Consider the following 121,896-nt stretch of genomic DNA (forward strand, 5'->3'; position numbering starts at 1 on the left):
CTTACTTTACATTTTGGGGATTGTTTAATTACCCAGAGTTCTGCAGTTAAAAACCTTGGCATTACTTTCGACTCAGCTCTCTCATTCAATGCTCACATTAAGGATATCACTAAGATAGCATTTTTCCACCTTCACAACATCTCGAAAATTAATTCCCTGCTAAATATGGCGGATGCCGAAACCTTAATACACGCTTTTGTTTCATCAAGACTCGATTATTGTAATGTCTTATTCTCTGGCCTACCTAACTGCAGTATAAAAAATCTACAACTCGTGCAAAATGCTGCCACCACAATACTAACCAGAACTAGAAAATTTGACCACATTACTCCAATCCTGACCTCCCTTCACTGGCTCCCAATTCAAGCCAGATCTGACTTTAAGGTGCTTCTGTTAGCATATAAATCGTTACATGGGCTTGCACCATCATATTTATCTGACCTCATCATCCCTTATATTCCCCCTCATGCCCTCTGATCGCAGGACGCTGGTTAGCTTACTGTCCCTAGAATCAGAATAGAAGCTAATTCTTTCGAAATCTTCAAATCTAGACTCAAAACCTTCTTATTCTCGCAATCATACGACCTACCATAGCACCGTTGGCTTGGGATCGACACAGTCTATTCTTCTACCTTAGATTGGACAGTATTTATATAGGAATTTGCCGTTGGGAACATAGCTTAGGGCTGCCTCCTGGTTACACTGTGTCTAATCACTGTCTGTACGAGTGTGTCTGTGGCCAAATATGTCTGGGTTTATGTGCTGCATTTGCACGGCTGTGTGTGTGTGTTTGCGGCTGGTTTTCTCCCACCTTTTCTCAGATTCCGGTGCTGTCTTCCAGCTGTCAGCGGACGGGTACTGCCCTGGCTCTGATGGTTGTCGGTGCCGGCCTTAGTCCCATCCCTGATGCTGTTCCCACCTGGATGTGTTTCTCACTCCGTGTGTTTGTTGTCTTTGTGCGCAGCTGTTTCTCTCCCCTTTCTCAGACTCCAGTGCAGTGCAGTGGTCGCCAGTGCAGGCCTTAGTGCCATCCCTGCTGCTGCTCCCACCCAACGTGCTCTGACTCTGTGTGTTCTGTGTGCAGCTGTCTTCTCTCCCCTTCCCAGACTCCGGTGCAGTGTTTCTACCTGCCAGTGGAAAAGGTGCTGCCCTGGCTCCTCCGTCGTCAGTGCTGGCCTTCCTCTTCCCTGCTGCTGTTCCCACGCTGAATTACGACTGTTGCCCTCGTTTCTGTGAATTTTTTAGCCCCTTCTCATCGCCGCATGCTGCCTCTCTTTCTTTTTTCTCTCTCTGTTTTCTCCTGTCATTGTTGTTGCCCATGATTCTATCATTGTTTTGCCCGGCACCTATTGCACGCTGAGGCGTCCCGGGGGGGGATCCCTCTTTGCCTCAGCCCACCCAAGGTCTCTTCCAAATTTTGCTACTAAGGTTTTTCTTGGGAGTTCTTCATGCAGTGCTACATGCAATAGGTAGATTGTTTGTCTTGCTAAAATCTGCTCTTGTCTGTCTTGTGCTTTTTGCTATACTTGTCCTATATCATTTTGTTCACCACTGATTTTTGTTTAGTTAGATCTAGTTAGGTTAATTCTCTGTAAAGTCCTCTGAGACATGCTTGTGATAAAGGCTATATAAATAAACAAACTTGAACTTGAAAATTGTTCTTGCTGGTCTTGATGTTTTAGTATTGGTGTCCTTAGCCTATTAAGCCTCTTCTGAAAAAGAATAATCTTGATGCCTCAATAATTAGTAATTACAGGCCCATATCGTAAAGTAAAATAATTGAAAAGGTTGTCTTCCTACAACTTAACAGTTTCCTAAGCTCCAACAATACTCTTGATATCTTCCAATCAGGATTTCGGTCCCACCACAGCACTGAGACCGCTCTAGTAAAGGTTTTAAATGACATTTGTTTTAATACGGACTGCGGAAAAATCTCAGTTCTAGTTTTATTGGACCTTAGTGCTGCGTTTGATACAGTAGACCGTGACATACTGGTAGGCAGACTGGAAAAAACCAAAGTCAGAAATCTTGGTGTAGTTATGGACTCTGACCTAAACTTCAATAGCCACATCAAGACAATTACAAAATCTGCCTACTATCACCTTAAAAATATCACAAGAATTCATGTCCAAGCAGGACCTTGAAAAACTTGTTCATGCATTTATTTTTAGTAGGCTTGACTACTGTAACAGTGTCTTTACAGGTCTCTCTAAAAAAAGCTATTAGACAACTGCAGCTCATCCAGAATGCTGCTGCCAGGGTTCGAACCAGGACTAAGAAAATGGACCACATCACTCCAGTGCTGAGATCACTGCATTGGCTTCCTGTGTGCCAAAGAATTGAGTTTAAAATTCTGTTGCATGTTTATAAAGCACTAAATGGTTTAGGACCAAAATACATTTCTGATCTCCTTCAATGTTATGAACCTGCCAGACCCCTCAGGTCTTCGGGTGCTGGTCTGCTTACTGTTCCCAGGGTTAGAACAAAGCATGGAGAAGCAGCTTTTAGTTTTTATGCTCCTCATGCCTGGAACAAACTTGGAGGTCTGCCTCCACTTTAGAATCTTTTAAATCAGGGCTTAAAACTTTTCTGTTCGCCAGGGCTTTTTAAGAAATTTAGGGCAACACTCGTCTGCACTGGAATATTTATTTATTTTTATCCTTTACATTTTTTTTAAATGTGATTTTAATGCACTTTTCACTTTTCTAATCTTCTTGCACTGTCTTTTTATCTGTGTCTTTATTTTTATTTTATTTATGTAAAGCACTTTGAATTGCCGTTGTGTATGAAATGTGCTATATAAATAAACTTGCCTTGCCTTGCCTAGCCTTGGCGTCTAGCTGTGGCATGGAGCTCTTGCTTTCCTAAGTCTCGGCTTGTTGCTAGTCTTGATGTCTTAGTATTGGCGTCCTTAGCCTTGGCGTTTAGCTGAGTGATGGAGCTCGGGGTTTAACAAAAGACAAAGAATTTTATACTGTTCAGAATTTCAAGGCGGGGTTTTGTGGCGCAAAAAGATACTTTGCACGGTTTTGAGGTTACACCTTAATTTCTTTGTTCTGGGACGGGATCCTCTCAAGATAAGAGAGAGACACATGGAGGAAATGGTATCTCTCCATTTTACTTTGGTTACTATGTAATGATAAAGATTTAGAGATGCATCTGCATTTCACATACTCAACCAATCACTGTTTCAATAGGCGAAACTGCTAAACAACACTTATGGATTGGATAAAACATTAATTACATGAATATAAAATAAAACTTTTATTGTTCAATCGTTGGCTATGACCTACATTCTTTTAGCAGAATAGCCTAGATGCATAACTTTATACTCTTACTATTTGAATCACAAATACATTGTAACTTTGTATAGGGAAAACAATGAAATAAAACATGACTATTGAGAAAATGAAGAAAAATCCCAACAAAAACATTATTAGTATTAATAATAATAACATTATTGTTGTTGCCACCATGTCATTATTATTGTTGTTCAACCATTCTTGTTTTGTTCCACTTTGTAACTTTGTTTAGAAATATTTTTTTATTATTACATCATCTGGTGGTGTTAATTCAGTCCATGGAGAGAAGCGGAGCTCTGTGCTCCATCAAAGCAGCTCAGGGACCAAAACCCTCAACAGTCATTCACACCTTTAATGGGGAGCTGTCGAGTTGCATCACGTAATTTTTACATCAGACAGTAAACAAACTATGAAGGCTCAAGTCAACAGAAGTTAAGATAGTTTGATTGAATCACCAAATATTTATTTTCAGTGATTTAATTGCTCAATCAGTACATTACACATGAAAGAAGAAACCCTGAAAAGACCTCAAGAAACTATTCATGAATCCCACTCATCATGCGGTCACTAACACCTGTTACACATAAAGACTTTTCCATAACTGTTATAAACCAAAAGGAATTCCACAGTTTAATGTGTGAATGAAAGCCAGAGTGAAATTTTTAGGAAATCAACTCAAAATTTGCCATATCAAATGATAATTCTGGCCACCAGAACAGACCACTGAGCGTTGCACCACAATACAAGCTAAGGTTTTAAGCTGGTGCTGAGTATGTTTGGTGGGACAGTTTCACTTGGTCTCAAGTGGACTCAGTCCAATGCCTCAGCAATGTTTTGTGCATATGTGAACATGCAAAATGAACTGTTGGCTGAGAGTGAGTGGAAATAATATTGTACCTTTTAAATAATGTCTGATATATTATTTGAAATGTCATTCTGTCATCCGGACAGGACTGATGACGCCTCCGTCTCCATCAGATTTCCATCCGTTTTGACGGACAGAAAGTGCAACCCAGTTGAACTTTTTCTGGATGGACAGACTCGTCACTGTCCATTCAGCCAATCAGAGTCATTCCTACGTTTGTTTTGGAAAAAATAGCAGCGATCACAGAAACAACGTTACGACCAAAACAAAGATTTTTTCTGTGTCTGTGAAGCACTTTGTAACTGTGTGTTTAAAAAAGTGCTATATAAATAAAGTTTTATTTACTTATAAAACGGAAAAAGCCTGGTATAACTTTGGGATGACTGTAGGTCAATATCTTATTTAATTTATACTGTATGGTCTATTTCTTCTTTTTTCTTGTAATACTGTTATGAGTAAAGCTGTTTGTTCCATATAAACAAGGTGACCAGAACAGCATTCTTTCATCTTAGAAATATTGCCAAGGTGTGGCCCTTCCTAACCCAGAAAGATGCTGAAAAGCTAACTCGCACGTTTTTTATAAGTAGACTGGACCACTGCAATGCCCTTTTTACCGGCCTCCCTAAAAAGTCTATTGAGAGGCTTCAGCTTATCCAAAACTCTGCAGCTAGACTTTTAACAAAAACAAGGAAGCGAGAGCATATCACTCCGGTTTTAGTCACATTGCACTGGCTCCCAGTGTCCTTTAGAATTGATTTTAAAGTTTTACTTGTATACAAAGCTCTTAATGGCTTAGGACCGGCCTACATTACAGAATCCCTGCTCTTCTACATTCCATCATGAGCCCTCAGGTCTTCTACTGCTGGTTTGTTAAAGTGCACTCACACCAGAAGCGTCATGAGCTACAAAAGCGGCCGGCAGCCATTATTTTCAACGCCGTGGCAGCAGCGAGCGGCGCGATGCCAGCGACCAGAGCGACGAGTTGAAGTTGAGCTGAGCTGAACTTTATGCAAATTAGCAGCGACGCGCTGAAGCAGCAACCAATTGCAGATCGGGATTTGATTTTCTTCCCGCTGTAAACGTCTCCCTATGTACTGAAGTTCCTAGCAAATATTTGTTCCATACTGACAGTGGAGAAACTGATTGTTGCAGTCTCCGGTTTCCCGGAGCTGTATGACCCATCCTTGTTCGTTTATAGAGGCATAAACAAAAAAAATTATGCATGGAAGGTGTCAGAGATAGTAGGGATTTCTGGTAAGCGTGATTAGGCCTACTGTACAGTGTAGAAGTAGTAAAATTAAATTTACTTGAATACAAATGCCAGAAGCATTATTTTATGGAATACAGACTAGTTATATTTTGCAGGAAAACGTGGAAGTTTGTTTATTTGATCATGCTTGTCATAGTTCACGGCAGGCCTGCCGAATAGCTCTACTACAAACTTGATATATTGGCCACAACCGAACGTGATGTCTACAGCGCTGCTTGAACGCCCCGCCCCCTAGCGACGACTGCCGAGGGCTGGCAGCGAGCGACCAGCGACCAGAGCGCCCAGCAGCGCTCATGACGCTTCTGGTGTGAGCGCACAGTTAGAAGTACACAACCCCACTCAAAAGAAGATAGGGGATGCAGCCTTTTTATATGCTCCTAAACTGTGGAACACCCTGCCAAAGAATATTAGAGAGGACTGTAAGCATTTTCAAACGACTGCTAAAAATATATCTTTTCAGCTTAGCTTTTAAATAACCTTCATTTTAACTGTTTCTGTTCAGGATCCCAACAAAGCTGACACAGGCAGGTACGAATTTTCATTCGTCTTGTCCGGGTAATGCTTGACGGGATCCAAAAGAACTTGCACATGAGTGAACACTATATGCGGGGGAGGGCCAACCCGTTCTCATTCCCAACTCGTCCTATGTTGACTCTTTGTCAAATCCCTTGGCGTCGCTATAACGACGCTAAAGGTACCCTTTCGCGTCTGTATTCACCTTATGCTGCTCCGCCCACTTTGCTATTTCCGGTTCGAACGCAATTGTAATCAGCCTTCCGGTTAAACTCGCTTTACAATATGGAAACAATGAATGAAATATGGGAGCATACATCATCATTTAAACTGATTAACATCATTTAAACTGCGCCGATCAGATGGTGTAACTGTACCGCATCCATCTACTATTACTGACTGGGTGGATGATGGTGGCCCGAAATAACATACATGGACATTTTCAATTACATTGTACTGTCCCTTGGAGTGGATGGAGCTGCTGTGAGGAACTACTAGCGAATTGATTTGATCCAATTAATTCTAGCAAATGAACAAGTACATGAACACTCCATACACAAACACACAGCCATAAGCTGGAGAGGCCTGAGGGCACAATGGCAGGAGCTTGCATCTGATCTTGACTCTGACAACCCTCCGGTTGCCAGCTGTCATTTTGCCAGATTTTTGTGCCATCTGGCCAGGGATTTGAACCGGCAACCTTCGGACTACTAGTCTGCTTCTCTAACCTCTGGGCTACCTACCGCCCAAGTTGCCCACCTATTATTTCTACCAGCCCACTGTCATGGTCTGCCCCTGTCTGCCATGATCTGCCCCTTTCAGCTCTAGTGTCTGCCCTCTTGGCCCTAGCCCTTGTGTCTGCCCTTGGTCTTTCCTCCCTTCCCTGTTCTCCTGGCTCCCAGCTCAGCTGCCTGCAATCAGCTCATCACCGGTCTGCTCGTCTGCTCACCTGCTTCCTATCATCACCACCAGTATATCTACCCCGGCTTGCCTTCCATTCATCGCCAGATTGTTCCACCAACTCCGTGGTAGACACACTCTCGGTCGTGCTGCATTTTCATGTCTGGACAAATCTTGTGTACCTAGTTCTGTACGTTTGATCGTATCTCTCCTGTGTCCAGGATTTCCCTGTGAGTCTCTCCGCCTGCCCACGCCACACCTGCCAGTCTCTCAGCTTTCCTGCCTGTCCGCTTGCCCGCCACACATCTACCCGAGCTCCAGCCAGCCTGTTCGCTCGCCTGCTAACCCGCCAGCTCATCTGCTTGTCAGCCAGCCCAGTCCGGATCATCTCCTCTACTCCGACCTGCTGCCTTCATCCCACTACACCCAATTCCAACCTCCAATAAACCTTTTTCCTTTCTCTCCTACCTTTTGTCCGTGTCTGCATTTGGGTCCACGAAAACAACCCCCTAACACCCACCCTAATATAGCAGGCTAAAACCAGCCCTGGTCTCCAGTGTCAATTATTGTCAACCTCCTGAACGACATCTAGTATCTTCTGATCCTGGTTCACTAACTACTAACTTCTATCTAATATTCTTACTACTTGATCAGATAGTAACAGTAGTGCTACAAGAGCCTACAGGTGGATTCTGGGTTGGAGGTGAGGATGACGAAACATTTGTATGGTGAGCAGAGGCAATAACTGAGCAGCAGCATGACAATGTCAGGGAGTGAGCTAGTGCATTTGGAGCTTAAATAGATTGGTAAGAGGGGCGGGGGAGTTGCGGGACGCTGGAATACACACCTTGAGGTGCCGTGGCCTAATAGAACAAAACATCCGTGAAGGAACGTGCCCACTTGATAACCGCAACGACTTGCCTACTCACTTTGTAAGCTAGAGTAAAGTGAATGTGACGTGAACGTTGCTGTCTGCATATGGTCCTGTAGATTTATGATGGGATAGCCTCATGTTTTCTATGGTACTCATATGCATAGTAATATATCATTCTGTTAATAGGGCCTCTATATGAATTCTCGCCTTGGATTATGACACAAGGAATATTGACATATCCTCTGTATTAATATTTTTGTATTTAAAAAAAAGGGTGACAGAAACTGCAACAAATTTGTAAATAAACTCACAGCAAAGCCACTGCACTACGGAGGCCAACCAAGGACAAACATTGCAAAGCACCGTGCATAAGCTAAACGTACCTATGGAAAAGTCTCTCCGGTTACCATCAATGACAAGTGAAGAGGGAGGTAGCAACTTTATTAGTTTACTAACTTTACTCTGTCCGAGGGAGGTGTTAAGCTAATTTAAAAATTGGAAAGCTTTTCACCCCATATGTGAAAATAAAAGGATTCATTTAGGATCTGAAAGTCCCAAAATGACAACAACACTTTCCTGGTCTATACATAGTTGCCCACATCTGATTGGCCAGCAGAAGACTGTATTAATTAAGGTAACAGGCTAGGGATTAATAAATATGAGACTCAAGTACAGAGGTACTGTATACAGTAGTGTGACAGAGATCAAGGATTCACATCATCATGGATGCATGAACCATCTGCAGGGTTAACAGGTATTGTATAAAACCTTATGGAATTTTTTTTTTTTTTTTTTTTTCAGAAATCATTGGGATTGCATATTCTTGCTTTAACAAATATTATTGTAATTGTGTTTTAGATTATCTTTGTATCAGTGATTTTTATTGGAAACTAAAAACACTGTTTGCAGGATTGCTGGAGCCAGGAAACATGGAGCCTGAAATCACCACCAACCAGACTGATAGTGTAAAGGACAAACACCTCTGTTATGAATCAGTAAATGAATCTTGCATAATGGCAATCACACCTTCAACAATACGTGTATTAATATATATTTTCAATGGCTCATTATCTATCCTTACTACATGTGGAAACCTTCTCGTAATAATCTCCATCGTTTACTTCAAACAGCTCCACACTCCAACTAACTACCTCATCCTCTCTCTGGCTATGTCTGACCTCCTTGTAGGGACTTTAGTCTTGCCGTTTAACATAGCACTCACTGTAAGCTCATGTTGGTATCTTGGAGATATACTTTGTAAGTTACAAGGCAGCTTTGATATTCCACTAACTACATTGTCTATTCTGAATTTATGTTTTATTTCTGTTGACAGATATTATGCAGTGTGTCACCCTCTGAGGTATCGAACTAAAATAAATGTTCATGTTGCTGCGATCATGATCCTGGTGAGCTGGGGTGTGTCTGCCCTAGTTGGAATTGGTATCATAATTCTGGGACTTAATGAAGGAAAATGTGAAGGAAGGTGTCTTACATTTAATATTCCAATTTCAAGCATTGCTGGTTGTATTTTCTCATTTTACCTCCCAGCAATCATAATGCTCAGTATCTACCTAAAGATTTTCCTGGTGGCACAGAGACAGGCACTCAGCATCCAGAACACAAACTGTCAGAGCATAAAGTCTGGAGCATCTGTCAGTAAGATGGAGAGAAAGGCCACAAAAACTTTGGCAATCGTTATGGGAGCTTTTCTGATCTGTTGGACTCCTTTCTTTCTTTGTATGACAGTTAACCCTTTAAGTAATTATTCAATTCCAACAGCTGTGATTGAAACATTTATTTTGCTTGGATGCTCAAATTCAATGCTCAATCCTTTTGTTTATGCATTCTTTTACAGCTGGTTCAGGGTGGCTTTCAGAATGGTCATTTCTGGCAAAATTTTTCAAGGTAATTTTGTAAACTCAAAACTGTTTTGATTGATTGACTGGAGTGCAAATATTTATATATCGACAATTATGTTTGCTACAATAGAGAATTTATTTCCACTTCATCTAATGAAAATGTATTTTTTTTATTACTGTACTCTGCCCACAAAGGCTACATTTACATGCATGGAGTAACACAACCATTGGCCATATTGCAGTTCTAATTTTATTCAGATTAAGCTGTTTACATAATCCGTTGATACTCTACAACTGAGTATCCCTGTTGCTAAACCAGTTAACAGAATATTCCCGACCACAGATGATCTGCCAGAAAAACAACATGAAACATTTTGAAACATTAATCTCTATGCAAGTAAGTGTAGCCATAGATATATCTCTTAAGGTCTTTGTCCATAAACAATAGTCTTCATAGTTAAGCTAAGAAATTTACATACATGAATAAAAAAAACTACAAAATGAGTCCTGCAATTTAAGCAAAAATTTAAATTAACTAGAAAAGGCTAAATTTTCTGAGTAAAATGTAAGTGTGCTTGCTGTCCTTGCAACAGTCACTTTGACTTGGTGTTTGCAGTAGCAGTGGTCACAGAGGGCCAAATAGAGAGATAGAGAGCGGTGTGTGTGTTTTACACAGTGAAAATATACTGTAGATGGTGATGTTTTCATTGACTAATGACTGGAACACCTTAGAAAAACTATAGAAAAACTATAGGTGGCAGTGACTATATCAAATGACTGAATACAGGGCTTAAATGTTAAAGGTCCCATATTATGCTCTTTTTAGCAGTTTAAAACAGTTTAAAACATTTCCCAGTGGTTCCCGAATTTCCCCTAGGGGATCAATAAAGTGCATCCTTATCCTTAAAACAAGGTTTTGGATTCTGTTACAAACACACAAATCCAGCCTCTGTGGTGCCTCTCCATCCTCTCAGTTGCTCCCCTCATTAACTATGCGCTGTTCTGAGTGGGCGGGGATGCTATGATAATGAGGCGTTGGTCTGATTGGTTGCCTGAGAGGCTGGGTGAGGGGAGAGGGTGCAGATGCGGAAAAACTCCAAAACCAACATGGCAGCTGCTACAGGACAAAACTCTGTGACAGAACATGTAAGACCGTACAGGTTTGAGCCGGAATCTGACAACCGAACAAGAGGAGGCAGCTGCCGAAGTTTTACAGACACGGTTTTGGCAGGATGTCGCTGACTGGTAGGTTGAAATTTCAGTGTGTTGTTGATACTTTCTCACTGTGTGTGTGTATGTGGTTGTGTCGGCTATGTTGTCTTGATGGCTAGCCATAGCGGACTAATTTGTATCCCATAAAAATGATATCTAACGTTACCTGCCGGAGTGTCTCGCTTTGTGAGTGTGTTATTGTTTTGTCATTATACGGTAACTACTGGCTTAGTACTACTACTACTACTACTACTAACTGACTACTTTGATAGTTGCTGTAATGTTATTCCGTAAAATGTCTTACAATTGCCGTTGTACTGGCTAGCGATAGGAAACAAATCCACACCAGACATTATGTCGTTATTACGTTCAATTGCATCAAGTTGATGTGAAGACGCAAAAGACAAAAATCATCTTTAGGGAATACAAATATTGTCACGACACCGGCAAACCATATGGTTATGTCCCATGCTATCTACCGTCTTGGACATGTGACTGTCGTAATTTATGCCAGTGTTATTCAGCTATAGTTCAACAGTTTGAGATCTAATGTATATGTACAACTATTCAGTCAGGAACACTCTCGTCATAGATTTAACCATTTATTGCAACAAATGGAAATACAGTTATGCTTGGCGCTGATGGCTCCGCTCTTTAGATGCTCCCTGGATTAGCCAAGCAGCATGCTAAGCCAAAACAGGGAGCGCAATGCAGAAAACCCCCAAGGGTATACAAGAGTGGGCCCAAAGCAAGACATTGAATACAATTTTAACCTTTGAGCCATGTTAAGACTCTGAACTAGAAAGGTTGAGGCTGGGGTGGTGGAGCAGCGGTGAGTGAGGCAGCATTGGTGTAGCGAGGATCAGTGTAGAAGGGAGTCATATTTAAATGGACCGCCTTGATGTGATAATGGGCTGTGATTGGTGAATGACTGATTAGAAATGCTGATTCGATCAGCGGGCTGTCAGCTGATTACAACTGGGGCGTATGACTTTCGTGTCCTGCATGAACTAACGCTTCATTAGCTGAAATATTCAAACATGCATCTCATGGAGGCCTGCTGGTCATTCCCCCTGTACATAACACTGCACATCTTACCAGTTTTGGAGTTGACACCTTTATTGTTTATGTCCTAAGTTACATTAATTTGTACAGTACTCACATCTACTCTAAATTGTATGTGCTAAATAATAAACATATAATATAGATAAACGTAATTGTCAGTGTAATGTTCTTATAAGCCGTGCAAAATTCAATAACAGTTACCCTTTCTCATTCCTTAGGTTACCAGAAGAATGAATCAGCTTCAGGATCCACCTACATGCATGGTTCTAGGTATGTGTTCTAGGTACAGAATGCAATGAACATTTATAAAGCAGACTATGGGCCCTTACAGCTTAGAGGTATAGAGCAGTATGTTTCTTTTAAGCATTCTGTGCATGAATTGATTTGCCAAATAATATGGCTAACATGTGACTTTTGATAATACTGTACATGACAATAAATGTGAGTAAAATAACTGTGTTGTTATACTTTAATACACATCCATGTAGAAAAACAACTTTAGCACACCTACAAGTCTTTTAGTGACCTAGGACAAAAAAGTTGCTGAAAAAGTAATATAATCCCACACAGTGTCTACACTTGCATGGTGCTTTATTATATTTCAAAATGTAATAAAGCACCATGCAAGTGTAGACAGTGTGTGGGGTTATATATATAAATGTGAAAGCAATAAGTAACCACAACACTGACTGTTCATACAGAATAAAACAATTTTATTATAGAAAAGGCATAAAAAAGGCACATGTAAAAACATAACATACTGCTTCTGCAGGACCATAATGGGGTGCTATTATGTTACAAAATCTACATCTGTGAGTGTACACAGGGGAGTGTTCCACCGTAGCAGTTATTGCAGTGTAGTAAAGTAATGCAGTATCAATCACAAAAATGATTTATAATTTGATTTTAGTTATCTGTTATGTATTCTTGGAACACATCCAACTACAACCTGACCTCATGCCAGTTAACCAAAACAAAGGAAAAAGAATCTAAGTATTCAAATGAAATGTATTCACAGTATGTGTACTCTCTTCAGTGGTTACAGGTATTTAGCCTAAAGATCCTTTGTCAGCTAGTGCTGGGGCTTTCTAGTTTGCAGGGTAAGAGTGGTGATACCAGTGTGTGTGGTGTTGTGCATACTCTGTGACTTCCCTGATGCTGCCAACTGCATTGGTTTCAGACTCCCTCTTGATTGAACTGAGACACAAAGCCGCAACGACGTCCTCCTTGGCTGGCCTGTCAGACTGGGCGCACAGGTCTTCTGGGATGGGGATCTTCAAAACCTGGCTCACATAGTTGCAGGGTCCTGGAACACGTGATCAAAGTAATACCTATGGGAAATGGATTGGTGAGTGGATGATGGGGAAGAAAGTTTGATAAATAAGATATGAGCTTTTGAAAGATGATATTAAGCAAAATAATGAGGGGAGGGAAATCACTTATAATTCACTAAATAAAAACATGTACTGAACATTACCATCACAACAAAAATGTGTTACAAAGCTGTGGAACCCTTATCATTGGCTTATGCACTAAGCCTAAACCAGTGATCCTCATTACTCATCATGAATTTATCTCATGCAAACAGAATACATGGTTACCCACATCTTATTGGCCAAAAGGGGGTTGCATTAATTATGGAAATAAGTTATGGATTGATAAATACAAGAGTCAAGTCCAGAGTTACTGCTCAGTGGGACAGAGATCAAGGATTCACACCATCATAGATGCATTAACCATGCATCTTCAGGATTAACAGGTATGTTATGAAAAAATTAAACAGAAAAAATCACTTCCTTCCAGAAAACATAATTGTTGCAATTACATAATCTTGCTGAAAGAAATGTTATTGTAAATGTGATTGAGATTATCTCTGTATTGATGATTAATTTAAAATTGAAACCCTTATTTAGCAGGACGGCAGGAGCCAGAAGGCATGGAACCTGAATTCATTTCCAACAAGACTGATGTTGTTAAGGACATACATCTCTGTTATGAATCAGAAAATCTATCTTGCATAATGGTAATCACCCCTTCAACAATACGTGTGTTATTATATCTTTTCCTTGGTTCATTATCTGTTCTCACAATGTGTGGAAACCTTCTCATAATAATCTCCATCATTTACTTCAAACAGCTCCACACTCCAACTAACTACCTCATCCTCTCTCTGGCTGTGGCTGACCTCTTTGTAGGGGCTTTAGTCTTACCTTTCAACATGGCACTCTCTGTAAGCTCATGTTGGCATCTTGCAGATTTAATTTGTAACATAGGACGCAGCCTTGAAGTTTCACTATCTACATCTTCTATTCTGAACTTATGTTTTATTTCTATTGACAGATATTATGCAGTGTGTCAGCCTCTGAGGTATAGAACTAAAATGAATTATCATGCTGTTGTGATCATGATCGTGGTGAGCTGGGGTGTTTCTGGCCTAGTTGGAACTGGAATCATAATTATGGGACTTAATGAAGGAAAATGTAAAGGAAAGTGTTTTTCATTTCACATTCCACTTTCAAGCATTACCGCATGTATTCTCTCATTTTACCTCCCAGCAATCATAATGCTCAGTATCTACCTAAAGATTTTCCTGGTGGCACAGAGACAGGCACTCAGCATCAAGAACACAAACTGTCAGAGCATAAAGTCTGGAGCATCTGTCACTAAGATGGAGAGAAAGGCCACAAAAACTTTGGCGATTGTTATGGGAGCTTTTCTGATCTGTTGGACTCCTTTCTTTACTAGTATGACGTTAAACCCGTTAAGTAATTATTCAATTCCAATACCTGTAATTGAAACATTTGTTTTGCTTGGAAGCTCAAATTCAGTGCTCAATCCATTTGTTTATGCATTCTTTTACAGCTGGTTCCGGGTGGCTTTCAGAATGATCATTTCTGGCAAAATATTTCAAGGTCGTTTTGCAAACTCAAAATTGTTTTGATTGATTGACTGCAGTGCTGAAATACTAACATGTTAATAATTATGTTTGGTACAACAGATAATTTATTTCTACTTCATTAAATGCATTTACTCAATTTATTACTGTAATCTACACACAAAGGCCACATTTGCATACACGGAGTAACCCAGCTATTGGCCATATTCCAGTTCTTATCTTATTCAGGTTAAGCTATCTGTATGAGCCTTTGAGACTCTGTGATTGAGTTGCCATGAATAAACTAGTTAACAGAATATTCCCACCCACAGACACAATGGTCTGCCAGCAAAACAATATGAAACATGTGGCCCTCAGCTACTCACTTTGACTCAGCAGTAAATAATTTCTAACATAGGGGAACAAAATCACAAAATCCCCATAGTAATTAAGTACTGCTCACCATCATGTTTTTTGTTAACATCAAAATGTACCAAAACATTGTGCAAGTCTGAGTTAATGCAGGCTACAAATCATCTGTTGTCTTTGGCTTCGATCTACAATGATTTGGAGATCTGTGAAGTTAAGGTTATTCTACTGTTATATTCATTGTAAGGCCCGCTGTATAAGAGCATCAGCTATATATTTATATATATATAAAATACTTTAGGTTCTCAGGCTGCACTCAGTTTAGGACCTGACTAAATTGTGCCCTGAATGTAATCAGTAAAATCATAAAATTCAATCTAACATTAACAGGCAGCGAACATCTGCACCATGGTTGTTGGCAAAACAGTTTTTTAAAAATAGATTAAGTCGATAAGACATACGTGACCTGCTCTATCATTTTCAGTCACATTGACCCCTCAAAGCATTTTGAGTTTAATACACTGTTGGAAAGAGGAGAAGCTTTCTGGTGATATCCAAATTATCTTTGTACTCCACAGATTGAGTGAGAGGCACCCCTTGATGTCTTGACTGTTTCCAAACGATGTTTTTGTGAAAAAGGGCCTCAAAGTTTGAAGTCAATTCTGAGACATTTATTCAAATAAAGAAATCATTCAAACATAACATAACATACTAACATTACATTTGCAGTCTTGAGATGCCTGACAACTACGTTTTCCCGCGGATGAAACAATAATTTTGATTAGACAAAGTGAACGATGGTTCAACCCAGAGCCATATAGAGAGAGAGTTGCGTCAACGGAAGTCCAAAATGCTTGATCGTCACGTGATTCACGTAGCTTCAGATAGTTCCAGGAAGTACTTGGCGGGCAATTTGAAAACGTAAATACAGAGAGACAGAACTGCGATTTTTGGTAATTAGTAGTCAATAAATGCATTGATTTACAATATTTATATACAATATTTATATAGCACACCGACATGTGTATGTAGTTACATCAATGTTTTTTTAAAAAGTAAAACTTGTATGGTAGTCAAGAGTAATCGCATCCTAATGTTTATTGATATATTTAAAGGGAGGGGAAGGGAAGGAATGTTTCAAAATTCAGATTAGATTAATTTTCTACCATTTCTTTAATTCATGGTGGTTTCAGTAATCCCATGGTAACTGAGGGCCTAAGTAATCTTAATGACTTAAGCAGAAATCTGCTTATTAAAAAGGGTACATTAAAACACATCCCATCCAGACAGGACAGGACACATTAAAACACATATATATTTATACACATATAAATATATATATTTTATGTATCTTTTGTCTTTTTACTATGCATTTATTTACCGCAATGAATTCATTAAATAAATCTCTAATAAACTCAGAAACATGAATAGCATGTCAAGCAGGTTGTCTGTGCCCTTTCCTCCGTGTTGTCCTTGCATATAGTCTCCACCATGGTTTGCTGTGCTGCATGGGGATGCTCCAATCGCTCGGAGAAAGGAGTACAAATGTACGAATGTATTTTCACAAGCTAGTGTGGTTTATGTCAATCCCTACTTCATCAGTGAGTTTTTATCTAGCTGCCCATGTATTAAAAAGACGAAAGGACATTATGAGCGCTGGCATTTCTTTCTATCAAATTGACCTTGAACATAATTCAGTCTGCCAACTCACGTTAACAGATTATTGAGAATGAATGCAAATATACAGAGTTTAGTATGGCGTCTAGGCTCTAATCCTGTCACTCCCTGCAAGCGTGCACCTAGCTAGCCAAAGAGAACAGCCAGGGAGGGACAATCCGGGGGAGACCTAGAATCAGAGCCTACAGGTGGATGCTGGGGTGGAGCTGGGGATGATAAAATGATATATGGTTAGCAGCAGCTAAGATAAGATTGCACTTTATTGATCCCCTAGGGGAAATTCGGGTGTCACAGCAGTGGTGTACAGTACAATGACAGGAAATAAGGTATATAATACAGTAAAATAATAAGGTAAATAAGAATAAAAATGGTGCAGAAAAGATGAAGGCAATATAGATCAATATAACACACTATAAAAACTATGAAGATAAACAATATAAAACTATTAAAAAAGTGTCTCGTGTCCAAGTGGACACAGTTACTGACTGGTTACCATCCTTGATAATAAACACTTATTTCCAAATGTTATGGAAACCACAAATAAGCGTACGGTTTCCCCACTGACACGGAGAGGAGAAAAAAATGGTTGGCTCAAGTCAGCAGGAGCAATCTTACTATCACTAAAGATCACAACAACAAAAAAATATGCGAGGTAATAATATTCAAACACTTCATTTGCACTTTTTCACAAACAAAGACCATACCATTGGGAAGCTTAATGTTTGGTTTATTAAAAATAAGGAACAGGGAAAGGCTTGTAAAACCCAGGGAGTTGAGACTCAGGGTGCAGGGTGAGGGTGCTGTCTCATTGCAGGGAGTCTTCAGGCTCCATTGAATCCCCCTGTGGTTCTTGGGCTGAAAGAGAGAGGGAGAGAGGGAGAAAAAGACAGAGGAGAAAGGGTTAGACACACCTATATAGGCTTGGATGGGAAATTGCCTTGGGAGATGAGGTGTGGTCTTTGTTCCTCAACTTAAGTTATGGAACTTCATTAGTTGTGATCATCAACAGCTTTTGCTGCTGATGTTTAACAAAGTATGACAAGTGGCATCAGTTACTGATGTGATATTAATTTATATAAAGTTGTCTCATGTTCTTGGTTGTCTTTTATATATGTAATGAGTGTATACATGTCCAGTGCTCCTACAGCAGGTTACTAATATACACTAACAAGATAAGATTACTTATATAATACAGTAATAGAATACATGTTTAGTATGATTACTTATATAATACTGTAGTATAATACTTTTAGTATTTAGTATGATTCCCCATTTAGCCTAGTATGATTCATTTTTCAAAATTGCTGGCCTATTTTAAACTTACCTTGTGTTTTCAATCTCACTTAGGTCCTCCAACTTCCCTCTCCCTTTGCCATCAATCCAAAATCAGCTGAGCTGCAACATAATATAGACAGGTAATAGTCAACAGAATCACAAAGCCTAAAAACACTCAACCCATAAGTTACGTTTTTGTTTACTGTTTTGAAGTCTCAAATATGCACTCTAAATCCATATCAATAGCGATGTATCACAAACATAGCTCTCTTCCTTATTATTGTGTAACGTGAACTTTATTATTAGCTCTTACTCCAAAATGGATATCCTCATTTCACCACCTCCACCCACCACTCTACAAACACATGCCCCAATGTTATATTTAACTAATATTTAACTCCCCCCACCCCGCAAAAAATCACGTTTAGAAGTATTTTTCTCTAATTCCACAACGTTGGATGAAATGGCATTAAGAGAACGGAATTTATAATTAATAGGCTGTTCGTGGTTAACGTTATGTGTTGCTAACTTTATTCAGTATCCTAGCCTAATCTGTTATCTGTTAACGTTCCCTAAATCTACTAATTTAGAGGGGGATAATCCACTAACATGCTTTAATGCACATGTTAATTTGATACAGATTTGCCGATAATATACAATCTGATTCTTTAAACATCTTACCCTTTCAAAGTACATCACAAACGGTCCATTCCGCTGCAACTCTACTGCGCTGCTAGTGTTAGCCGCTAACTTCCGGGAACTATTGAGAGGCTCCGCGATCCGCCATTGCTGTAAAAAAAAATGGTCCATTGGAGAGAACGGAGATGACGCAACTCTCTCTCTATATGGCTCTGGTTCAACCTGTTACTATGCAGATGTTCATTCATAATTTTAAGGGACACATAGTAAGGGAGAGAGGGACGGGGAGAAGTGTTGCCAGGTTCGTAGCGACAAAACCCTCCCAGTGCCAATTAAACCCAACCCATAAGCAGCCCAATGATCAACAAAACTAGTACAAAATAACAAACCAATAACAAAACTCCACAATACAACCCTGACAAACTTTATAAACAGTGTTTTAAGTCCTACAGCATTTATAACATTTCCAAGTAACGTTACATTGAAAACTACGAACCTGGCAACATGAGGAATGCGAGCTTTGTTGACAAATTAAGCTAGTAGTTCTGCTTGTCACCCTACCTTTATAAGCTTCAAAACTATATTTAGCGTTTGAATTTCACAATAATCTTTACACAGAATGAAAGCCAAGGCTTTATTTTATTAAAATCGGATGAAACCCCAAAACAGCCAAAAATCGATCTTTTCTCATAAAATCACGTTTATCCACAAATGCGCCATTGCGACTTCCGACTGAAAATGATAGAGCGGGTCACATATAATAACTTTGTCCTGTGTCATTTCTATGGACATCTTTTCACTCGTTTAAAGGATGTAACATTTGGTAAACAGGAACTAAAAGTCCTATTCATTTTCTTCATATGCTAATAGCAATAGGAACAGGTAGTTAATTACTGTCCTATTTCTTAATTATCTTGCCTGTCAAAATTGGTTTTGGCAAATTGTAATCGAACTTGTGAAAAGCCGACAATCTGGAAATAAAACTGGTAAACTATTAACTAACCAACCAAAACAACAAACAGAAAAATCTATTTAACTCAAAACCCCTCCATAATCAATTATTCTTTCAGATCTTTCTATTCAAAGCTTTACACTCCAAATCAGAACACTTCTGACGCAGAAGCATTTCTGAGGAATGTCTCCCTACCAAAACTAACAAAACCCAATCAGAACACTTGGATAAACCTCTCTCCCTGGAAGAAATCACCAAAGTTCACCAGTTCTGGCCCCTTCTCTCACCGCTGTTCGTCAAATATCTGAAATTTATCAATGTGTCACTATGCCCCACCACATATCACACTCATTCCGAAACCACACAAAGACCATACCAGTTAGACTAGAGTCTGTAATCTCATCACTTATACGCATAGATCCAACTGGTTTTATTAAGGGGAGACATTCCTCAGATAATACAAGAAGGTTATTTAACTTAATCAACTACTGTAACAACACCACTTCCCCCAAAGATCCACCTTTCATTATGGCATCTTTTGATGCTGAAAAGGCATTTGACAGGGTAGACAGGTCCTTTCTCTTCACCTCCCTCAACCACTTCGGATTCGGGTCATATTTCTTCAATTGGATAAAAACACTATGCAACTCACCAACTGCATCTGTCATAACCAATAGTCAAATATCAAAACCATTCCAATTACAAAGAGGTACTCGACAAGGACGCCCATTATCCCCACTACTGTTTGCACTTTTCATTGAACCCCTGGTTACCTCCATTAGGCAATGCAGCAACATCACAGGCATCCAATCAAGTCAAGTCAATCAGTCCACACCATAAAATCAGTTTGTACGCAGATAATATCCTATTATACATCACAAATCCCTCATCTGCTCTTCTATCAGTTCATAATCTGATTAGTAACTATAGCGGGGTGTCTGTCAACTGGACAAAATTCGAGACTGATCCGAGGTTGGAGACTCCCCCTTCAAACGTACAGCAAAATCCATTAAATACCTTGGAATCCACATTTCAACAAATTTAAACAAATTATTCAAACTAAAATATCTACTGTCAAAATGAACATCCTCCCGAAAATCAATTAAACTATCCACTCTCCAAAAGCCTAAACAACACTAGCTGCCCCCATTTTTTTCTACTACTTCCTTTCAAATCAGTTAATGTTCATCTGGCACTGGACAAGCAACCCATATCCACCCTGGCTGGACATAGTAAATAATTTGTTTCAAAAGTTGGTCATCACAAATCTTCCATTCATAGACAAATCAATAAAAAACCATAGCTATTACCAGAACAATATTACTATTAATACCACCCTAACTGCTTGGTGTCCATCCTCAATAGATGATTATTTCCACACTCTCTGGCTATACCCGTATGTCCAAAAGTTTTGGTCAGAGGTCATGGGCAAGCTATCTGACATCCTTGGCCTCTGCATCCCCTTATGCACCACCATTGCACCACTGGGTGACATCTCCACATTACAACCTCCCAAACATCTCAAACCCTTCATATTAATGTCATTAACCATTGCCAAGAATACCATAATGCTAAATTGGAAGGACAGGAAAAAACAATGTACAAACCACTGGCTCAACTTACTTACAGACTCAGCATCCTTTAAAAATAACATCAAATCTTTTGAAGATACCTGGTCCCCCTTTCTACAATACCTTCAGTGCTGATTCCTCTTTCCACAACTGGCCCATAATACTAAAAACTAACATACCCCACACAACAATAGTTAAACATGAAGTAACTACACAATGTGCAGCCCATTACCACACCAGCTCTGTATATTTGGTTTTGTTTGTCTTAAGTCCCGTCTGTCCTGTTATATGTGTCCTGTTGTACCTCCTCTATATGTAATTATGCATATACTGTATAAAGAATGATTTTGTGATTGATGTGATGATGATTGATGTACTGATGTTGTTTTGTACATTACTGTACTGTCTTGTTGTATTATTTGCAAAAATAAAATAAAATAAAAATAAAAAAAAAACAATCTTGACATGGCAATCAGGTGCGGCTACAACGGTTGAGTACAACTGCTTTTAAGCGAATAAGTAGGTTTGTGTGTGGGGGGTGAGACAAGATCACAATGGAGAGCGCTTTCTAAGAGTTACTTGCCAAGTTGTTACCTGTGCAGAATACAGGGTGACAGCAGAAATACGTAACCCTACAACATTATTAATTTGCAAAATACGTTTCCAACGCTGTTTTTCGAATAACCTTTTTTGCTATATTTGGGGATTCTTTTTTTTTTATTTGGTGTTTCCATTCGAAACTTCAATTTTGGCTGGCTTGATGGAATGGCCACTACAGTCTTCTTTATGATAAGGTTGGCTGGCCCTCTCTGTCTGTGGTCTGTGAGGCATTGTGACGGTTTGGTTAGATAACTGGGGTGCCAGTCAGGTTTTTCTCCTGACAAAAATGTCTAAGTCACTTGAAGTCAATTGTCAAACCAAGTCAAACCACACAAAGGATACATACACAATAATAATGAATTTTGTCTGATCTATGCATAATGTACCCTACAACAATGCATAAGATTCCACTAAATCCATAGCAATGAACAAAGCGACAGTTGAAAAAAACACACAACACACTCAAATTCAAAGAAAAACTCCAATATATTGAAAAGCATATCAGTATGCATGAAGATGTAAGTGTGTGTGTTCCTGTGTGTGAGTCCAATCAGTTCAATCCAAAAACTCAGTCCAACATCGATAGTTTAAAAAAAAAAAAACCCACAAAGTTCAGTAGCTCACAGTACTGGAGATTTCCTGTTTTTAGTCAGTCATCTGTCAGTCAGTCAGTCAGTCAGAATCCATGTTCCGGGTTTACCAAACTGGCCAACTTCTCCCCAACCACGGTAGAGATCTGTTGTCACAGGATCAATTTCCCCGTGTCTTCGCTCAAGAATGCTGGATATAAGAGGGATTAACTACCTTGATCAGACGTACATTCACAATTACTGCTCTACCGCAACGAGAGCTCGGGACAGCTTCCTCTGACTGATACCGGTTTCCACCATCTTGGATAGGCGTCACATCCACATATACAAACGGGGCCGGGCTAACAAGCCGCAGGAACCAGTAAACGTGAGGAATTAACTGAATGGGTGTGTAGGATGAATGGGGCGTGTATGATGTATGATGAATGGGCGCGTAGGATATGTATGACGCTGGATGTTATACTTGGTGCGACTATGGGGTCGCCACAGCATGACTAACACTAGTACTTCAGCCATCTTTAATAAATTAACATGTTACACATGGTTCCGGCGTTGCCCGTGCCTCACAGGGTACAAAGCCCGGCCATCGGTACATTCCAGCAACTCCGTTGTCCCCATGACAAGTCCAGGCTGGACTCGATGTCGCTTCCGTGAGGACAATGGAGTTGCCCGAACGCACCGATGGCAACACCGGAACCATTCCGCTGCTCCCGGACCTGAAGTTATGTGAAGAAAGAGAGGCAGGCTGCGGCAATGCCCATATCGGGCCCTGCCCACCAGCTCCTATCATACGCCTCCGGCCACCGGTCATCTCACCCAAGCGAAGAGGATGACCAATGTCACCCCTGGAGGATAGCAGGCAGCCACCCGTCTGTCTGTGCCCAGGTGGCAACATGCTCCTAAGTTGTTCTCGCTGAATTCTGTCTTCTCTCTGTGAAACAGAAAATGATAGCAGAAGGCTGCAGCTCGTTTAGAATCACGCAGCTAAGCTTCAATGTATTCTAACAACCGGCCCAGCTGAGAGCGGAGCCTGGCCAGGCTTGTTTCTCAGTCAACCTCCCCAGAGTTGCTGCGCTCAGTCATCTCTGCACAAGAGACAGACATGAGCAGGAGTGATTCTGCAATCATGTATTTTAATAACAACATATTTACTCCTTCACTAAAAAGCAAATTCCTATTTCTCTCAGGGCCCACACTCCACCGGCTAGTTAGGCTGTTAGTGCAGCAAGCTCTCCCATCTCTGCTGTCTGTGTGTCACACCGCTGCCTGCTCCCTGTGTTTACAGGAGCGGCAGGTCAGCCGGTTGTACCGAAGCCCCGTTTCCCATGGCCTCCAGAGCCAGACTGTTGAGACTGTTAGGCTCGTGCTCACGAACCCCGTAGCAGCGGATGAAAGCAAGGTGCCAGCTCATTGAAGGAAACAACTGTCTTCTCAGGCCTTTTCCCTCCTACCCAGTTCAAAAAACACCATTGTTTTATTCCCAGAGTTGAAAGGAACATGCGTTGGCACACCCTGATCCTTTTTCCATCCACAACAAGGTGACAAAAAATGGATGTCAACCTCCTGGAATCATCTGCTCCTGTCCGCAGTCTCTTTACAGTGGTCACTTCCACCAATGATGCCACAAACATTTTTCTCTCTCTCCAGTCCAATTTCCCTCAGAAGTATTTAAAAATGTCCTCCCTGCTCGCTTCCTGTATGTCTCCGCAGTGCCGCTTTGTTGATTTCTGGCAAGCAGCAGACTGGCATGGCATACCCATTTCTTTTGCGTCCTTCATCACTTCCTCCTTTCGCTTTCTCCCAAGATAGGATTGACCCATCATTCTTCTCCTTTTCTGGATATTGGCTTTCCAGGTCTCTGGATTTGCCCGCTTCCTCTGCCTTCCTGTACGAGCCTCACCACTTGAAGAGTCCTCCTCAGCTCCTTTTCCCTCTGTTTAAAAGAAAAAAAAGAAAAAGAAACATTCTGTTAATGGAATTCTTTCACTGCATTTCCAATACTCAACAGTGTGTGTGTGTGTGTGTGTGTGTGTGTGTGTCTGAGAGAGAGAGAGTGTGTCTCTGTCTGTGTGTGTGTGCGTGTGTGCATCTGAGTGAGTGTGTGTCAGACACCTACCCTCATTTCCAGATTCATTGTGGACAGCAGCAGGATGTTCCTGGTCACAGTCTCTAATGAACTTTTTCTACAAACCTTCCTCATAAGAGGTCTGGAGGCTGCCTAACAGCACTTCTTCCTCTCCTATCTCCTCCTCACCCTCATTTTCGTCTTCCTCACTGCTGACTACCCTTGCCTCAAGTGCCCTATCATACGGTACATTCACCAACGCACACAGTTCTTCTAACAAGATTGACATGTCTATCCTGAAAAAGACAAAACAGAATTCACACAGAAGCAGTCAGCATAACTTGAGCTACTCTATTAGAGAAATCAGACGCTGGTGAACATGGCTTAATGACACATCTCAGTAACACAGTTAAACAACAAACTTATCTACTTGGACAGAATGTTGTCATGATGAAAACCTAGTAAATTATTGGTACATAGGGGCATACAGGGCGAACATGGACATCTATGCTTGATGCAAGCACCAATAGCTGCTGTGATAATGCCTGCCACTTTGAAGTCTGTCCTAGTCATCTTCTCGGTTTAGCAGTCTGTACACGAACATGGCAAATAACAGTGTGCCACCAACTAAAAACTAACCTTAGGTAGCTAACGTTAGCTAAAATACTAAGGTAACCTAACGTTACCCTACCCAAGCCAGCTAGCTAGATGTTCAGACGTGCAAGCTCGCTAACGTTACTAGTTCGCCAGCTAACGTTAGTAAACGGCTTAAGAATACCTCAGTGTTACTTGTGAGTATTTTCCCAACTTTCAGTGTCCTCTTTGTGTGCGTCCTCTGGTTACTTAGCTGCGTGTTTCTGACTCATCTGTGCCCTCCTGTAGCGTCTTAGCTTAGCCTCTACCTAGATCTGAGCCTGCTGTTTGCCTAGCATCTTTACTAGCCTAGTTTCTAGCCAAGTTGGCTGTGTTGTTAGTGTCTTAGCCTACTGTTTCCTTGCATTATGAGTGTTATCAATATCTGAGTGTTAACAACTACAAACTGAAATACTGTTCCCAAACAAGAAGCTTAGGTTGAGACTTACCTTGAAGGTGGTAAACCAAGACAGCGACTTTCTGATGCTGAGGTAAATTAAGTTGACGTTCCCCAAACAGAGGGGCGGGAGATACGTGGTTTTGATGGACACTTCTGTCAGCCAATGGAGATACTAGTTAAATAGACGATGTGATTTAACAGGTTTTCATTGGTCATTTAGATGTCAAAGGCTAACAGTAGACAGATGTGAATGGCCACATTCCATATATGGTAAAAAGTAAAAACCGCTAAAAGTGGAGATACGTGGTTTTCATGAGACAGCAACGTATGTACATATATAGGCCTGAAACACATTTTGTTGTTGTTGATATGAGGTCTGGGACTGCTTTAATAGATTTTGCTTAAAGAATAAGGCATTCTAAGTAGAAACCACTTCATGCGTAATGCCCCACGCATGTTTCAAACACATGTAGATTTTGATCGTACCAAAGAACAAATTCAGTTAAAGGGTAACTTAGGTATTTTTCAACCTGGACCCTATTTTCCCATCTTTTTGTGTCTAAGTGACTAAAGGGGACAACAATTTTTGAAATTTGTCCAGTATTGAGCGAGACTGCATCGCCGGCAGCCGCGAAACAGGCTGCAATGTAATCCGGTCTGTGTGTAACTTCCTGCAACAACTCAACTCTCGCGAGACTTGAGTGAGACTTGGTTACACACAGACCGGATCAAGCGAAAGGTAAAGAAAAACGTTTAATTTCTCTGTAGGGTCCTTTCCATAATGTTGTCAGACACTTATAATAACAATCTGAGCCTGTCAGTGGCAAAAACAAGCACTTTTAGTGGACGTACATTGACGGTATGCAAATGAGTAGCTGCCCCACCAAGCCTAATTGTGTTCATTTTTTGCTTTAGTGCTTGTATATTTTTTCAGCACTATATGTAGCAAATAAACTATCTGTTTTTGTGCATTATACAGTTTCCCACCTTTTCTATTTCATGTTTCTCTGACCCATTGGGGACCGATTTTTCCACTGCCTTTTTGTGTGGAGCCTTCTGAAGGTGTCAGGGCCCTAATTCAACGAAACTGTAATAGTAGGTGCCCACTTGATAACCCCAATGACAAATCCACTCTTACCCAACTCTCTTTCCCCTAATATCCAAGGTAGCTTTCTACATAGGTGTTCACCCAAGAGAACAAGAGGAAAATTACATGAGAAGCTGTGCATTGTTCAATGTTAAAATCGCTGTTATCATCAGATTCATATAAAATAGCAAGTGATGAATGATGGGAGATGGATTGATGATGGAGTGGGTGATAAATGATAAATGTGATTTGAGCTTTTGAAAGATGATATTAAGCAAAATAATGAGGGAAGGGAAGTCACTTGTAAATCTTATTGAAGCTTAACATCACATAACAAAAACTTGTTACAAAGCTATGGAACCCTTATCATTGGCTTATGCACTAAGCCTAAACCAATGACAAGTGTTCCTAATTACTCATCATGAATATATCGCATGCAAACAGATTACAGAATACACAGTTACCCACATCTTATTGGCCAAAAGAAGATTGCATTAATTATGGAAATAGGTTAGGGATTGAAAGTCAAGTCCACAGTTACTGTTCAGTGGGACAGATCTGGATTCACACCATCATAGATGCATTAACCATCTTCAGGGTTAACAGGGATGGTATGAAAAAATAAACTGAAAATCACTTCCTTCCAGGAAACAGATATTATTGCAATTGCATAATCTTGCTGAAATAAATATTATTGTAAATGTGATTGACATTATCTGTTTTGATTATTAATTTAAAATTGAAAACCTTATTTAGCAGGACGGCAGAAACCAGAAGGCATGGAACCTGAATTCATTTTCAACAGGACTGATGTTGTTAAGGACATACATCTCTGTTATGAATCAGAAAATGTATCTTGCATAATGGCAATCACCCCTTCAACAATACGTGTGTTATTATATATTTTTCTTGGCTCATTAGCTGTTTTCACAATGTGTGGAAACCTTCTCATAATAATCTCCATCATTTACTTCAAACAGCTCCACACTCCAACTAACTACCTCATCCTCTCTCTGGCTGTGGCTGACCTCCTTGTTGGGGCTTTAGTCATACCATTCAACATAGCACTCTCTGTAAGCTCATGTTGGTATCTTGCAGATTTAATTTGTAATATAGGACGCAGCCTTGATGTTTCATTAACTACATCTTCTATTCTGAACTTATGTTTTATTTCTATTGACAGATATTATGCAGTGTGTCAGCCTCTGAGGTATAGAAGTAAAATGAATTCTCATGCTGCTGTGATCATGATCGTGGTGAGCTGGGGTGTTTCTGCCCTAGTTGGAATTGGAATCATAATTATGGGACTTAATGAAGGAAAATGTGAAGGACGATGTTTTTCATTTCATATTCCACTTTCAAGCATAATCGGCCCTGTTCTCTCATTTTACCTCCCAGCAATCATAATGCTCAGTACCTACCTAAAGATTTTCCTGGTGGCACAGAGACAGGCACTCAGCATCCAGAACACAAACTGTCAGAGCATAAAGTCTGGAGCATCTGTCAGTAAGATGGAGAGAAAGGCCACAAAAACTTTGGCAATCGTTATGGGAGCTTTTCTGATCTGTTGGACTCCTTTCTTTATTGGTATGACTTTAAACCCGTTAATTAATTATTCAATTTCAATACCTGTAATTGAAATATTTATTTTTCTCGGATGGTCAAATTCAATGCTCAATCCATTTGTTTATGCATTCTTTTACAGCTGGTTCCGGGTGGCTTTCAGAATGATCATTTCTGGTAAAATATTTCAAGGTGATTTTGCAAACTCAAAACTGTTTTGATTGAGTCACTGGAGTGCTGAAGTACTAACATGTCAATAAATATGTTTGGTACAATATACAATTTATTTCAACTTTATCTCTTGTATATTTATTCAATTTATTCTAAGTTTTCCTGCATCGACCCAAAACAGGGTTAGTTCAGAACATTAATGCATGTAAGCATAGCCAGAGACAGATTTCTCTAATAGCCTACATAGTTAAGCTAAGCAATGAGTACTGTAGACTGAGTAAAAGTCTACTTAAAAACTTTTTCTTTTTTAGGAAGTAATTTCAAATGAATAAAACTTTGTCCACCGCAGTGGAAATTTCAATCATCAATCATGCAAACAAAAACAATGCTTGGAATGCAGTAACAAGGTTATGTCTTAACATTTTTGTGATTAAACATATTACTGATTTTGCCAGCCTACACTCCTCACACAAGGCATTCCAAAACCTAGGGGCTGAGGAGGTCTGGTCATCTGTTGTCTTTAGTTTAGACTTAGAATAATTTGGACATTTGGGAAGTTAGGCTTATTCTACTTTTATATTCATTGCAAGGCTTGCTGTATGAGAGCATCAGCCTCAGGTTCTCAGGCTGCACTCTGTTTGAAGCCTGGCTAAATTGTACCCTGAAAGTAATCAGTAAAATTAAATAATAATTTACAGGCAGCAAGTGCAGAGATGCTACTCTTTGAGCTTTGTGATGTGCCAATAACGCAACATGTGCACCATGGTTGTTGGCAGTTAGTTGTTGTTTTTGTAAATGGATCAAGTCAATAAATGATGTAATAACTGTGTCCTGTGTCATTTCTATGGACATCATTTCACTCATTTAAAGGATGGAATTTTTGGTAAACTGGAACTAAAAGTCTTATTAATTTTTTTCATAGGCTAATAGTAATAGGAATAGCAATCTCATCATAGTGCCCCCTAATGGACAAATTATGGCATTTTTTTGTGCCAAAATGGACTCTCTGTTGCAGTTGTTATTACAGTTGTTCAATTTTACATTACTGTTAAGCTTGATATAGCTTTAAACAAGACTAGGCTGACCTAGTGCAAGCCGGGCCCTTGATGTCTCGCCTTCTCTTGGCTTTCGCACCCTAGTATAATACGTGTTCTGTACTGCCTTCTGCATTGTAGTGATACTATGTAAGTGGCACTTTGTACAATTTTAGAGGCCCATTCACATCTAGAACGATAGCTATATATAACTATAACTATAACAAGATTTAAATCGTTCTAAGTAAATAGAATGTCTGTGTTCACAGTACAACTATAACTATAAAAACATCCAAAATGACAACTATAACTATATTGCTGGTTCCATCTCAGCGATTTTTTTGGGATGTAGAGACAAATATAAAACATTGTCAACCAATCAAAATAAAGTTCTACAAAGGAACGGGTGGGAGAATTTGGTAGTTCACTGCAGTGATGGCATTGCTTGCTGATGAACTGATTACAGAAGTCCAGAGAAATCCGGTGCTATTTGACAAAGACCTTCGCCTCTAAAAATGTTGAAAAGAAACGTGACATACTGGTCGGGATCGGAGGAGCTCTTGGGATTAGCGGTAAGGCATGTTTACTGACTTGGATATACTCGCCAACTAGAGTATTTGCTAGTTATCTTGCTAACTAACAAAATAGCATCATGTCTTGGCCAACCTGATCTGCTGAGGGCAAAAGCATTATTATCCTATCTTTTTAATGGCTACAAGGAAGGTAACGATTATTGAAAACCCGTTTAGCCACGGTGAAGTTACAGGTGTTTCTCTCAACATGGAGACTAGCTAGCTAGGACGCTTCTGCACATTACATCAATTTCCTTAAAATAATTAGCTGGAGGAGAAATAGGAAACATGGAAAATAAAAAATGTATACGTGGAAGAACATTCATTTTAACCACTGATATTCTGCCATGTAAATATATATGAAGGGGGGACCAAATGGTGAGGTCTTTTTTGATTTTGGCTGCAGCTGCAATGAAATTATCCTTCACAGTTAATTGCAGATTAGGACGGATTTTGATACCCAAATAAGTGAAACCATCTGGTTGCAGTTCTATAGGAACTGAAGGTGGGAGTAAACATTGTTTGGCTGTGTGGTTTAGTGGCATGAGGATGGACTTGGACCAGTTGATTTTGTAACCAGAAAACGAACCGAAGGCCTCATAAATGTTGAGAACATGTGGTACAGTGTTGGGGATGTCGGAAGGACATAGCAAAATATCATCAGCATAAAGGGAAATTACATTTGGGATTCCTTTGACTATGATTGGACAGATTAGAGGACTCTCTCATGGCATGAGCCAGAGGTTCCAGGGAAAGAGCAAACAAAATAGGCGAAAGAGGGCATCCCTGCCGTGCGCCTCTTTGTAGTGTGAATTCAGGGGATGCAGAGTGGCCTATCTGAACTCGTGCTGTGGGGTCACGTGTGTGAGTGCGAATCATATTAATAAATGATGGACCGAAACCATATTTTAGAAGCAATGTCCACAGATAACCCCACTCAACGCAGTCAAACGCCTTTTCCGCATCCAGTGAAAACACAGCGCACAAGACTGGCAGTAGTGGAGCTGCATCCATAATATGAAAGAGTCTACGGATGTTGTCAGAAGGCAGATGGCCTTTCATAAAGCCGGTTTGGTCTGGGTCTACCAACTCTGTGGCAAAGGTCTCTAATCATTTAGACAGAGCCTTAGCAAATATTTTAATATCAGAATTTAATAAAGACTAATCTATAGCTGGAACATTCATAAGGATCCTTATTACTTTTAAGTAGTAAGGAAATAAGAGCAGTTTTTTGGTCCCTATGGAATGCTCCAATTTTGAGAGAATAATTTATGGAATCTAAGATTACTGGACCCACTAGATCCCATACAGCCAATAATAGTTCAGGTGGGATACCATCTAAGCCTGGGGACTTTCATTTTGGCATAGAGTTTGCTGCACCTCTCAATTCATCCAACGTTATAGGAGCATCTAATTGTTTAGATTGGCTAGGTGAAAGTGAAGGTAAAGCTAGTGAATTTAAAAAAACACTCATGTTTCCTGAATGGGAAGAAGTCTCTGAAGTATAGAGATTGGAGTAAAACATTTTAAAAATTCTATTAATTTCAGATGGAAGATTACATAGTGTGCCTTTGTCATCTTTAATTGCATCAATGGATGCTAACTGCTCTGATTGTTTTAATTTTAAAGCCAGAAGACTACTGGGATGATCATTATTTTCATAATAGTTTTGTCTTGTCCTCATATGAATAAATTCTGCCTTTGAGGAACTTAAAATCTTGAATTGATCCTCTGTGAATTTGGACTTCTGTAGTGTCTCAATTCTAGATATTTATTTTTCCAGTGAGATAATTTGAAGATTGCCGGTTTTGCTAAGCTTGGAAGAGAAGGAGATGCAACTTCCTCTAATGTAACATTTAGTGCTTTCCCATAAGGTGTGGTGGTCAATTTCAGGTTGTGTGTTAGTCTCAAGAAATTCTTTAATACCCTTTCTGATATATAGCGTTTATTGGTTAAATTACCTATTCCACGTTTGTCAGTTAAATTACCTATTCCACCAACGTCACATACCACAAGTAACCTTACCGTACCGTTAAGGTTTGCAGGACAGCAGAAGATGTGGATGTCTGTAAATTGACGGCGAAGAGTGTGGCTCAAAGTGGGATTCAATACAACATTATCAGTACGGGACTGAATGTGGCATTTAGCCCATAGTCGAGAGGCCATCTCTTAGTCAAAGACTCTCTAGAGGCCATCTCACAAAGCGACATCTCACTAAGCGTTACCTGACTGACTGACTGACTAACTGACTGACTAACTGACTGACTGACTGACTAACTGACTGACTGACTGAATGTATGACCTGAATTTGCCTCGTGATGCCCTCAGCTGTGCCTTGCGAAAAACACTTTGTTAGCCTATTATTTCTTACAAAAATTATAATGAGCGTACCTTTGTGACGCCACAAAGCAGTAATGCTTGGCTTTATCAAGGTGTTTTTATTATTTGAGAAGGCCATCAGTTTAGTTTAGTTAGTTTAGTCTCAGCATTTAGAACAAGCCTTAATTGACTAAGCTGGGACTGTACCTGGTCAAAAGCATGCTGTAGACTTTCAGTGTGGCCTTATTCAATGAGGGAGCACAGCTGTATATAACACAATCATCAGCATAAAGATGGAAATTAACATCTGGTACATTCTGACCAGGGCAATTTATATAGATAGTGAACAAAAGAGGGCCAAGAACCGAACCCTGAGGGACTCCTTTGTGGACTTCTTTCATGTCAGAGGTGAAGCCCTCTGACTGCATAGCCTGAGTTCTGTTTTTTAGGTAGTTTTAGGTTTGCAAACCAACCTACAGTGTGATCTGAGAAACCTATATTAAATAATCTATTTAAAAGAATACTATGATCAAATGTTTTGGAGAGATCAATAAAAAGAGCAAGACAATGTTGTCTATTATATAGTGCTTCAATGATGTCATTTATGACTTTCATTGCAGCTGTGCCAGTGCTATGATTTTTTCTGAAACCAGACTGATGTTTAGATAAGATACCATGAGAATGTAAATAGTCTTTGATTTGTTAGCCGACTAGTGACTCAAATACTTTGGCTAAGACTGATAATGTAGAAATCGATAGATACAAAGGCCGATTTCCAGACCAAGGGAATTTCATTTGACAGCAAAGAAAGATTAAACATGTAAGTTAGGGGTCCAGCTGTAAAATCAGCAGCTAATTTTAAAAACATCGGCTCCAGCATATCAGGACCGGCTGATTTATGAGTGCTTAGTTTTGTCAGAGCTCTGTGAACCTCAGCTACAGAAAGTGGAGTATTGAGCTGTCTTTTTAATCTTTTTACACTCTTTTTAGAAAGAGTGGGAATGGGGTCAGAAAATATACATGTTTTGCCTAGGCTCTGGATTGTGATAGCCAATGACTCTAGTTGTTCACAGAGTTTAATTGATTGTTTATCCATGACATCATTGGTACCCACGTGAACAATCAGTGTGTGAGCTAAGGGATGCAGGTCTGTGAGTACTGGGGACAATTCGATGGTATCTGATACTGAGTCAGACACAACAGAGCTAATTTGACGAGTTTCACCTGGGAATGAGCCGTTGGTGATGACATCACCACTAGCCACAGCAGTGTCCAGTACAATGTTGCGCTTAGGAATCGATGGCTGTTCATCATACCCGTCTGGCGAGAATAGAGGTAGAGAACGCCGTTTCCCCTTTTTCACAACTGATGCCCAAGAGAAAGGATGGGCAGCGGATGTACTGGGGACATCACTTTGCGTCAGATTCCCAGAGCTGGAGGGAGCATCAGGTTGCAGTACAGCCAACCGGGAGAGGAGCAGGGACTGCCGCTGGAGGACATCATCTAGGAGGCTCTCGATGGAATGGAGCTCGGATCTCAGACTAGATAGCTCGTACTCCACTGAGGTGAGTGGGGGCATGACGCCCAGGCTCCGATTTGGAGACCGATGCGGTGATATACCCGGGCTCTGGTTTGGAGCCCACTGCAGTGATCTGGATCTGGGGCAGTATCGATGTACAACTGGAAAGCTTGGATAATTCCAGAAAAAACTTCAGAAGGCGCTGAAATTCCCTCGGTGTTGAATTCCCTCGGGATCCCTCGGTTTAGCAACTGGCTGGTTAGCTAGCGACCGATAAGATTCGAGTGGAACATAAAAGTCGTCCACGATCGGGTTGAGTAAAAACAGTGTTGGTAAGAACCGACTAAAACCAATAAGAGCCAGTAAGATCGGTTTAAAAGCAATGGACAGAAAAGTAATAAAAACGCTTACATTTCCCGTAAAACTCAGCAGAACGCCGGTAAGGAAACTCCTAATAAGGATTGTGTGGATTTAGTTGGCTACCGTGCGTTTTGATACCTTCACGATGTTTAGATAGCACATCCAACTCCTTTATAATTAAAGAGGCAAGGGAAATCCCGTTTTCCATGATATGGGACCTTTAAGTCCGATGAAGAGTCACTGTGTTCGAAATGTCACTTCTCTGGTCCATTTTAAGCCAACAGGGTCAGCCATCCCATTAGCCTATAGTTTTTGAAAACAAAATTATTGGGTGTAATATTGTGAACTGCAGTAGGTGTAAACATAAGCGAAAGTTCAGGATAGAGTCAGTAACATGCTGATCAGTCTCAAGCAAAGTAATGAGGGGAGGGAAATTATTTGGAATGCACAAAGTAACAAAATGTATTCAAGCTTAACATCACATAAAATATCATGTTTTTAAACTGTGGAACCCTTATCATTGGCTTACGCACTAAGCCTAAGCCACTGATAAGTGTTCCTCATTACTCATCATGAATTTATCTCATGCAAACAGAATACACAGTTACCTACATCTTAACAAAAGACTGCATTCATTATGCTAATGAGCAAGGGATTGATAAGTACGAGAGTCAAGTCCAGAGTTACTGCTCAGTGGGGCAGAGATCAAGGATTCACATCATCACCAATCCATAAGCCTTCTTCAGGGTTAACAGGGATGGTATGAAAATTTTTTAATTATAATCACTTTCTTCCAGAAAACAGATATTGCTGCAATTGTATAATCCTGTTGAAAGAAATGCTATTGTAAATGTGATGTGAAAATGTGAGATTATCTCTGTATTCATGATTCATTTAAAACTGAAAACCTTATTTAGCAGGATAGCAGGAGCCAGAAGGCATGGAACCTGAATTCATTTTCAACAAGACTGATGTTGTTAAGGACATACACCTCTGTTATGAATCAGAAAATGTATCTTGCATAATGGTAATCACCCCTTCAATAATACGTGTGTTGTTATATCTTTTCCTTGGTTCATTATCTGTTCTCACAATGTGTGGAAACCTTCTCATAATAATTTCCATCATTTACTTCAAACAGCTCCACACTCCAGCTAACTACCTCATCCTCTCTCTGGCTGTGGCTGACCTCCTTGTTGGGGCTTTAGTCTTACCTTTCTTCATAGTACTCTCTGTAAACTCATGTTGGTATCTTGCAGATTTAATTTGTAAAATAGGACGCAGCCTTGATGTTTCACTATCTACATCTTCTATTCTGAACTTATGTTTTATTTCTATTGACAGATATTATGCAGTGTGTCAGCCTCTGAGGTATAGAAGTAAAATGAATTCTCATGCTGCTGTTATCATGATCGTGGTGAGCTGGGGTGTTTCTGGCCTACTTGGAATTGGCGTCATAATTATGGGACTTAATGAAGGAAAATGTGAAGGAAAGTGTTTTTCATTTCACATTCCAATTTCAAGCATTCCCGGATGTTTTTTCTCATTTTTCATCCCAGCAATCATAATGCTCAGTATCTACCTAAAGATTTTCCTGGTGGCACAGAGACAGGCACTCAGCATCCAGAACACAAACTGTCAGAGCATAAAGTCTGGAGCATCTGTCAGTAAGATGGAGAGAAAGGCCACAAAAACTTTGGCGATTGTTATGGGAGCTTTTCTGATCTGTTGGACTCCTTTCTTTACTGGTATGACGTTAAACCCATTAAGTAATTATTCAATTCCAATACCTGTAATTGAAACATTTGCTTTGCTCGGAAGCTCAAATTCAGTGCTCAATCCTTTTGTTTATGCATTCTTTTACAGCTGGTTCCGGGTGGCTTTCAGAATGATCATTTCTGGCAAAATATTTCAAGGTGATTTTGCAAACTTAAAACTGTTTTGATTTATTGACTGGAGTGCTGAAGTACTAACATGACAATAATTTTTTGGTACAATTGCAAATTTATTTCCACTTCATCTCATGTATATTTACTCAATTTATTACTGTAATCACACACAAAGGCTACCTTTACATGCATGAAGGAACCCAGGTATTGGCTGGGTTAGCTGGGATTATGTTAACATGATCCTTTGATCCTCTGTGATTGAGTATCCCTGTTGTCATGACTAAACCAGTAAACAGAATACTCCTGTCCAGAGATAGAATGGAATGAAACATGTGTCCTTCGGCTACTCACTTTGACTGAGCATTAAGTTACTTTTCATACAAGGAAAAGAACTCAAAAGTGTATATAGTAAAAGCTATACTGCTCACCATCATGGTTTTTGTTGAGATCAAAAAGGTATGCAAAACACTGTGTGAGTCAGAGTTTGTGCAGACAGCAAGTACGCCAGGTGAAGTCAGTAAAATGTTCACATGGTAACCCTTTTGATAGTAAGCCAGGCATCTTAACCAGGTTTCTCATAATAGGAGTATGAGCTTTCCCAGGTTATTCTAACAGGGTTACTTGAGTCACCAGGTTAAGAACATGAATCTCAATGCATGTGTGGAAGAAAATTTAACATACATGTAACAGCTTAACTGGTCTCCATCGGGGAATGCACTGTTTCATGATGAATGGTTACCTCACTGTAACCTTTGGGCCATAACTTACTAGGCTAGAGGTCCCTTGACACAAGTGGCTTCTGTCCCAGACTAATCTGTAGATTCTCTCTAAACAAAGACATAACATATGATGCTGTAACCCTTTTCTGTGACCTGTTCCCATGTCTGCACACTCTGTGCGTCCTTGAAAGATGCATAAAGACCAGCTCAAATCTATTCTCCTTCGAAGAAGTGTATGTAGCCTATGTGCTGTGTGCATCTCTTCCTCTCATGAGACTCCTTTTAATAAATATATACTCAAGTAAGACGAACCTCTGACTCCAGAACTTTTTCCTCAACACATGTAAACGTAGCCATATATAGATGGAATCATGCACAGCTGCTTTTGGTCATTGTGGAATTCTAATAAATTTTGGAATGGAAACATCAAGTGACTCACCACTACTCACTACTCTTTTACAAAATGGCCAAATGTCAGAGAAGAAATATAGCATGCATTGAAACAAAGAGGATGCAAACATACAGTACATTGATTATTCTAATCAAGTTATAATCTTTTCCTGCGTCAACCCAAAACAGGGTTACTTGTGTAACCAGGTTACGAACATTAATCTCCATGCATATTAACGTAGCCATCTATAGATATTGAGGACTTTGTCCACAAACAATAACCTATGTAGTTAAGCTAAGCAATGTAAATGCCTGAGTTAAAAAACATAACAAAAAAATGAGTACTGTAATTGGCGTAAAACTTAAAATATTTTTTTTAGTTAGTAATTTCACAGGACTAAAAACAAGAGGAAACAGTATGCAGTCACAGTATAACTATATTGTTTGAAGCTGTGTCTTAGTTTTCTCATGGAAATGCCAATTATTTTGGCATCAAGAAAGGCTGTTTTTGCTCATTGTGGAATTCTAATACATTTTTGGATGGAAACATAAAGTGGCTCTAGTAACCAGATATTCCTCCAAATGGCCGTAAAGAAGAAGAAACATGCATGCATTGAAACAAAGAGGATGTAAACAAAATATACAAATTGCTGGTTTGATGAGGGTGAAAACCTTACAGAGAAATATGTTAATTTACTAAAAAATAAATATACCAATTACAATGCAATAACTGAATATTTGGTGCATCATATACTTAAAGGGATAGTCCTACTTACCCAGAGTCAGAACCAAATTCCCCAACTATCCCCTAATCTATATAATTTACTGTTAAAAATAGTATCAGATCTGGGAAGTTAAACTGATTCTACTTTTGTAATCGTTGGAAGGACCGCCACTGCCATATGACAGAATCAGTGAAATGCTTAGATTCTCAGGCTGCAGTTTGGAGCCTGGCTAAATCTTGTCCTGAAAGTAATCGGTAAAATCATGAAATGAAATCTCAAATTTGTGTAGTACGTATTTGTGTTAATGTTCTGTTGTATGCTACTCCATCCTGTTTGTTGTTTGTTTGTTTGTTTGTTTGTTTTTTCATTTTTCTATTCTTGTTTAAAACGCTAAAATTGAAATAGAAATTCCAACTACAAAAAAAAAAAGAAATGTCAAATTAACAGGCAGCAGGAGTAGAGATGCTAAAATTCTATATAATGCAAAAAGCAATGGATAATATGATACCATCTCTTAGTTTTGGTCAAAAGCTTTGAAGCTGCAATTTGCACTGGCTGCAGACAGGACACAAATTTCTGACATAGGAGTGACTAAAGGGAGGGAGTTACAGTCTAAAGGAGACAAAATAAAAGCATGGATAACTTTAAGGTCAGAAAATAGATGAGAATAAAGTAAAATAAGGCAATATTTCTTAACTGGATAAAGCAAGACTGAACAACCCTAATTACTCAACATTACTCCTAAATTCTTTGCTTTGTAGACAGAGGTACTGACTACCAAGATGATGCTAAATCAGGTTAAACTCTTGAGCTGAAAACAAAATAATGTGAATTTTGGTCTTTAACAAAAAAAAAGAAAAAAAAAAGAAATATATATGTTTAGCGTTCTTTACATAATATGGCACACTTTGTAGCTTTCTGGTATCTTCAATTAATGGATAAGTATAACACACCCCAAGAAGTATGTGATGAACTTCATGTGCAATAAGGAATTTTTTATGGGAATTATCAGCAGACATAGGCCAGCAACTTATGGTCCTACCAAAGAAAATCAGCACCAGCCTAAACTCTGAACTGGTATTATGGTGCAACACTCAGTCTATTTATATAGTAGAGCTCACTGTGCCATGGGAAGACATGGTAGATGAGGCTTATGAGGCCACCATTTCAGGACAAAAAGGTTAGCCATCCCATAATAGTAGTAGAATACACATCCATTGTCCTTATAGGGCAGGTCCTGGTACGGAATAGAAGTCCAGTTAATCGGCGAAGAACAGTCTGAACACTGCAGGACTCCCTTCAGTTCTTTTAATGGTGCATTAAGTGACGTTTCGACCACAGTGGCTCTTCATCAGACTTAAAAAACAACATACAAGGACACCATCTTAAGTCTGGAGCCTTCTATTTGGCTACAGTAAACCTACCTCTCAAAAGTGACATACCGGTAAGTACTCCTATATGGTAGCTACATTAATGTTCCTCACAGTACAACTTGAGTTGTTTATGGAAAAATAAGCAAAACTAAATAATTATGTTCACTTACCCATCGGTAAAATGTATTTTGGCGCAACGCAACAGGCAGCTCACAGGCCATGCTGCATCTGGGCCGCAGCAAGTTCAGATATGTGCTACACATGTTGTGCTCCCTACTTGTCAAATCACATCTGCAACTGATTGGTCAAGCTACCGAAGGACAGAAACAGTAGCCTACCATGACCCCCACCGACTGTATAAAAATAGGCACATGTCAATCACTTTCACATCAGTGGATGTTTTTTAAAGTGTAGTAGTTCTAGTGTGTGTCGTAGTAGCGTAGTTGATCTACTACACAAAACGTGTAGAGGTTGGCATCTCTGCTCTGGTGTATATATTTATTGTAGATTTTTCAATTTTTGTATTGTACATGAAATCCACTTGTTTGGGTATGCGGAATGTAACTTAATCTTTATGCATTGTTTTGTACTCAGCTAATCATGTAACTGCATGGACTGATCATGTGATTGAATCAATGATGGGTACTTACAGTAAGATGGCTTCCTTCTATGTTGTTTTTTTAAGTCTGATGAAGAGTCACTGTGCTTGAAACGTCACTTCTCTAGTCCATTGAAGGAATTGAGGGGAGCTTTTGCAGTATGCAGACTGTTCTTCACTGATAAATTAGCCATCCCTTAAGCCCACAATTAATGATACAATTCAGTTTCTGAAATGACGAACAGGGTCAGCCGTCCCATTAGCCTATAGTTTTTGAAAACAAAATTATTGGGTGTAATATTGTGAACTGCAGTAGGTGTAAACATAAGTGAAGGTCCAGGATAGAGTCAATAACGTGCTGATCAGTGTCAAGCAAAGTAATGAGGGGAGGGAAATTATTTAGAATGCACCAAGTAACAAAATGTATTCAAGCTTAATGCTTATCACATAAAATATAATGTTTTTAAACTGTGGCACCCATATCATTGGCTTATGAATAAGCCTAAACCGGTGATAAGTGTTTCTCACTACACATCATAAATTTATCTCATGCAAACAGAATACATAGTTACCTATATCTTACTGGCCAAAAGAAGACTGCATTAATTATGCTAATGAGCAAGGGATTGATAAGTACAAGGGTCAAGTCCAGAGTTACTGCTCAGTGGGGCAGAGATCAAGGATTCACATCATGACCGATCCATAAGCCTTCTTCAGGGTTAAAGATGGTATGAAAAAATATAATTATAATCACTTTCTTCTAGAAATTTGTTGCAATTGTATAATTCTGCTGAAAGAAATGTTATTGTAAATGTGATGTGAAAATTGGTGATTATCTCTGTATTCATGATTCATTTATAACAGAAAACCTTATTTAGCAGGATAGCAGGAGCCAGAAGGCATGGAAAATGAATTCATTTCCAACAAGACTGATGTTGTTAAGGACATACACCTCTGTTATGAATCAGAAAATGTATCTTGCTTAATGGTAATCACCCCTTCAATAATACGTGTGTTGTTATATCTTTTCCTTGGTTCATTATCTGTTCTCACAATGTGTGGAAACCTTCTCATAATAATTTCCATCATTTACTTCAAACAGCTCCACACTCCAACTAACTACCTCATCCTCTCTCTGGCTGTGGCTGACCTCCTTGTTGGGGCTTTAGTCTTGCCTTTCTTCATAGTACTCTCTGTAAGCTCATATTGGCATCTTGCAGATTTCATTTGTGATATGGGACGCAGTCTTGATAGTTCACTATGTACATCTTCTATTCTGAACTTATGTTTTATTTCTATTGACAGATATTATGCAGTGTGTCAGCCTCTGAGGTACAGAACTAAAATGAATTCTCATGCTGCTGTGATCATGATCGTGGTGAGCTGGGGTGTTTCTGTCCTAGTTGGAATTGGCATCATAATTATGGGACTTAATGAAGGAAAACGTGAAGGAAAGTGTTTTTCATTTCATATTCCGATTTCAAGCATTACCGCATGTATTTTCTCATTTTATCTCCCAGCAATCATAATGCTCAGTACCTACCTAAAGATTTTCCTGGTGGCACAGAGACAGGCACTCAGCATCCAGAACACAAACTGTCAGGGCATGAAGTCTGGAGCATCTGTCACTAAGATGGAGAGAAAGGCCACAAAAACTTTGGCTATTGTTATGGGAGCTTTTCTGATCTGTTGGACTCCTTTCTTTACTGGTATGACCTTAAACCCGTTAAGTAATTATTCAATTCCATTATCTGTGATTGAAACATTTGCTTTGCTCGGATGGTCAAATTCAGTGCTCAATCCTTTTGTTTATGCATTCTTTTACAGCTGGTTCCGGATAGCTGTCAGAATGATAATTTCTGGCAAAATATTTCAAGGTGATTTTGCAAACTTGAAGTTGTTTTGATTGATTAACTGGAGTGCTGAAGTACTAATAATTAGTCAATAATTATGTATGCTTGGTACACAATAATTACGGTACAATAGAGAATTTATTTCCACTTCATCTCATGTATATTCTATTTATTATTGTACTCTACAGACAAAGGTTACATTTACATGCATGAACCCAGCTATTGGCCATATTCCAGTTCTAATCTTATTCAGGTTAAGTTGTTTACATAATCCTTTGTGATTGAATATCCCTGTTGCTGTGAATAAACTGTATATTCGTTTTCTCATGGAAATGACATAATTATTTTGGCATCAAGAATGGCTGCTTTTGTCTTTGTGGAATTTAATACATTTCTGAATGGAAACATCAAGTCACACAATCAGATACTACTACTTTCCAAATTGCTTTGTCAGAGAAGAATTATAGCATCCATTGAAACAAAGGTAAAGGTAAAGAGGTAAACAAAGTATATGAGGTGCCGAACTTTGGCTTGCACATACAACTACTTTACCTCTCACATACATGTATTGTGAGATACTCTCATTTAACCTACTGAAACACACACACACTTTACTCAAAACCTCTCACATTCCCTACTAAACCACTCTCATATATACTATTGAAATTGAAAATGTGCACACACACACACTAGTAAGACCTTTCACATTCACCACTGAAATATTCTCATAAACACAACTGAAATATTATATACTCATACTACTTAAATTCTCATATACACTATTGAAATGCTCACACATACACCACTGAAATAAACATCTCGCATACAATACTGAAATTTAACCTCTTAAATACACCACTGAAATTTAACCTCACACATACTGTATACTACTGAAATTTTACCTCACACATATACTACTGAAATGTAACCTTTTACATACACTACTGAAATTTAACCTCACATATACTGAAAATTAACCTCTTACTTACACCACTGAAATGCAACCTCACACATATACTACTGAAATATAACCTTTTACATACACTACTGAAATGTAACCTCTTACATACACTATTGAAATTTAACCTGACACATATACTACTGAAATTTAACCTCTTACATACACCACTGAAAACCATCTCACACATATACTACTGAAATAGAATTTTTTTATTTCAACAAATCTATTCTTCTGAACTGCCAATGAAAAACTGCTGCCTGAACAGTTCAAACTTTAGCCCCACCCACAAAGGCGCTGATTGGCTCGATGGTTCCTTTAAAACACATTTGAAAATTATGCAAATCTTATTGAATACTTGGGAATTTTTAAATGGTCAATTACGTTTCTGTCTGTGGTTGCGATGTTTGCGTTTCTTTACGCAGCCACAGTTGCCTTGCTCATCCCTGCAGGTCCACACTGACATGAGGCTGGAGGATGACTTGGCTGGTGTGTTGACAGCATTTCCTTTCATGCCTCTGATGACCGGTTTCTCGGTGGCCAGTGGCACTGTTTGTTCCTTCATTGATGCTTTTTCCTTAGCTGCGCTCATGCTTCCCTTCTCCTTCATCATGTCCACCCAGAGGCGTTGTTAGGATCTTGAAACATTGGGGGCTTAGCCCAGCCCAGAAATCTTTAGATTTTCACCCGATAATTGCACCATTTTCAAGTTATTTCAGAGTAAAATGAATATAAGATGTGAGATACTGTGCTCTAGCAAAAGGTTCCGGTCAGGTGTGTAGGCTGGCTTTCACAACATGAAATCAAAATAAACAAAATGATTGTAATCTGAGTTCTCATTCAACTTCGTTATTATTTTTATTTTCAGCAGCAGGAGTAAAACCCCAAGAAAAAATAAGAGTCTTGACGTTGATGAAGCAGTCATATGCTAGATCAGTGGTTCTCAACCTTTTTTGGGCCAGCGCCCCCCTATCCATTATCCAGGTCCCTTACCACTCCCCATCAAATAAAATGTAGGCTAATTGTCCTCCCTGAATATTAATGTTGATTATTATCCTGTTTATTGTTATGATTATTATTGTTATTATGATTATTATTATTATTATGCTGATTATTATTATTGTTATTATTAGTATGATTATTATTCTGTGTTATATCATTAAAAAGCATGTCATTGAATGCCAAATAACAGATTTGCGCGGGTCACATATGTCACATAGCCTATATCACATATTATGCAGCATGTAACTTTTTGGCATTAAATAGGGCAGAATTAATTTAGCAGATTTTTGAATGGGGTTTGGTCTGACATTGTTTTGTGCTATTCCAGGCAAATTAAACCTGGTAAATGTCCCATGTTTTGGGATTTCACATTTCCTTTTATTCATAGGCTTATTAAAGATGTAGACCCCAGTAGAATTCTAGAATGTTGCTGCAGTTCACTGGGAATTCTCACTTAAATCAGCATTTTCTTGCTCATTCCAAACAAACAGCTATATCTCAAAAATAAAAAGAAATTGACAATCATGAGTTTTTCCATTTAAAAAAAACACAACTTTCCCTTTAATTTGGTACCAAATACATGGCAAGGCGATGCAGGGCGTCTCCTTACTTAAGTGTCATTCACAGTATGACAACAAAACAGATCCTTCCTATCTTGGCTAACGATAATTACATACAAAACCTCCAGCGCTTCAGCCCACACAGTAATAAGATCAGACAGTAACAGTCGCCAAACAAATATGGAAAAAGTTGCCAAACTTAACGTTATATGGATAAAAGTCGCAGCGACCCGGCCAGTCCTCCTACCGACTGCGCACTACCGACGGCGCACTGCCTCCCGGAAAACAGCGTCCGTCTCCGGCGGTGAGAGCCAGGTAGGTCCCGCTGTTTAGTGAAGGTGATCTTGTGTCTTGTTTTATCGAGCAAGAACAAGCGATTCCGATCAAAAGACTTCAACTCACAATGTCTTCGTAACTTTCCACTACATACGGCGGGTCAGGTTCTGTCTCACAGCACAATCTGACAGCTTCCAGAAGGTTTTAAAAGCGTGACGCTTAGCCGGCGAAGCCATTTTTAGATCTACCGGTGGAGGACGACTAAACCCGGGGAAAATCAAATGTCTGTGTCACCAGATAAATTTTCCGGTTCAGGTTCATCGATGACAACTTGAAGTATATATAAAACAAAGCTGATAACTTGATTTTCAGTTTTTGGTACATTTTAAATGATTTAAAAATGACGGGCGCTCTTGGGCGCTATAGTGAACTATAGAACGGGCGCTCTCGGGCGCTAGAGGGTTAATGAAGACTTTAAAGTTCACGACTAGACGAAATGCTGCAGAGAAAAGTTGCAGCGGTGTAAACTCCCCCGTCTCAGCTGGAATCAAGCTGGCTGATGGCGTTGCTGTGACTCAGCTTGTCAGGTGGCAGGTGTCTGGTTTTAGAATATTGTTTTAGAAAATTGTTTATTTATGTTTATTATGATTGTATAGTTTGTGTTAATATGCTTTGGCAACGTTGTATTGTATGCAGTCATGCCAATAAAGCCACTTGAATTGAATAGTGTTATAGTGTGTGTCTGGACGCCGTTATCCTCGGGAGAAATGAATGCTTTCAAGAGGAAGAAACTCTTAATTCCGTCCACGGGGAATACCAAGGAAGAGAGCGTCCATTTTCCTGAGTTGACACAGTAAACGCCATGTTGGTGAAATTTTATAGATGATACTCTGACGTCCCGTTCCCGTGAAGGCAGCATGAAGCTGCGCTACAGAAAGCTGACAGAAACACTGAAGTAAAGAGTATGGAAACGATACACCGTCTCGTCTAGTCTCATTGGTGTAAACTGGCAGGTTTTAGAATGTTGCAGACCACATTCTTAAGATTCAACTCGTCTCGTCGTGAATCTTTGGTGTAAACTCGCCTTAAACAAACGCCCCCCAAGAACACCTCAACGCCCCCCTTTCAAAAATATTGCTTCCAGTGCCCCCCGACGTTCTTTGAACGCCCCCGTTAAGAAACACTACTTTAGCTGATACAGTTCATATTCTGAACTGCTGAACCTGCCATTTCAAGACAAAAAGGTCAGCCATCCCGTAAGCCCCATTAGCCTATTCTTTTTGAAAACAATGTCGAGGTTAGAAATTATTGGGTATAATATTGTGACCTATAGTAAGTGTAAACATAAGTGAAGGTACAGTCAAGAGTCAATAACTAAGTTCTTATGAGTGTTGAGAGCAGGCATGGAGCGGGATGGTTCTGAGATGCCAAAACTTCCTGTTGAGCCTTCTGCAGGTGTCAAGACCGTAATTCAATGAAACTGTGATGGTAGGTGCCTATTTGATAACCCCAGTGACAAATCCACTCTCACCCAACCCCCTTTCCTCTAACATTCAAAGTATAGGTTTATACATAGGTGTTCACCGAAAAGAGAACAAGGGGATAATTACATGAGAAGCTGTGCATTGTTTGATGTTAACACCTCTGATGGATGAATGATGGGAAATGGATTGGTGATGGAGTGGGTGATAAATAGTAAATTGATTTGATCTTTTGAAAGATGATATTAAGCAACATAATGATGGGAGCGAAATCACTTGTAATTTACAAAGTAAGGAAATGTATTTAAGCTTAACATCACATAATAAACATAGTGTTACAAAGCTGTGGAACCCTTATCATTGGCTTATGCACTAATCCAGTGATAAGCGTTTCTCATTACTCATCATTATCTCACGCAAACAGAATACATAGTTACCCACATCTTATTGGCCAAAAGAGGATTGCATTAATTATGGTAAGGCATGGTATGGAATGGCAAGGGATTGATAAATATGAGTGTCAAGTCCAGAGTTACTGCTCAGTGGGACAGAGATCAAGGATTCACATTATCATAGATGCATTAACTATCTTCAGGGTGAACAGGTATGGTATGAGAAAATACGCCTTTCTAAAATACGCTGAAAATCACTTTCTTACAGAAAACATATTGTTGAAATTGTATAATACATAATATAAAAAATATCTGTATCTAATCTTATCTCTGTACTGATGATACATTTAAAACTATTTAGCAGGACGGCAGGAGCCAGAAGGCATGGAACCTGAATTCATTTTCAACAGGACTGATGTTGTTAAGGACATACACCTCTGTTATGAATCAGAAAATGTATCTTGCATAATGGTAATCACCCCTTCAACAATACGTGTGTTATTATATCTTTTCCTTGGTTCATTATCTGTTCTCACAATGTGTGGAAACCTTCTCGTAATGATCTCCATCATTTACTTCAAACAGCTCCACACTCCAGCTAACTACCTCATCCTCTCTCTGGCTGTGGCTGACCTCCTTGTTGGGGCTTTAGTCTTACCATTCGTCATAGCACTCTCCATAAGCTCATGTTGGTATCTTGCAGATTTCATTTGTAAGCTAGCGCGCAGCCTTGATGTTTCACTAACTACATCTTCTATTCTGAACTTATGTTTTATTTCTATTGACAGATATTATGCAGTGTGTCAGCCTCTGAGGTATAGAAGTAAAATTAATTATCATGCTGCTGTGATCATGATCGTGGTGAGCTGGGGTGTTTCTGTCCTACTTGGAATTGGCGTCATAATTATGGGACTGAATGAAGGAAAATGTGAAGGAAAGTGTTTTTCATTTCATATTCCAATTTCGAGCATTACCGCATGTATTTTCTCATTTTACCTCCCGGCAATCATAATGCTCAGTACCTACCTAAAGATTTTCCTGGTGGCACAGAGACAGGCATTCAGCATCCAAAACAAAACCGGTCAGGGCATAAAGTCTGGAGCATCTGTCAGTAAGATGGAGAGAAAGGCCACAAAAACTCTGGGGATTGTTATGGGAGCTTTTCTGATCTGTTGGACTCCTTTCTTTACTGGTATGACGTTAAACCCATTAAGTAATTATTCAATTCCAATACCTGTAATTGAAACATTTGCTTTGCTTGGAAGCTCAAATTCAGTGCTCAATCCTTTTGTTTATGCATTCTTTTACAGCTGGTTCCGGGTGGCTTTCAGAATGATCATTTCTGGCAAAATATTTCAAGGTGATTTTGCAAACTTAAAACTGTTTTGATTTATTGACTAGAGTGCTGAAGTAGTAACATGACAATAATTTTTTGGTGCAATTGCAAATTTATCTCATGTATATTTACTCAATTTATTACTGTAATCACACACAACAGCTACATTTACATGCATGAAGTAACCCAGGTATTGGCTGGGTTAGCTGGGATTATGTTAACATGATCCTTTGATCCTCTGTGATTGAGTATCCCTGTTGTCATGACTAAACCAGTTAACAGAATACTCCTGTCCAGAGATAGAATGGAATGAAACATGTGTCCCTCGGCTACTCACTTTGACTGAGCATTAAGTTACTTTTCATACAAGGAAAAGAAATCAAAAGTGTATATAGTAAAAGCTATACTGCTCACCATCATGGTTTTTGTTGAGATCAAAAAGGTATGCAAAACATTGTGTGAGTCGGAGTTTGTGCAGACAGCAAGTACGCCAGGTGAAGTCAGTAAAATGTTCACATGGTAACCCTTTTGATAGTAAGCCAGGCATCTTAACCAGGTTTCTCATAATAGGAGTATGAGCTTTCCCAGGTTATTCTAACTAAGTTGTAATGTTTTCCGGTGTCAACCTGAAACAGGGTTACTTGAGTCACCAGGTTAAGAACATGAATCTCAATGCATGTAAACGTAGCCATATATAGATGGAATCATGCACAGCTGCTTTTGGTCATTGTGGAATTCTAATAAATTTTGGAATGGAAACATCAAGTGACTCACCACTACTCACTACTCCTCTTATTCACAATGGCTCAATGTCAGAGAAGAAATATAGCATGTGTTGAAACAAAGAGGAAGTATAACACACCCCAAGAAGTATGTGATGAACTCAGTGTTAGGCAAGCTACTTGGAAAATGTAGTGAGCTAAGCGACCAGTTACTCTACATTAAATGAAGCTTCACTACACTGAAGCTATCCCCCAGAGAAATGTAGCTAGCAAAGCTACAAGCAACATGGCAAAAGTAGTTTGCTACATCAAAGCTACTTTTTTCTTTTTTTTTTTTTTTTTTACATTGAACCAACTTGCCAAAATGCCATGCCAAATCAATGTTATCTCAGTGATCAAGAAAAACTGTCAGTCAAACATATAGGCAGCAAAAACATTTCAGTTGTTTATTATAAAAACAAAAAGCTGTGCCTTTGCGAGCAACTGCTCTTACAACAATACCAATTTGGCAACAAAAACAAACAAACAAAAAAACGTGCTCCACATAATAACATAAAGCAAAGTGTTGTATGTTCATCTATGTTTGTTTGCGTGTGTGTGTGTGTGTATGTGTATATATATACCTGTTTGCATGTCTATGCTCAATCTAGTGGAGACATTTGCAGGATAAAGCTGTGGAGACTTACTTTAACAAACTCTTTTAACTCAACTCAAACTACAGTAGCAAAAGAATAAAGACCTGACGCGTGTTAACTGTATTCCCCTGCACCAGAGACGTCGTAGGCATCAGCCCAAGGATGGGTAAGTGATGTCACCATCATACGGAAGTGCTTCCGTCGGCTGCACAGACACAGTTCCTCTGTTCATGGAGCTGGCATCACGTACCTATCCTTAGTTTTATTCCAGACCACAACAGAAAGCTTCGCTGCGCTTGAGGTTTAGAAATGCCTGGGAGAATGTAGCTTTTGTGGACGCTACCGCACTACTTGATCAATAAAACAGCTTCGCTACTGAAAACGCTATTTGATTCAAAAACGGCGACGCTACCACCACGCTACTGAGAAATGTAGTTAAACTAGTAGCGCCGCTACTTGTAGTGACGTTACTGCCCAACACTGGATGAACTTCATATGCAATAAGTGGCTCAAAGGGTCTCAGAAACTACGCCTGAACAAGGCTGGAGCCGGACAGAGGTGAAAATTAAACTTTGCCGTAGGACAAAATTAAAGACATTTTTGGAAAGGCCTTGACCTGGAGAGTAACATATGTCAATATGAAGAACATGGGTGGTTCCTGTACTGCAATATTGCTCTTTGAACTCTGACCCCGGGCCACTTTTGAAGGCTTATTATGCAGCAATAGAAGGGGCTAGAGACATGGGGTCCAGTTTTTCTAGAAAGCTATTGAGCTGCACTTTCATTGGAGTGGGGTTACTGATGGCGGGCGACTGAGTTGGGTTGAAATGCAACGTTTTCTGAAATTCTCCTGCTTCCCATTAAGATGGCTCAAATCTGACAAAAGATTTGTTTTTCTCCACCCTCAAATACCCCAGTAACAATGTCAATTCCATGTTTACAACGTCCACTATGGGAGAAACAACAACAAAACTACAAAATCCACGCAGCAGGGCTTTTATTGTGAAGTGCTCATAGGAAGTGACAAACAGTGCAAACTGTAGTTTTTCCGGGTGCAAGGTTACGGTTGTGAAAAGGCAAACTGCTCAATATTACAAAGATGCAATACAATCTGAACCAAAAGGTTGATGTTATAAGAGGATATAATCCAAAAATTACAAAAATATGCTTTTGTTGGTGCTATTTTGCCGCGATTTCATCAGCTATGTTTCACGGGCAGAAAGAGGTATGTTCAATGACGAAACGGATTATGCAACGTTTAGAAATGGAACTCCCAGCTGCATTCTTCTATTTAAATTATGGAGTTTATTGAGATGCCACTGAAATAACTTGTTATATAGGTTATGAGCCAAATTTATTTATTTTTCTAGCAGGTGACATCAAATGCTAAAATGCAAGTGATTTTTTTTATTTTTTTTTTCATTTGGCCTCGAAATTGATCTACAACCATACTAACCAATTTTTAAAAAATCAATATTAGCACCAAAGAGCTCAGGCAAAGAAATGCAGCAAACCGGAATCCCGGAGTTGGGAATGAGAACGGGTTGAGATACCACAGGTAATAACGTTACCTAACGTTAAAGTTTATAGGGCAACAGAAGACGTGGATGTATGTAAATTAACGGCAGAGAGTGGGGCTCGGTGTGTGTGGGAGCAATGCTCGACTAGCGCGACACGTTTATTGGTTAAATTACCTATTCCACGTTTGTCAGTTAAATTACCTATTCCACCAACGTCACATACCACAAGTAACCTTACCGTACCGTTAAGGTTTGCAGGACAGCAGAAGATGTGGATGTCTGTAAATTGACGGCGAAGAGTGTGGCTGAAAGTGGGATTCAATACGGCATTATCAGTACGGGACTGAATGTGGCATTTAGCCCATAGTCGAGAGGCCATCTCTTAGTCAAAGACGCTCTCTAGAGGCCATCTCACGAAGCGACATCTCACTAAGCGTTACCTGACTGACTGACTGACTAACTGACTGACTGACTGAATGTATGACCTGAATTTGCCTCGTGATGCCCTTGGCTGTGCCATGCGAAAAACACTTTGTTAGCCTATTATTTCTTACAAAAATTATAATGAGCGTGCCTTTGTGACGCCACAAAGCGGTAATGCTTGGCTTTAGCAAGGTGTTTTTATTATTTGAGAAGGCCATGAGTTTAGTTTTCTCAGCATTTAGAACAAGCCTTAATTGACTAAGCTGTGACTGTACCCGGTCAAAAGCATGCTGTAGACTTTCAGTGTGGCCTTATTCAATGAGGGAGCACAGCTGTATATTACACAATCATCAGCATAAAGATGGAAATTAACATCTGGTACATTCTGACCAAGGCAATTTATATAGATAGTGAACAAAAGAGGGCCAAGAACCGAACCCTGAGGGACTCCTATGTGGACTTCTTTCATGTCAGAGGTGAAGCCCTCTGACTGCGTAGCCTGAGTTCTGTTTTTTTAGGTAGTTTTAGGTAGTTTTAGGTTTGCAAACCAACCTACAGTGTGATCTGAGAAACCTATATTAAATAATCTATTTAAAAGAATACTATGATCAAATGTTTTGGAGAGATCAATAAAAAGAGCAAGACAATGTTGTCTATTATATAGTGCTTCAATGATGTCATTTATGACTTTCATTGCAGCTGTGCCAGTGCTATGATTTTTTCTGAAACCAGACTGATGTTTAGATAAGATACCATGAGAATGTAAATAGTCTTTGATTTGTTAGCCGACTAGTGACTCAAATACTTTGGCTAAGACTGATAATTTAGAAATCGGACTATAATTATTCATGAGAGTTGAGTCTCCTCCTTTTAATAAAGGTGATACAAAGGCCGATTTCCAGACCAAGGGAATTTCATTTGACAGCAAAGAAAGATTAAACATGTAAGTTAGGGGTCCAGCTGTAAAATCAGCAGCTAATTTTAAAAACATTGGCTCCAGCATATCAGGACCGGCTGATTTATGAGTGCTTAGTTTTGTCAGAGCTCTGTGAACCTCAGCTACAGAAAGTGGAGTATTGAGCTGTCTTTTTAATCTTTTTACACTCTTTTTAGAAAGAGTGGGAATGGGGCCAGAAAATATACATGTTTTGCCTAGGCTCTGGATTGTGATAGCCAATGACTCTAGTTGTTCACAGAGTTTAATTGATTGTTTATCCATGACATCATTGGTACCCACGTGAACAATCAGTGTGTGAGCTAAGGGATGCAGGTCTGTGAGTACTGGGGACAATTCGATGGTATCTGACACTGAGTCAGACACAACAGAGCTAATTTGACGCGTTTCACCTGGGAATGAGCCGTTGGTGATGACATCACCACTAGCCACAGCAGTGTCCAGTACAATGTTGCGCTTAGGAATCGATGGCTGGTCATCATCCCTGTCTGGCGAGAATAGAGGTAGAGAACGCCATTTCCCCTTTTTCACAACTGATGCCCAAGAGAAAGGATGGGCAGCGGATGGACTGGGGACATCACCTTGCGTCGGATTCCCAGAGCTGGAGGGAGCATCAGGTTGCAGTACAGCCAACCGGGAGAGGAGCAGGGACTGCCGCTGGAGGACATCATCTAGGAGGCTCTCGATGGAATGGAGCTCAGATCTCAGACTAGATAGCTCGTACTCCACTGAGGTGAGTGGGGGCATGACGCCCAGGCTCCGATTTGGAGCCCGCTGCGGTGATATACCCGGGCTCTGGTTTGGAGCCCATTGCGGTGATCTGGATCTGGGGCAGTATTGATGTACAACTGGAAAGCTTGGATAATTCCAGAAAAAACTTCAGAAGGCGCTGAAATTCCCTCGGTGCTGAATTCCCTCGGGATCCCTCAGTTTAGCAACTGGCTGGTTAGCTAGCGACCGATAAGATTCGAGTGGAACATAAAAGTCGTCCACGATCGGGTTGAGTAAAAACAGTGCTGGTAAGAACCGACTAAAACCAATAAGAGCCAGTAAGATCGGTTTAAAAGCAATGGACAGAAAAGTAATAAAAACGCTTACATTTCCCGTAAAACTCAGCAGAACGCCGGTAAGGAAGCTCCTAATAAGGATTGTGTGGATTTAGTTGGCTACCGTGCGTTTTGATCCCTCGATGTTTAGATAGCACATCCAACTCCTTTATAATTAAAGAGGCAAGGGAAATCCCGTTTTCCATGATATGGGACCTTTAAGTCTGATGAAGAGTCACTGTGTTCGAAATGTCACTTCTCTGGTCCATTTTAAGCCAACAGGGTCAGCCATCCCATTAGCCTATTGTTTTTGAAAACAAAATTATTGGGTGTAATATTGTGAACTGCAGTAGGTGTAAACATAAGCGAAAGTTCAGGATAGAGTCAGTAACATGCTGATCAGTCTCAAGCAAAGTAATGAGGGGAGGGAAATTATTTGGAATGCACAAAGTAACAAAATGTATTCAAGCTTAACATCACATAAAATATAATGTTTGAAAACTGTGGAACCCTTATCACTAGCTTATGCACTACACCTAAGCCACTGATAAGTGTTCCTCATTACTCATCATGAATTTATTTCATGCAAACAGAATACACAGTTACCTACATCTTACTGGACAAAAGATTGCATTAATTATGCTAATGAGCAAGGGATTGATAAGTACGAGAGTCAAGTCCAGAGTTACTGCTCGGTGGGGCAGAGATCAAGGATTCACATCATCACCGCTCCATAAGCCTTCTGCAGGGTTAACAGGGATGGTATGAAAAAATAAAATTATAATCACTTTCTTCCAGAAAACAGATATTGTTGCAATTGTATAATTCTGCTGAAAGAAATGCTATTGTAAACGTGATGTGAAAATGTAAGATTATCTCTGTATTCATGATTCATTTAAAACAGAAAACCTTATTTAGCAGGATAGCAGGAGCCAGAAGGCATGGAACCCGAATTCATTTTCAACAGGACTGATGTTGTTAAGGACATACACCTCTGTTATGAATCAGAAAATGTATCTTGCATAATGGTAATCACCCCTTCAATAATACGTGTGTTGTTATATCTTTTCCTTGGTTCATTATCTGTTCTCACAATGTGTGGAAACCTTCTCATAATAATTTCCATCATTTACTTCAAACAGCTCCACACTCCAGCTAACTACCTCATCCTCTCTCTGGCTGTGGCTGACCTCCTTGTTGGGGCTTTAGTCTTACCTTTCTTCATAGCAGCCTCTGTAAACTCATGTTGGTATCTTGCAGATTTAATTTGTAAGATAGGACGCAGCCTTGATGTTACACTATCTACATCCTCTATTCTGAACTTATGTTTTATTTCTATTGACAGATATTATGCAGTGTGTCAGCCTCTGAGGTATAGAAGTAAAATGAATTCTCATGCTGCTGTTATCATGATCGTGGTGAGCTGGGGTGTTTCTGCCCAAATTGGAATTGGCGTGATAATTACGGGTCTTAATGAAGGAAAATGTGAAGGACGGTGTTTTTCATTTCATACTCCAATTTCAAGCATTACCGCACACAGAGTAACCCAGCTATTGCCATATTCTAGTTCTAATTCAGCTTAAACTGTTTACATCAACCTTTGATACTCTGCGATTGAGTATCCCTGTTGCCGTGAATAAACCAGTTAACATAATATTCCTGTTATAATATTCCAAATAGAATGATCAGTATGTCAAAATAATATGTAACATGTGGCCGTCAGCTACTCGTTTTGACTGAGCAGTAAGTTACTTCTTATATAGGGGAAAGAAATCACAATCCCCATAGTAATGGTAAAAGTAAGTACTGCTCACCATCATGTTTTTGTTGACAACAAAATGGACCCAAAACATTGTGTCAGTCTGAGTTTGCACAAACCGGCAAAAACCAAGACCAACTATGTGAAGGCAGCAAAATGTTTACATGGTAACCCTTTTGATATCTGAGTAAGCCAGGCATCTTAGCCGGGTTTTTCATAATTGGAGTATGAGCTTTCCCTGGTTATTCTAACTGAGTTGTAACGTTTTCCTGTGTCAACCCAAAACAGGGTTACTTGAGTCACCAGGTAAAGAACATTAATCTCAATGCATGTAAACGTAGCCATATATAGATCACTTGAGGACTTTGTCCACAAATAATAGCCTGTGTAGTTAAGCTACGCAATGTACATACATTAATTAAAAAAAAACATAATAGACAAAAAATTGTGTAAAATACTGCACTGACTAAAAACAAGAGGCAACAGTATGCAGTCTCAGAATAACTATATTGTTTAAGCTGTATATTAGTAGTCTTATGGAAATGACATAATTCTTATGACATCATGTACAGCTGCTGTTGGTCATTGTGGAATTCTAATAAATTTTGAATGGAAACATCAAGTCACTGACCACTACTCACTACTCCTCTTTTTAGAAATGGCCAAATGTCAGAGAAGAAATATAGCATGTGTTGAAACTAAGAAGATGTAAACACACACTGATTATTCTAATCGAGTTATAATCATTTCCTGTGTCAACGCAAAACAGGGTTACTTGTGTAACCGGTTGAGAACATTAATCTCCATGCATATAAACATAGCCTTTGTCCACAAACAATGCCCTATGTAGTTAAAGGATACGGCTGGTGTTTTTAAATACATTTCTTATCGTCAACAAATCCTCTGAAAATAACAAAATCAACAATCACAGTGTTACGGGAAGCTGAGCTGGTGAACCCAAGCGCAGGACACAGAGGCGAGGAGACAGGACTATGGTTAAAGATGTGTATTTATTGCAGGGTAGGGGGGGACTGGGATGGAGAGCCAGGAAGTGAGCGGAGCTGGGGAAAATGGCTGGGTGAGTGGAGAGCCGGGCTGGCAGCTGGCAGTGGAAGCAGAGGGAGAGCTGGGGGCTGAGCCGAGCAGATCCGGAGTGGAATCCAAGGAGTAGCTGAGCCGAGCGGGGGTCCAGGGCTGGAAGCAGGGCTGAGGAGTAGCGGAGCTGGGAGACAGGGCAGACGGGACTGCAAGGGAGAGAGGACAGGGTCAGGTCTAGGAAACAGGCTAGCAGAATGGCTAGGAACAACGACAGGAAAAAATGGCTAGAAGCATAGACTGCCTGAGCAGAGGCTGCAATCTGGCAGCATGGATGTGGCAGGGCTGAGTATTTGTAGGAGTCTTGATTATGGGACGAGATGCAGCTGGTGGGGCTCTGCTCCGACTCCAGTACACCGGTCTCCACTCAGACAATCACACACTCACAGACACACAGGGAGAGAGAGGGAGAAAGCCACTGGGGAAGTGGCAACAGGCTAGGGAGAGACAGAATGGGAAGTGGAGGCCGTGTCCGGGGAAGTAGCAGGGGCAGATGTAACAGTACCCCCCCCCCCCCCTCTACGGGCGCCACCTGGTGCCCGACCGGGCTTGTCTGGGTTTAGGACATGGAAGTCACGTGAGGGGTCCAGGATGTGACAGCAGGGGACCCAGCAGCACTCCTCAGGGCTGTAGCCTTCCCAGTCCACCAGGTATTGAAAGCCGCAGCCCCGATGGCGCATGTCCAGAAGCCGCCGAACGGTATAGGCTGGATGGTCATCGATGAGCCGGGGTGGTGGAGGAGCTGCTGCTGGGGGAGACAGGGGACTGGAACGGACAGGTTTTTTTTTTTTTTATTACTTTTTATTTAATACAATGGACAGGTTTTATCAGGGAAATGTGGAAGGTAGGGTGGGTTCAGAGGGAGGCTGGGAGTTTCAGGCACACAGCAGAGAGGTTAAGGACACGGTCAATCTCAAAGGGACCAATGAATTGGGGGGAAAGTTTCTTAGACTCCACTCTTAACGGCAGGTCCTTAGAAGAGAGCCATACCTTTTGGCCAGGGGTGTAGACTGGAGCTGGGGCATGGCGACGGTTGGCTTGAGTCTGGGCCCTGGTGGAGGCACGAAGAAGGGCTGCACGGGCTTTCCTGCAAGTGCGACGACAACAGCGTAGGTGGTCGTGGACAGAAGGGAAAGCGACCTCATCCTCCTGGGCTGGGAACAGGGGGGGTTGGTAACCAAGGGCACATTCAAAAGGTGACATACCAGACGAGGCGTTAGTGAGGGTGTTGTGGGCATATTCAACCCAGGGCAGCTGGCAGCTCCAGGAGGACGGGTTAGCAGTGGTCACACAGCGTACGGACGCTTCCATCTTCTGGTTGGCCCGCTCGGTCTGGCCGTTGGACTGTGGGTGATATCCAGAAGAAAGGCTGACACTGATTCCAAGAGCTGGACAGAAGGATCTCCATACCTGGGATGTAAACTGGGGTCCTCTGTCAGAGACAATGTCAGTGGGAATGCCATGCAGACGGAACACGTTGGACACAAGGAGGTCAGCAGTCTCCCTGGAGGACGGGAGATTGGGGAGTGGAATGAAATGAGCCGATTTGGAAAATCTGTCGAGATCTGTCGATCTGTGTGTTATGGTGAGGATGACTGTTTTACCGTGAGATGGGGGAAGACCGGTGACGAAATCCAGTGCTATGTGTGACCATGGGCGGCTGGGTACTGGCAGAGGGCGAAGCAGACCGGAAGTGGGTTTAGTGGAGGTTTTGTTCTGAGAACAGACTGAGCAGGCAGAGACGAACTCCCAGACATCTTTCTCCATAGTGAGCCACCAGAAGCGCTGACAGAGGAAGGCGAGGGTCCGGTTGACACCAGGGTGACAGGTGAGGTGGGTAGTATGGGCCCACTGGAGAACATCGGAGCGAACTGAATCGGGGACAAACAGAGAGTTAGCAGGATCGTTACCGGGTCGAACTGGTTCTATTGGGCTTGGCGGACACAGGATTCAATCTCCCAGGAAACGGCAGCAACGATGCAGGTGGTTGGCAGGATGGAATCTGGCTCGGAACCGGTGTCATCGGCGGTGAACTGGCGGGAGAGGGCGTCAGGCTTGATGTTCCTGGAACCAGGGCGGCGAGTGTGAAATTGAACCTACCAAAGAACAGAGCCCACCTGGCTTGCCGGGAGTTTAGACGTCTGGCAGTCTGGATGTAGGACAGGTTCTTGTGGTCCGTCCACATAATGAAGGGGTGGACAGAGCCTTCCAGCCAGTGACGCCACTCCTCAAGGGCCAGTTTCACAGCCAGGAGCTCACGGTTACCGATATCGTAATTTTTCTCATCAGGGGAGAGCTTACGGGAGAAAAACGCACACGGGAGGAGCTTCTGGTCAGAGGGGGAACGTTGAGATAGTACAGCTCCTACCCCGGTGTCGGAGGCGTCCACCTCCACGATGAACTGGAGTTACGGGTCTGGCTGGATGAGAACCGGAGCAGAGGTGAAGCGGCACTTGAGTTCCAGGAACGCCAACTCCGCCTCAGGGGTCCAGTGGAACGGAGAGGAGGTGGAGGTGAGAGGGGCTGCCAGGCGGCTGTAGTTGCGGATGAACCGCCTGTAGAAATTGGCAAACCCCAGGAAATGCTGTAGCTGCTTCAGATTAGTGGGCGCTGGCCACTCGGTGACTGCCGTGACCTTGGTGGGATCCATCAGCACCTGTCCCTGTGCAATGACATACCCCAGGAAGGACACGGAGAAAGCATGGAACCCACATTTTTTGGCTTTACATAACAAACAGTTTATTCTCCAACAGCCGTTGGAGAACCTGGCAAACGTGTTACTGGTGAGCATTGGGGTCCTTGGGATAGATCAGGATGTCATCCAGATACACAAAGACGAAGCGTCCGATCATATCCCTCAACACATCATTAACAAGGGCCTGGAAAACAGCAGGGGCATTAGTAAGGCCAAATGGCATGACCAAATACTCAAAATGGCCAAGTGGTGTGTTGAACGCAGTTTTCCATTCGTCCCCCTCCCTAATGCGGACAAGATGGTAGGCGTTGATCCGTAGATCTAGTTTGGTGAACACTGTGGCTCCATGGAGAGGGGCAAAAGCAGAATTGATGAGTGGCAGGGGATATTTGTTCTTGACAGTGATGTTGTTAAGTCCACGAAAATCTATACAGGGTCTGAGTGATCCATCCTTCTTGTCAACAAAGAAAAAACCTGCCGAGCTGCATGGGTTCGGGTTCCGGAACAGACTGGGAAACTGAGGCAGCCAGGGGAGAAGAACGGGGGAAGGAAGCAGCTGATGGTAGGGAAGAGGAAACCTTACCCGTCTTCTCCCTCCTACGCTCACGGAGACGATTGTCGATATGAATGGCGAGGGCGATGAGCTCATCGAGGCCCACTGGCCTCATCACGAGACACCAACTCGTCCTTGATGTTTTCGCCAAGAGCGTTCTGGAACGCTCCCTGAAGGGCTTCCTCGTTCCATCCGCTCTCAGCGACGAGGGTGCAGAACTCAATCGCCAACTCGGCGACACTGCGGAGACCTTGACGGAGGGACAGGAGTCTCTTTGCGGCATCTTTTCCGCAGACGGAGTGGTCGAAGACTTTTCTCATCTCCTGGGTGAAGCTGAAGTAGGAGGAGCAGATGGTAGATTGCTTTTCCCACACCGCTGTGGCCCAGGAGAGCACTGCTCCACGGAGGGAGCCAAGCAGGTAGGTAATTCTGGCCCAGTCGCTGGCATAAGAGTGGGGCTGTTGCTCGAACACTAAAGAACACTATAGCAAAAAGGCTCTGCAAGCTCTGGGGTTGCCGTCATAACGCTCGGGAGCAGGGACAAATGGCTCACGGGGCGGAGGAGAGGAACTGGGGGCTGGCTACGCAGAGACTCTGCCTTGTAGGTCGGAGAGGGAACATTAAAAGTCTTTGACGTGATCCAGGAGGGTTTTCAGGGCTTGGTCATGTTGCTCGAGCAGAGCGCCTTGACAGGCAAGGGTTTGGAGGAGGGGATCTGTGTCTGCTGGGTTCATTTCTCTGGCCAAATCGTACTGTTACGGGAAGCTGAGCTGGAGAACCCAAACGCAGGACACAGAGGCGAGGAGACAGGACTATGGTTAAAGATGTGTATTTATTGCAGGGTAGGGGGGGGACTGGGATGGAGAGCCAGGGAGTGAGCGGAGCTGGGGAAAATGGCTGGGTGAGTGGAGAGCCGGGCTGGCAGCTGGCAGTGGAAGCAGGGGGGGAAGCAGAGGGCGAGCTGGGGGCTGAACCGAGCAGATGTGCACCCATGTTCTTCATATTGACATATGTTACTCTCCAGGTCAAGGCCTTTCCAAAAATTCAATTTTGTCCTACAACAAAGTTTAATTTTCACCTCTGTCCGGCTCCAGCCTATTTCAGGTGTAGTTTCTGAGACCCTTTGAGACTCCAGCCTGGATAAAATAAGTTAATATAAGTCTTTTGTTTTTTGCTTATTTATTGGAAAAAATCCTCCAAGGTATTGATGTTTTCACATCACATCACAGTCATACTTTTGGATTTGGGCTAGTGTAGACCTAATTTTACCAACCAAATACATCTGGATTGCTGTCATAGGAGGGTTAGGGTTGGATAACATTGCTGTTTTTGAAGCACTTTAGACCCTCCCCCAAAGCTCCTGCATGGTCAGAATTATACCATGGTGTAGCCTCAATATCCCTCTGTTTACAGATGAAGTTTCCTACATATATCTCTGATGACCCTGTTATGAGCTTGTAGGTGGCAGTCTCCACAGCTGATTTGTGGCTTATCCTTGGGTGTCCATGGGGGTGATGAGTTGATTATCAGATGGATATGGTCATGACATTTACTATGCATGGCCTCAGATCAGTGAGCTTCCTAAAATAATATCCCAACTTGGGTTACTAATATTGCCATGTCGTTTGTATTCAGTGCATTTCAAAGTAATCTGACCCAACCCTGCTTAACTGTTACACACCTCATTATAACAAGTGGTTAACTATGTGGTTAATATATATTTTGGCTATTTGCTTTTTAGCAACAACCCAAGTTGGGATATTATTTTAAGAAGCTCACTTGATTTTATCAAGGCTGGAGTCTCAAAGGGTCTCAGAAACTATGCCTGAAAGAGGCTGGAGCCGGACAGAGGTGAAAATTAAACTTAACTTTACTTACTGTCTTTACAACTTTAGTGTCATAGGACAAAATTGAAGACATATTTGGAAAGGGCTTGACCTGGAGAGTAACATACAGTAAATGACGACAAAACTGAAATACTCTTAGTTGGCCCCCAAGCTAAAAGAGATCAATTTCTCTGTAAACTTGGGAATATGGCTTCCTAGATAGGTAACATGCCTGGGCATTGTCATAGATTTGGACTTAAATTTTAAATCACACATAAAGAAGGTGACCAAAACAGCATTTTATCATTTAAGAAATCTTGCCAAAGTACGGCCGTTCCTATCCCAAAATGACGCTGAAAAACGTATTCATACTTTTATTTCAAGTAGATTGGACTACTGCAATGCTCTTTTTACCGGTCTTCCGAAACAGTTGATTGAGAAACTTCTTGTTAGATAGAGCATATTACCCCTGTTTTGGCTACACTCCATTGGATCCCAGTATCTTTTAGAATTGGTTTTAAGGTCCTTTTACTTGTCTATAAAGCAGTTAATGGTTTGGGACCGGCCTACATTGCAGACTCTCTGTGGTTTTATAATCCTTCACGAGCTCTTAGATCTTCTGCTGATGGGTTTTTAAACACAAACAATCCTACACATAAGAAAATAGGCAACACAGCTTTTTTTTAACTATGCTCCTAAATTCTGGAATACTATACCTAAAGCCATGAGAGATGTGAGCTCAGTGAACATTTTTAAAAGACAGCTAAAAATCTATTTATTTAACTTGGCTTTTAATTAAAGTCATTCTATTTTTACTTTTTATTATTTCTTACATATTATATCGTTCTTACCAGTTTCTGTTGTTCTTGTTTTAATTTGTCTGTTTTGAATTTGTCTGGCATATTTCTTTTAATATTAAGCATTTTATTTTTATTTTTTATTGTAAAGCACTTTGAACTGCATCATTTGCATGAAAGGTGCTCTATAAATAAAGTTTATTATTATTATTATGTGGAATGCACAAAGTAACACAATGTATTCAAGCTTAACATCACATAAAATATCATGTTTGAAAACTGTGGAACCCTTATCACTAGCTTATGCACTACACCTAAGCCACTGATAAGTGTTCCTCATTACTCATCATGAATTTATTTCATGCAAACAGAATACACAGTTACCTATATCTTACTGGACAAAAGAAGACTGCATTAATTATGCTAATGAGCAAGGGATTGATAAGTACGAGAGTCAAGTCCAGAGTTTCTGCTCAGTGGGGCAAAGATCAAGGATTCACATCATCACCGATCCATAAGCCTTCTTCAGGGTTAACAGGGATGGTATGAAAAAATTTAATTATAATCACTTTCTTCCAGAAAACAGATATTGCTGCAATTGTATAATCCTGCTGAAAGAAATGCTATTGTAAACGTGATGTGAAAATGTGAGATTATCTCTGTATTCATGATTCATTTAAAACTGAAAACCTTATTTAGCAGGATAGCAGGAGCCAGAAGGCATGGAAACTGAATTCATTTTCAACAAGACTGATGTTGTTAAGGACATACACCTCTGTTATGAATCAGAAAATGTATCTTGCATAATGGTAATCACCCCTTCAATAATACGTGTGTTGTTATATCTTTTCCTTGGTTCATTATCTGTTCTCACAATGTGTGGAAACCTTCTCATAATAATTTCCATCATTTACTTCAAACAGCTCCACACTCCAGCTAACTACCTCATCCTCTCTCTGGCTGTGGCTGACCTCCTTGTTGGGGCTTTAGTCTTGCCTTTCTTCATAGTACTCTCTGTAAGCTCATGTTGGCATCTTGCAGATTTAATTTGTAACATAGGATGCAGCCTTGATGTTTCACTATCTACATCTTCTATTCTGAACTTATGTTTTATTTCTATTGACAGATATTATGCAGTGTGTCAGCCTCTGAGGTATAGAACTAAAATGAATTCTCATGCTGCTGTTATCATGATCGTGGTGAGCTGGGGTGTTTCTGTCCTACTTGGAATTGGCGTGATAATTACGGGTCTTAATGAAGGAAAATGTGAAGGAAGGTGTTTTTCATTTCACATTCCAATTTCAAGCATTACCACATGTATTTTCTCATTTTACCTCCCAGCAATCATAATGCTCAGTATCTACCTAAAGATTTTCCTGGTGGCACAGAGACAGGCACGTAGCATCAAGAACACAAACTGTCAGAGCATAAAGTCTGGAGCATCTGTCAGTAAGATGGAGAGAAAGGCCACAAAAACTTTGGCGATTGTTATGGGAGTTTTTCTGATCTGTTGGACTCCTTTTGTTACTGCTACGACCTTAAATCCATTAATTAATTATTTTATTCCAATATCTGTGATTGAAACATTTACTTTGCTTGGATGGTCAAATTCAGTGCTCAATCCATTTGTTTATGCATTCTTTTACAGCTGGTTTCGGGCGGCTTTCAGAATGATCATTTCTGGCAAAATATTTCAAGGTCGTTTTGCAAACTCAAAATTGTTTTGACTGATTGACTGGAGTGCTTAAGTATGTACTTTCAGGCAACAGTTAACTATACGCATATCGACAGTGGGTGCTGCGTTAAGTGCTGAACATCAGTTGAGAAGTGGAACCCACACACCGAAATATTATTGAACTCTTTATTTCATGACAACGTTTCCATCCATGATGGATCGAATTACATTTTTTAAATTTGACCTAACGAAGATCCATCATGGATCGAAACGTCATGAAATAAAGAGTTAAATAATTCTCAGTGCTTAAGTACTAACATGCCAATAATTATGCTTGGTACAATAGATACAATTTATTTCCACCCTATCTCATGTATATTTATTCAATTTATTACTGTACTCTACATATAAATGTTACATTTACATGCATGGAATAATCCAGCTATTGGCCATATTCCAGTTCTAATCTTATTCAGGATAAGCTTATTACATCATCCTTTGATACTCAGTGATTATGTATCCCAGTTGCAACGAATAAACCAGTTAACAGAATATTACCGTCCACAGATACAATTGTCTGCCAGCAAAACATTATGAAACATGCGGCCCTCAGCTGCTCACTTTGACTGAGCAGTAAGTTACTTCTCATGCAGGGAAAATACATCACCACCCCCATAGTAATAGTAAAAGCTATACTGCTCACCATCATGCTTTTTGTTGAAATCAAAAAAGTATCCAAAACATTGTGCGAGTCAGAGTTTGTGCGACAAATGACAAACACCACAAGCAAAGTCAGTAAAATGTTCACATGGTAACCCTTTTGATACCTGAGTAAGCCAGGCATCTTTACTGGGTTTCTCATAATTTGAGTACATTACTCTGTAGGATGAAGTATGGGATGTTTTCTCTTGTATTTGTTGTATCTTGTTGTTGATCAGATACTCATTGTAATCTTGACATAATTTGACTTTCTCTTCTATTAGTTAGACTCAGTTGCATCTCTCATTTAATATTTTGATTGTTTGGCATAGTTATGTTCATTTGATATTGTCATGAAATGTTAAATGTTTTCATTAAATAAATATGGTTATAATATCTGTGTGACTCTCGTCCCTGATTTGTAAAGACTGTTTTTGTGTGATTTCCTGAAGTAACCTTTTGTGAAGCATAACAAGCTTTCCCTCATGTCTTATTGACTGTAGTAAACCATTAGTATTATACTTGGAACACCATGGATGCATAATTGTCAGGGAGCCCTTAAGTAATGTTTCACACATACTTGTATAAGTCATTGGTAAGGCATGAAGAGCTGTCACTTTACAACAGGTAATGTGAAATGGGTTATTTAAGCGTTAACAAACATGAATTGGTGTCTACTAATCAGCAGGAAACCATTAATGAAGGATGGAGATCTTCATTTAATCCCACCCGTCAAAATTGTTGCCAAAACTTTTTTTTGTCTTTTAGTAGTTCTAAATAAAAATCAATAGTATTTTTAGATATTTTTTTCATAAATAATACATCACTAGGTTGTTTTGAAAATTTTGGGAAAGTTTCATGTGATTAGTGGATTTGGTCATGTGACCACGCTCCTTTACTTCCTGGTTGTGCAATCATGAGAACACGGCAGCATCAAAGCTCAAGTCAAGTCAAGTCAAGTTTATTTATTTATATAGCCCTTCATCACAAGCATGTCTCAGAGGGCTTTACAGAGAATGTGTCTAGCTAGGTCTAACTAAACACAATCAGTGGTAAACAAAATTTTGTAGGACAGCATAATGAAAAACACAAGGTAGGTAGGAGCAGATTTAGCGAGACAAACAATCTACCTATTCTATATAGCCTAACCTACCCGGCACCCCAGCCTTAGACCCTAAATGCACACAAGGAAAAACTCCCAGGAAAAAACTTGGAAGAAACCTTGGGCGGGCTGAGGCAGATAGGGATCCCCCCCCGGGACGGCTTAGCGTGCAATAGGTGCCGGGCAAAACATTGACAGAGTCATGGGCAACAATGATGACAAGAGAAAACAGAGAGAGACAAAAGAAGGGGAGGAGCATGCGGCGGTGGGGGGGGGCTGAGGCCAGCAGTAAAGGAGCGAGGGCAGCAGTCGTAAATCAGCGTCCAGGAGGGAGCAGCGGAAAGGAAGAGCAAGGCAGCACTGACGACGAAGAGCCAGGGCAGCACCCGTCACTGCCAGGTAGAACACTGACCTGGAGTCAGAGAGGAGGAGAGAGAGGAAGCCGCGTACACACACACAACACACCCAGACACACACACACGTAAAGAAGAAGGGGGGAAACAGCTGCAAACAGAACACACAGGGTCAGAGACACAAAGGGGGGCAGCAGCATCAGGGATGTGGGAAGGGACCGAGGCCGGCGCTGACAACCACTGGACTGCACCGGAGTCTGAAAGGGGGAGAGAGTAAGGGGAGAAGCAGCAGCAGCAGAACACAAGACAGACACGTTGGGTGGGAGCAGGACCAGGCCGGCGCCGACGACCGGCCGGAGCAACACCTGTCCACTGGCAGGTGGAGCGCTGGACCGGAGTCTGAGGAAGGGGAGAGAAGACAGCTGCACACAGAACACACGGAGTCAGAGCACATCGGGTGGGAGCGGCAGTAGGGATGGGACTAAGGCATGCACTGGCGACCACTGCACTGCACCGGGGTCTGAGAAAAGGGGGGAGAGACAGGTACTGTAGCTACACTGGTCCAATGAAATAAAGGCCACGCATCATACAGATGTCTTTTGAAGATTTATTTTGTCTCTCTCTTTCTTTCGTCAGCAGACACCGTGAAAACTACAAGAAATAAAAAACATAAAAGGTTCAAAATATATATCTCAGTCATTTTAAAGTCACTCAAGCTAGTGTCCGTTGATATACAAGCCCAAACACGTTAGCACAACAGAAATGTGCTGGAATCAAATAAAATTACTGAAAACGTATCACATTGTCCATGCAAAGGCACATCAACAAACATTATACACAAATATAAACCAAATGAAAGACAATTACCGTGTGCGCCTCTTGGACCACGTGCAGAATAGGGTTACTTTGGGACCATACGTCTTTCCTCTGCAGCCATGTTGGTTCTGACCCATAATGCCACGGTTATGCCCTTAACTAAACTCTGGTCATGTGACCCGTTACACTCTTCATTAAAATAAACCTTATGCACTAAATTTTTAACCAAACATTTTAAGGTGGTATATTCTAGACAAATCTTTTATCAATGTTACACTTTTAACATCTTATTTATATTACATTTTTAATCATTTTTTAATGACTGTATGAACTCAAATAATCATGAATTTATGACAGAAACATAAAATAAACATCTCAGTGAAACATGTCTCTGAGACAGTTACACTCCCACCAAATTACTATGATTGATGATAACCTTTGTACAAATACTTGAATAAATCTAGTAATTTCCAGAACCAAATAGTCTGTATCTGTAAAAAACTCTTAAGTCAAGACTGATACTTTAAACTCTCCACACAGGTAGGTGTTTAGAGAATAGTTCCACTGGAACACATTCTAGTTGTTTTCTACAAGTACAACTAATTTATGAATGGGACGTTCAAGAATGGATGGATTAATGAGTCGTTGACCCTCCTTTCCTAGCCTTCTATTTCCTATTTGTATTGTGGCTTTTCGCACCAGTCCATCTTCATCTTTACAAACTTCAAGTACTCTTCCAAGTTTCCACTCGGAATCCCTTCCTCTTTGACAATGACAATATCCCCAATCTTCACATTTCGTCTTGAAGAGTGCCAGCATTGTCTGAGGGTGATGTTTGCTAGATATTCCTTCCTCCATCTACTCCAGAATTGCTCTGTCAGATATTGTACTCTGCACCACCTTTTCCTGGCATACAGATCTTCTGCCACAAATTTTCCTGGTGGAGGCAGCGGGACAGAGGCTTTCATGGTAAGTAAATGGTTTGGGGTAAGTGGCTCTAGGCCTTTGGGATCATTGAGGCTGTCTGTGGTGAGTGGGCGGCTATTTATAATTGACATGGCTTCATAGAAGAATGTTCTCAAGGAAGCATCATCTAATCTTCCAGCGCTCTGTGAGAGGACCCAGCTTAGGACGCTCCTAACTGTCCTGATCTGCCGTTCCCAAACACCTCCCATGTGACTGGCATCAGGTACGTTCATATTGAAGTCACATTGTTTTTCGGCCAGGTAAGCAGTCAATCTGTCTTTGTCCACTTCTTTTAAAGCCTTTGTGAGTTCATTTCTCGCCCCAACAAAATTTGTCCCTTGATCCAATCTGATTTGTCTTACGGCTCCACGGATAGCTATAAAGCACCGCAAAGCATTTATGAAGGCATCAGTTGTTAGATCTTCCAATATTTCTATGTGAATTGCCCTCGAGGATAGACAGGTGAGTATGAGACCATATCTCTTATACTCTTTACGACCTTGCTTAGTGTGAAATGGTCCAAAACAATCCATCCCACAGTAAGAGAATGGTGGCGAGGGATCAACACGGTTAGCAGGTAGATCCGCCATCTTTTGCGTTTCTGTTGGCCTGCGAGCTCTCCTGCACGTAACACATTGTTTAATGTGGTTCGCCACAACTTTGCTGCCACCAACAACCCAGTAACCATTTGCTCTCAGTTCATTAAGGGTTTGTCCTCTGCCTTGGTGCTGAGTTTTTTCATGGCAGTAATCTAAGATCAGACGTGTAACCACACCATCTCTTGGTAGGATTACTGGATGCTTCAAGTCGAGAGGTAACGAAGCCTTCTTCAATCGCCCTCCCACCCTGAGAACACCATCTTGCAATACTGGGTCAAGCTGGGACAATTGATGGCTATGTGGCAGTTTACCATGACTCAGTATTCGCATTTCCTCTTTGAAGGCATCCTTTTGTGCCAATTTTACAAGCACAAGACTGGCCTTTCTTCTGTCTTCGACATTTATGGGTTCTGCTGTTTTGGCTCTTTTTGCTAGTTGCTGGATCTGAGCAACAACATTCAATGCTGTATGCCAGTTTGAGAACCGTTTAAGTCTCTCCAAAAGATTGTCCTCTTTTACTACTTTTGTTTGTAGTACTTGTGTCGTTTTGACTTCAGGATCGCCCACCAGAAGCTGATTTGATTTTGGTGTGACAATCTCTCTTTCCCACAGGAACTTGGGTCCAGTGAGCCAATTCGAACTAATCAACTCTGCCACCTTGAGGCCTCTGGAAGCGTGATCCGCTGGATTCCGATCAGTGTCGATATAGTACCACTGTGCTGGGTTTGTTGTTTCTCTGATTCTTTGGACTCGATTTGCAACGAAAACATGAAACCTTCGGGCTTCATTGTTAATGTAGCCCAAGACTACCTGTGAATCTGTCCAAAAATACTCTTGGTCAATTTTAAGCTCCAGCTCCTCCTTTAGCATACTGCTGACTGCTGAGGAGACCACTGCAGCCGTTAACTCCAGCCTTGGTATGGTTACAACTTTTGTGGGTGCAACCCTTGCCTTACCTATGACTAAGGAGCAATGCACTTTGTCTTCACTCACCACTCGGATATATGAGCACTGACCGTACCCATGGCTACTCGCATCCGAAAAGTGATGCAGTTCAATTCTCTGGACCTTCCCTAGGTTTTCAGGAGCAAAGCATCTTGGAATCTGGAGTTTTTGCAGATTCTCTAGATCATTCAGCCAGCTCTCCCATCGTGGCTTTAATTCTCCTGGCAGTGGTTTGTCCCATCCAATGCCCCTTTGGCACATTTCCTGTAGTACTTTCTTTCCCAATAGGAGGAAGGGAGCCAGGAAGCCTAGTGGGTCAAACACAGAGGCTACAGTTGAGAGGATTCCCCGCCGTGTTGCTGGTTTCTCATCCAGGGCGACTTTAAAGGAGAAGGTGTCACTGTTCACACTCCACTTTACTCCCAACACGGTCTGGACTGGGAGTTCATCATAGTTGAGATCCACATCCTGAACTCCACTAGCTCGTTCACTGTCAGGAATTGACTCCAAGATTTCTCTGTTGTTGGAGATGAACTTGTGGAGGTGTCATCTCCCTTTTGCACACACATTTTGCGCTTCTCTCACTAGTTTGATGGCTGTGTCCACAGATTCTACACTGATGAGGCCATCATCAACATAGAAATTCTTTCTAATGAAGTTGGCTGCTGCAGAATACTCCTTTTCATTTTGGCTTGCGAGATACTTCATTCCATAATTTGCGCAGCCAGGAGAGGATGCTGCTCCAAAAAGATGGACCTTCATGCGATATTCTTTTGGCTCTGAATTTGTATCGCCATTTTCCCACCACAGGAACCGTAAGTAATCTCTGTCTTCTTGGCTTACATGGAACCTGTGGAACATTTTTTCTACATCACAGATGACTGCGTTTGGGTGTTTGTGGAATCTACAGAGCACTCCTGTCAGCCCATTCATGAGATCAGGTCCAGTTAGTAAGTGATCATTCAGAGCCGTGCCATCATACTTGGCAGAGCAGTCGAACACAACCCTAATTTTTCCTGGCTTTCTAGGGTGATAGACCCCTTGGTGAGGAATATACCACACATTTCCTGCTTTTGGTTGGTATTCAGCTCTCTCCGCATCTCCATCCTTGAAGACACCTTCCATAAATTTAACGTAGTCATCCTTGAATTTGGGATTTTTCTCAAGTTTCCCTTTCAGGTGCTTCAGCCGCACCAGAGCCAGCCGCTTATTTTCTGGCAGTTGTGGGCGTGTCTTAAAGGGGAGGGGCATTTCCAGGTGCCCATCTTTATTTTGGTGTATTCTTTCATTCAGTAATTGCATGAAATGTATGTCATCTTGTGATATGCTCTTTTCCCCAGGGTTTGTATCTTTGAAGTCTGATTCGAGGGCTCTGATGACAGTGGCTGGTGTCAATGGTGGAAGTTCCTTGACAGATACACGATGGCACAGACCTGTCACTTCTGTTGACTTTGCGACCTGTGGTGAGCTGCCGACAATGCTCCAACCCAGGTCAGTTTTGATGGCATACGGCTCATCGTCACCTCCTGTGATGACTTGTCGTGGTGCCAATGCTCTGGAGCAGTCGTAGCCTATCAGGAGGCCGACCTTACAATCCATCAGCTCTGGTATTTCCTGTGCTATTCTGTTCAGATGTTTCCAGCTTTTGGCGGTTTCAGGAATAGGAATGTGGGAACGTTCAAGTGGGATGAAATCTCTGGTATAGGCAGGTGGCAAGTTGATAAAGCTTTGTGAGGAAAACCCTCTAACTCTAAGCCCACTAACTCTTTCACTCTGAATAATGGAATCTTTTCCCATCATAGTGGTAAGCTTTAACTTGACTGGCTCTAAACCTGCCCCAGTCTTCTCACATACCTCTTGGTCGACAAAGGTGTTGCTACTCTGTGTATCCAGTAGGGCATACACTAAGGTCTCTGTTTCAGGGGTGGTGGTTGAAGAAATCCATACAGGCACTATCATGGATGTGCTCCCACCATCGCCTCTGTCTACGCAGCAAGAAAGGGAAGATGTGTTTTCTTCCGCTTGCATAGCATAAGAAGATGTGTCAGAAGCAGCAGAATGGCGGTCTTCATGAAGTGGTGTTGGATGATGTTTCTTACATATGCCACAAGTAGCTTTATTCTTGCAGTCCTTTGAATTGTGTCCTCTCCTAAGACAGCCAAAGCACAGGTTATTGTCAAATATGAACCTTCTCTTGTCCTCCACAGACTTATTGGCGAACTTCTGGCATTTGTGGATGGAGTGGCTCTCTCCACAGCACACACATGTGACTGGGTTTGAGGATGAAATTGAAGTGTTTACTTTCTTGGATCCGTTTGCATCTTTTGAGCTGTTCTCCACAGCACTGTATGTTTTCATCACTGTACTTGATTTATCTGACGCTTTCACATTTGTGATGAACGCATTAGCCTTTGAGCGCTTTATATCTCTAGATGGCCTTTCTTCAGTAGGCTTCAAGGCATGAAAGGATGTTACAGGATTGCATGCAATTTCTACTTCTTGTGCCATAAAATCAGCAAACTCCTTGAAATTAGGGTATTCCTCTGTTTGTCGCAACTGCCTTGTGACATGACGATTCCAGCGAGAGGTCACCCAATCAGGGAGTTTTTGGAGCATCCTTTGATTCTCTTCACAGTCATTTAACACCTGAAGCCCTTTGATGTATGGCATGGCATTGTTGCAGGCTGTCAGAAAATCACTGAATTGTCTCAGTTTAACTGACTCCCTTGAGCCAATCTTTGGCCAGTTATTCAGTTTTTCTCTAAATGCGCGCTGGATTACAAAAGGGTGGCCATACCGAGCATTCAATGCCTCCCATGCTTGGTCATAGGCTTCATCATCCTTTCTGTAGAAGCTTCCTTCCAATACAGATCGTGCCTCACCACTGATGTATTTTTGTAGGTAGAACAACCTGTCAGCTGGATTTGTGCATCGCCGTTCTATCAATGCCTTGAAACTTGTGCTCCACTCTAAGAACTTAAGTGGGTCCCCTGAGAAGACTGAGGGCTCGGGTGCAGGAAGTCTGGTGAGAACCATTGTGTCATGTAGGGCTTGTACTAACGATGCTTCAATGTTAGTATTGTTTGTTTGTTCATTGTTATTGCTCTTACATGTTTGATCCCTTTTAATTTCTTTATAAGGTACTGGAGGACAATTGGCCACCTCACTGCGTGCTGTTCTACTTTCGCCACAGGTCTCACCTGAGTCAGCTTCAGAGTACACCTTAAGCTTAGCAGCTATTACTTGCAGATCTCTCTGATTTTCCAGTCTTTTAAGTTTTTGCTTTTGTGTAGCGATGGCCTCCTCCATCTTCATTTCGGCCTTCTTTGCAGCAAACTGTGCAGCACACTCTGCTCTTTTTGCTGTGATGCTTTGCTGTTCTGATGAACAGCTTGAGTGATGGCTACGAACTGTAGATTTGGAGATTGTAGTCCCAAATATTGACTGGGCATACTCTCTGTCGAGCACCATATGAAGTCTTGCGTTTTCTGCCTTAGCATCAAACTCCTCTTGCCCCACTTCACTCATGCGTACTTTCATTAGCCCCATCAAATCTGTTGTTACTGCTGTGCAGGAATCCATCTTTCTTCTAATCTCAGTAGAAGGTGCCGATTGAGATCGCATATTTTCATACACATCTCTCATTTGTGTCTCCAGCTCTTCGACAGCATCCATCATGTCACCCAAGTCTTGGTCAGAGCACTCATCCTTTTGGTACGTGTAGCTCTAACTTGTTCTTTCCAGCTTTCATATAGCTTGATGAATTTACTCTCCCTCTGAGAAGCTTCTTGTTGCTTCAGCTCCAGCATTTTTGGGGTTAACTTTCTCTCCCGTGAAGATTTCCTGGGTTCGACTCTCCTTGAAGTGGCGGAGGTAGGCTCCATCATTGCTATTTGGTGTATTTCTATTTTAGTATGAATATCACCTATGAGTGACTAATCTCTCCCTTTCAACATCATCAGTTTGTGATTGTAATTGTTCAATTAACCTAGTCATTTCTACTTGAAGGGACTCAATTTGTTCACTAAATTCACCACTTTGTGATTTTTCTCCGTGAACTGACATTGTACATGTTTTAGAAAAAGTACTGTATCTATCACCAAGTTATTGCTAAATATGCATATAACCTTTGCAAATATGTAATTGTCAGTGCAATCCAAGTACTAATATTCAGTAACTATTTACTTGAATAAACCCCCTAATGCACTCCTTTTGATTATGTGTTTGAACTCTCAGATCAAAAACACCATTAGAACATTCATAACAATGCCGTAAAGCAGGAACAACAATTAGGCTGTAATGATAGATCAATTACTTTTCTCATTAATAAACCAGTATTTTTTTTAACAAGTACTTTTTTTTTCAAATTTACAAATGTCCATAAAGTTGTAGAGGTAGCACAGTCAAACCTGATGCCGTCTGCAGAGCCACACTGTTCTGCCTGAAGACAGCAATGGAATGACACAGTCACTGCACGCTGAAGCCTGTAGAGAGGATATTTGCAGAGCTGTAGCTTACGCTAGTAAACGTTGCCCTCTCTTGGTGAAATCGCGGTACTCTCAACCCGACGGTGTCAGGAGCCGACACTCCCGTCTTCTCCCGAGAATCAGCAAGCCTCTTCGTCAACGTCTTCTCCGGCCACACGCTGCCCCAGCGATCGTGCTTCCTCCTCTCTCCTTCCCGGACATGCGCCGCTCATTACTTTGAGCTCTCGGCCATGCTGACGGTACGTTTTCACTGTAGCTACACTGGTCCAATGAAATAAAGGCCACGCATCATACAGATGTCTTTTGAAGATTTATTTTCTCTCTCTCTTTCTTTCGTCAGCAGACACCGTGAAAACTACAAGAAATAAAAAACATAAAAGGTTCAAAATATATATCTCAGTCATTTTAAAGTCACTCAAGCTAGTGTCCGTTGATATACAAGCCCAAACACGTTAGCACAACAGAAATGTGCTGGAATCAAATAAAATTACTGAAAACGTATCACATTGTCCATGCAAAGACACATCAACAAACATTATACACAAATATAAACCAAATGAAAGACAATTACCGTGTGCGCCTCTTGGACCACGTGCAGAATAGGGTTACTTTGGGACCATATGTCTTTCCTCTGCAGCCATGTTGGTTCTGACCCATAATGCCACGGTTATGCCCTTAACTAAACTCTGGTCATGTGACCCGTTACACTCTTCATTAAAATAAACCTTATGCACTAAATTTTTAACCAAACATTTTAAGGTGGTATATTTTAGACAAATCTTTTATCAATGTTACACTTTTAACATCTTATTTATATTACATTTTTAATCATTTTTTAATGACTGTATGAACTCAAATAATCATGAATTTATGACAGAAACATAAAATAAACATCTCAATGAAACATGTCTCTGAGACAGTTACAGGTACACACAAAGACAACGAACACACGGAGAGAGAGAGAGAGATCCAGGTGGGAGCAGCGTCAGGGATGGGACTAAGGCCAGCACCGAAGACCATCAGGGTCAGAGGAATCTGAGAAAGGGAGGAGAAAACCAGCCGCGCACACACACACACACACACACAGAGCTGTGCAGAAGCAGCACAAGACCCAGACGTATTTGGGCACAGACACGCTCATACAGACAGCAGATAGGAAGTGATTAGACACAGTGTAGCCAGAGGGCATCCCTATTCTTATGTTCCCAACGGCAAATTTCTATATAAATACTGTCTAGGCTAGGGTAAGAGAGAAGACTGTGACGAGCCCAGGCCAGCGGTGCTAAGGTAGGTCGTATGATTGCGAGAAAAGATAGGTTTTGAGTCTAGATTTGAAGATTTCGACAGAATTAGCTTCCCTGACTGTAAGAGGTAGCTGGTTCCAGAGATAGGGAGCTCGGTAGGAGAAAGCTCTACTGCCTGCTGATTTTTTCTTGATTCTAGGGACAATAAGGTAGCCAGCGTCCTGCGAACGGAGGGCACGATTCGCAGGACGATGGCTACCTTATTGTCCATAGAATCAAGAAAAAATTCAAGCAGGCAGTAGACGCTTTCTCCTACGAGCTCCCTATCTCTGAACAGCTACATCTTAAGTCCAGCGGAAGGGAGGTTAGGATAGGAGTAATGTGGTCAAATTTTCTAGTTCTGGTTAGTATTCTGGCAGCAGCATTTTGCACAAGTTGTAGTTTTTTAATACTACAGTTAGGTAGGCCAGAGAGTAAAACATTACAATAATCGAGTCTTGATGAAACAAAAGCGTGTATTAAGGTTTCAGCATCCGCCGTGTTTAGCAGGGAGCGAATTTTCGAGATATTACGAAGATGGAAAAATGCTATCTTAGTGATTTCCTTAATGTGAGCATCGAATGAGAGAGCTGAGTCGAACGTAACGCCAAGGTTTTTAACTGTGGGACTCTGGGTAATTAAGCAATCCCCAAAATTTAGAGTAAGGTCTGAAACAAGAGGTAGTTGGGTTTTTGGGCCAACAACTAGCATCTCAGTTTTGTTGGCGTTTAGTCGCAAGAAGTTTAGTGACATCCAATTGGTGACAGCGATTAGGCATAATTCTAGGTTTGAAAGTTGTAAACGGTCGTCAGGTCTAATTGGTATGTAAATTTGAGTATCGTCCGCGTAACAGTGAAATTTAATACCATAACTGCGGAAGATTTCACCAAGAGGTAGCATGTAAATGGAGAAAAGCAAAGGTCCGAGCACGGAGCCCTGCGGTACGCCAAAGTTAACTTTAGAGTAATCAGATATAGTATTTTTATGTGAGACACAATGCGTTCTATCAGATAGGTAGGAATTTAGCCAGGAAAGCGCAGAGTCGCGGATGCCAACGTAGCTCGCTAGGCGGTTTAAGAGAATATTATGGTCGACTGTATCAAATGCCGCACTCAAATCAAGTAAGATAAGAACAGAAGAAGAATCGGAATCTGAGGCGAGGAGTAGGTCGTTTACCACTTTTGTGAGAGCAGTCTCAGTGCTATGTAGAGACCTAAAACGAGATTGAAAGGGTTCGAAGAGACTATTACACGAGAGGTAGTCGGTTAGTTGGGTAGAAACTATTCTTTCCAAGACTTTAGAGAGGAAGGGGAGATTGGAGATTGGTCTAAAGTTATTAAGATCATCCGGATCAAGGTTGGATTTTTTGAGCAGAGGTTTAATTATGGCTGATTTGAAGGACGAGGGCACAATGCCAGAGGAGAGAGAGGTGTTAATGATATTGAGTAGGGAGGGGCCTAATATTGGGAGAAGTTCCTTAACCAATTTAGCAGGAAGAGGGTCAGATAAGCTGGTTATGGATTTAGAGGAAAGTACTAATTTAGAGAAGGTGTCTAAGGAGACAGTCTCAAATTGCGAGAGTACGGCGGTGGTCTCTATTGCGGCTAATGCACGAATAGGAGAGGGATCAACGCCCTCGGTGGGTAAAGAATTGCTAATTTCATCTCTAATAGAGTCAATTTTGTGATTGAAGAAATTAAGAAAGTCATTCGCGGTAAATTGAGAGCTCGCTACAGGGGAGGGTTTGCGAGTAAGTTTTGCTACCGTGTCAAATAGAAACTTCGGGTTATTTTTATTAGTGTTAATAAGATCTGAGTAGTAGGAGGCCCTAGCGGCGGAGAGCGTACGCTTGTAAGTCAATAGGCTATCGCTCCAAGCTAGTCGAAAGACCTCGAGTTTGGATAACCGCCATTTGCGTTCTAGCTTTCTACACGCCTGTTTTTGTGCACGAGTTTCATCAGTGAGCGGAGCGACGGTTTCTTTAGACGGCGGGTTTTTATGAGTAGGGGCGCAACAGAGTCAAGCGAGTCAGTTAGAATAGAGTTGGAGTTATCCGTGAACTCGTCGAGGGAACCAATTTGTTCAGGGAGAGAGGCAAGAGTTTTAGGTAGGAGATCAGCGAGTTTTGTAGTTGTCGAAGTATCAATACGGCGGATGCTGTAGGTATCAACTGGATTGGAATGCCAACAGGGCAGAGCAATTTGAAATTTAATGAGATAATGATCTGATAATGCCGGTGGATACGGCAAAACAACTAAGTCTGACACGTTAATACCACGAGCGAGGACCAGATCAAGAGTGTTGCCGCTAGAGTGGGTCTGTTCGTGAACCAACTGAGTAAAGCCAAAAGTGTCAATTAGGGACGAAAAAGCTTTGCTAAGTGGATTAGTTTTACAATTTAGATGAATATTGAAATCACCGATAATTAGGATGTTATCCGTACGAATTACAAGGTCAGAGAGGAAATTGGAAAATTCTTCTAAAAAAGATGAATAGGGCCCAGGAGGGCGATAAAGGATGATTAGGTAGAAAGGCAGGATACCAGAGTGGTTGAGGCCCATGCTAACTGGAATGGACGGGCGCATAGTGAGCATCTCACAAGATGAGAGTTTATTACTTAGATCTGGAGAAAGGTTCAGACTCGAATTGAAGATTAGGCCAACGCTCCCACCTTTCTTAGATGTCCGAGCGACATGCGAGTTGGTGAAGTTAGAGGGGGAAGCTTCAATTAATGGAAGAGCATCATTTGGCTTTAGCCAGGTTTCACATAATCCCATTATGTCAATACTATGTTCTTTAATTAAGTCGTTGACCAGCAGGGCTTTGTTAGCGAGTGATCTGATATTGATGAATCCGAGACATATGCGCTTTGTGTTGCTAGTAGGTTCGGGACGCTCAGCAATGCGAATAGGTTTAATCTCAATTACGTTACTACTTTTTGTAGTAACGTAATTGAGCTAAAGCTCCCCAAAAAAAGGTAAGTACTCTACATTATGTTATGAAAATGTTCATACTTTTTGTATACAATACATCTTTAAAGGGTTGTTTATCAGTATATAAAGAAATATTATTGATATGTAGTTCATACTGTTTGCAAAACAGTGTTATTTGTTGACGGCAACAATTGTGACCGGCGGTATAATACAGGGACTGTACGTTTTTTGTTTGGTATACCTTTTTTCTCTGTTTATCCCTATTTTATAGATTTACCTTATGTGAAGTACTAGACCTACTTGACCTTAATGAGCCAAGGGAGGCAATTTGTAATATTGCAATAGTCCCCAAGCCAGAAAAAGATGCTATCGAGAGTGATTGTGATAGCGATGCGTCCGACATGGAATTCACTGGTGAAACAGGTCATCTGCCAGCAAGGCTCTTGAATTCCACTACAGCCTTATTTGTATTAGAAGACACTGAACCAGTAGATGACGAACCACAACTACGCATAACGAGAAGCATGACCAAGAACTTAGTCGAAGCTCCTCAAGCAACTCCTAGTACTGCCCCTACTGCTTCATCATCTTTGACTGGTGCTGCCCCTACTAGTACATCATCTATTAATGGCACTTCCTCTACTACTACATCATCTTTGAATGGTGCTGCCTCTACTACAACAGCACCTTTAAATGGTGCCACCCCCACCACAACAACATCTTTACATGGTGCCACCCCAGCAGAACCGACATGTGTTCCGCTGCTGAACAGATAAAATAAAACCAGAGAATTCAAAAAATCAAGAAAAGCAGCTGATACCAATCTTCCTGATTACGTTGTGTACGAGCCAGCAACAGCGCAGTGTGTTACAGCAACAAATCCAGACCCACTTGATGTCTTTTTGATGATGTACCCACCATCGCTGAGAGAAATTACCATTGAAATGTCGAACCTTTACTCGGTTCAGACCAAGGGCAAGCCGCTCAATTTGGACATGAATGAGCTGCTCACATTCTACGGTGTGCTACTTACTTCCGGGTACAGCACTGTACCACGACGACACCTGCATTGGTCACTAGATGATGATGTTCACACTACCAGCATCTCAAATGCCATGCGCAGGAATCGATTTGATGAAATCATGGCCTCTATTCATGTTGTCGACAACACAAATGCAACTGATGACCCGTTTTTCAAAGTCAGGCCAATCTTCAGGGAACTGAACAACTCCTATAAGATCCTGCCATTCAGTGAATGGTTATCAGTTGACGAGAGTATGATTCCCTACTATGGGTGCCATGGTTACAAGCAATTCATAAGAGGGAAACCCATCCGTTACGGATTTAAGCTTTGGAGCCTTGCCTCTTCAAATGGATACCTTTACCACATGGAGCCATATGCTGGTGCCCATACCCTCCTCCCGGAGACTGGACTGGGTCAGGGACCCAGTGTGGTGCTAGGTCTAGCAGAGCAAGCTGGGGTTCCTGCAGGCTGCAAGTTCACACATGATAACCTTTTCACGTCATTGTCACTAATTGATGAAATGACCAAGCGCGGTTATGGCTGTTCAGGGACCATGCGGCAAAATCGCCTGTTTGACGTTCCATTCAAATCTGTGAAGGAATTCGAGAAAATGCCACGAGGATCCATAGAAGTACTGGTCCAAGGAGAAAAACTTCTCACCAGATGGAAGGATAACAGTGTCGTTACTGTGGCAACAAATATCGAAAACCAATACACTGAAGCACCAGTCAGAAGATGGAACAAGGAAAAAAAGACTTTTGATCATCTCCAACAGCCACAAACCATCCAGTCGTATAATAAGCGAATGGGAGGAGTGGATCTCCATGATGTTCAGGTGTCCTGCTACCACAACACCATCAGATCCAAGAAATGGTGGTGGCCCATTTACTCATGGACGCTCAACTCTGCCCTAGTTAACAGCTGGCTGTTCTACAGGGATCAAATAAATGATGATTATGACGTTCTACGCTTTCAGTGCATTGTTGCACAGAGTCTTCTGCAAAGATTTGGAACCAAACCAAAAGGTCATGGAAGGCCCTCCTCACTGTCAGCCACTGTGGTTGATTCAGCCAGGTTGGATGGCGCAGCCCACTGGCCAATCAACACAGGTAATCACTTTATCAGATGCAGTGTTTGTAATGGTCACTCAGCATATCATTGTATGAGAGTGCCAGGCCACTTGTATATAGAATCCTTCAAGAAATGAGTTCTTAAAAATCTCCGTACATAAGAGAGTGGAAAACCTTTGGGAAATATTTATTTGTTTATCTTTCCACAGAGAAGCGGTTTTCCAGATGTCTTGTATGTGATGGTCGCACAACATACGCTTGTGAAAAGTGTGCCAGGCCACTACATATAGAATGTTTCAAGAAATTCCATCAGTGCTAAATTAGCACACTACCAACATGCCACCAACGCACAAACAGTACACTGCCAACACTTTATCAGCACACTATAACAACACATTAGCACACTTCTAACACACTAAACACACCATTACCACAACACTACTACTCTGCCACTGCTCTACCACCACACTACCAATATACTACCAAAACACTATCAACACAGGAGAAGTAGCAGCAAAAGCCTTGAAAATTGTCCAGTTTTTGTTTTAGTTTTTGATGGTTCAGTCCTTTGAGATGCTATAAGTAATGGGTCATACTGGATGAATTAATTTTAGATGAAGTATATGCTACTTATGCTACTTTTAAAATTGCATGCATTGTTTAATGTGTGTTTTAAAAATATTTTAAAAATTGTTAAAATTACATTTTTACTTAAAAATACATTTTTATTTATTTCTGACAAGTTATTTTGAGTGTACAAACAGTGGGCCCTTTGTAAAACCTTCCTTATTATGAAGGGTAAATATTCAATTTTTTTTTTTTTTGATCTAAAATGCTCTTGTTAAGTAAATCTATTAGCATTTTTTAAGTGTTCAAAAATAAATATGAGTTTTGGAAAAGCCTTTAGTATTTGTTTACAAGATGTGACTGAAGATCCCTATGTTCATTCTCCTCTATATTGTATTTATCATTTACTACATAGAGTCCCTGTGTTATACCACTGGTCACAATTGTTGCCAGAAATAAAACACCCCTTTTCACATACTTGTCCTTGATTTTTTTTTTAAATTAAGATTGATTGTTTGTTAGTGATACAAATAGAATACAAATTCTGTATGGACATGTCTGGGAACAATTTGGGAACAAATGTGTTACAGGGGGTTGACATGAGTACAGTTTTGGGCATGCTTTGTTAAGCAAAATAATGAGGGGAGGGCAAACAGTTGTAATGCATAAAGCAACAAAATGTATTTAAGCTTAACATCACATAAAAAAAATAGTATTACAAAGCCTCTTATCATTGGCTTATGAATAAGCCTAAGCCGGTGATAAGTGTTTCTCATTACACATCATAAATGCATCTCATGCAAACAGAATACATAGTTACCCACATCTTACTGGCCAAAAGAAGATTGCATTAATTATGATAATGAGCTAGGGATTGATAAATACAAGAGTCAAGTTACTGCTCAGTGGGACAGAGATCGAGGATTCATCATAGATGCATTAACTATCTTCAGGGCTAACAGGTATGGTATGAAAGAATATGGATTGCTAAAAAAAAACCCGAATAATCACATTCTTCCATAAAACATATTGTTGCAATTGCATTGCTGAAAGAAATATTATTGTAAATGTGATTGAATGTATCTCTGTATTAATGATTCACTTAAAATGGAAAACCTTATTTAGCAGGACAGCAGGAGCCAGAAGGCATGGAACCTGAATTCATTTTCAACAGGACTGATGTTAAGGACATACATCTCTGTTATGAATCAGAAAATGTATCTTGCATAATGGAAATCACCCCTTCAATAATACGTGTGTTGTTATATCTTTTCCTTGGCTCATTATCTGTTCTCACAATGTGTGGAAACCTTCTCATAATAATTTCCATCATTTACTTCAAACAGCTCCACACTCCAGCTAACTACCTCATCCTCTCTCTGGCTGTGGCTGACCTCCTTGTTGGGGCTTTAGTCTTACCTTTCATCATAGCAGCCTCTGTAAGCTCATGTTGGCATCTTGCAGATTTAATTTGTAACATAGGACGCAGCCTTGATGTTTCACTATCTTCATCTTCTATTCTGAACTTATGTTTTATTTCTATTGACAGATATTATGCAGTGTGTCAGCCTCTGAGGTATAGAACTAAAATGAATTCTCATGCTGCTGTGATCATGATCGTGGTGAGCTGGGGTGTTTCTGCCCTAGTTGGAATTGGGGTGATAATTATGGGACTTAATGAAGGAAAATGTGAAGGAAAGTGTTTTTCATTTCACATGCCAATTTCAAGCATTACCGCATGTATTCTCTCATTTTACCTCCCAGCAATCATAATGCTTAGTATCTACCTAAAGATTTTCCTGGTGGCACAGAGACAGGCACGTAGCATCAAGAACACAAACTGTCAGAGCATAAAGTCTGGAGCATCTGTCAGTAAGATGGAGAGAAAGGCCACAAAAACTTTGGCGATTGTTATGGGAGTTTTTCTGATCTGTTGGACTCCTTTCGTTACTGGTATGACCTTAAATCCGTTAATTAATTATTTAATTCCAATATCTGTGATTGAAACATTTACTTTGCTTGGATGGTCAAATTCAATGCTCAATCCATTTGTTTATGCATTCTTTTACAGCTGGTTCCGGGCGGCTTTCAGAATGATCATTTCTGGCAAAATATTTCAAGGTCGTTTTGCAAACTCAAAACTGTTTTGACTGATTGACTGGAGTGCTTAAGTATGTACTTTCAGGCAACAGTTAACTATACGCATATTGATAGTTGGTGCTGGGTTAAGTGCTGAACATCAGTTAAGAAGTGGAACCCACACACCGAAATATTATTGAACTCTTTATTTCATGACAACGTTTCCATCCATGATGGATCGAATTACATTTTTTAAATTTGACCTAACGAAGATCCATCATGGATCGAAACGTCATGAAATAAAGAGTTAAATAATTCTCAGTGCTTAAGTACTAACATGCCAATAATTATGCTTGGTACAATAGATAAAATGTATTTCCACCCTATCTCATGTATATTTATTCAATTTATTACTGTACTCTACATATAAATGTTACATTTACATGCATGGAATAACCCAGCTATTGGCCATATTCCAGTTCTAATCTTATTCAGGTTAATCTTATTACATCATCCTTTGATACTCAGTGATTCAGTATCCCAGTTGCAACGAATAAACCAGTTAACAGAATATTACCGTCCACAGATACAATTGTCTGCCAGCAAAACATTATGAAACATGTGGCCCTCAGCTGCTCACTTTGACTGAGCAGTAAGTTACTTCTCATACAGGGAAAATACATCACCACCCCCATAGTAATAGTAAAAGCTATACTGCTCACCATCATGCTTTTTGTTGAAATCAAAAAAGTATCCAAAACATTGTGCGAGTCAGAGTTTGTGCGACAAATGACAAACACCACAAGCAAAGTCAGTAAAATGTTCACATGGTAACCCTTTTGATACCTGAGTAAGCCAGGCATCTTTACTGGGTTTCTCATAATTTGAGTACATTACTCTGTAGGATGAAGTATGGGATGTTTTCTCTTGTATTTGTTGTATCTTGTTGTTGATCAGATACTCATTGTAATCTTGACATAATCTGACTTTCTCTTCTATTAGTTAGACTCAGTTGCATCTCTCATTTAATATTTTGATTGTTTGGCATAGTTATATATGTTCATTTGATATTGTCATGAAATGTTAAATGTTTTCATTAAATATATATGGTTATAATATCTGTGTGACTCTCATCCCTGATTTGTAAAGACTGTTTTTGTGTGATTTCCTGAAGTAACCTTTTGTGAAGCATAAAGAGCTTTCCCTCATGTCTTATTGACTGTAGTAAACCATTAGTATTATACTTGGAACACCATGGATGCATAATTGTCAGGGAGCCCTTAAGTAATGTTTCACACATACTTGTATAAGTCATTGGTAAGGCATGAAGAGCTGTCACTTTACAACAGGTAATGTGAAATGGGTTATTTAAGCGTTAACAAACATGAATTGGTGTCTACTAATCAGCAGGAAACCATTAATGAAGGATGGAGATCTTTTAAAGGGGGTTGACATGAGTACAGTTTTGGGCATGCTTTGTTAAGCAAAATAATGAGGGGAGGGCAAACAGCTGTAATGCATAAAGCAACAAAATGTATTTAAGCTTAACATCACATAAAAAAAATAGTATTACAAAGCCTCTTATCATTGGCTTATGAATAAGCCTAAGCCGGTGATAAGTGTTTCTCATTACACATCATAAATGTAGCTCATGCAAACAGAATACATAGTTACCCACATCTTACTGGCCAAAAGAAGATTGCATTAATTATGATAATGAGCTAGGGATTGATAAATACAAGAGTCAAGTTACTGCTCAGTGGGACAGAGATCAAGGATTCATCATAGATGCATTAACTATCTTCAGGGTTAACAGGTATGGTATGAAAGAATATGGATTGCTAAAAAAACAAACCGAATAATCACATTCTTCCATAAAACATATTGTTGCAATTGCATTGCTGAAAGAAATATTATTGTAAATGTGATTGAATGTATCTCTGTATTAATGATTCACTTAAAATGGAAAACCTTATTTAGCAGGACAGCAGGAGCGAGAAGGCATGGAACCTGAATTAATTTTCAACAGGACTGATGTTAAGGACATACATCTCTGTTATGAATCAGAAAATGTATCTTGCATAATGGAAATCACCCCTTCAACAATACGTGTGTTGTTATACGTTTTCCTTGGCTCATTATCTGTTCTCACAATGTGTGGAAACCTTCTCATAATAATCTCCATCATTTACTTCAAACAGCTCCACACTCCAGCTAACTACCTCATCCTCTCTCTGGCTGTGGCTGACCTCCTTGTTGGGGCTTTAGTCTTACCTTTCATCATAGCAGCCTCTGTAAGCTCATGTTGGCATCTTGCAGATTTAATTTGTAACATAGGACACAGCCTTGATGTTTCACTATCTTCATCTTCTATTCTGAACTTATGTTTTATTTCTATTGACAGATATTATGCAGTGTGTCAGCCTCTGAGGTATAGAACTAAAATGAATTCTCATGCTGTTGTGATCATGATCGTGGTGAGCTGGGGTGTTTCTGTCCTAGTTGGAATTGGAATCATAATTATGGGACTTAATGAAGGAAAATGTGAAGGACGATGTTTTTCATTTCACATGCCAATTTCAAGCATTACCGCATGTATTCTCTCATTTTACCTCCCAGCAATCATAATGCTTAGTATCTACCTAAAGATTTTCCTGGTGGCACAGAGACAGGCACGTAGCATCAAGAACACAAACTGTCAGGGCATAAAGTCTGGAGCATCTGTCACTAAGATGGAGAGAAAGGCCACAAAAACTTTGGCGATTGTTATGGGAGTTTTTCTGATCTGTTGGACTCCTTTCTTTACTGGTATGACCTTAAATCCGTTAATTAATTATTTAATTCCAATATCTGTGATTGAAACATTTACTTTGCTTGGATGGTCAAATTCAATGCTCAATCCATTTGTTTATGCATTCTTTTACAGCTGGTTTCGGGCGGCTTTCAGAATGATCATTTCTGGCAAAATATTTCAAGGTCGTTTTGCAAACTCAAAATTGTTTTGACTGATTGACTGGAGTGCTTAAGTATGTACTTTCAGGCAACAGTTAACTATACGCATATCGACAGTGGGTGCTGCGTTAAGTGCTGAACAACGTTTCCATCCATGATGGATCGAATTGCATTTTTTTAATTTGACCTAACGAAGATCCATCATGGATCGAAACGTTGTCATGAAATAAAGAGTTAAATAATTCTCAGTGCTTAAGTACTAACATGCCAATAATTATGCTTGGTACAATAGATAAAATGTATTTCCACCCTATCTCATGTATATTTATTAAATGTATTACTGTACTCTACATATAAATGTTACATTTACATGCATGGAATAACCCAGCTATTGGCCATATTCCAGTTCTAATCTTATTCAGGTTAAGTTTATTACATCATCCTTTGATACTCAGTGATTCAGTATCCCAGTTGCAACGAATAAACCAGTTAACAGAATATTACCGTCCACAGATACAATTGTCTGCCAGCAAAACATTATGAAACATGTGGCCCTCAGCTGCTCACTTTGACTGAGCAGTAAGTTACTTCTCATACAGGGAAAATACATCACCACCCCCATAGTAATAGTAAAAGCTATACTGCTCACCATCATGCTTTTTGTTGAAATCAAAAAAGTATCCAAAACATTGTGCGAGTCAGAGTTTGTGCGACAAATGACAAACACCACAAGCAAAGTCAGTAAAATGTTCACATGGTAACCCTTTTGATACCTGAGTAAGCCAGGCATCTTTACTGGGTTTCTCATAATTTGAGTACATTACTCTGTAGGATGAAGTATGGGATGTTTTCTCTTGTATTTGTTGTATCTTGTTGTTGATCAGATACTCATTGTAATCTTGACATAATTTGACTTTCTCTTCTATTAGTTAGACTCAGTTGCATCTCTCATTTAATATTTTGATTGTTTGGCATAGTTATATATGTTCATTTGATATTGTCATGAAATGTTAAATGTTTTCATTAAATATATATGGTTATAATATCTGTGTGACTCTCATCCCTGATTTGTAAAGACTGTTTTTGTGTGATTTCCTGAAGTAACCTTTTGTGAAGCATAAAGAGCTTTCCCTCATGTCTTATTGACTGTAGTAAACCATTAGTATTATACTTGGAACACCATGGATGCATAATTGTCAGGGAGCCCTTAAGTAATGTTTCACACATACTTGTATAAGTCATTGGTAAGGCATGAAGAGCTGTCACTTTACAACAGGTAATGTGAAATGGGTTATTTAAGCGTTAACAAACATGAATTGGTGTTTACTAATCAGCAGGAAACCATTAATGAAGGATGGAGATCTTTTAAAGGGGGTTGACATGAGTACAGTTTTGGGCATGCTTTGTTAAGCAAAATAATGAGGGGAGGGCAAACAGCTGTAATGCATAAAGCAACAAAATGTATTTAAGCTTAACATCACATAAAAAAAATAGTATTACAAAGCCTCTTATCACTGGCTTATGAATAAGCCTAAGCCGGTGATAAGTGTTTCTCATTACACATCATAAATGTATCTCATGCAAACAGAATACATAGTTACCCACATCTTACTGGCCAAAAGAAGATTGCATTAATTATGATAATGAGCTAGGGATTGATAAATACAAGAGTCAAGTTACTGCTCAGTGGGACAGAGATCAAGGATTCATCATAGATGCATTAACTATCTTCAGGGTTAACAGGTATGGTATGAAAGAATATGGATTGCTAAAAAAACAAACCGAATAATCACATTCTTCCATAAAACATATTGTTGCAATTGCATTGCTGAAAGAAATATTATTGTAAATGTGATTGAATGTATCTCTGTATTAATGATTCACTTAAAATGGAAAACCTTATTTAGCAGGACAGCAGGAGCGAGAAGGCATGGAACCTGAATTAATTTTCAACAGGACTGATGTTAAGGACATACATCTCTGTTATGAATCAGAAAATGTATCTTGCATAATGGAAATCACCCCTTCAACAATACGTGTGTTGTTATACGTTTTCCTTGGCTCATTATCTGTTCTCACAATGTGTGGAAACCTTCTCATAATAATTTCCATCATTTACTTCAAACAGCTCCACACTCCAGCTAACTACCTCATCCTCTCTCTGGCTGTGGCTGACCTCCTTGTTGGGGCTTTAGTCTTACCTTTCATCATAGCAGCCTCTGTAAGCTCATGTTGGTATCTTGCAGATTTAATTTGTAACATAGGACACAGCCTTGATGTTTCACTATCTTCATCTTCTATTCTGAACTTATGTTTTATTTCTATTGACAGATATTATGCAGTGTGTCAGCCTCTGAGGTATAGAACTAAAATGAATTATCATGCTGCTGTGATCATGATCGTGGTGAGCTGGGGTGTTTCTGCCCTAGTTGGAATTGGAATCATAATTATGGGACTTAATGAAGGAAAATGTAAAGGAAAGTGTTTTTCATTTCACATTCCACTTTCAAGCATTACCGCATGTATTCTCTCATTTTACCTCCCAGCAATCATAATGCTCAGTATCTACCTAAAGATTTTCCTGGTGGCACAGAGACAGGCACGTAGCATCCAGAACACAAACTGTCAGAGCATAAAGTCTGGAGCATCTGTCAGTAAGATGGAGAGAAAGGCCACAAAAACTTTGGCGATTGTTATGGGAGTTTTTCTGATCTGTTGGACTCCTTTCGTTACTGCTACGACCTTAAATCCGTTAATTAATTATTTTATTCCAATATCTGTGATTGAAACATTTACTTTGCTTGGATTGTCAAATTCAATGCTCAATCCATTTGTTTATGCATTCTTTTACAGCTGGTTCCGGGCGGCTTTCAGAATGATAATTTCTGGCAAAATATTTCAAGGTCGTTTTGCAAACTCAAAACTGTTTTGACTGATTGACTGGAGTGCTTAAGTAGACTACTAACGTCAATAATTATGTTTGGCACAATACCTTTATTACCACTTAATCTCATGTATATTTATTCTAATTATTACTCTACACACAAAGGCTACATTTACATGCACAATGTAACCCAGCTATTGGCCATATTCCAGTTCTAATCTTATTCAGGATAAGCTGTTCACGTGATCCTTTGATACTCTGTGACTGAGTATCCATGTTGTCATGAATAAATCATTTAACAGAATATTCCCATCCACAGTCTGACAGCAAAACAGTATGAAACATGCGGCCCTCAGCTGCTCACTTTGAATGAGTACTAAGTTACTTCCAATGTAGGGGAAAGAAATCATGATCCCCATAGTAATAGTAAAATTACCATCATGTTATTTGTTGACATCAAAATGTACCCAAAACATTGTGCGAGTCTGAGTTTGTGCAGATGGCAAAAACCACAAGTGAAGTCAGTAAAATGTTTACATAGTAACCCTTTTAATATCTGAGTAAGCCAGGCATCTTAACCATGTTTCTCATAACCGGAGTATGAGCTTTTCCGGGTTATTCTAACCGAGTTGTAACATTTTATTGTGTCAACCCAAAACAGGGTTACTTGAGTCACCAGAATATTAATCTCAATGCATGTAAACGTTGCCATATATAGATCACTTGAGGACTTTGTCCACAAACAATAGCCTGTGTAGTTAAGCTACGCAATGTACATACATGAATTAAAAAACATAACAGAAAAAAATTGTGTAAAATAATGTTGGCTACTGGAAAAATATTTTTAGGAAGGAATTCACAGGACCAAAAAACGAGGTAACAGTATGCGGTGTCAGAATAACTGTAACTATAAGCTGTATATTAGTATTCTTATTGAAATGGCATAAATCTGTAGGCATCATGTACAGCTGCTTTTGGTCATTGTGGAATTCTAATAAATTTTTGAATGGAAACATCAAGTGACTCACTACTACTCACTACTCCTCTGTTTGCAAATGGTCGAATGTCAGAGAAGAAATATAGCATGCGTTGAAACAAAGAGCATGTAAACAAAATACTTGAATTGCCAGTTTGATGATGGTGAAAATATTCACTATTGAACACTAAAGAGAAATATATTAATTTACTAAAAAATAAATATACCAATTACAATGCAATAACCAGGCATTTGGTGCATCATATATTTAAATGGACAGTTCTGTTTTGGGGGGATTCAGCTGTGTTATTGGTCTTCCTCAAAGTCTGACATGATTAGCCTATGGCCATTTTTGGTTGCAGAGACCAATGGCTATGTGGCTAGCTAGATAGCCCCTGAAAGTTATGAGATAACAAACAACACTCTCGTGAGAAGAAAGCGGTGTAACGACGGGTCGCCGTTACTGGTTCCCTAGTGAATAGTAAATACTATTGCTAGATGAAATAGGTTAATTGATGCACAGATTTGCAGATATTGGTACACAGGTTAAATAAACACACATGTGGTATGGTAATAAATGTACTTATTTATTGATTGTTTGTATATTGCAGCTCGCATGAGTCACGTGTTTCACAGCAGGGCCGCTGGGCTGTTCCGCCTCGTCGTTGGCCCGTGAACATAAAATAAGGCGCATTGATTTGCAATTCAATTGTAGCGAGATATTTGAGGAGTATAATGTGACTCATGCGATGCTAAATAACAGTACAATGAAATGTATTGTCATGCACAAACTTACCTCTGCCTGTTCTCCTTCTCCCAGGGTGTTTGGGCAAAGGAATTCCCCGGGGACCCGTGCACCTATTATTAGTTCCGGGAGGGTTACAGCAAGCGGGAAAGGGGTAGAGGGGAGTTTGTTGTACTGTTTGAATGTATTTATTGATGTAGGTTATTTATTGGTATTTTTCGTATCTATTTTTGGGTATGTAAATATTTATTATAAATGTAAATATTTGTGGTAATAGTTTTATGTAAATATTTATTGTCATTCATGTGTGTAGATATTTATGTGGGTTTACGTATCCCTGTGAATGGTATGTGCCAGCTCATTAGTAGAGCCAACACCCTTTATAAGGCAGGTAGTCTGTATGTGTCTGGTGGGCTGGAAGTTGTATGCTGGCAGGTGTTGGGCAAGTGTGTTATTCACGGTGCAAGAAAAATAAATGTTTCTTGTTGGAACGCCAACCTGGTTTGATGCTCCCCTCATCTGCCTCCTTGACCACTCGGGCAAACCTTACAAATGGTGTCAGAAGTAAAGGCTTGACAGCACACTGAGGAGAGCACAATGACCAGAGGTAAGAAGACAGAGCACCATGAGGAGCGAGATGACGAGGAACCAGGTACTTCAACTGACCAGCAGGGGGCCGCAGCAGCCAGCAATCCCGATAAGCTGGAGGAATTGGCAAGCCTGGTGAAGTCGTTGGCCCGCTCCCAAGCATGCAGAGATCAACAGATGGAGAAAGAGTCCACGCGCCAAGAGCAGAGATGGAGAAGCATGCAGCACCAGTTCCTCCAGATTCAAGCGCAAGTGAAAGGACTGAGAGAAGAACATGAGTATAGAACCGAGCGCCGTGACGGTGATGATGATGACGACAGGGAAGACCTGGGGGTGATGGCCAGCCAAGCCAGCCAGCAGAGTGAGCCACCACCACCACCGAGGGCACCACACATCCACAGAGGCCCCAAGTTGATTCCACTCTCCCCTGATGATGACATCGAACACTATTTGACAACGGTTGAAAGAATGGCCATTGTCTGCTGTTGGCCAAAAGAGGAGTGGGCTATTCACCTTGTTCCCCTGCTCACAGGTAAGGCACGCAGTGCCAATGTTCTCATGAACATTTCTGATGCTGAAGACTATGAAAAGGTCAAAGAGGCTATTCTAGCTAAATATGAGATCACAGCAGACACCTACAGGGGAAGGTTTCATTCACTGGTCATTAATCAGGGTGAAACCCCACATGAACTGTATGTATGGTTGAAGGACACATTTAACAAATGGGTCAAACCAGAGAACGCCACGGTGAAAGACATTTCTGAGCTGCTGATTCTGGAGCAGTTTTTGAGGATGGTGGACCCGGAGCTGGAGGTCTGGATCCGTGAACGTGACCCGAAGTCTGCAGAAGACGCCGTCCGGCTTGCAGAGGTTTTCTTGTCCGCCAGAATCGGAAGCAGAAGAACCACCTTTGGCCATGACAGCTACTTCACCGGACGCAGTAAGTCCATTGGGGGTGAAAGGGGTGGTCAAGCTCAGGTTAGACCTCAGTCCAGTGCCAGGCAGTTCTCTCCCAGTAAACCCAACACCAGTAGAAAGTCCTTCTCCAGCTCTAAGCAAGACACACGCTGCTATCAGTGTAATGAGATGGGTCACACTCAGTACACATGCCCTGCAACCAGACAGAGTAAGCCTTCCCTGTTGTGTTCAGTCCCCAGACCCACTCACACAGTTCCTGTTCAGGAAGAGGTGCACACTGTACCAGTGTTAGTCAATGGTCAGCGTGAGGAGGCCCTCTTAGACACTGGCAGTTTTCAGTCTGTGGTTCTGTCCAGCATAGTTCCGAGAGAACTGTGGAGTGAGACCACCACGGCCAACATTGGTTGTGTTCATGGTGATGAGAAAGTGTACCCCACAGCTGAGGTTTATCTTACTGTAGGTGGTCAGACTTATCTCCTGTCAGTAGCTTTAGTGCCCAGACTGCCATATCCAGTCCTCCTTGGCAATGATGTCCCCACACTGCTAGACTTGATACAGCAGGCAAAAGGTAATGACCAGGTTACCAGTGAGGGAAATGTAGAGGGCACTGTTGAGGCACCAGTTGAGGTTGAGCAGCAGCAGCAGCAAGATCCTCAACCTGCAGTTACAACATGTAACATGGTCACAACTAGGGCTCAGAAGGCAAGAAATACTCTTGAGGAGTTACCTTTTTACCGTGCTGAGGTGGAGGTAGGTTCAGTCAAGCAGCCAAAGTCCAGAGCTCAGAGAAGGAGAGAAAAGGTTTTGGCTACGGCCAGGAAACAGTGTGAGGCAGCAGCAAAGCCCAGCCAGCCTTTAGACTTTCACATCCCCTTCGACATAGCAGCACTGCAGCAAGCCGATCCAACTCTAAAACCCTGGTTTGACAAGGTCTCAGAGGTTGAGGGTGAGAAGCAGGGCAAAGTAGACTGTGTAGCTGATGCTAGCTATGTGCTTAAGAATGGTATTCTCTACTAGCGTCAGGGAAAGGTTGAAGCCTTAGCTTTGCCACAGAGCCTTACACAGAAGGTCATGGAGCTAGGTCACTCTATCCCCTGGGCAGGCCACCTAGCATTCCAAAAATCCCTCAACAGAATTGCCAGTAGGTTTGTTTGGCCAGGCATGTATACCCATGTTAAGGATTTTTGTGCTTCCTGTGAAACATGTCAGCTAACTTCACCTAGGGGAGTAGCCCGTGCCCAGCTTCAGCCGTTGCCAGTCATTGACACCCCATTTGACAGGATAGGCATGGATGCAGTGGGGCCCCTTGAGAGAAGTTCCTCAGGAAATCGGTACATATTGGTAATTTGTGATTATGCCACCCGTTACCCAGAAGATTTCCCACTCAGATCTGTTAAGGCCAGACAGGTTGCCAATTGTCTTTTGCAACTGTTTTCAAGGGTAGGCATACCTAGAGAGGTCCTCACAGACTGTGGGACAAACTTCCTGTCCAAACTGCTGCAGCAAGTGTATCAGCTGTTAGGAGTCAGGGGCATTAAGACCACCCCATACCACCCCCAGACGGACGGGCTGGTGGAAAGGTTCAATCAGACTCTCAAGAACATGCTGCGGAAGTTTGTTTCCCACACAGGTTCTGATTGGGACCAATGGCTGCCATACCTGCTGTTTGCATACCGTGAGGTGCCACAGGCCTCAACAGGATTCTCTCCCTTCAAGCCTCTCTATGGTCGCCAGGTGAGGGGGCCACTGGACCTACTGAAGGAGCACTGGGAGAATCCAGTTGCAGAGCAGGAGAATGTGGTTGCCTATGTGGTTAAAATGAGAGAGAGACTTGAACAGATGACGGCTCTTGCTCAGGAGCACATGAAGACTGCGCAAGCCAACCAGAAGACCTGGTATGACAGAAAGGCCAGGGACAGGACTTTTCATCCAGGCCAGCAGGTGCTGCTGCTACTCCCAACCAGTGACAGTAAGCTGTTGGCCCAGTGGCAAGGGCCTTACCAAATCAGCAAGCGCCTGGGTAAGGTAACCTATGAACTGTACATGCCGGACAAATTGAAAATACATCAGTGTTTTCATGTTAACCTGTTGAAGGAGTTTCAGGTGCCTTCACGGCCAATCCAGCAGCCTGTCCAGCAGAAGCTCCTCATCCGTGCCCTTGACGGGGAGGAAGAGCAGTTGTTCCCCACCAACATCTCCGAGCCCAGTTTACTGGATGTGTCCCATCTCCAGCCTGTCCAGCAGGGGGAGATAAGGGCATTGCTGGATCCAGAGCTTTTCCAAGAAAAACCTGGCTTCACAACTCTGGTCCAGCACAAGGTCCATCTAAAGGAAGATGCCACTCCCCGCCGGAAGTGCTACAGGATCCCTGAACGTCTGGTGCCAAAGCTCAAGAAAGAGATTGAGTTGATGTTGCAGCTGGGGATAATTGAAACTTCAACCAGTGAGTGGTGCAGTCCCATCATGTTGGTCCCCAAAAAGGATGGTTCGCTGAGGTTCTGCATTGATTTCAGGTACCTTAATGCAGTCTCGAAGTTTGACTGCTACCCAATGCCCCGCATCGATGAGTTGCTGGAGAGAGTGGGGAGGTCCACATTCATCACCACGCTTGACCTGAGCAAGGGGTACTGGCAGCTGGCCCTGGCACCTGAGGCCAAGGAGCTGACAGCATTCAGAACACCCTATGGCATGTATCAGTTCAAGGTGATGCCGTTTGGTCTCCAGGGGGTGCCAGCAACTTTCCAACGGCTCATGGACCATGTGTTGAGGGAGGTGCCGCAGTTTGCAGCCGCCTACTTGGATGATGTCGTCATTTTCAGCCAGACCTGGGAGGAACATGTTGCTCATCTTCGGCAGGTCCTCCACCTGATCAAGACAGCTGGGCTTACCATCAACCCACACAAGTGTGCTTTTGCACAGAGACAGGTGGTGTATCTGGGCCATGTCGTCGGACATGGGCAAGCCTCAAGTGGGGAAGGTGGATGCCATCCACTCGTATCCTGTGCCCACGACCAAGAGGAAGGTGTGTGCCTTTCTGGGGCTGGTGGGATGGTACAGCAAGTTCATCCCCCACTGCTCTGACAAGGCAGCCGTCCTCACTGATCTCACCAAGGCCTCAGCTCCAAACAAAGTGGAATGAAGAGTGTGGCAGAGCCTTTAAGGATCTCAAGAGTGCCATCACAAGTGAGTCTGTTCTCCACAGTCCTGACTTCTCCCAACCATTTACACTGCAGACGGATGCCTCTGGTGTCGGCATTGGAGCAGTGCTTCTACAGGAGACGGAGGGGGAGAGACGTCCACTGCTGTTCCTGAGCCGCAAGCTCCTGGACCGGGAGACGAGATACTCCACAGTGGAGAAGGAGTGCCTGGCCATGAAATGGGCCATTGAGTCACAAGTACTACTTGTTGGGACCTCACTTCTTCCTTGAGACAGATCATCGGGCTCTGCAGTGGCTGAACAGGATGAAGAACTCCAACACACGTCTCACAGGATGGTACCTGTCCCTGCAACCCTATGACTTCACTGTCCAGTGCCGTGCAGGGAAAGCCAACCTGGTGGCAGACTATCTCTCCCGGGTACATACAAAATTGAGGTACTGTACTCTTGGGAGAGGGGGGGAGGAAATGTAACGACGGGTCGCCGTTACTGGTTCCCTAGTGAATAGTAAATAGGTTAATTGATGCACAGATTTGCAGATATTGGTACACAGGTTAAATAAACACACATGTGGTATGGTAATAAATGTAGTTGATGTAGGTTATTTATTGGTATTTTTCGTATCTATTTTTGGGTATGTAAATATTTATTATAAATGTAAATATTTGTGGTAATAGTTTTATGTAAATATTTATTGTCATTCATGTGTGTAGATATTTATGTGGGTTTACGTATCCCTGTGAATGGTATGCGCCAGCTCATTAGTAGAGCCAACACCCTTTATAAGGCAGGTAGTCTGTATGTGTCTGGTGGGCTGGAAGGTGTATGCTGGCAGGTGTTGGGCAAGTGTGTTATTCACGGTGCAAGAAAAATAAATGTTTCTTGTTGGAACGCCAACCTGGTTTGATGCTCCCCTCATCTGCCTCCTTGACCGCTCGGGCAAACCTTACACGGAGGCAGAACCTAATGACATGTTCAAGACAACTGGGAAACTTCCGAATTTCCTAGCTTCCACCGCAAAGCGTTCAAGTGGCTGAGGTGGGAACCATGGAAGTATAACATTAGTAGAAAAGTGAGCTTAGAGAAGTGTCCCAAATTTCTCAATAGATTTTTCCTATTTGGAAGACGGAAGTGTCCCATTTCCCAGTTGTCTTGAATGTACCATAAAAGAAGTCTGGCTGGGAATGAGAAAGTTGTTATAATCTAATTTCTTTATTATTAGTCAAATGAATGACTTTAGAAATATTGTAATACACCTTACTGGATAAACAGAGTAGCAAAATGTGGCCACTACCTTTGATAGACCGATATGGTCCAGTGCCAGAAGCCTTGAATGATCACACACCGCCACAAGAAATAAATGCACAAAGTCCTATTAGAGTACCCATGGCCACCTGAAAGTGGCCATGGGTACTCTAATAGGACTCTACAGGGAGGGTCACTGATATTATTGTTGTACATATATACTGTATAGGGTGTCACTGCTATTGTTATATATATATATATACTTTGCCTTACTACTTTGGTGGGCATTTTTGTACTCCAGTGCAGAGATGCCAACCTCAAATGATCAGAAAGTGTAGTAAGAGGTCTGCAAATGTGTAGCTGGTCAGCTTTGTTCCGGACCAGAATTTGACAACAAGCTTTAGAAAAGAGGTGAAAACAGCAACATAGCTGGCCCACATGTGTGGATATTGGTTTATATCATTATGTCTCAATGGAATCTGCACATAGCACACATTAGTTTCAGGATTGGTTACAAGGTCTGATTATTGCAGGTTTAAGCAAAAATAGGCATTGTCCTTGCGAGGCGCCATTTTCCGCTGTACTGCTGTTAGCAAGGAAGTTCTTTAGGTTGCTCTTTGCTCGGCTTTTCCAAGAGAAATCCACTCTGCACACGGAACACCGATACCCTAGATTTGATTATTTCTGGAAAAGTTTTGTTGTATTTGTCTATACATTCCTGGCAACTTTTGTTAGCATTTTCAAACAATTCAGCCGCCATCTCCTGATGGCTAAACTACAGAGGGTACGTTTCTGTTCCGTCCAATACGCAGCCATTTACTTCAGTGCAGCCTGCTGCATTGGTCGTGTAGGGAGCACGCTGAATAAATGTTGGAGATGAGGTTATCTATGGATATCCACTGAGAAGCCTTCTATTTGGCGTCAGTAAACCTACACTCTCAGAAGTGACATAAGTACTCCTATATGGTGCATTAATATTCCTTGCAGTACAACCCATAGGCAAAATGTAGATAGGTGCAACACAACGGGCAGACCACAGGCGGAGAACAGACCGGCGTAGTAGCTTAACATGCCGTGCTGCAACTGAGCCACAACAAGTTCAGATATGCAAGTGTTACAAATGCTGCACTCCCTACTTGTCAAATCACAACTGTCACTGATTGGTCAAGCTAGGACAGAAACAGTAGCCTACCATGACCCCCACCGACTGTATAAAAATAGGCACGTCAATCACTTTCACATCAGTGGATTTTTTTTTAAATGCAGTAGTTAAAGTGTGTGTCGTAGTAGAGTAGTTGATCGTGAAAATCATACAAACTACACAAAAAGTGTAGTGGTTGGCATCTCTGCTCTAGTTTATATATTTATTGTAGATTTTTCAATTTTTGTATTATACATGAAATCCGCTTGTTTGGGAATGTGGAGTTCAACTTTCCATCTTTATGCATTGTTCTGTACTCAGCTAATCATGTGACTGCATGGACTGATCATGTGTTTGAATCAATGATGGGTACTTAAGATGGCTTCATTCTATGTTGTTTTTTAAGTCTGAGTCTAAGTCACTGTGCTCGAAACGTCACTTCTCTGGTCCATTGAAAGAATTGAAGGGAGCCTTACAGTATGCAGACTGTTCTTCACTGATAAATTAGCCATCCCTTAAGCCCACAATTAATGATACAATTCAGTTTCTGAAATGATGAACAGGGTCAGCCGTCCCATTAGCCTATAGTTTTTGAAAACAAAATTATTGGGTGTAATTTTGTGAACTGCAGTAGGTGTAAACATAAGTGAAGGTCCAGGATAGAGTCAATAACGTGCTGATCAGTGTCAAGCAAAGTAATGAGGGGAGGGAAATTATTTGGAATGCACAAAGTAACAAAATGTATTCAAGCTTAATGCTTATCACATAAAATATCATGTTTTTAAACTGTGGAACCCATATCATTGGCTTATGCACTAAGCCTAAGCCACTGATAAGTGTTCCTCATTACTCATCATGAATTTATTTCATGCAAACAGAATACATAGTTACCTACATCTTACTGGACAAAAGAAGACTGCATTAATTATGCTAATGAGCAAGGGATTGATAAGTATGAGTGTCAAGTCCAGAGTTACTGCTCAGTGGGGCAGAGATCAAGGATTCACATCATCACCGATCCATAAGCCTTCTTCAGGGTTAACAGGGATGGTATGAAAAAATACAATTATAATCACTTTCTTCTAGAAAACAGATATTGTTGCAATTGTATAATCCTGCTAAAATAAATGTTATTGTAAATGTGATGTGAAAATGTGAGATTATCTCTGTATTCATGATTCATTTTAAACTGAAAACCTTACTTAGCAGGATAGCAGGAGCCAGAAGGCATGGAAACTGAATTCATTTTCAACAGGACTGATGTTGTTAAGGACATACATCTCTGTTATGAATCAGAAAATGTATCTTGCATAATGGTAATCACCCCTTCAACAATACGTGTGTTATTATATCTTTTCCTTGGTTCATTATCTGTTCTCACAATGTGTGGAAACCTTCTCATAATAATTTCCATCATTTACTTCAAACAGCTCCACACTCCAGCTAACTACCTCATCCTCTCTCTGGCTGTGGCTGACCTCCTTGTAGGGGCTTTAGTCTTACCTTTCATCATAGCAGCCTCTGTAAGCTCATGTTGGCATCTTGCAGATTTAATTTGTAACATAGGACGCAGCCTTGATGTTTCACTTTCTACATCTTCTATTCTGAACTTATGTTTTATTTCTATTGACAGATATTATGCAGTGTGTCAGCCTCTGAGGTATAGAACTAAAATGAATTCTCATGCTGCTGTGATCATGATCGTGGTGAGCTGGGGTGTTTCTGCCCTAGTTGGAATTGGCATCATAATTATGGGACTTAATGAAGGAAAATGTGAAGGAAGGTGTTTTTCATTTCACATTCCACTTTCAAGCATTACCGCATGTATTTTCTCATTTTACCTCCCAGCAATCATAATGCTCAGTATCTACCTAAAGATTTTCCTGGTGGCACAGAGACAGGCACGTAGCATCCAGAACACAAACTGTCAGAGCATAAAGTCTGGAGCATCTGTCACTAAGATGGAGAGAAAGGCCACAAAAACTTTGGCGATTGTTATGGGAGTTTTTCTGATCTGTTGGACTCCTTTCTTTACTGGTATGACCTTAAATCCGTTAATTAATTATTTAATTCCAATATCTGTGATTGAAACATTTACTTTGCTTGGATGGTCAAATTCAATGCTCAATCCATTTGTTTATGCATTCTTTTACAGCTGGTTCCGGGCGGCTTTCAGAATGATCATTTCTGGCAAAATATTTCAAGGTCGTTTTGCAAACTCAAAATTGTTTTAACTGATTGACTGGAGTGCTTAAGTATGTACTTTCAGGCAACAATTAACTATACGCATATCGACAGTGGATGCTGCGTTAAGTGCTGAACATCAGTTGAGAAGTGGAACCCACACACCGAAATATTATTGAACTCTTTATTTCATGACAACGTTTCCATCCATGATGGATCAGATTAAATTTTTTAAATTTGACCTAAAGAAGATCCATCATGGATCGAAACGTTGTCATGAAATAAAGAGTTAAATAATTCTCAGTGCTTAAGTACTAACATGCCAATAATTATGCTTGGTACAATAGATACAATTTATTTCCACCCCATATCATGTATATTTATTCAATTTATTACTGTACTCTACATATAAATGTTACATTTACATGCATGGAATAACCCAGCTATTGGCTAGATTCTAGTTCTAATCTTATTCAGGTTAAGATGATTACATCATCCTTTGATACTCTGTGATTGAGTATCCCTGTTGCAATAAATAAACCAGTTAACAGATTATTACCGTCCACAGATACAATGGTCTGTCAGCAAAACATTATGAAACATGTGGCTTTCATAATGTGGCCTTCGTGCTTTTTGTTGACATCAAAAAGAACATTGTGCGAGTTTGTGCAGACGGCAAACACCTCAAGCAAAGTCAGTAAAATGTTCACAATGACTCAATTGCATCATTATTTATTTATGGTTATAATACCTCTGTGACTCTCATCCGTGATTTGTAGTTGTATAAGCCATTGGTAAGACATGAAGAGCTGTCACTATACAACAGGTAATGTGAAATGGGTTATTTAAGTTAACAAACATGAATTGTTGTCTACCAATCAGCAGGAAACCATTAATGAAGGATGGAGATCTTTTAAAGGGGGTTGACATGAGTACAGTTTTGGGCAGGCTCTGTTATTGTTAGTAAATGCTCTATTGATGGAAGAGGAAGTTCCAAAACTGTGACAGATCGGTCATAAATAGGTCATGAACAGAGTTAAATTACTGCATTTACAAATGCATTTGTTAATAATCACTTAGTTAATATGAAGAGATTTATTCTTATTGTCATGGCTGCTCCATCTACTGCCCATTCCTAGTCTTCCTCTGCTTGTCGCCTGCCCAGCTGATTCTTATTGCTGATTCCCTTCCCAGTGTATATAAGGTTGTTCCTCCCTCTAGTTTGTGCAAGATTGTAATGCCAGCTATTCGTAGTATTCTGTTACATCACCACACGGCCATCTTGGTAGGAAAATAACAGGTGATTGTAATAAATTATCAGGTGATTGCAATCAAATGACAAACACAGCCAATGAGCTGTGTGTATTGTAAAGCGCCATATTGGTAGGAAATGCATGTGATACCACGGAAATACTATGAATAGCCCTAGCCTGCAATCCAGTTTTTGATAGTCCAGTAGTAGACTACCTATTTGTCTGTTCCTATCTATCCTTTAAGTTCTGTTACCTGCCAGTTTACCATTAAACCATCAGTTATCCCTGCAACCTTTGCCTCCGTGTCTGCATTTGGGTCTGAGTCCTGAGCCTCACACTTAGTTAAACATTTGTTCACCATTAATTAATGCATTAACTCACATTAGTTAATACAAACTTATTATAAAGTGTTACCAATATTTCTTACTTGTACATCGAGACTCAAATCTGAATCAGACATTACTCCTAAATTCTTTGCTGCAATTTGTAGACTAACTACAAAGTTGTTGCTGAATCAGCTTAACCCGTTGAGCTGAAAACACTAATGAAAAGTCTGTAACTCTTGAAATATATACGATTAGCATTCTTAGAAGTGGGACACTTTGTAGCTATGTGGTGTGTTCAATTAATGATAGGTATAACTTACGAATTTCTCCTTAAATACCCTATGACACAATTTGGCTCTGCACATGAAGTCAGGAAAGATATATTACTGAGTAGGCATATGTTGAGACAGTTGTAAAAACTAGTAGGAAAAACTAGGGACTGGGAATTACCAGCAAACATAGGCCAGCAACTTACAGTCCCACCAATGCTAGTCAGCACCAGCCTAAGCTCTGAACTGGTATTGTGGTGCAACACTCAGCAGTCTATTTCCACAAGTCTAAAGTATGTATCCAAAGATTAGTTTCTATGTTCTGGGATGAATGGATGGATTTACCTTTGAAAGGAGTGCGTGGTCTAGATGGTGACCCTGGGAGGACTTCAGAGGCTTCTGCCTCACCAGGGGTACTTACTCTCCGGGTACCTTGGGGATTGACAGTGTTGGATACAGGGTTAGATCTTGTGATCATGTGATCATGTGTTTGAATCAATGATGGGTACTTAAGATGGCTTCCTTCTATGTTGTTTTTTAAGTCTGAGTCTAAGTCACTGTGCTCGAAACGTCACTTCTCTGGTCCATTAAAATAACTGAAGGGAGCCTTGCAGTATGTAGACTGTTCTTCACTGATAAATTAGCCATCCCTTAAGCCCACAATTAATGATACAATTCAGTTTCTGAAATGACGAACAGGGTCAGCCGTCCCATTAGCCTATAGTTTTTGAAAACAAAATTATTGGGTGTAATTTTGTAAACTGCAGTAGGTGTAAACACAAGTGAAGGTCCAGGATAGAGTCAATAACGTGCTGATCAGTGTCAAGCAAAGTAATGAGGGGAGGGAAATTATTTGGAATGCACAAAGTAACAAAATGTATTCAAGCTTAACATCACATAAAATATAATGTTTGAAAACTGTGGAACCCTTATCACTAGCTTATGCACTACACCTAAGCCACTGATAAGTGTTCCTCATTACTCATCATGAATTTATTTCATGCAAACAGAATACATAGTTACCTACATCTTACTGGACAAAAGAAGACTGCATTAATTATGCTAATGAGCAAGGGATTGATAAGTATGAGTGTCAAGTCCAGAGTTACTGCTCAGTGGGGCAGAGATCAAGGATTCACATCATCACCGATCCATAAGCCTTCTTCAGGGTTAACAGGGATGGTATGAAAAAATACAATTATAATCACTTTCTTCTAGAAAACAGATATTGTTGCAATTGTATAATCCTGCTAAAATAAATGTTATTGTAAATGTGATGTGAAAATGTGAGATTATCTCTGTATTCATGATTCATTTTAAACTGAAAACCTTACTTAGCAGGATAGCAGGAGCCAGAAGGCATGGAAACTGAATTCATTTTCAACAGGACTGATGTTGTTAAGGACATACATCTCTGTTATGAATCAGAAAATGTATCTTGCATAATGGTAATCACCCCTTCAACAATACGTGTGTTATTATATCTTTTCCTTGGTTCATTATCTGTTCTCACAATGTGTGGAAACCTTCTCATAATAATTTCCATCATTTACTTCAAACAGCTCCACACTCCAGCTAACTACCTCATCCTCTCTCTGGCTGTGGCTGACCTCCTTGTAGGGGCTTTAGTCTTACCTTTCATCATAGCAGCCTCTGTAAGCTCATGTTGGCATCTTGCAGATTTAATTTGTAACATAGGACGCAGCCTTGATGTTTCACTTTCTACATCTTCTATTCTGAACTTATGTTTTATTTCTATTGACAGATATTATGCAGTGTGTCAGCCTCTGAGGTATAGAACTAAAATGAATTCTCATGCTGCTGTGATCATGATCGTGGTGAGCTGGGGTGTTTCTGCCCTAGTTGGAATTGGCATCATAATTATGGGACTTAATGAAGGAAAATGTGAAGGAAGGTGTTTTTCATTTCACATTCCACTTTCAAGCATTACCGCATGTATTTTCTCATTTTACCTCCCAGCAATCATAATGCTCAGTATCTACCTAAAGATTTTCCTGGTGGCACAGAGACAGGCACGTAGCATCCAGAACACAAACTGTCAGAGCATAAAGTCTGGAGCATCTGTCACTAAGATGGAGAGAAAGGCCACAAAAACTTTGGCGATTGTTATGGGAGTTTTTCTGATCTGTTGGACTCCTTTCTTTACTGGTATGACCTTAAATCCGTTAATTAATTATTTAATTCCAATATCTGTGATTGAAACATTTACTTTGCTTGGATGGTCAAATTCAATGCTCAATCCATTTGTTTATGCATTCTTTTACAGCTGGTTCCGGGCGGCTTTCAGAATGATCATTTCTGGCAAAATATTTCAAGGTCGTTTTGCAAACTCAAAATTGTTTTAACTGATTGACTGGAGTGCTTAAGTATGTACTTTCAGGCAACAATTAACTATACGCATATCGACAGTGGGTGCTGCGTTAAGTGCTGAACATCAGTTGAGAAGTGGAACCCACACACCGAAATATTATTGAACTCTTTATTTCATGACAACGTTTCCATCCATGATGGATCGGATTAAATTTTTTAAATTTGACCTAAAGAAGATCCATCATGGATCGAAACGTTGTCATGAAATAAAGAGTTAAATAATTCTCAGTGCTTAAGTACTAAGATGGCAATAATTATGCTTGGTACAATAGATACAATTTATTTCCACCCCATCTCATGTATATTTATTCAATTTATTACTGTACTCTACATATAAATGTTACATTTACATGCATGGAATAACCCAGCTATTGGCTAGATTCTAGTTCTAATCTTATTCAGGTTAAGATGATTACATCATCCTTTGATACTCTGTGATTGAGTATCCCTGTTGCAATAAATAAACCAGTTAACAGATTATTACCGTCCACAGATACAATGGTCTGTCAGCAAAACATTATGAAACATGTGGCTTTCATAATGTGGCCTTCGTGCTTTTTGTTGACATCAAAAAGAACATTGTGCGAGTTTGTGCAGACGGCAAACACCTCAAGCAAAGTCAGTAAAATGTTCACAATGACTCAATTGCATCATTATTTATTTATGGTTATAATACCTCTGTGACTCTCATCCGTGATTTGTAGTTGTATAAGCCATTGGTAAGACATGAAGAGCTGTCACTATACAACAGGTAATGTGAAATGGGTTATTTAAGTTAACAAACATGAATTGTTGTCTACCAATCAGCAGGAAACCATTAATGAAGGATGGAGATCTTTTAAAGGGGGTTGACATGAGTACAGTTTTGGGCAGGCTCTGTTAATGTTAGTAAATGCTCTATTGATGGAAGAGGAAGTTCCAAAACTGTGACAGATCGGTCATAAATAGGTCATGAACAGAGTTAAATTACTGCATTTACAAATGCATTTGTTAATAATCACTTAGTTAATATGAAGAGATTTATTCTTATTGTCATGGCTGCTCCATCTACTGCCCATTCCTAGTCTTCCTCTGCTTGTCGCCTGCCCAGCTGATTCTTATTGCTGATTCCCTTCCCAGTGTATATAAGGTTGTTCCTCCCTCTAGTTTGTGCAAGATTGTAATGCCAGCTATTCGTAGTATTCTGTTACATCACCACACGGCCATCTTGGTAGGAAAATAACAGGTGATTGTAATATATTATCAGGTGATTGCAATCAAATGACAAACACAGCCAATGAGCTGTGTGTATTGTAAAGCGCCATATTGGTAGGAAATGCATGTGATACCACGGAAATACTATGAATAGCCCTAGCCTGCAATCCAGTTTTTGATAGTCCAGTAGTAGACTACCTATTTGTCTGTTCCTATCTATCCTTTAAGTTCTGTTACCTGCCAGTTTACCATTAAACCATCAGTTATCCCTGCAACCTTTGCCTCCGTGTCTGCATTTGGGTCTGAGTCCTGAGCCTCACACTTAATTAAACATTTGTTCACCATTAATTAATGCATTAACTCACATTAGTTAATACAAACTTATTATAAAGTGTTACCAATATTTCTTACTTGTACATCGAGACTCAAATCTGAATCAGACATTACTCCTAAATTCTTTGCTGCAATTTGTAGACTGACTACAAAGTTGTTGCTGAATCAGCTTAACCCGTTGAGCTGAAAACACTAATGAAAAGTCTGTAACTCTTGAAATATATACGATTAGCATTCTTAGAAGTGGGACACTTTGTAGCTATGTGGTGTGTTCAATTAATGATAGGTATAACTTACGAATTTCTCCTTAAATACCCTATGACACAATTTGGCTCTGCACATGAAGTCAGGAAAGATATATTACTGAGTAGGCATATGTTGAGACAGTTGTAAAAACTAGTAGGAAAAACTAGGGACTGGGAATTACCAGCAAACATAGGCCAGCAACTTACAGTCCCACCAATGCTAGTCAGCACCAGCCTAAGCTCTGAACTGGTATTGTGGTGCAACACTCAGCAGTCTATTTCCACAAGTCTAAAGTATGTATCCAAAGATTAGTTTCTATGTTCTGGGATGAATGGATGGATTTACCTTTGAAAGGAGTGCGTGGTCTAGATGGTGACCCTGGGAGGACTTCAGAGGCTTCTGCCTCACCAGGGGTACTTACTCTCCGGGTACCTTGGGGATTGACAGTGTTGGATACAGGGTTAGATCTTGTGATCATGTGATCATGTGTTTGAATCAATGATGGGTACTTAAGATGGCTTCCTTCTATGTTGTTTTTTAAGTCTGAGTCTAAGTCACTGTGCTCGAAACGTCACTTCTCTGGTCCATTAAAATAACTGAAGGGAGCCTTGCAGTATGTAGACTGTTCTTCACTGATAAATTAGCCATCCCTTAAGCCCACAATTAATGATACAATTCAGTTTCTGAAATGACGAACAGGGTCAGCCGTCCCATTAGCCTATAGTTTTTGAAAACAAAATTATTGGGTGTAATTTTGTGAACTGCAGTAGGTGTAAACACAAGTGAAGGTCCAGGATAGAGTCAATAACGTGCTGATCAGTGTCAAGCAAAGTAATGAGGGGAGGGAAATTATTTGGAATGCACAAAGTAACAAAATGTATTCAAGCTTAACATCACATAAAATATAATGTTTGAAAACTGTGGAACCCTTATCACTAGCTTATGCACTACACCTAAGCCACTGATAAGTGTTCCTCATTACTCATCATGAATTTATTTCATGCAAACAGAATACATAGTTACCTACATCTTACTGGACAAAAGAAGACTGCATTAATTATGCTAATGAGCAAGGGATTGATAAGTATGAGTGTCAAGTCCAGAGTTACTGCTCAGTGGGGCAGAGATCAAGGATTCACATCATCACCGATCCATAAGCCTTCTTCAGGGTTAACAGGGATGGTATGAAAAAATACAATTATAATCACTTTCTTCTAGAAAACAGATATTGTTGCAATTGTATAATCCTGCTAAAATAAATGTTATTGTAAATGTGATGTGAAAATGTGAGATTATCTCTGTATTCATGATTCATTTTAAACTGAAAACCTTACTTAGCAGGATAGCAGGAGCCAGAAGGCATGGAAACTGAATTCATTTTCAACAGGACTGATGTTGTTAAGGACATACACCTCTGTTATGAATCAGAAAATGTATCTTGCATAATGGTAATCACCCCTTCAACAATACGTGTGTTATTATATCTTTTCCTTGGTTCATTATCTGTTCTCACAATGTGTGGAAACCTTCTCATAATAATCTCCATCATTTACTTCAAACAGCTCCACACTCCAGCTAACTACCTCATCCTCTCTCTGGCTGTGGCTGACCTCCTTGTAGGGGCTTTAGTCTTACCTTTCATCATAGCAGCCTCTGTAAGCTCATGTTGGCATCTTGCAGATTTAATTTGTAACATAGGACGCAGCCTTGATGTTTCACTTTCTACATCTTCTATTCTGAACTTATGTTTTATTTCTATTGACAGATATTATGCAGTGTGTCAGCCTCTGAGGTATAGAACTAAAATGAATTCTCATGCTGCTGTGATCATGATCGTGGTGAGCTGGGGTGTTTCTGCCCTAGTTGGAATTGGCATCATAATTATGGGACTTAATGAAGGAAAATGTGAAGGAAGGTGTTTTTCATTTCACATTCCACTTTCAAGCATTACCGCATGTATTTTCTCATTTTACCTCCCAGCAATCATAATGCTCAGTATCTACCTAAAGATTTTCCTGGTGGCACAGAGACAGGCACGTAGCATCCAGAACACAAACTGTCAGAGCATAAAGTCTGGAGCATCTGTCACTAAGATGGAGAGAAAGGCCACAAAAACTTTGGCGATTGTTATGGGAGTTTTTCTGATCTGTTGGACTCCTTTCTTTACTGGTATGACCTTAAATCCGTTAATTAATTATTTAATTCCAATATCTGTGATTGAAACATTTACTTTGCTTGGATGGTCAAATTCAATGCTCAATCCATTTGTTTATGCATTCTTTTACAGCTGGTTCCGGGCGGCTTTCAGAATGATCATTTCTGGCAAAATATTTCAAGGTCGTTTTGCAAACTCAAAATTGTTTTAACTGATTGACTGGAGTGCTTAAGTATGTACTTTCAGGCAACAATTAACTATACGCATATCGACAGTGGGTGCTGCGTTAAGTGCTGAACATCAGTTGAGAAGTGGAACCCACACACCGAAATATTATTGAACTCTTTATTTCATGACAACGTTTCCATCCATGATGGATCGGATTAAATTTTTTAAATTTGACCTAAAGAAGATCCATCATGGATCGAAACGTTGTCATGAAATAAAGAGTTAAATAATTCTCAGTGCTTAAGTACTAAGATGGCAATAATTATGCTTGGTACAATAGATACAATTTATTTCCACCCCATCTCATGTATATTTATTCAATTTATTACTGTACTCTACATATAAATGTTACATTTACATGCATGGAATAACCCAGCTATTGGCTAGATTCTAGTTCTAATCTTATTCAGGTTAAGATGATTACATCATCCTTTGATACTCTGTGATTGAGTATCCCTGTTGCAATAAATAAACCAGTTAACAGATTATTACCGTCCACAGATACAATGGTCTGTCAGCAAAACATTATGAAACATGTGGCTTTCATAATGTGGCCTTCGTGCTTTTTGTTGACATCAAAAAGAACATTGTGCGAGTTTGTGCAGACGGCAAACACCTCAAGCAAAGTCAGTAAAATGTTCACAATGACTCAATTGCATCATTATTTATTTATGGTTATAATACCTCTGTGACTCTCATCCGTGATTTGTAGTTGTATAAGCCATTGGTAAGACATGAAGAGCTGTCACTATACAACAGGTAATGTGAAATGGGTTATTTAAGTTAACAAACATGAATTGTTGTCTACCAATCAGCAGGAAACCATTAATGAAGGATGGAGATCTTTTAAAGGGGGTTGACATGAGTACAGTTTTGGGCAGGCTCTGTTAATGTTAGTAAATGCTCTATTGATGGAAGAGGAAGTTCCAAAACTGTGACAGATCGGTCATAAATAGGTCATGAACAGAGTTAAATTACTGCATTTACAAATGCATTTGTTAATAATCACTTAGTTAATATGAAGAGATTTATTCTTATTGTCATGGCTGCTCCATCTACTGCCCATTCCTAGTCTTCCTCTGCTTGTCGCCTGCCCAGCTGATTCTTATTGCTGATTCCCTTCCCAGTGTATATAAGGTTGTTCCTCCCTCTAGTTTGTGCAAGATTGTAATGCCAGCTATTCGTAGTATTCTGTTACATCACCACACGGCCATCTTGGTAGGAAAATAACAGGTGATTGTAATATATTATCAGGTGATTGCAATCAAATGACAAACACAGCCAATGAGCTGTGTGTATTGTAAAGCGCCATATTGGTAGGAAATGCATGTGATACCACGGAAATACTATGAATAGCCCTAGCCTGCAATCCAGTTTTTGATAGTCCAGTAGTAGACTACCTATTTGTCTGTTCCTATCTATCCTTTAAGTTCTGTTACCTGCCAGTTTACCATTAAACCATCAGTTATCCCTGCAACCTTTGCCTCCGTGTCTGCATTTGGGTCTGAGTCCTGAGCCTCACACTTAATTAAACATTTGTTCACCATTAATTAATGCATTAACTCACATTAGTTAATACAAACTTATTATAAAGTGTTACCAATATTTCTTACTTGTACATCGAGACTCAAATCTGAATCAGACATTACTCCTAAATTCTTTGCTGCAATTTGTAGACTGACTACAAAGTTGTTGCTGAATCAGCTTAACCCGTTGAGCTGAAAACACTAATGAAAAGTCTGTAACTCTTGAAATATATACGATTAGCATTCTTAGAAGTGGGACACTTTGTAGCTATGTGGTGTGTTCAATTAATGATAGGTATAACTTACGAATTTCTCCTTAAATACCCTATGACACAATTTGGCTCTGCACATGAAGTCAGGAAAGATATATTACTGAGTAGGCATATGTTGAGACAGTTGTAAAAACTAGTAGGAAAAACTAGGGACTGGGAATTACCAGCAAACATAGGCCAGCAACTTACAGTCCCACCAATGCTAGTCAGCACCAGCCTAAGCTCTGAACTGGTATTGTGGTGCAACACTCAGCAGTCTATTTCCACAAGTCTAAAGTATGTATCCAAAGATTAGTTTCTATGTTCTGGGATGAATGGATGGATTTACCTTTGAAAGGAGTGCGTGGTCTAGATGGTGACCCTGGGAGGACTTCAGAGGCTTCTGCCTCACCAGGGGTACTTACTCTCCGGGTACCTTGGGGATTGACAGTGTTGGATACAGGGTTAGATCTTGTGATCATGTGATCATGTGTTTGAATCAATGATGGGTACTTAAGATGGCTTCCTTCTATGTTGTTTTTTAAGTCTGAGTCTAAGTCACTGTGCTCGAAACGTCACTTCTCTGGTCCATTAAAATAACTGAAGGGAGCCTTGCAGTATGTAGACTGTTCTTCACTGATAAATTAGCCATCCCTTAAGCCCACAATTAATGATACAATTCAGTTTCTGAAATGACGAACAGGGTCAGCCGTCCCATTAGCCTATAGTTTTTGAAAACAAAATTATTGGGTGTAATTTTGTGAACTGCAGTAGGTGTAAACACAAGTGAAGGTCCAGGATAGAGTCAATAACGTGCTGATCAGTGTCAAGCAAAGTAATGAGGGGAGGGAAATTATTTGGAATGCACAAAGTAACAAAATGTATTCAAGCTTAACATCACATAAAATATAATGTTTGAAAACTGTGGAACCCTTATCACTAGCTTATGCACTACACCTAAGCCACTGATAAGTGTTCCTCATTACTCATCATGAATTTATTTCATGCAAACAGAATACATAGTTACCTACATCTTACTGGACAAAAGAAGACTGCATTAATTATGCTAATGAGCAAGGGATTGATAAGTATGAGTGTCAAGTCCAGAGTTACTGCTCAGTGGGGCAGAGATCAAGGATTCACATCATCACCGATCCATAAGCCTTCTTCAGGGTTAACAGGGATGGTATGAAAAAATACAATTATAATCACTTTCTTCTAGAAAACAGATATTGTTGCAATTGTATAATCCTGCTAAAATAAATGTTATTGTAAATGTGATGTGAAAATGTGAGATTATCTCTGTATTCATGATTCATTTTAAACTGAAAACCTTACTTAGCAGGATAGCAGGAGCCAGAAGGCATGGAAACTGAATTCATTTTCAACAGGACTGATGTTGTTAAGGACATACACCTCTGTTATGAATCAGAAAATGTATCTTGCATAATGGTAATCACCCCTTCAACAATACGTGTGTTATTATATCTTTTCCTTGGTTCATTATCTGTTCTCACAATGTGTGGAAACCTTCTCATAATAATCTCCATCATTTACTTCAAACAGCTCCACACTCCAGCTAACTACCTCATCCTCTCTCTGGCTGTGGCTGACCTCCTTGTTGGGGCTTTAGTCTTACCTTTCATCATAGCAGCCTCTGTAAGCTCATGTTGGCATCTTGCAGATTTAATTTGTAACATAGGACGCAGCCTTGATGTTTCACTTTCTACATCTTCTATTTTGAACTTATGTTTTATTTCTATTGACAGATATTATGCAGTGTGTCAGCCTCTGAGGTATAGAACTAAAATGAATTATCATGCTGCTGTGATCATGATCCTGGTGAGCTGGGGTGTTTCTGTCCTAGTTGGAATTGGCATCATAATTATGGGACTTAATGAAGGAAAATGTGAAGGACGGTGTTTTTCATTTCACATTCCACTTTCAAGCATTACCGCATGTATTCTCTCATTTTACCTCCCAGCAATCATAATGCTCAGTATCTACCTAAAGATTTTCCTGGTGGCACAGAGACAGGCACGTAGCATCCAGAACACAAACTGTCAGAGCATAAAGTCTGGAGCATCTGTCAGTAAGATGGAGAGAAAGGCCACAAAAACTTTGGCGATTGTTATGGGAGTTTTTCTGATCTGTTGGACTCCTTTCTTTACTGCTACGACCTTAAATCCGTTAATTAATTATTTAATTCCAATATCTGTGATTGAAACATTTGCTTTGCTCGGATTGTCAAATTCAGTGCTCAATCCATTTGTTTATGCATTCTTTTACAGCTGGTTCCGGGCGGCTTTCAGAATGATAATTTCTGGCAAAATATTTCAAGGTCGTTTTGCAAACTCAAAATTGTTTTGACTAATTGACTGGAGTGCTTAAGTATGTACTTTGATGCAACAGTTAACTATAAGCATATCGACAGTGGATGCTGCGTTAAGTGCTGAACATCAGTTGAGAAGTGGAACCCACACACCGAAATATTATTGAACTCTTTATTTCATGACAACGTTTCCATCCATGATGGATCGGATTACATTTTTTACATTTGACCTAAAGAAGATCCATTATGGATGGAAACGTTGTCATGAAATAAAGAGTTAAATAATTCTCAGTGCTTAAGTACTAACATGCCAATAATTATGCTTGGTACAATAGATACAATTTATTTCCACCCCATATCATGTATATTTATTCAATTTATTACTGTACTCTACATATAAATGTTACATTTACATGCATGGAATAACCCAGCTATTGGCTAGATTCCAGTTCTAATCTTATTCAGGTTAAGATGATTACATCATCCTTTGATACTCTGTGATTGAGTATCCCTGTTGCAATAAATAAACCAGTTAACAGATTATTACCGTCCACAGATACAATGGTCTGCCAGCAAAACATTATGAAACATGTGGCTTTCATAATGTGGCCTTTGTGCTTTTTGTTGACATCAAAAAGAACATTGTGCGAGTTTGTGCGGACGGCAAACGCCTCAAGCAAAGTCAGTAAAATGTTCACAATGACTCAATTGCATCATTATTTATTTATGGTTATAATACCTCTGTGACTCTCATCCGTGATTTGTAGTTGTATAAGCCATTGGTAAGACATGAAGAGCTGTCACTGTACAACAGGTAATGTGAAATGGGTTATTTAAGTTAACAAACATGAATTGTTGTCTACTAATCAGCAGGAAACCATTAATGAAGGATGAAGATCTTTTAAAGGGGGTTGACATGAGTACAGTTTTGGGCAGGCTCTGTTAATGTTAGTAAATGCTCTATTGATGGAAGAGGAAGTTCCAAAACTGTGACAGATCGGTCATAAATAGGTCATGAACAGAGTTAAATTACTGCATTTACAAATGCATTTGTTAATAATCACTTAGTTAACATGAAGAGATTTATTCATGCCTTATTGTCATGGCTACTCCATCTACTGCCCATTCCTAGTCTTCCTCTGCTTGTCGCCTGCCCAGCTGATTCTTATTGTGCTGATTCCCTTCCCAGTGTATATAAGGTTGTTCCTCCCTCTAGTTTGTGCAAGATTGTAATGTCAGCTATTCGTAGTATTCTGTTACATCACCACACGGCCATCTTGGTAGGAAAATAACAGGTGATTGTAATACATTATCAGGTGATTGCAATCAAATGACAAACACAGCCAATGAGCTGTGTGTATTGTAAAGCGGCATATTGGTAGGAGATGCATGTGACATCACGGAAATACTATGAATAGCCCTAGCCTGCAATCAAGTTTTTGATAGTCCAGTAGTAGACTACCTATTTGTCTGTTCCTATCTATCCTTTAAGTTCTGTTACCTGCCAGTTTACCATTAAACCATCAGTTATCCCTGCAACCTTTGCCTCCGTGTCTGCATTTGGGTCTGAGTCCTGAGCCTCACACTTAGTTAAACATTTGTTCACCATTAATTAATGCATTAACTCACATTAGTTAATACAACCTTATTATAAAGTGTTACCAATATTTCTTACTTGTACATCGAGACTCAAATCTGAATCAGACATTACTCCTAAATTATTTGCTGCAATTTGTAGACTGACTACAAAGTTGTTGCTGAATCAGCTTAACCCGTTGAGCTGAAAACACTAATGAAAAGTCTGTAACTCTTGAAATATATACGATTAGCATTCTTAGAAGTGGGACACTTTGTAGCTATGTGGTGTGTTCAATTAATGATAGGTATAACTTACGAATTTCTCCTTAAATACCCTATGACAATTTGGCTCTGCACATGAAGTCAGGAAAGATATATTACAGAGTAGGCATATGTTGAGACAGTAGTAAAAACTAGTAGGAAAAACTAGGGACTGGGAATTACCAGCAAACATAGGCCAGCAACTTACAGTCCCACCAATGCTAGTCAGCACCAGCCTAAGCTCTGAACTGGTATTGTGGTGCAACACTCAGCAGTCTATTTCCACAAGTCTAAAGTATGTATCCAAAGATTAGTTTCTATGTTCTGGGATGAATGGATGGATTTACCTTTGAAAGGAGTGCGTGGTCTAGATGGTGACCCTGGGAGGACTTCAGAGGCTTCTGCCTCACCAGGGGTACTTACTCTCCGGGTACCTTGGGGATTGACAGTGTTGGATACAGGGTTAGATCTTGTGATCATGTGATCATGTGTTTGAATCAATGATGGGTACTTAAGATGGCTTCCTTCTATGTTGTTTTTTAAGTCTGAGTCTAAGTCACTGTGCTCAGAACGTCTCTTCTCTGGTTCTTCTTAAAAGAACTGAAGGGTGCCTTGAAGTACACAAACTGTACCGATAAATTACCCATCCCTTAAGGCCAATTCAGTTTCTACAATTACTACAATCAGTTTTAGAAATTATGAGCAGGCCATTTTAAGCCAACAGGTTCAGTTGTGCTATTAGCTTGATGTTTTTGAGAACAATGTTGAGGTTAGAAATTAGTGGGTGTAATATTGTGAACTGTAGTAGGTGTAAACAGTGTAGGTCCAGGGTAATTCTGATCAGTGTTGAGAGGAGGCGTGGACCGGGGTGGTTCTGGGAAGCCAGAACTTCCTGTTGAGCCTTCTGGAGGTGTCAGGGCCTGGGATGAAAACTGTGATGGTAGGTGCCCACTTGATAACCCCAACGACAAATCCACTCTCACCTAACCCCATTTCCTTTAACATCCAAGGTAGGTTTATACTTAGGTGTTCACCCAAAAGAGAACAAGAGGATAATTACATGACAAGCTGTGCATTCTTCAATGTTAACATCTCTGTTAACATTAGATTCATATAAAATACCAAGTCATGAATTATGGGAAATGGAATGGTGATGGAGTGGGTAATGGGGAGGAAAGATTAATAAATAGGATTTGAGCTTTTGAAAGATGATATTAAGCAAAATAACGAGGGGAGGGCAAACACTTGCATTGCATAAAGTAACAAAATTTATTTAAGCTTAACATCATATAAAAAAATAGTGTTACAAAGCCTCTTATCATTGGCTTATGAATAAGCCTAAGCCGGTGATAAGTGTTTCTCATTACACACCGGAAATTTAGCTCATGCAAACAGAATACATAGTCACCCACATCTTACTGGCCAAAAGAAGAGTGCATTAATTATGATAATGAGCTAGGGATTGATAAATACAAGAGTCAAGAGTTACTGCTCAGTGGGACAGAGATCAAGGATTAGGTATGGTATGAAAAAATATGGATTGCTAAAAAAAAAAAATTATAATCACGTTCTTCCAGAGAACACATATTGTTGCAATTGCATAATCTTGCTGAAAGAAATGTTATTGTAAATGTGACTGAGATCATTTCTGTATTGATGATTCATTTAAAACTGAAAATCTTATTTAGCAGGATAGCAGGAGCCAGAAGGCATGGAAACTGAATTCATTTCCAACAAGACTGATGTTGTTAAGGACATACACCTCTGTTATGAATCAGAAAATGTATCTTGCATAATGGTAATCACCCCTTCAATAATACGTGTGTTGTTATATATTTTCCTTGGTTCATTATCTGTTCTCACAATGTGTGGAAACCTTCTCATAATAATTTCCATCATTTACTTCAAACAGCTCCACACTCCAGCTAACTACCTCATCCTCTCTCTGGCTGTGGCTGACCTCCTTGTAGGGGCTTTAGTCTTGCCGTTCAGCATAGCAGTCTCTGTAAACTCATGCTGGTATCTTGCAGATGTAATTTGTAACATAGGACGCAGCCTTGATGTTTCACTATCTACATCTTCTATTCTGAACTTATGTTTTATTTCTATTGACAGATATTATGCAGTGTGTCAGCCTCTGAGGTACAGAAGTAAAATTAATTCTCATGCTGTTGTGATCATGATCGTGGTGAGCTGGGGTGTTTCTGTCCTACTTGGAATTGGCGTCATAATTATGGGACTTAATGAAGGAAAATGTGAAGGAAAGTGTTTTTCATTTCACATTCCAATTTCAAGCATTGCCGGATGTTTTTTCTCATTTTTCCTCCCAGCAATCATAATGCTCAGTATCTACCTAAAGATTTTCCTGGTGGCACAGAGACAGGCACGTAGCATCCAGAACACAAACTGTCAGAGCATAAAGTCTGGAGCATCTGTCACTAAGATGGAGAGAAAGGCCACAAAAACTTTGGCGATTGTTATGGGAGCTTTTCTGATCTGTTGGACTCCTTTCTTTACTGGTATGACCTTAAATCCGTTAATTAATTATTTAATTCCAATATCTGTGATTGAAACATTTACTTTGCTTGGATGGTCAAATTCAGTGCTCAATCCATTTGTTTATGCATTCTTTTACAGCTGGTTCCGGGCGGCTTTCAGAATGATCATTTCTGGCAAAATATTTCAAGGTCGTTTTGCAAACTCAAAATTGTTTTAACTGATTGACTGGAGTGCTTAAGTACTAACATGTCAATAATTATGCTTGGTAGGCTACAATAGATACAATTAACTTCCACTTCATCTCATGTATATTTATTCAATTTATTACTGTTCTCTACGTACAAATGTTACATTTAAATGCATGGAATAACCCAGCTATTGGCTAGATTCCAGTTCTAATCTTATTCAGGTTAAGATGATTACATCATCCTTTGATACTCTGTGATTGAGTATCCCTGTTGCAATAAATAAACCAGTTAACAGATTATTACCGTCCACAGATACAATGGTCTGTCAGCAAAACATTATGAAACATGTGGCTTTCATAATGTGGCCTTTGTGCTTTTTGTTGACATCAAAAAGAACATTGTGCGAGTTTCTGCAGACGGCAAACACCTCAAGCAAAGTCAGTAAAATGTTCACAATGACTCAATTGCATCATTAAATATTTATGGTTATAATACCTCTGTGACTCTCATCCGTGATTTGTAGTTGTATAAGCCATTGGTAAGACATGAAGAGCTGTCACTGTACAACAGGTAATGTGAAATGGGTTATTTAAGTTAACAAACATGAATTGTTGTCTACTAATCAGCAGGAAACCATTAATGAAGGATGAAGATCTTTTAAAGGGGGTTGAGATGAGTACAGTTTTGGGCAGGCTCTGTTAATGTTAGTAAATGCTCTATTGATGGAAGAGGAAGTTCCAAAACTGTGACAGATCGGTCATAAATAGGTCATGAACAGAGTTAAATTACTGCATTTACAAATGCATTTGTTAATAATCACTTAGTTAATATGAAGAGATTTATTCATGCCTTATTGTCATGGCTGCTCCATCTACTGCCCATTCCTAGTCTTCCTCTGCTTGTCGCCTGCCCAGCTGATTCTTATTGTGCTGATTCCCTTCCCAGTGTATATAAGGTTGTTCTTCCCTCTAGTTTGTGCAAGATTGTAATGCCAGCTATTCGTAGTATTCTGTTACATCACCACACGGCCATCTTGGTAGGAAAATAACAGGTGATTGTAATAAATTATCAGGTGATTGCAATCAAATGACAAACACAGCCAATGAGCTGTGTGTATTGTAAAGCGCCATATTGGTAGGAAATGCATGTGACATCATGGAAATACTATGAATAGCCCTAGCCTGCAATCCAGTTTTTGATAGTCCAGTAGTAGACTACCTATTTGTCTGTTCCTATCTATCCTTTGAGTTCTGTTACCTGCCAGTTTACCATTAAACCATCAGTTATCCCTGCAACCTTTGCCTCCGTGTCTGCATTTGGGTCTGAGTCCTGAGCCTCACACTTAGTTAAACATTTGTTCACCATTAATTAATGCATTAACTCACATTAGTTAATACAACCTTATTATAAAGTGTTACCAATATTTCTTACTTGTACATCAAGACTCAAATCTGAATCAGACATTACTCCTAAATTCTTTGCTGCAATTTGTAGACTGACTACAAAGTTGTTGCTGAATCAGCTTAACCCGTTGAGCTGAAAACACTAATGAAAAGTCTGTAACTCTTGAAATATATATGATTAGCATTCTTAGAAGTGGGACACTTTGTAGCTATGTGGTGTGTTCAATTAATGATAGGTATAACTTACGAATTTCTCCTTAAATACCCTATGACACAATTTGGCTCTGCACATGAAGTCAGGAAAGATATATTACTGAGTAGGCATATGTTGAGACAGTTGTAAAAACTAGTAGGAAAAACTAGGGACTGGGAATTACCAGCAAACATAGGCCAGCAACTTACAGTCCCACCAATGCTAGTCAGCACCAGCCTAAGCTCTGAACTGGTATTGTGGTGCAACACTCAGCAGTCTATTTCCACAAGTCTAAAGTATGTATCCAAAGATTAGTTTCTATGTTTTGGGATGAATGGATGGATTTACCTTTGAAAGGAGCACGTGGTCTAGATGGTGACCCTGGGAGGACTTCAGAGGCTTCTGCCTCACCAGGGCTACTTACTCTCCGGGTACCTTGGGGATTGACAGTGTTGGATACAGGGTTAGATCTTAAGTCATCACTGAAAAACTCCTTCAAACGTAATTGCAAAAAATATTTCTGTAAATCTACAAAAATATTGAAATCTTTGCACAAAAGAAAGTCCTTTATTTAGGGCAGAGATGCAAGTCTCTGATTGACCCGATCGTCTAGATATTGCCGTTGAATAGCGCAACACCAGACTCTCTGAATTGCTTGACCAAATCCGAAGAGTGGGCGGGACACAATTCAGGAGTCTGGAACCAGGCTAATACCTTACGACTCTGGTGGACATTTTACTCTAGTGTATATATGTTTTGTATGTTTTTCTGTTTGTATTGTACATGATATCCACTTGTTTGGTTATGCGTAATGTAACGTAATCTTTATGTATTGTACTTGGCTAATCATGTGAGTGAATGGACTGATCATGTGGTTTAATCAGGGATGTATGGGTACTTGAGAACTGAAGGGTGCCTTGAAGTACACAAACTGTACCGATAAATTACCCATCCCTTAAGGCCAATTCAGTTTCTACAATTACTACAATTCAGTTTTAGAAATTATGAGCAGGCCATTTTAAGCCAACAGGTTCAGTTGTGCTATTAGCTTGATGTTTTTGAGAACAATGTTGAGGTTAGAAATTAGTGGGTGTAATATTGTGAACTGTTGTAGGTGTAAACAGTGTAGGTCCAGGGTAATTCTGATCAGTGTTGAGAGGAGGCGTGGACCGGGGTGGTTCTGGGATGCCAGAACTTCCTGTTGAGCCTTCTGGAGGTGTCATGGCCTGGGATGAAAACTGTGATGGTAGGTGCCCACTTGATAACCCCAAAGACAAATCCACTCTCACCTAACCCCATTTACTTTAACATCCAAGGTAGGTTTATACTTAGGTGTTCACCCAAAAGAGAACAAGGGGATAATTACATGACAAGCTGTGCATTCTTCAATGTTAACATCTCTGTTAACATTAGATTCATATAAAATACCAAGTCATGAATTATGGGAAATGGAATGGTGATGGAGTGGGTAATGGGGAGGAAAGATTAATAAATAGGATTTGAGCTTTTGAAAGATGATATTACTGTAAGCAAAATAATGAGGAGAGGGCAAACACTTGTATTGCATAAAGTAACAAAATTTATTTAAGCTTAACATCACATAAAAAATAGTGTTACAAACCCTCTTATCATTGGCTTATGAATAAGCCTAAGCCGGTGATAAGTGTTTCTCATTACACATCGTAAATTTAGCTCATGCAAACAGAATACATAGTCACCCACATCTTACTGGCCAAAAGAAGAGTGCATTAATTATGATAATGAGCAAGGGATTGATAAATACAAGAGTCAAGTCAAGAGTTACTGCTCAGTGGGACAGAGATCATGGATTAGGTATGGTATGAAAAAATATGGATTGCTAAAAAAAAAAAATTATAATCACATATAAACACATATTGTTGCAATTGCATAATCTTGCTGAAAGAAATGTTATTGTAAATGTGACTGAGATCATTTCTGTATTGATGATTCATTTGAAATTTGAAATTTTATTTAGCAGGATAGCAGGAGCGAGAAGGCATGGAACCTGAATTCATTTTCAACAGCACTGGCATCGTTAAGGACATACATCTCTGTTATGAATCAGAAAATTTATCTTGCATAATGGTAATCACCCCTTCAACAATACGTGTGTTACTATATATTTTCCTTGGCTCATTCTCTGTTCTCACAATGTGTGGAAACCTTCTTGTAATAATTTCCATCATTTATTTCAAACAGCTCCACACTCCAGCTAACTACCTCATCCTCTCTCTGGCTATGGCTGACCTCCTTGTAGGGGCTTTACTCTTGCCGTTCAGCATAGCAGTCTCTGTAAACTCATGTTGGTATCTTGCAGACTTAATTTGTCAGATAGCACGCAGTCTTGATGTTTCACTATCTACATCTTCCATTCTGAACTTATGTTTTATTTCTATTGACAGATATTATGCAGTGTGTCAGCCTCTGAGGTATAGAACTAAAATTAATTTTCATGCTGTTGTGATCATGATCTTGGTGAGCTGGGGTGTTTCTGGCCTACTTGGAATTGGCGTGATAATTATGGGACTTAATGAAGGAAAATGTGAAGGACGATGTTTTTCATTTCATATTCCAATTTCAAGCATTGCCGGCTGTATTCTCACATTTTACCTTCCAGTAATTATACTGCTCAGTATCTACCTAAAGATTTTCCTGGTGGCACAGAGACAGGCACGTAGCATCAAGAACACAAACTGTCAGAGCATAAAGTCTGGAGCATCTGTCAGTAAGATGGAGAGAAAGGCCACAAAAACTTTGGCAGTCATTATCGGAGCTTTTCTAATCTGTTGGACTCCTTCCTTTATTGGTATGACCTTAAACCCGTTAAGTAATTATTCAATTCCAATAGCTGTGATTGAAATATTTGCTTTGTTTGGATGGTCAAATTCAGTGCTCAATCCATTTGTTTATGCATTCTTTTACAGCTGGTTCCGGGCGGCTTTCAGAATGATCATTTCCGGTAAAATATTTCAAGGTGATTTTGCAAACTCAAAACTGTTTTGATTGACTGGAGTGCTGAAGTACTAACATGTCAACATTTATGTTTGGTAGAATTGAGACAATTTATTTCTACTTTCTCATGTATATTTATTTAATTTATTAATGTACTCTATCCACAAAGGCTACATTTACATGCACAGAGTAACCCAGCTATTGCCATATTCTAGTTCTAATTTTATTCAGCTTAAACTGTTTACATCAGCCTTTGATACCCTGTGATTGAGTATCCCTGTTGCCGTGAATAAACCAGTTAACATAATATTCCCATTCACAAATAGAATGGTCATTATGTCAAAATAATATGTAATATATGGCCCTCAGCTGCTCACTTTAACTGAGCAGTAAGTTACTTCTAATATAGGTGAAAGAAATCAGGATCCCCATAGTAATAGTAAAAGTAAGTATTGTTTGAAGCTGTATATTAGTTTTCGTATGAAAATGACATAATTCTTTTGCCATCAGTAATGGCTGCCTTTGCTCACTGTAGAATTTTAATACATTTCTGAATGGAAACATGTAAACAATTACGGTAGCTGATGGGTGCAAATGCGCTACAAGGGCCAAAATAGAAATTGCATTAAGCGAAACGCACTGCAACTTCAAAAACAATACAAATTCAAAAATACATTCAAAAATCTAAAGCAAATCCAACAGAAACATGCTGCAAAAGAAGAAACGCGCTGCAGAATGCCAAAGCAAATACATTAACAGAAAACATGCCGCAAATTCATAAAAGATGCAAATTCAAAAACACATGCAAACCACGAAGACAAATGCAACAGAAAAGCGCTGCATTATCTAGTCAACATAATGGAAGTGCTCCAGGCCTCTAGGGAAGCGTTAAATGGAATAGGATGATTTTCGACACGAGAGAGAGAGAGACACACACAGTTTCAACTGTTAGGCCCTATATCTAAATGTTGTTATGCTTGTTAAGGGCTCATGGTGCAGTCTCGGTCACATAACGTTCTTGCACGGTGCCTGCCTGTCGTGTGATTGTGTGGCGGTATCGATCTTTTTATGAGAGACAAAGGAGATGACAGGAAGCTTTCTTCTTCCCACTGCCAAACCTCTCTTTGCACCTAAAAACATCAATAGTTCTTTTCAGTCAAGGATGATTCAACTGGATGCTTTCTATCCTCCTCCTCATAG

The 121,896-nt window shown here is 40.3% G+C and overlaps 16 protein-coding genes and 1 long non-coding RNA gene across 18 annotated transcripts; 16 read left to right on the forward strand and 1 right to left on the reverse strand.

Moving 5' to 3' along the window:
- Window positions 1–8,653: 8,653 nt before the first annotated feature.
- LOC139922099 (trace amine-associated receptor 1-like) lies at window positions 8,654–9,658 on the forward strand. Its single transcript, XM_071912549.1, has one exon. It carries the CDS (start codon window positions 8,654–8,656, stop codon window positions 9,656–9,658), a length of 1,005 nt encoding a protein of 334 aa, XP_071768650.1.
- A 4,138-nt stretch (window positions 9,659–13,796) lies between these two features.
- On the forward strand, window positions 13,797–14,801 carry LOC139922101 (trace amine-associated receptor 1-like). The gene has a single exon (XM_071912551.2). The coding sequence runs from the start codon at window positions 13,797–13,799 to the stop codon at window positions 14,799–14,801; it is 1,005 nt and encodes a 334-aa protein (XP_071768652.2).
- A 2,686-nt stretch (window positions 14,802–17,487) lies between these two features.
- LOC144542769 (uncharacterized) lies at window positions 17,488–23,239 on the reverse strand. Of its 2 annotated transcripts, XR_013507457.1 has the most exons (4): window positions 23,225–23,239; window positions 18,738–18,917; window positions 18,106–18,176; window positions 17,488–17,636 (listed from the first exon to the last, which is right to left on the reverse strand). It is a non-coding gene; the product is annotated as an uncharacterized LOC144542769 (long non-coding RNA). The 2 variants fall into 2 exon arrangements; XR_013507456.1 differs by lacking the exon at window positions 23,225–23,239 and having other exon boundaries at window positions 18,738–19,011.
- Window positions 23,240–27,372: 4,133 nt separating this feature from the next.
- On the forward strand, window positions 27,373–28,349 carry LOC139922100 (trace amine-associated receptor 1-like). Its single transcript, XM_078289958.1, has 2 exons — window positions 27,373–28,180; window positions 28,299–28,349. Exons 1-2 carry the CDS (start codon window positions 27,373–27,375, stop codon window positions 28,322–28,324), a joined length of 834 nt encoding a protein of 277 aa, XP_078146084.1. The 3' UTR covers window positions 28,325–28,349.
- A 6,722-nt stretch (window positions 28,350–35,071) lies between these two features.
- Window positions 35,072–36,076, forward strand: LOC139922103 (trace amine-associated receptor 1-like). Its single transcript, XM_078289970.1, has one exon. It carries the CDS (start codon window positions 35,072–35,074, stop codon window positions 36,074–36,076), a length of 1,005 nt encoding a protein of 334 aa, XP_078146096.1.
- Window positions 36,077–40,810: 4,734 nt separating this feature from the next.
- On the forward strand, window positions 40,811–41,731 carry LOC144542801 (trace amine-associated receptor 1-like). Its single transcript, XM_078290100.1, has one exon. The coding sequence runs from the start codon at window positions 40,811–40,813 to the stop codon at window positions 41,729–41,731; it is 921 nt and encodes a 306-aa protein (XP_078146226.1).
- A 5,000-nt stretch (window positions 41,732–46,731) lies between these two features.
- Window positions 46,732–47,736, forward strand: LOC139922105 (trace amine-associated receptor 1-like). Its single transcript, XM_071912554.2, has one exon. The coding sequence runs from the start codon at window positions 46,732–46,734 to the stop codon at window positions 47,734–47,736; it is 1,005 nt and encodes a 334-aa protein (XP_071768655.2).
- Window positions 47,737–62,431: 14,695 nt separating this feature from the next.
- LOC139923510 (trace amine-associated receptor 1-like) lies at window positions 62,432–63,436 on the forward strand. Its single transcript, XM_071914288.2, has one exon. It carries the CDS (start codon window positions 62,432–62,434, stop codon window positions 63,434–63,436), a length of 1,005 nt encoding a protein of 334 aa, XP_071770389.2.
- A 17,940-nt stretch (window positions 63,437–81,376) lies between these two features.
- LOC139927243 (trace amine-associated receptor 1-like) lies at window positions 81,377–82,378 on the forward strand. The gene has a single exon (XM_078290004.1). The coding sequence runs from the start codon at window positions 81,377–81,379 to the stop codon at window positions 82,376–82,378; it is 1,002 nt and encodes a 333-aa protein (XP_078146130.1).
- A 1,932-nt stretch (window positions 82,379–84,310) lies between these two features.
- On the forward strand, window positions 84,311–85,312 carry LOC139927244 (trace amine-associated receptor 1-like). The gene has a single exon (XM_071919304.2). It carries the CDS (start codon window positions 84,311–84,313, stop codon window positions 85,310–85,312), a length of 1,002 nt encoding a protein of 333 aa, XP_071775405.2.
- A 1,877-nt stretch (window positions 85,313–87,189) lies between these two features.
- LOC139927245 (trace amine-associated receptor 1-like) lies at window positions 87,190–88,191 on the forward strand. The gene has a single exon (XM_071919305.2). It carries the CDS (start codon window positions 87,190–87,192, stop codon window positions 88,189–88,191), a length of 1,002 nt encoding a protein of 333 aa, XP_071775406.2.
- A 9,951-nt stretch (window positions 88,192–98,142) lies between these two features.
- Window positions 98,143–99,147, forward strand: LOC144542756 (trace amine-associated receptor 1-like). Its single transcript, XM_078289938.1, has one exon. It carries the CDS (start codon window positions 98,143–98,145, stop codon window positions 99,145–99,147), a length of 1,005 nt encoding a protein of 334 aa, XP_078146064.1.
- Window positions 99,148–102,306: 3,159 nt separating this feature from the next.
- On the forward strand, window positions 102,307–103,311 carry LOC144542757 (trace amine-associated receptor 1-like). Its single transcript, XM_078289939.1, has one exon. The coding sequence runs from the start codon at window positions 102,307–102,309 to the stop codon at window positions 103,309–103,311; it is 1,005 nt and encodes a 334-aa protein (XP_078146065.1).
- A 3,159-nt stretch (window positions 103,312–106,470) lies between these two features.
- LOC144542759 (trace amine-associated receptor 1-like) lies at window positions 106,471–107,475 on the forward strand. The gene has a single exon (XM_078289942.1). The coding sequence runs from the start codon at window positions 106,471–106,473 to the stop codon at window positions 107,473–107,475; it is 1,005 nt and encodes a 334-aa protein (XP_078146068.1).
- A 3,159-nt stretch (window positions 107,476–110,634) lies between these two features.
- Window positions 110,635–111,639, forward strand: LOC144542760 (trace amine-associated receptor 1-like). Its single transcript, XM_078289950.1, has one exon. The coding sequence runs from the start codon at window positions 110,635–110,637 to the stop codon at window positions 111,637–111,639; it is 1,005 nt and encodes a 334-aa protein (XP_078146076.1).
- A 3,512-nt stretch (window positions 111,640–115,151) lies between these two features.
- LOC139911684 (trace amine-associated receptor 1-like) lies at window positions 115,152–116,156 on the forward strand. Its single transcript, XM_071899258.2, has one exon. It carries the CDS (start codon window positions 115,152–115,154, stop codon window positions 116,154–116,156), a length of 1,005 nt encoding a protein of 334 aa, XP_071755359.2.
- A 3,586-nt stretch (window positions 116,157–119,742) lies between these two features.
- On the forward strand, window positions 119,743–120,747 carry LOC139911678 (trace amine-associated receptor 1-like). Its single transcript, XM_071899247.2, has one exon. It carries the CDS (start codon window positions 119,743–119,745, stop codon window positions 120,745–120,747), a length of 1,005 nt encoding a protein of 334 aa, XP_071755348.2.
- Window positions 120,748–121,896: the final 1,149 nt, after the last annotated feature.

This window comes from Centroberyx gerrardi, chromosome 18, assembly GCF_048128805.1.
Source record: "Centroberyx gerrardi isolate f3 chromosome 18, fCenGer3.hap1.cur.20231027, whole genome shotgun sequence".
Lineage (NCBI taxonomy): Eukaryota > Metazoa > Chordata > Actinopteri > Beryciformes > Berycidae > Centroberyx > Centroberyx gerrardi.

What these genes read in the sequence shown, in the direction of transcription:
- LOC139922099 (XM_071912549.1), top strand. Translation starts at nt 8,654, where the DNA reads ATGGAGCCTGAAATCACCACCAACCAGACTGATAGTGTAAAGGACAAA.
- LOC139922101 (XM_071912551.2), top strand. Translation starts at nt 13,797, where the DNA reads ATGGAACCTGAATTCATTTCCAACAAGACTGATGTTGTTAAGGACATA.
- LOC139922100 (XM_078289958.1), top strand. Translation starts at nt 27,373, where the DNA reads ATGGAACCTGAATTCATTTTCAACAGGACTGATGTTGTTAAGGACATA. An exon ending in TTGGACTCCTTTCTTTATTG is followed by an intron (nt 28,181 to 28,298) that starts GTATGACTTTAA and finishes ATTCTTTTACAG; the next exon opens with CTGGTTCCGGGTGGCTTTCA.
- LOC139922103 (XM_078289970.1), top strand. Translation starts at nt 35,072, where the DNA reads ATGGAACCTGAATTCATTTTCAACAAGACTGATGTTGTTAAGGACATA.
- LOC144542801 (XM_078290100.1), top strand. Translation starts at nt 40,811, where the DNA reads ATGGTAATCACCCCTTCAATAATACGTGTGTTGTTATATCTTTTCCTT.
- LOC139922105 (XM_071912554.2), top strand. Translation starts at nt 46,732, where the DNA reads ATGGAACCTGAATTCATTTTCAACAGGACTGATGTTGTTAAGGACATA.
- LOC139923510 (XM_071914288.2), top strand. Translation starts at nt 62,432, where the DNA reads ATGGAAACTGAATTCATTTTCAACAAGACTGATGTTGTTAAGGACATA.
- LOC139927243 (XM_078290004.1), top strand. Translation starts at nt 81,377, where the DNA reads ATGGAACCTGAATTCATTTTCAACAGGACTGATGTTAAGGACATACAT.
- LOC139927244 (XM_071919304.2), top strand. Translation starts at nt 84,311, where the DNA reads ATGGAACCTGAATTAATTTTCAACAGGACTGATGTTAAGGACATACAT.
- LOC139927245 (XM_071919305.2), top strand. Translation starts at nt 87,190, where the DNA reads ATGGAACCTGAATTAATTTTCAACAGGACTGATGTTAAGGACATACAT.
- LOC144542756 (XM_078289938.1), top strand. Translation starts at nt 98,143, where the DNA reads ATGGAAACTGAATTCATTTTCAACAGGACTGATGTTGTTAAGGACATA.
- LOC144542757 (XM_078289939.1), top strand. Translation starts at nt 102,307, where the DNA reads ATGGAAACTGAATTCATTTTCAACAGGACTGATGTTGTTAAGGACATA.
- LOC144542759 (XM_078289942.1), top strand. Translation starts at nt 106,471, where the DNA reads ATGGAAACTGAATTCATTTTCAACAGGACTGATGTTGTTAAGGACATA.
- LOC144542760 (XM_078289950.1), top strand. Translation starts at nt 110,635, where the DNA reads ATGGAAACTGAATTCATTTTCAACAGGACTGATGTTGTTAAGGACATA.
- LOC139911684 (XM_071899258.2), top strand. Translation starts at nt 115,152, where the DNA reads ATGGAAACTGAATTCATTTCCAACAAGACTGATGTTGTTAAGGACATA.
- LOC139911678 (XM_071899247.2), top strand. Translation starts at nt 119,743, where the DNA reads ATGGAACCTGAATTCATTTTCAACAGCACTGGCATCGTTAAGGACATA.